At 34.1% G+C, this 119,726-nt stretch overlaps 1 protein-coding gene across 2 annotated transcripts; it reads right to left on the bottom strand.

Annotated features, from left to right (window-relative positions):
• Positions 1-33,549: 33,549 nt before the first annotated feature.
• Positions 33,550-104,964, bottom strand: LOC129216262 (uncharacterized). 2 transcript variants are annotated; one of them, XM_054850463.1, is made up of 3 exons: positions 104,847-104,964; positions 54,004-54,142; positions 33,550-33,855 (listed from the first exon to the last, which is right to left on the bottom strand). In XM_054850463.1, exons 1-3 carry the CDS (start codon positions 104,945-104,947, stop codon positions 33,766-33,768), a joined length of 330 nt encoding a protein of 109 aa, XP_054706438.1. In that variant the 5' UTR covers positions 104,948-104,964; the 3' UTR covers positions 33,550-33,765. The 2 variants fall into 2 exon arrangements, with proteins under 2 accessions (XP_054706438.1, XP_054706439.1); XM_054850464.1 differs by lacking the exon at positions 104,847-104,964 and adding an exon at positions 79,813-80,319.
• Positions 104,965-119,726: the final 14,762 nt, after the last annotated feature.

Genomic DNA, 119,726 nt, shown 5'->3' with positions numbered 1-119,726 from the left:
CAATTTATGTATATATATATATATATATATATATATATATCAACGCACAGCCGAAACCGCTGAAGCTTCAGACTTGAAATTTGGCAGGCATGTCCGCATGATTACGAAAGTAACCACTAAGAAAGGATTTTTCGAAATCTCAATTAGTTCGGGAGAAATTAATTAAAACCCCTTAATTTCTGCGAAATTAAAACCTGTCATTGAAATTCAAATCCCTTATTTTCGAAGGCTTTCCTCCATTCAAATCATTATTCAGTACTTCATCTCAACTTTTGGTCGTAGCGAACTATAAATTTGATATTGTTTTTGTTTCTCACGTGATTCTTCGAGGCTTTTCTCAAGTCAAATCATAATGTTTCTGTCTTTTGCTTTCGTTTTTTCAAAACTAGAAACGAAGTTTTTAAGAACATCATCACAGGCGGACTATCCTTTTGAATTTAGAAGAGTGCAGTTTCCTGTTAAAGTTTGCTTTGCAATAACCATTAATAAGTCACAAGGACAGACATTAAAAGTAGCAGGGATCGATTTAAGAGAAGACTTTTTTTCACACGGCCAATGTTATGTAGCTTGCTCCAAAGTCAGTTCATCAAGCAGCTTAATAATTTTAGCACCAGAAAAAAAAACTAAAAATGTTGTATACAAAGAAGTTCTTGCTTAAACATAGGTATAACAATAAAATGTGGATGGCCTGTGTTTGCAAAGATAATCAATACTTTAAAAGGATCGTTAGTAACAGTTAAAGATCGGTTAAGGACAAGGGCATATATATAAGGAGTCCAGGGTCCCCGGGATCCTCCCCAAATTAGAAAAAGTTATAGGTAATAAGTAATTATTATAGGGGATTTTCGAAACTAGGTGCACCAAGCACTGTTAACATCTTCTAATTCCATTACCCGAGCAATGCCGGGTACGGGAATGCTAGTATATATATATATATATATATATATATATATATATATATATATATATATATATATATATATATATATATATATATATAATTTTGAAAGAAAGGTTGGTAAACCAATTTTATTTATTTTGTTTTTATAAAGAAAAATGTCTTAAAATGATTATTAACCAATCATTTTGTAGGTGCACCTTTCATTAATTTTTACTTTCACTGAATAGTTATTGCAAAAACTCTTATTTTTGGGGGCCGTAATTTTCGCAAAAGTTAAAAGATATCGGTGATTTCGAGAGCTGAAAATTTCGCAAATTTTCCATGGACAGTATGAAAGTAAATTGCACAGGGGAACAAAAAAATGTTTTTTCTTTGCTGCCCAGAGCTTGAGAACTGATTTTAGATATGTTTGGGGCTCTGAATCAAAATGTGAAATTAGTTTTTCTCTAGCAGCTCTATTTTTTAGATAAGTACTGCTGTTTTACCCAAAATGAGCAGTTTTAACTCCATTTTGCACACTTTAAAAGCAAGTGTAGGCTTCTTAAACAAGGGTTGCTTCTGGTATATTTACCATATTGTCAGTGCCTGTAGTCAAGTAACTTAAAGGAAAATTCACCAGTTGTAGTAAAAGTTTCACAAGTTTAGTAATAACGTTTGAACAAGTTAAGGTCAATTTGTAAGTTCTTGATTTGCATACATTTGCTTCTTGCAATGTATGATTAGCTGGATCTTCGTATACAATACTTTTTAGGGCTCGATTAATATAGTGGGTGAACCGAAATAAAAAATTTTGGGGGGTTCTCTGAGTCAAACCTTATAAACATAAACATTAATGGGGAATCACCATTTCAGGGGTGTTGAAGTGTTTTACCATTCGTTCAAAATATTTCTTGGGAGGCAGAGTTTCCCATACTTAAGTACACGTAAAAAAGGTAAGTAAATAAAGGAGAAAACTTAAGAAAATGAATGAAAATTAAAGTTTTCTTAAGTAAGACTACTTTAATTTCAGTCATTTTGAGGATCTAAAAAATTAGGGAACCATGTCCAACAGCCTGATTGAACTGTTTGGTAATCAATCTCTTAATATTTGTACAATACAATAGGAATGAAAAATCCCTGTTTTGTATTTTATTTGGTCTAAAGATGTAACTTAAACCCGTTTCTGTACATATAAATGTTATATCTTAGAAATTTAAGCTTCTGGGCAAAAACTGATGTCATATTTGAACTCAGGGTTCCAAATTCATACGAAATCAGTGCCAAAAACCTCAGCACCAAAATCACTGTTGCCCAACTTTATCATACAAATCAAGTTGAAACATTTGGCGGGCTTTAATTTTCGTGACTACTATAGGATTTTGAAAATCACGAAAATTAAAGCTTCGCAAAAACAAGTGCTTTTATAGTACTTTTTATGACCTCTGTTATATCGCATTTCAGGATATATCGTTTTTTTTTTTTGAGAAATCACGATTGCTTATTGTTCTCATTTGACTGTTTTTGAGGTCCTTTGATTTTTCCCACCGCCACCCTCCGCACCATCACCGTCGACGGGCTCCTCACGATGCTGCACCTATAGCGAAAGCCGTCTCCAGGTTGCATCCATGTCCTACACACGCGCGCATACCATACACAACTACACACACGCACGCACACACAAACACACATACACAAACACATACACATACATACAGACACCTACACACACATACACACAATTACCCACACATTCATGCTTGCACACAGACACAAACACATATGCCTACACACACATACACATACCCCCCCCCTCACACACATTCATACACACAACTACCCACACACTTATGCCAGCACACAGACACAAACACACATACACATAACCCGTACACACAAACACTCGTGATTGTGAGAAACATAATTTGAATTCAAGATGTCAAAATTCAAATTAAATTTTTTTTTTTTTTTTTTGTTCGTCTCCCAACAAGCATCATATAACGAGATGTTACTGTTCCGAAAAACCGTTAATGTGGGCGACAGTTCTTTATTTCTCGAAAGCAACATAAAGGATTTAGTTGCCGAAACAGGAAAGGAAGTGAACCAGAGAGAACTTCTCCTTTCTCTGAGAAGGGAAAGTAGCATCGTTACATAAATATTCCGCCTGATAACTAGGTGGCAAGAACAACTCATTTACAATTCAGATTGTTTCTTGCGCCGATTTCTAACGCCAGCAAATTGAGAGCAAGAATCGAGGTGCTCTTGGCAAACTTCTTTTTCGCTGAGGTTATTGATGCTCGAAAAGTATAAGAAAGTGGTGTGGGATATCTTTTTTTTTTTAATTCTTTATTTATTTATATTTTTTTGCGAACATTAAGGATTAAGACAAACGTTATGTTTCTAAAAATGGGGTTTTTCTCTTGTCAAAATAATATTTAGGTTTTCGAACTCTGGGGGAGGGGGGGGGATTTTGCTTTAATTAGTACCCTCGTGAACGCAGCATTATTTAGTTGAACCATTTTAATGATAAATGGGGTTCTTTAGAAGTGGTTTTATTGTCCTTTTTTTTTCAGTTTACGAAATATAAGGGAGAAATTTTATTTTTGTACGCTTTTTTGTGAAGGTTAGTGACATTATTTACACAGAAAAAATTTAGGAAATAAAGTTTTGTTCTTTTGGAAAAATCATTTTAATAGGCAGTTGGGAAAATGACTGCAGGAAGATATTCATGGAAATTGTTATTTTAGAGTCAGAACGAGGAATATTTTTTTTCCCTGCATTGCAAAAGCTTTTTTTGAATGCTTTAACGTTATTTTCAAAAATATTCTGTAAAGTTAAGAATGCCTCAATGGGACTCCAGACCTCTACTATACTTTTGATGGCTTTGCAATACTCCTGACAAAACGGAACTAATGAAAGCCCGTTAGCAAAATACTTTTTCAGGTTGAAAATTATTTGTTTGGGATGCAAAATTCTATTTCAGGCTGTGTAAGGTCATGTTTAGTCCTGATGTTTTTCAAGATGTTGTTATATTTTTCAACGGTAGGAATGCCGTTTAAGTGAAGTAATTTTGGTCAATTGAGACAGTGAGAAGCAAAGGGATGTAAGTGGCAAAATTAAAAATTTGGAGATAACCAGTACAAATGGTAGGTGAACCTCTCCTCTGTCTTGGGGAAAGAGATGGTACTAGTAGCCCTGGTAGGTGCTGTTATAAACAATAATTTCAAAAAAAAAAAAAAATCAATGGAAGCCTACCTAGGAAGTTATCTTTCAACGCGTTTTACTCAAAACTTTAAAACGTCCCCTTACATCCTTCTCACTGCCTCAATTGTCAAAGCAATTTTGGTTTCGACTCTTCTTGATAAAAGACAAATGTCAATGAGAAATATTGAAAAAAAAACCCTTGCTCACTAAAATAATATTTAAAAAAAAAAACGATAAGAAGAAATATAAAAAAATAGGTTAGTAGAAATAAAGTTTGACCATGAGAGTAAATACAGTCGAGCTCGGTTATAACGAGTGCAAAAAGACCGTGATATTCGCTCGATATAACCAAGAGCTCGTAAAAAACGGGTTCGCCTAAAGCTCCTGAGAATTCGGACATACTTGCTTTGTTTTTCTAATTTCAGCGCAGTACCAAAAAAGGTGGTTATTTTGCTTTGAATTGTCTAATTGTTTCTTTCTTAAGTTGTTGTGTTCTAGGAGTGTTCATTGATCCAAAAACCATGGTTATTTGCACCCCTGTTTTGAAAATGGTTTCTACAGGTCAAAAACTATAGCGTATGTTGAGTTTTCTTTCTCTTGAAATTCTTCCTATGTGTCGTTATCTTCGTCGCTTTCTATTTTTTTTTTTTTTCGTAAGAATTAGCTTGAATTTGAGTTACAATTTCCTCGGAAGCTTGTTTAAATCCTCTATTGTAATTTTAGCATGAAGAAATTCTTCAAAAAAAAGGAGGTTATTCATTGATAAAATTAGTAAATAAACAATTCATTTTAATTTTAACCCTGTACATATGTTTTCTGTGAAATACGCTATGCTCGTCCACAGAAACAACATTCAGGAATGATACTGTACGAAAAAATTATCAACTGATACAGCACACAAATCGGAAATCACTATCCATGAGTTACAATACCCTTGTTCTCATTGTTGATGTCTTATCACTAACTTTCAGTTGACTTCAGAATAATAAAGGTTTTTTTTTTTTTTTTTCAAAAAAGGATAAGCTGGGCTGAAAGTCAACAGAAATATTATGAATAAAAAAATGTTGTTGCTTTAAGCTGGGTTTGCACGTTAAAAGCAAGTTATGCTCCTGTAGACTTAACATCGTAATAACCAAATCTTTCTGATTTCCTCACTAAATCCGGGTTTTCGTTAAATCAGGGCTCGTTATAAACGACTTCAACTGTATAGATAAAGATGCTGCCTCAAACAACTTGGGTACATGCCTCAATAAGAATTTCTCTATGGAAATTTCCTTCTATGGGTAATCGTATATGGAGTTGTCCCCTGACTGTTTGATATTCCTCTGTTCAAAAATTGTTCATGCTGACGTTATAAAATGTAAGTTATAAACGACTTCAACTGTATAGATATATACATGGCTATGGAAATTTCCTTCTATGGTATATGGAACTGTTTGATACGGCTACGTTATAAAATAAGTTACATATACACACACACACACACATATATATATATATATATATATATATATATATATATATATACAGTTAAAAATTTTCTGGAAATTTTACGGTAGAAAAATGAGAACGCTGTGGCTAGTTGTACTGTGGTGTATAAATTGGCTCTGCAATTGCTTACTTTTTCCCGTACAATTTACGATAAAATTTTTCTACACTGCAAACACTCCATTTTACCGTAATATTTACTTGAAAATTTTTCTGAATTTTTAACAGTGTATATATATATATATATATATATATATGAACTTAAGTTAGCTTATGTTTATATTCAATATACATAAACTAGAAAAACAAATTTCCCGTCAACCACATATATCTGTCATAATAAAGGGAAAAGAAGTTGCTCTCACAGCTGCTTAGTATTAATGACAAGCGGTCGCTGGGCGATAGAGGTAGTGCAAGGAGTTCCCAATCCCCAGTGAGCACTTAACCAATTCTTGGAGGTTTGGACGAATCGTTTCCGATTTGCTCCACGTCGAGAAAACTAATGCTGTTCACAAATGTCTGCAGATGGCATAAAAATTTCACCAGGATGGAGACTTTTCAATCGTTCTACTTGCAAGTTGTATTTTTTAACGTAATAATGTTTCGTCCTGTTTCTGTTCCCGTAGTTTACTGATGGGGAAAACGTGGAAGTGTGGTATCGCATCTGCATCTCTTTATTTTTTCTCTCTTAACCTGTTTACTACTAACGAGACTCGTGTGTCAAGTCATAAAACTAAGTCTGTTATGAATATTTTATCCAAAATGAGCGTAGAAGCTTGATTATTTCGAGTGAGACATGTGTTTTCCATTTTTAACCATTATTGAGATACATGTTACTGCTTGTTGATGAAAAAAATGATTGATGTACAAAATCCGAACTTTCTAATATTGTTTATCTATACGGTAAATGAACAGGGGTCTGTGCGACCGTCCGGAGCGTCATAACAAGGGGGGTCAAATGAGACTCAGTTTTAATACTTCCTAAAAACGCCTTCCTTCTTTAAAAAGGATTTGTTTGAGAAATAGTGTTAGTATATTTTTTTATAAATATACACTCATATTCAAACATTATTTTCGAAAAGTTTACATAAAAAGGAAAGAAAGGCGAAAGAGTGCACAAACTTGCAGATTTTTGGCTTGAATGAGCTTAGCTGTTTCACAAAATGGACAATTTTAGGGTTTAGGCGGGAAGAGTTGGTGGGTGTAATCATTTCTCTGCTTTGATCTCATTTTTTAAGCTCGTGTTTAGTTCCTAGAATAACAAATTCCCCTATAAGGTTGAGTGTAATATAAGATGGTAACAAGTACGTTAGGGATGGAAACCATTCAACAAGGAGAGAGCGGTATGGGGAATGTATAACTTTTGCTTAAGTTTTACGTTAAAATTCTTAAGGAATGACATACTAAACATCAGAGTGACATTATCTCCTTCTAGTGAAGTAAAGATTTTAATCCTTATATATTATTTCTGTAGCCTGTTTTTGGTTTCTACGCCAGATTTTCCTTAATTCTTGATCGATTTCTTTGATTTACGCCTTATTTTAAAGTTTATGGTGCTGGCTACTGACGAAAAATAGACCCACGGTCTAAAAATTGTTTTTTTCAGCCGAAAAACCTGTTTTAAAGAACCAGAATGAGGTTTTCGGTTAAACTTATAACTTTAAATTGCGCTATGACCGACCGAGCTGAATAGCTTGATCGGCAGAGCGTTCTCTTCGTAATCAGGAGAATACGTGTTCGGGCCCACGTCCGGACAATCTGCAACAAAAAATTAGAGAAATATCGCACATTACATGAACACTTAATTAAGTGAATAACGACTATGAAGGAATAGAATAAATGAGAAGGAAACGCTCCTTGCTGATATGGGAACTTGAAGCGACTTTGTGCTAAATTACTTCGGAATTGTATGTTTCTTCTTCTTTTTAAGCTTTGGCTCTGGTAAGAAAATTGAAGCATAATGTAAGCGAAAATATAAGTAACAGGTTTAAGATTTCAGACTACAATAGAGCTCTTTTTTGTTCAGAAAAAAATAATAAATCGTATATTGAAATATATATTCTTCTAATGAGTTTTTGACTCTTTGTACAAATAAAAAAATTACTACTCAATTTGAAGGGTAAAATATATTTTTTTTCTTCTTTTTGCAAAAAAACAAATAGCTTATCACATTTTTACTACATTCGAAAAGCTACGCTTAAAGAAGAGCATACTTCAATTTATTTTGTATTTTAACCGTGCTGTTAAATGATGAACACGTGCTGCCATCTAAGTCATAACGGTTCAAGCAGCCTGCTTTAACAAATCGTAAAAATTTTCAAGAATAAAAAAATGTTTCTTCAATATCTTATCTTATATGTTATTCCCTTCTCATTTTAAAACTTATCAGGCTGGCTAATGAAGAAAAATAGACTTACGGTCGAAAAATCAAGTTTTCGAAGACGCCCCTTGCTGTTTCAAAACCTTGATGCTGCCTGGTAGTTCGTATGCATTTTTTAAAAGCCAAGTTCTAATGCAGTTTTCCATTTTTTACGTCACTTTCGGCCGAAAAAAAGTAGCCTGTGTGTACTGTGTGTTCATATTTTAATAAAGCTTAAAAGCACTGGACTTAGTTGTTCGGTTAAATTGATAAGTTTTTTTCGGTAGAGCGTTCGGCTATAAACTATCTGAACTTCGGGCAAGCTTGGGCTGTCCGACATAATATCAAATGTATATTAGTATTACGCATTACATGTACTCATAACATGCACACGTAATAAAATAAATGCAGTGGGAATGCTACTTGGTGTTTCTACTCCTTTATGCAAGCTACAGTTATCATTCAGATAAGTTGACTGTTAATCGAAGGGTATTCTTCCTTTTTTTTTTAAGCTTTGACTACATCCAGATCACTCAGCATAATATAATCATAAATAAAAAAGTATTAGATTTACCTATAGGAAATCCTTTTTGTGCAGAAAAACATTTTCATTGTGTGCTGAAATGTAGATGTTTCTAATAGCAGTGTTCAACCTTTTGTACAAATGAAAAAATATTACGCCAAATTAAAACTACGAGTTTCACCCAGTAAACCTTTAATTTTTTATTCGCGCAAATACGATATAAAGCATTAAAATTATTATCAACTTCCTTAGCAAGAAATCATTTTCTACTCCTCTGCTTTCTGCTGAAAAAAAAAATACATTTTGTCTACGTTCGAAAAATTACACTTAAAAAACGGACTCAGTTCAACTGGTTTTGGTTTTGAACTTTAAGTGTTCGATTAAAAGAGAAACATGTGCGGGCATTTGAGCCGTAACTCATAAAGCAACCTTCTATGTGAAATAGTTCAATATTCAAAGATAAAAGCACTTATTTTCAATCTAATTTATTACTTCTCTAGAATCTTCGTTTCAATCGCTACGTGACATCTTCTTCATTCTTTAATCAAATTCCATGCTTTTCGAATAATTTGAAATCGTATCATGCTGGTTAATGACAAAACATAGAAGCATGATCTTATTATTATTATTATTTTTTTTTTTGGCCAAAAGCTTTTTTGCTGTTTTTTACTACGCATTCCTTCAATGAATAGCTTTCGAAAAGAAAGGCGTAATTGCTACGTTCGTTGAGGTGCCGGGCTGTTAATCAGAATGGCGCCAATTCGAATCCGTGCCAATAAATATCTCTTCAATATTTCTTTTTTTTCCCGTCAGATGCTCACATGGGCAGGACTGTATTTGCCACAACCTGTTTTTTTACATGCACAATTATTGCTTTTTCACGAGTCACTACTCAGCCACACTTTTAATGATATTTATGTTTGAATTGAAAATATGTACGACCAAAAGGTGAGCGATGATCAAATTATCACAACGTTGTATTTAACGAGGTTTTGTTACTGATGTCTTTAAAATACATGCCTTCTCTTTTGGGCTTACTTTTTTTTCGGTTCTTCTTCATAATGTTCTTCCTTTGAAATTCTTAAAGAGCGAAATACCTTATGAAACGATTCGAAGCACAGTGCGGAGTTCAGCACGGGTCGACTAGTGTCCTTTAATTTCAATCAAGGAATTATTAAGAATTTAAATAGCATTTAAGGGGTAACACGAGGAATGTTGTAGAGGCGATGCCGACAAGGAGAACGTTGCGCATTTAGTTAGTTAATGTCAATATAGTGAAAACGTTTAATATCTCTTTTAAATAATGTGCTTTAACTGATATGCACTTGTTTCAAAGATTTGCAGGTTAAAACTAATCTCAATCGAATGGAAATAGTGCTGCTAAGTGCCTAACACTTTCCTTTTAGGTTTTTTCTTCATTCTTCAGCATAAGAACTATTCGATGGGAGCATAGTCAAATATACACTGGTGTGCAAAAATTAAGGACGAGACGGTTTTTTCAATATAACTTTGTACAAAAGCTTTCCAAATCAACACATTTAATACCGTAAGATCCCCAATACGTAAGGACATGTGTAATGTAAGCAACACTTACTAAAAGAGAAATCAGGGGGATAAAAAGAAGCTTTACTGAAAAAGTAGCATGGAGCGCGATTCGACTGAAGGCCGAAACATCCCTGTGATGGGTGTCCAGCAAGAAACATCCGGTCTTTAGTGGGGGATATGATCTCCCCCGACTGCTAGGCAGGTTTCACAGCGTCTGCCCATGCTGAGAATGAGGGTGTCAATGAGTTGTTGAGGTATTGCTGCCCATTCGTCTTGCAGCGCCAATCGAAGCTCCCGAATCGTTACTGGTGGTAAGGTACGAGCTGCCAAGCGTCTGCCTAGAAAATCCCATACATGCTCGATGGGATTGAGATCCGGAGATCGTGCCGGCAATCCATACGTTCAATATCCTTACTCTTTAAGAGCTGTTCGGCAGCTACGGTGCGAGGACATGGTGCATTGTCATCCATAAAAAGGAGTTGCGGACCCATAGCACCTCTAAAAAGACGCACATATGGAAGAAGAATCTCGTTACAATAACGGGTCCCGTTTACTGAACCTGCGTCGAAGATGTGAAGGTCTGTACGACTGACAAGCATGATGCCTCCCCCAAACGAGAACACCGCGACCTCCATACCTGTCCCTTTCAATGATGTTCGAGGGATGTCCCCGCTCTCTCCAGATGAGTATGCGATGAGAATCGCTACTCAGACTGAATCTGCTCTCATCTCTAAAGAGTACTCGTCCCCATTCATTGTCTCTTCAATTCCGGTATTCCTGGCACCACAGAGAACGCCTTCTCCGATGGGCAGGCGTTAAAGGTACACACCGTATAGGGCGTCGTGCAAACAGACCACCACCGTGCAGTCTTCTGGCCACTGTAAAACGCGATGTCGGTCGTCCAGTCGCCTGTGTCGTGTGTCTAGCGATTTCTCCCGCTGTCTGCCGCCTGTTTCTTCTGGCCTGTAAGACAATATACCGGTCATCTGCGGGTGTGGTTCCTCGTGGACGACCACTACTGAACCCCCGGATAGCTGTTTCTGTAGTTTGAAATTGTCTCCAAAGTCGTGAAACGATGATGTGAGCAATTCCGAACTCTGGAGCCACACTTGTCACACTGCGGCCTTCCTCCAACTTCCCAATAATTCGACCTCGGGTAAAAGCATCCAGATGTCGTCTAACAGATTGATTATTCGCCATTTCTCGCTGAGGCAGCAACTCGGTGTGATTTTAACTACTATACGGCGTGCAATCTCTTTGCCAGAAATACTGATCTAACACCGGAAACATGCTTTATACTACTCAGACACTCCCCCATTACGTTTGCCTGCATATCTGCGCATGTGCTACCGTACATCACCTTACTTAATCTCCTGATTGGTCTTTCTGTCCGCTGTGCCTCTTCGTTCAGCTGATATGCTAATTTTTCGACTTCGTCCTTAATTTTTGCACACTAGTGTAGAAAGGGATAAAAACTCAGTGCTATTCCGTATTTATTTTTTTTAAATAGATTTAATATTATCTATACGTTTGGCAAATGCAGTCTGTACTTTCCCAGTGTCGAATGGTCATGTCAGTGAAGTCGGAAGAAAAAAGTAATGAAGAAGTCAGTCTTTCTATTGCCACAATTTAGGATGCATTTTTACTACCGCTTTAAACAATGTTTTAGAATTTGTAAAATTTGCTGTTAAAGCTTTCTTTTTTTTTATCTTGTCAAAAGTTCTTAAAGGTAATAATAAATTTGACATCTTCAAATTCAAATAAATTTACAGCATACCCAATCCGTGTGAGCTTATCCAATCAATCACATTAATCTTGATTGTGCTTTACTTACACCAGGTAACGTTGCAACTTAAAGCAACATTCTGTTTGATAGTTTATTTTGACAAACAAATTTTACTACATACCGCGTAGTAATGTTAGCAAACAAGATAAAAAAAGAAAATGTGTAGAGGTTTGTCTGTTTAAAAAGTTTGAGAAAGAAACTTCATAATTCTGTCAATAGTGAAATTTATATTCCAAAAGAGGAAGAACTAAGCTCCTTGCAAAGAGCTGCATTACTGTCCAATTGAATTGTTAGTTTGCGAAATTTAATATTTTTTCCAAAAAAAGACACAATTTAATTTTTGATTCAATTAATATTTTTCAATTTCATTGAACAATAATAAGTACTTACCTCTACATAAAAATGCTTAAATTATCAGATTTTGGTATCCCTTCTGCTTATCCAAAAAAAAAAATTAAATAAAGAATCAGCTTGAAGTCCTTCTTATCGGAGAAGATAATAAAGGACTACTTTTGAGTCGAAAAACATTTAACAAGTAGTTGCACCATTTTTGACGCCAGACACAGCAGCTGCTGTTTTAGGCATGAAATCCACAAAGTTATACAGAACATCGTTTAGTATTTCTTGTTTCCAAAATATACTCAGCGTGTGTTTTCTTAATCCTCCATATCAATTTAGACTTAAAAAATAAGTCAGTGTAATTGGAGGTTTTTTTTTTTTTTGTGGTTTTTTTTTTTACAAAACTTACTGTATTTTTTGCCACAAATGTAATTGTCGAGTAGTTCGGGTGAGAGTGGGAGGTAAGTTAATGGGAAGGCAACCGTATCGTATAGTGGGTGCATGGGACCCAAGCCGGAGTCTTGCAACCACGACAATCGCAAGGACTCCTTGACCAATGAAGCAAACGACTCGTAAGTGTGAGAATTATATGACGGGGACAATCAGACTTAAATGACATCATTTTACAGGTCAAGCACTTTTAAAAATAACTTAAGTTGGCACTTTTAAATTACTTAGTCACAGAAATAAAATGGAAGTGTCTCACCACTTGATCATGCTGCGCAGGCACAGTGTAATTCTAACATGAAAAGTCCACACAAAATTTTAGATGGGTAAATAAGGAAGTTTATTTGCACCAAAATGAAGAACGTCACAAATATTGGCTCACATGCCGTGCGATGCTCGGTCGGCAAGCACTGGGCCGAAACAATATCGGCTCAGAACAATAACACTTTTTCAACTTAATTATGCCATCAAAATGAGATCTTGGGAACACACATCCAAAAAATATCAAGCACACACATGCCGGCATGAATGGGACAAAGGAACGTCCCCGGCTCAAAATCGGGAAGTTCGGCCAGACTCTGCATAGCCGGTAGCGGGAAACGACACATCCGCTAAAAAAACAAAACCAGCCTAGCGCACGTCTATACAGCGCGTAAGAAAGTTATCAACCGCCGAAATATCCGAGCAAATTACGTGGCAAGAGAAAAAGTCCGTTATACCGATAACAAAACGGGTGATCGAAAATGCACAAATCAAAACTCTTTAAACACAACATTACCATATTCGGCAGCCTATAATAGCGGGGAAAAAGACACCGGCGCCACATACGAAATAACCGTCTGTTGTGACGTCATCACTTTTATAAAATCACAGACCGGGATAAATCAAAAGTTCGCTCTGAGGAAATCTGTGCAAAATTAAAACGAATGAAAAAAATAAAGGAATCTAATGTGGATTACACCACAGTAATCTTGAGAAAAAATAGGAAATTATAGCTATGATAAAATTGTAGAAGCTTATGATTAATGGTTATGTCTTCCTAGGGCTCGCATTCCTTCCAAGTGTGTATTCTACTACCGTTGTCCAGAACACGGCAACCGGTATGTCCTGTCCATTGTGTTCGCCTTCGACAAGGAGGAGGACGTGTACCATTTTGCCTTCTCATACCCATACTCCTACACCAGACTACAGAAATATCTGGAAGCCCTGGAATCCAAGAACCTGCCTATCTTGAAGAGGGAGAAGATCGGAGAGTCATTGGTAAGTCCATCTTGTCTGCTAACTTCCTATTTTAACCTTGGGTCACCATTCTAGTACTCTGAGCCACTAAGATAGGCATTGAAAGTAGGTCGTAAACAATTTATAGATGCAAAATAAACAATCATAATTTATATACTAACGTCAGCAACACCAGACACTAACCACTGACGTTAGCAACCGTTCTGTAATAAACCCACGGTTAGCCGGTAAGCTTATTTGAATATAACTCAAGCGAGAAAATGAAAACTTGTTTTTTCCTTCGCATTCGTAAAAATAGTTACCAGTTGCGACTAGTACGTTGACAGAAGTTTTTTTTTTTTTTTTTGAGCAATCACATTGCTTATTGTTCTCACTTGACTGTTTTTGGCGTCCTATGATTTTATTTTCCCCCTCCCCCGCCTCCCTCTGCAGCACCGCCGTCGACCGGCCCCTCCCGATGCTGCTACCCTAGCGAAAACCGTCTAAAAGGTTGTTTCTATATCCTACACACACACGCATACATACACATCTACGCTCACCAATATACACACGCCTACACACACACTCATACACCCGCACACACACACACACAACATACACACACCTCTACACACACATTCACACACCTACACACATCTACACACACATACACACACACCTACACACACATACCCACACACTCATGCCTGCACACAGACACCTACACAGACATACACACACACACTCACACACTTATGCCTGCACGCAGACACAAACACACAAGCCTACACACACACGCACTCGTGATTGCGAATTCAAAATGTCAAAATTCAAATTATTATTTTTTAGATACATTCAGAAAGATTATAAATAAAATGATACGAGAATTGACTAGTAATACTTCTGCATCAACTAAATAATGCCCCAGTGCCCGTGTCATTATCACCTTTTCATCATAACGAGGACTACTAGTAAAGAGAAAGCTCATGAGTGCTTGTATTGATATTGCCAATCATTGAAAAGGCAAAAAAATACCTAATGAGTTTCTGGGATCTTAGATAAAACAATTTGAAGCAGAACTCTATCAACTATACAATGACAGCAAAAAAAAATAATAATAATAATAATAATTTGAATTTTGACCTCTTGAATTCAAATTATGTTTTTCGCAATCTCGAATGTGTGTGTGTATGTAGGTATGCGTGTTTATGTGTATGGGGGGGATGTGTGTTTGTGTGTAGGGGGTACGTGTATGTGTGTGTAGGCATGTGTGTTTGTGTCTGTGTGCAGGTATGTGTGTGTGGGTAGTTGTGTGTATGAGTGTTTGTGTGTGGTGGGGAATGTGTATGTGTGTGTAGGCATATGTGTTTGTGTCTGTGTGCAGGCATGAGTGTGTTGAATGTGTGGGTAGTTGTGTGTAGGCATGAGTGTTATGAGTGTGTGAGTAGTTGTGTGTAGGTGTCTGTATGTATGTGTAGGTGTCTGTATTTATGCGTGTGTATGCATGTATGTGTTTCAGTGTGTGTATGTGTTTGTGTGTTTATGTGTTTGTGTATGTGTGTAGGTGTATGTGTTTGTGTGTGTATGTATGCGCGTGTGTGTAGGTATATGTATTTGTGTGTGTGTATGTATGCGCGTGTGTGTAGCATATGGATGCAATCTGGAAACGGTTTTCGCTATAGGAGCAGCATCGTGAGGAGCCGATCGACGGTGATGCTGCAGAGGGTGCTGGCGGGAAAATAAAATGCTAGCACATCAAAACAGTCAAGTGAGAACAATAAGCAATCGTGATTGCTCGAAAAAAAATGCTTAATTAACGAAGTTATATTTCTTCACGTTGGAAGAATTATCATGACGCATGCTTCAGTGATAGTGTTTTTATTGAACTTTCGTCACAGGATACAGAGAAGAACGCACATGAGTGTAGAAACAGCAGATGCAGTACATCGCAGCTTAAGTAGCGACATATTCACCATCTTGTGGCTAAATGCCGCGTTCTTCCTATGCCGGCTGTAATGAAGTAACTTGTCTTGCTTCTTTAGTGTGGACTAGCGGTACCGCACGGCTTTGCCCGTAGTAGAAAATTAAGAGGTCGTGTGTTTCGCCTGTATATTTACAAATAACGGTTGATGAATTTCTCGCCAATTCGCTTTGTTCATTTGCTTGCCCATGGTCGCATATGGTAGTTTGCTCGTCCACGTTGTGATATTTTGCAAGTCCACGTTATGGTAATTTGTTCGTCCACGTTATGATAATTTGCTCAGTAAAATTTTCTTAAAATTGGAATAGAAAAAGAACTTAGTCAAATTTTCAAAAAAATTCTTCGGGGTTCACACCTCCATGCTACAAGCTAATTTTGTGCTAAACTTAATGAAAATCGGCCGAACGGTCTTGGCGCTATGCGCGTCACAGACATCCAGACTCCCAGACAGAGATCCAGACTTTCAGTTTTATTATTAGTAAAGATTAACATGGAGTTAATAAGAAACCACAATCCAGAAGCAAAAAACGTTGCTTCACAATTGCAGATATAGGATGAAATCATCGTTAAGCCCCAAGATGGCGGACGTGTGGCTACTTTGTTCTATTGTTCAGGGCTTTAGGCACAACTATCGGCAACCATTGACGAGTGCAATGTAATAGCTAATGGGCCATTCCACGGAAAAACCGCCATTTTGTCTCACACTTATAAATTTCATTAAAAAAGAATAATTTTAAAAAGATAATTAATACATTTTGTCCTCAAGAAATAACATATAAATCTGATTTCTCAAGCAACCAAGTTTTGTTAAATTCCTCTTTGAATTATTATGTTAAATGCATTGTATTTGCTGTCACATGCGGGACAGAATGTCCACTTTTCTGTGGAATTGCACTAATAAACTGGGAACTTAGACATAGTAATTTAGAACAGCCCTCTGATAGCTACAAGACTGCAAAAAAAAAGTTATATTCTTATAATTCACCTGAGTTTTCATAACTTATGCTTCAGTACGCGAGTTTTCGTTACGCTAGTTGCACACAAAAAAACAATATGTATGATTGTTGATATAGTTATCGGTAACCCTTGAAAAATACATTGAAATAGCTAATGATGTAACTCGCTAGCTTGAAGCTTAGCTATGGTGATTTGAAACAGCATTCTGCCCTTTAACAAAGCAATTGTCTTTTTTCAAATCTAGTAAAGTTCCCATACTTGATAACCTAAAATCTATCTCTCGTTAACGCCGTCAAGAAAATTATTCAACGATAAAAATGAAGGGTAAAACTGTTAAAAATATTTTCAGTGTGCTCAAACTAAAAGCAAATAATAGTTAACACTCAGCAGCAAACTTCCCAAAAACTTCTGAAAAATTCTAAACAAATTCGTATTAAACAAACACATGTCTCCCAAACTTCTTCCAATATTCCAACTTCCCTAACTTTCCAGTTTGGAGTAATTCCCTGATTCACTTTCGAAGCTTTTAATGCAATTAATATTGCGAAAATTCTTGACGTGGAGCGAATGTCTCTTCCAATATATTCATAATTTACGGAAAGTAAGAAGGCAGTTTTTTTCTGTTCCAATAATTCAAGAAAGTTTTAGCCATGCAAATTTGCAATGTAAATGGACCTAAAGCATTTGTTATTATAAGATTGATTTATTTAGTTTCTTAAATCTGTTTTTTTCCTTTATCAAATATTTTTTAAGAGAATGTTTTGAAATTATCCTATCTTTTAACATACTTCCCATAAAACTGATGATATAGATGGTAGAACCTACATAGACACATGAATTTCTTAATTTTTATAATCCAGCAATGAAGACATAAAAGAATAATTAGTTAATAACTATTGAAAGCAGCAAGTGCTAGAGTAAATGATAACAATGCCACTTCAAATGTATCCTGTAATTACACTGTAATAGTCAAACAAGGACGTCAGAGGACATATGAAGGATTTACAAATATCCTGTAATTATCCTATAATGGTTCATTGACTCAAAAGAGTGTCCTTTGATGGTCAAAACGATGGCCACAAGACATGCTTAGAGTTGTTGGTGTCCCGTGACTATCCTGCGGAAGTCTACGAAATGCCTGCTTTAAATCTCTTGTGCCTATTGTATGGGAGTAACTTTTTGGACGAGCTGAAGACAGCTTCAAGATATTTTTAATAATTTTGGGACATCCGTAGTAAATCTGAGTCCATCAATGAGCTATTTGTATGTCCCTAGTGCGATGTATCGAACTAATCGAACGCTATCGTAATCGTAGTTACGGGGGGGGGGGTAGAACCACTGACGTCACTGGGGAAAACATTCTCTCGAAACAAACTGCGGAGATGTGCACATTGGCGACACACTCTGTGTTGTATATAGTATTATGTATATAGTTAATGTAGTAATTAGAATATTAAAGTCTAGTATATTATAATGTCTGAATTATCAATAACCCATTGCATGTCCCAGCGAGCACATAGGTTCCATAAAAGGAACCATAACGCCTAGGATGTCTTTGGGTTGACTTGGACGTGATCTAACACTGATATGAGTTTCATTACAGTGTATAGCTACTTGAGGTGTTGAACACATCGGAAATATACAAGATTTTGTTTCTTTTGTATTCGTACCCATTTTGGGCTTTAATTCTGAGCTAGAGATGGCGTCAAATCAAAGTTATTTTTACTTTTTGTTTACAATGGCCTGAATGTAAATCTTGCTCTGCGCAGCTCAGAATGAGGCTTAAATCAGTTCGGAAAGCAGGAGAAAGAGAGGAAAGAAAACAATAAATAAGGCTTTATCTTCCGTTGCCAGGCTGAACTGACGCCTATAAATTACATACGGCTATTTCAAAAACTTTATCACTTCGCCCGCTGTCCATCTGTCTGTTGCTAACGAAGCGGATTATTTTCTTCCGCCTCTTCTTCGCAGTTGGCACGACACCTTCATCGAAGACGCTGCACTCAGGCTCGATGCGTAAGAAGCGGGAAAAAATGGCCCCAAGAGTGTATTTTCGCATCGTCTGTAACGACCCCCACGCGTTCGCTGTAAACACCTTTCTGTACCGGGCTTAATGAACACGAAGGGCAAAGTCTCTGGGGTAAAGGGGAGAGGATAAGACGATGCTACTTTTTTGTGCGCCCGGGTATTTTTTTTTTTTTTTTTACTTCAGCTAACCCTAAAGGTTTCTGCACCATTATCTAGGGCGGGAAAAGTTGTTCTTAATATCTTCTCGGTTGCGTTTTATGGGAGAACGGAAAGTATCTTCTGATAAGTAAGTGGAGGTGTTTTTTTCCTTCGCTTTCCAATTCTTTTTTCCCTCATTTTCTTATCTATTTGCTTATTTTTTTAAGTCCTCTTGAGAAATATATGTTAAGAGAAATCCCGAAACTGCCGTTAATTACGATTGGAAATATTCCTGCTTTTAAGCCCTACATTTGAATAAATGAAAGGAAAAAAAATATTGGAAGGAGGAAGAATTTGAATTTACTAGAGTGGTGTCTCGTATTTTAGACAATAGTGCAGACAAGGTTTTCCGCATGTATATACCCATTTTTTTTAACGTCAACTGTTAGGCTTGTACTTTAAAATGGTTTTTATTAGTTACTTTTGTGTTTGTTTACTTTCTTTTTCATACAAAAATGGCGCCATTTCTTTTTTCCGTGATTGCTGCTGCTATTATTTCTGCATTAGTAATCTAACCGAATGGTTTTGTTTTCAACTTTGTTTATGTAAAGCTTTGTAGGGTTTTGATGCTACTTCCAAATGACCAAACTTCTCTATAACTTTGCTTTTAACTCCTCTTCATTTATATTTAAAAAAATGCCACCATTTCTTATTGCAATGATTGCTGCATTTAATATTATTTCTGCATGAGAAATCTAACCGAATGGTTTTATTTTCAACTTTGTATATGGACATTTTTGTAGGGTTTTGATGTAACTTCAAAATGACAAAACTTCTCTAACTTTGTTTTCAACTCTTCTTCATCTATTAAAAAAATATCACCGTTTATTATTGTAATGGTTGCTGCTGCTAATATTATTTCTGCATGAGTAGTTTGATCGAATGGTTTTGTTTTCAATTTTGTTTATGGAAAATTTTGTAGGGTTTTGATGCTACTTCCAAATGACAAAACTTCTCTAACTTTGTTTTTAACTCGTCTTCATCCATAAAAAATGCCACCATTTCTTATTGTAATGGTTGCTGCAGCTAATAATATTTCTGCATGAATAATATGACCGAATACTTTTGTTTTCAACTTTGTTTGCTAAAAGAATTATTAGGCTGTGTTGCTACTTTCAGAATGACCCCACTACATTATTGTTGTTGTTGTTGTCGTGTCTAATGACGTTTGACGTGCAGAGTGTGAAAGGTTTAGGTACTTTCAAAAGTCTTGATAACAAGATCTGCTAATTCTGGAGTCCGATGGCTGTACAGGATTCTAATTGGTGGTGCTCCAAGTTGGAGGAGAGAGCGAATAATGGCCTGACAATTAAAAACATGATCAGGGGTGAGTTGTAAATGAGGACAGTGCTTGCAGATGGGATGGGATTTATTATTAGTTGGTAATATCTTCATGTCCTTAAATGTCCAGTGCGTAGCCTAGCTATTGTAGAAGAGAGATTTCTTGGGCAGTGAAGGTCGGGGTTTGTTGCCTTGCTGAAAAGCTGATCATAGATCCTTAGCCTGGCAACAGCATTCAGGTCTGTGGAGGTGGCTGTTAGAGGTTGATCTTGGTCACGTGCTTCCTTTGCAAAAGAAGCACGTGACCGAGGTCATCTGCTCACTTATTTCCCTCGATTCAGACATGAGCGGGGATCCACTGGAGAACACAAGTTGCCTTGAGTGAGTGGAGAAAAAAATTAATTTCTTGCGTCAGTCTTGTCACACCGTTACGTATGGCTTCGAGTGCTGATTTTGAGTCGAAAAAGATTACAATTTCTTCCATGTGGTCTTTAGGAGTAGGAGAAGAAAGACAATAAGAAAGAGCCACTTTAATAGCAATGAGTTCGCTAGTGAAGCTTGAGGCGATTTGGCCAGTGGCATTACATTTGCTTTTAACTTTTCTTCATCTATTTTAAAGAATCTGGCATATTTTGTGATACAACCATTTATTTTAGAAAATCCCGCCAATTCTAGAATTTCTATTGTATTTTCAATTCTACTTTATTTTTAGAATGGTAGAAATAAAGACCATTATTTATAAGAAAATTTTATTTCAATAACAAAGTTCTTTAATCTCAAGACTACACCTATTTCCTAAATATTCTGTAATTAAAACACAGACTTTCATGCAAGAAAGGGTGCATAGGTTTTTAAGTGAAAATTTATTCATTTATTATGTGCATGAAACTGGTTAATGAAAGAACAAGTGAACGTTGAAAACATTTATTTGTGAAATCACTATTACTTCCCTCCCTTTAGATAAGACTTCTTTCCGTTAAAACACTTTATCTCTTCTGTATTCGATACATATATTTTTTTTAATTGCACTTCATTTATTTACTAAATCTGTGAAGGAAAAAGGGTTCCAGAGGAAAAAGGCGTTTTAACTTTTTGAGTGGAAATTTCTTCGATTATTTTGCGTATATACATTTGAGCTCTCTTAATACGACCACGTTAATACAAAATCACGGCTAAAATAAACATTTCGTTTGTAAAGTTTGGTTTGCTATTAAATTACGTTAACAATATTACGTATAATACGTGCATCAAATTGCAAATTGACGGACAAAAACGTATGAGCTTGTCGCTTTAACGCTTCGGATTGAATACTATAATTTTTTGTTTAGGTATTATTCAGCATTTTTTGTCATCGTAGAAAGCCTAATAGATACCTGTAGTAGGTTCAAACCTAACCGAAACATGTGAATGATGACATTTAATAATCGATAAGAAAAAAACTGAACATTAACTGTTTTTTTAAGGTTAAATTTTAAGAAAGAATTTAAATTGCTCTGAATATTATTTGATTACAAGGTAATCTTACATTATCAGATTACAAATTATTAGATTACATTATTAGATTACAAATTAATACATTGCATTATTAGATTACAAATTGTTAGATTACATTATTAGATTACAAATTATTAGATTACATTATTAGATTTCAAAGTAATTAGTAGCATTTTAGTAGTACTACTAATTTTATTAGTAATAATAAAATAGTAGAAAATTCTTTTGTAAATATGTCTACATGCATTTCATCATTTTTTTTTCAAAATTTTACTTATTTACGGTTGTTACGAATAACGTCTATAACGAACAAATTCATGAATTTTTGTCATTTCGTCTTTACCAAGACTAACCACAATTTGTCAATTTAAAAACCAGTGAGCAGCTATGTAACAATGTCAGTCACGAACATTTACTCAAATCTTTTCGTACTCTCGCCAGTCGGATAAAGTTTCGTTTCTATGTAATTCCTTTATTTCTTCTGTATTAACAAAGTTTTCTTCCATTGTCCGTTCTTTATTCAAAAAATTTGGGTAAAAATGACTAGAGAAGAAAAAAGAAGTAAAATTTTTGAAATGAAAATTTATGCAATTCTTTATGTCCATTAGTTATGAGCATCAAGTTAATAAATTTGTAACGAAGTACATGTTTAAAACTTTTATCCATGAAACGCGATAAACTCCAAATGGATAAGATTTCCTTTTACATAGTTTGTTATCTCTAAAACTTCTAATGATGACTTGGATTATTTTTTAAAAAAACTAACAAAATCAGTAAATAATGTATCTTCTGTATTAAAATGTCAGCTTTTGAAATGAAAGACATGAAAATATTTATGAATGTATTTATGCAATTATTTATACATACGTTTAAAAGCAAGTATTTCAAGAACCTCCCAAATCACCCGTACTAACTCCTCTCTTTTTTTTTCTTTTTTTTTTTTTTTTGTTATTATTATCCACCGTTATCTCTTCTATCTTTGCAACGTTTTCTTCGATTGCGCTTCATTTACCCAAAAATAGCAGAAAAAAATCGACTTCCGGGGGAAGAAAAAAAAAGAAAGTTAAACTTTTGAACCAATAAATCACTCCAACCCCCTTCGAAAAATCGTTTGCGAGGAATATTCGTGACAGCGATTACATCAGGAGGCGACGAGCGTTTGATCTGTCAGAAAGCTGTCATATTTCCGAAAATCCCGACCATCCTACAACTATACTTACACACATAATATATTCCAAAGGCATCCTATCGCCTGCGCAAAAAAAGAAAAAAAAATGGAAGTCCTAAAAAAACACTGCAACAATAAGAACGTAAGGCGAAAAAAAGTCCTCTGTAGAAATGGAAAATATGCTAGACACGGGTCTCCCATAATTCCAAGAGATTACCGGAGCAGTCCGGGAGTTAATCCAGGACTTCGCGCGCCCGGAATCCTCTGATATCAAAATCGTATGTATCTTCATCACCATAGTTGTCAACGGTGGTATCAGCGACGCTGATTACACTCCACCCCCATCCTTCTTTTCCTCCCTCCGTGGATCATTCTCCCTTTGTTCTAAAAAAGAACAAAAAAAAATTCTTTCATTTCTTCTTGAGAAAGAGAGTGCAAATGCTGTTAATGCTTCTCTCTTCGATATGTTTGTTTGTTCGAGGCGAAGTCCTTTTGTTTTAAGGTTTCTTTCCTTTTCTTTTTTTGAAGTTTTGTAATCTTTTGAGTAAACACCTTTTCTTTTCCGATACATTTGTGGTGCTCTCAAAAAATCTTTGAAAATGATGTCTAAAAGCCGCCAATATATTTTGGAGACGTATTTGAAGATTGTCTTTTTTTTTTCTTTTTTGTATTTCAAAACTTTCCGGCTTCAAAAGCTGTCTGGGTGTTTTCTGAAAGTACTGAGTTTTAATAATAATGGTTATATTTGAGTGGGAGTACTTAATTACGCGCTTTGTTTGCTGAGATTATTGTACAAGGCCACCTGAGATGATGGTTAAAGTATTAATAAATCGTGTTCTTCTAAAAAAAGGGGGGGGAGGAGCGATAGTGCAATGTTTGATGTTCTTATGTCCTTAATTTGTTGTATTCTTGCTAAATTTGGAGTTTATTCCATTCATAATCACTCAAAATTACCTTACTTAATGAAGCATTACATGTATATTTATTTTTCATGCTTTGCACTCTTTAGCGTAAGTGCTTATATGCATGGTTAGAAATTGGCGAGATATAGATAAACTGACTTCCTTTTTTGCTCCAAATTTTGCAAGAAATTATCAACAGCCACCAAACTTGCCGTCATTTCGAACCTTACAGATAACTCTGGAAATTACTCGAATATCGCCGTAAGTAAGCCGTAGTTGAGATTTTACTTAAGGTGTTGCACCCATAACTAAGGTAGCCATAAAGTTGTCACTCAGCTCTGATTTGTATAACTCAATTTCGAACTTGCTGTTAGGTTTGTGATTTTACTTCCGTGTTTTATTACATGGGAAATTGAATACGCGCTTACCGTTGCGTTTAAGGTGTTTGTGTGAATTTCTTGGTTGTTCTGGTTAGTTTAGCCATAGCAGATCATTTGTAATTACTGAAAATGAAGTTGATTTGTCTCTCGACTGGGTGGCTTGGAGGTAAGGTAAAGCTTTGGCCTTTTGATTCGCGGTGGCTTGTAGATGAATTTTGAAACTGAACAAAAAAATTGAAAAAGGGACGATTTTCCGAAAATTTTAAAGCCAGCTAATTTGTAAGTAGTATTCTAGTTTGTCTGATTGTCAAAAAAAATTATTTCATATGATAAAATTGCAGTAGGTTTTTTTTTATTACTATCATTTTTTATTTATTTTATTTTATTTTATTTATTATTTTTTTTTTTTTGTTTGAATCGACTTTCCCCAGTAAACTATTTTACAATACATTTTTAAGAAAAAATTCTTCCTCATGTATGAAATGTTTTTCACTTATAACCTTTTTTCTCACTCGTCCCGAGTAAAACGTTAAGTTAGGGTTCAACTATAACAAAATATTGTATTAATAAAACCCCATTTTCAATTTAAAGCTACTTCACCTTCAAGTATTGACTATCCCATGACATAGAGTTAAGTTTCACCGATTATCTGATATTCGAACAGGCTATCGATAAAGCTGTTGTACTTTTTTTTTTTAATTTCTAATTGACTGCAAAGCTTTTCTCTAATTTATTAGCCCTGTTATCGAACAAACTAACGATTTATGTTTTCTCTTACGCCTTGCTAGATTTAGTTAAATAAGATACTGTTTCGCCGGAGATAAATGTCGGAGAAAGCAATTCTTTTCCAAACGCAACTCAAGATAAGTTTCGTTGCATTGTACCTTTCAGGTAACTGAAGGATTGTTTTATGTTATACTAGTTGCGGTCTTCCGACGTTGCACGGTCTACGTCGAAAATAAAAGTTGTGTCAAGTGACGTAGGTTCAACAATAAAGCTTAAGTAAAAAAAAGGAGATTAAACTTCCCCGTCAGAGTGTAGAAAAGAAAAATTTTATAACCCAAAATGTAAACGTATATAGACCTGTTTGGATTATTTCTCAATTCAAAAATTCAAACATTGTTATAAAAGACGTAAACAATTTTTCTTTATGTATATTTTTAGGATATCTTTATACTAATACTTCGACATCAAAATATATTTTAATACTAAATCCACGAGAAGGGGAGTTTAACATATGTCATTCAAATCGTATTCTGCCTTATATGTGCACAAAAATAAGAACTTTTTTAAAGTCTAGTTTGGCTCTAAGCGAATGTTTTTTGTAAACTTCCTAAAGTGGGGAAGGGTGAATATTCCTTGCATGCTTTTAATTTTTCTACCAATCAGAAGGGATAAGTTTTTGCGTGAGGTAAGTTTTGATCCATTTTTTAAGTTGATTGAAGCGCCTATAATGAATGTTTTAGGAATAAACATCGTTAGATTTCGCAATTTTCTTTTGTTTGTTGGCAGCCATTTTGGACGTTCATTTTTATTTTCTGCTGCGTTTTTGAATGAGGAGCTAGCATTTTCGGTTTTTGTTTATTCCTTTGTTTTTCATTTTTATTTATTTATTTATTTTTGTTATTTTTATTTTTTTATTTATTTATTTATTTATTTATTTTTTGTGAATTTGTAATTAGCTGTATTTTTTTTAAAAGTTTAACTTTTTTAACAAGTTTGTATTCGATTTTTCATTGCTGCAAAAAAAATTTCGCTTATCTCACAGTTGTAAGATTTGTTAGGAAATTATGATTTATTATTTATTTACTTTAGATCATAACAGTTGTGAACTGTTTTTGAACAGCGATTTCAATGTGTTATTATTTTTAAGTAAAAAACTTACATTTTCTTCTGAAAGTTAACCGAAAGTATTTTTTGTCGCTCCTCGGAAAAGAACACAAATGGATCGGATTGAATTGAAAGGCAAAAATATTGGGAAAGACACTTGACGCAATTGGTCGAATTTCAACCACAAGCGAAGCTAGTTTTTGTTAAAGTTAGTTTTTTGAGGGAGGAAAAAAAAACAATTTTATAAGCATTTGTTTCGTTGCTGTTTATTTTGTTACTTTGTGTATTCATTTCAACGATTTACATTTTTTGAAAACAATAATGGGAATTGCAGTCCTGGTTGACGGAATCTATGCATTCACTAAGGGTTGTTTAATAACATAAGCTTATAATGTTGAAGATATATTGAAACACTAAATCGAAGTAAGTTTCGGTTAATACAGTTCAATGAACCAAAAATGTTTATTATATCCTACACATTCATATCACATACCTAACCAAAACAAACATACATAATTGTATACTAAACATAAATTGCTTTTTTAATTTTCAGCATCTAAATAAATATGTGTTATAACAAAGCACCTCGCAATAAGAGAAGAGCATTGCGGAAATTCCTTAACAGGATTACGAAGTTCCTATTCTGGAAAATGTGTTTTTTTTAAACCTAATTACAAAAGTTAAAATTTTTTAATTGAAGCATATTCGTGAGATGTTTTTGTACAGGTTTAAGGTATACATTGATTACAGTATATATATATGTATAGATTTTCAAGTAGATAGCAGAGCTAGAAATGCGTGAATATTTAGGAACTACATTTTTTGTAATGTTTAAATGCTGTAGTGTTAAAACTTATTTCATTCTATTCAGCGCATAGTATGCATATTAAATGCGTATAAATAATGGCGAATTTGAAGATCCGAATTTGGTCAACCAATGGTATACATCATTATATATATATTTTTTAATTATTTTTTTTTAAAATCTGTTTATCTATTTGTTTTCACACCTGCTTCACGCAAAAAGAATACCCCAGGTTTTTCTTTTCCTGTAATAAATCAATAAGTAAAAAATATTTTAACAGATTTGTTGATGTTTTTTCTTCATAAATATATAAATAATTTTTAAAGCTAAAAAATCTTAGCTTAAGTGATTTAAACTGATAGCGCCTCAAAGATGTAACATACAGTCGATTATTTTTAGCAAATTTCCTTCTTCTTTTTCTTTTTTTTAATGTTTTTTTTTAATGTTTATTTTTTTTTCTGGAGGGAGTAATCGCTTTTTTCTTTCATTAATTCCACAAAATCTCAATTTGAAGACTGCTGACAATCGTCAACGTGATCATGCATTTTTTTACTGACCAATTGAGTGCCTATATAGCCAAAGTATCCCCGGCGAAATTTATTTCTCAGGACAATTTTGCATCAAGTTCAGTTTGAAATAATCTCTCGTCATGTCCACACCTGTGCCTCAATGTTGCCACAAATAAGACCAGTTGTCATCTCGGGAGATAACAGTTTGCAAAAAGCTCACCTTCCTGAAGCAATTTCTGGGGGGGGGACCTCAACTGAAATGATACCTTTTATGATTATACCTCTCCAACTTATAGAATTAGTTACCTTTAAACTCTTCTTTTAATTTTCCGTTTTTGCTATTTTTCGATTAACTACCCAGATAAGCAAGGATTTCAAAGTTTCGCAGGAAATTAGTGAAGCTGAACTTACGAAAAATGTTGAAGTTACTATGACTGAACTCATGATATAATTAAGCGCTAGCCTTTTGCCATACATATAAAAACATCTCTCAATTAGAGATCAAACCCAACTCCCTCACTCAAAAATGAACCAAAACATTAATTATTACTGCATCTTATAAACGATTCACTTCACAGGACCACAATTTCCTTTCATCCTTTCCACCCATAAAGACAAACCTTTAAACCAACGTGGAGTGAAGCCGAATCAATATTTCCTTATTCAACCGAACGATACATCTAAACTTTACTCGCCATAGCTTTCGAACTTATTACGCGCTTGGGTGATTTCCTTAATCAACGTTAATTAGCTATCGGTTCGTTATAGGTTCCCAGGTAATGGGGTCGCCGAGACCCCCGGGACCAGCCTTGGACATCCTTTCGCATTTCGTTCGGTGACGTTTGCTAGAAGCTCGATACACTGTTTAGCAAGTGACAGGCGAATGCGTCATTTATGTATAATGATATTGCCCACCGATTAGTACGGGGTAGTGGTTTTTATATTGTATTCTACGGTACCTGTGGGTTTCGCGAAGTAGAATAAAAGTTTGAAAAATTCTATAAAGTAGGAGAATGTGGGGTAAAGTGAAATGATTAAGATGAGTAAGAATTTTTTTTCAAAATGAACAAATTGGAAATTTGTTTTGAAAATTACAGTACATAAAGAAAGAATATTCTATTGTATAATAAAACTTGCCTTGAAATAGTATTTTTAATTTTGGCAGTAAATTTGAGTCTTCAAAAAAAGTGGAAAATTTTCACCCCTTTTTTTTTCATGGGTCAAAATGAAAAATAAAATATTTTTCTAATGAAATATTTTCTATTCAATAGTAAAACATTTTTGATCAAAAGAATCAGTAAATTAAAAGTTAAATGAATAAATGAAAAGATAATTAAACAATAAACAAATAATTAAATGAATTAATCAAGTAATGTATGAAGAAAAATAAATGAGCCAGTTAAAGAAAGAGTGGATAAAAAAATTAGTGAATAACTCAATAAACAGATGAATTACTAAATGAAGGAATGTGAATGAATTAATTAATAAATGAAAACGTAGGTGATTTGTATTAAATGATTGAGTGAGTAAATGAAACAAACTATTTCACTTTGCCCCATCCACTTTGCCCCGAATATACTCGACTGATTGTAGGAAATATTTAAAATAAAAATAAGCTTAATATTAACTAAATAAATATTTCACAGAGTATTAGAAAGACTCAATTAATATTTAAAATGTTAATAACATTAACTTTATCATTTTATAGTAACAAAAATAATTTTTGACTTACAACAAAATATTACAAAATGAGTATCAATTTTTTTAAATTGCTTGTGTTTTCAAATGCTTTAATCTTTGGCGGTATTTTTTCCCCTAACTGAAATAGACTACGTATGGTACTATATATTCAAAATAATACCAGATAGATGGAGCTAAAAGCAGAGTAAATATTTGAGTATTTCACTTGCCCCATGTTCCCTTACTATCTTTAATAATGGTTGTTTACTTTCTTCTTTAAAACCTTCATTTATTAGTTAGTTTGACGTAACACTTAAGTTTGACGTATCCATGAAGCAACTCTTAAAAGCTCAATGCTGTCTTTATGATAATTTGGTAATTGCTTAAGTAATTGCAATCATAAGCAGTGCTCACCGTCACTATACAACCTGACTTAATTGTTCACATAACTTGCAACTCGTTGGTAGTTTGACGTATTCTTAAAAATCGTCGAATAATGGGAGCAATTGTTATGTTGGCAGGTTAATGCAGTCGTATTAATTGGCAAATATTTGTGCAAATAATTGTAGTAGTTAATAATATTCGTTTCCTTTACTAAAGATCTTATATAGTGGTTTAGTTCAACCTAACGATCGGGAATCTCTGTAGGCAGTTCAATATTGTCTTAATGATAATCTAGTAATTGTGTTAGTTATTGCAATCATAAGTAGTGCTCACTTTCTAAAATAAAACATGAATCAATGGTGGCACAACTTGAAACTCGATGGTAATTTCAAGTAATTTTAAAGGTCATCGAGTAATTCTACCTGTATTGTCCGTTTTCCACGAGAAGGCACTTCGCCTCAGAATTAAATTTTACGCGGGGGTGATCGGTAATCATATCCTCGTGCTTGCTAAATGAGACAACAAGACAACCTTAACTTTGGCGTGCATTTCAATATGCAAAACGAAGTCTTAGTGTCCTTCACATCACTTGCTTCACTTGTGTGTAGCTACTTTCGCTATTCTTACATTTTAAAAACCGCTGCTTTTACGACAAAATGCTATGATCCGAATATGACTTCTGCTGAAAACAGCGAAATAGAATCATCGGATACCACAAGACGAAGGCGGAGTCAAGTGCTTTCCCGTGGAAAACGGACAATAATTCTATGTTTTCTGAGTTCACTGTCTGTAGTAAACCCTTCGCTTTAAAAGACCTAACTGGATTTAAGAGTGAAGCAAATTGTGCTGGAATTTTAATGCAATCGTAATGGTCAACAAATAGTTGTATAAGTAATTACAGTAGTTAATAGTGTTCGTTTTCTCATTGAAGACCTTTTTATAACATGAATACATTTTTATAGTGCTCTAGTTTTACCTTAGAATTGAGAAACTCTATCGGCAGTTGAATGTTGTCTTAATGATAATCAAGTGATTGGGTAAGTAATTATGACACTTAATAATGTTCGTTTTCTTCATTGAAGACTTTCTTTTATAGTGGTTTAGTTTGACCTAGCACCTGAGCAACTCAAAGTCTGCCAGCAGTTCAATTTTGTCTTAATGATAATCGAGTAATTGTGTAAGTAATTGCCATTACTAATATAAAAACTTTTTACTTTTTTTTTTTAATTTTCTAACATGACCAAATGGCTGAGAAATGGCTGCAGACAGTTTATTGTAATAATTATCTTCGAGCAAATGTGTAATCAATAACCCTTATACGTCATTAAATTTTCCGATGAAGCAAAACCATAAACCTTCCATAACCTTGCAGTTTTTATTTCGAAAAAATGCTTTTATTTACCGCTAAGTTGAAAGTTTACTATAAAACATAAACATAGGAGGAAAAAAAACGAATAGCCATCTAAAATTTATAAATCACGTTTCTATTTACCTCAAAAAAGGGGAAATTTTTATCAAACCTATAACTTTTGAAATACCACATAATAATAAATTGAGTAAAAAGGCGTGAAAAATAACAGCTTTGAAACGAGTTCGGTGTAAATGATCCATCTCCGTTTACAATTAATCATGCGTTTTTAACTTTTGTAACACAAAATTTAATTCAACAGAATGATTAGTTTACTGCCGGCCTAGCACAGCACTGGAAATAGCTCTTTTTGAAAATGGGAGAATTATAAATAGCGAAATATTTTATCCGCTTCATTAAATAGTGTGTGAAGATTAATTCATTGAAAAAAGTCACGCAATAACGATTTTAAACTGAGCGTTAAAGTTTCCGTCTGGGCGATGAAAACAAAAAGGTGGTTTAATTTGGAAAGATATTCCGCAGGGCTTCGTGGCAACATGTCTCTGACGCGTGGCTGTCTGCTCATTCGTCAGCATCAACGTCACGTGGGTTTAATTTTGTTTGAAATGATAAATGACTGATAATTAGGGAATGAGGATGTGCGATATGAACGTGAACGGTGAAGGTATGGCGGATGAAATAATCCGCAAAAACGAGGTTAGACTGCTTTTGTGACTGAGATAGTTAATTTTGTTTCTGCTGTTTTGAGGTCACAGAGAGGTCGTTGCGATTTAACATTTGTATTTGTTGTGTATTTGAGAAAACCAGTGTTTTATTATTTTAGTTAGAACCCCTGTAACTGGAGAGGCCGATGCATCCGCCATTTTGGAGCAAGCGGGAGCAAACGTACCTATCGCACAATAGAGAAATACAGAATAAAAGACATTTCGTAGAACACTGAAGGACCATTCCACGGAAAACGGTAATTTTGTTCCGCACGTGACGCTTCATATATTTCATAAAAAATAATAATTTAAAAGGATGATGAACAAAATTGTGTTGGTTAAGAAATCACAAACGCATGTGGGACTTCTTAAGCAAAAAACTTTCTTCAAAATTTATTCCTTTTTATGAAATATAGGAACCGCGCGGGACAAAATGACATTTTCTATCTAATGAGCATATGCATATTCGTTTCAATGGTTTAAATAATTATTTCTAAACTAATGAGATATGTTTCCTTTACGTTGGAACCATAGCTTTCAAAATCTACAATTTTTTTCGTCATTGCTGTATTAATAGAGCAAAAGTATTAGCTTATTCATTAACAAGTTACTAGAGGTTGGCTTTGGATGCACCGTACGTGACGCATGTAAATGAAGTTTATTTTAAATAACAAAATTGTTTAATAAAAATATAACAGTTTCAAGAGTATCTTTGTATCAAATGTAAAGATTAAAAAAATTGCTTACCCCTGTTTCATTAAAATATTAAGAGATATGATGAAATGTTAATGAAATTTAAGGGTATTTTTGTCCCGCGCGTGACGGTAGAATGGCCCTGCAACATGTTTGCAAAGATTACAGAATATTTTTATCGTAATGATAGTAAAATCATGAGAAACAAATCGATATTAACCTCACACATGTTAGCTCCATTTCCAGGCTGCCGGAAATCTGAAGAGCTGAAATCCTTTTTTGGAGCTGTTTGCACAATTATCAGCCGAACAACCACTCATTTGACTCAATTTAACACATGCTAAAGAAATGTAAACATCAGCAGCAATGCTATCGATACGAAGCACTGGATCAAGTCTGCTCCAAAACGGCTAATGCGTCGGCTCCTACACTATAGGGGCCTTAATTTTAGTACGTCTTGAATCGGAAATAGCGATATAGTCTTCAATAAGGTGCATCTGTAGAAAGTGCTGCAGTTGTAAAAAATATTTGAAGGTGCCCACCTTTTTTTGAATAGATGCAGTAGCACAGAGTGGAGGAATGTTTTGGGGGTCACCCCTCCCCTTGCCTATAGTATTGGTTTTTCTAAATACTGCCAATCCTAAAGCAGAAATTTTTATGTATGCAAGTACTGTTGCAATCATCTCTCTTCCCCACTCGCAACCACCTGAACTAGAAGATAGTTGGCGGATTTTTGTTAGGCAAAAAAAAGATCAGTTTGTATTACTTAAACAGCTTTAATGTTCAAAGCAGAAATTTGTTTTTTCATCCTAGAACTACAAATTCTTTTTATTTTTAACTTATAAACTGTAAGCCGCGGTACATATTTATTTCATGGGTTTTTTGCTTGTAAAATCGTTCTGAAAGCTAAAATCTGATTCATAACTGCATGAAATTTTTTTGTATCTTCTTTTCGAAGAGAATGGAAAGGAGCAAATTCAATTTTATCGAGGTTGAAATGGTGAAAATGCGATATGAATGTCTAAAGGTGCTGAGAAAACCTGTTCAAAAGTGCTCAAAACCAAGTTTATCTGAGGTAGATATCAACCCCGGTATGTAGTTGTAGCGTTAAAAGTGGTTTGAAACCAATTAACATTAAACTGTCATTCTTTTTGCAGTAACAAACAAAAAATTTCAGGAGCGACGTCCCCCCCCCCTCCCTCCTCAACAATTACAGCACTGTCTTAAAACTAAAGTAAAACGTGTCTGCATTTTTTAAATGATAACCAGTTGGTGAAAGATGGTAATTACAAGTTTTCTTGCGGTAGAACTACTAAAAACTGACATCTTATTATTCCATCTCGAGGTTACTAAAGTATTTTTGTACCGAGTTCTACAAAAAGAAGAGCAAAACAACCAGAAAGAGCATGTAAAATAAACCTTTATTTCATACTATACAACATATAAAATTCAAGTGGCAGCTATCAGTGTAGTTACACACATTCTATAAACATGACAGATAACAAAAATATCTAAAATTAAAATGTTGATTGTAACATGCAAATACTAAGAGTAAAAACAAACATAGTCTCTGGATTAGCTTCAAATTTGGCCACGAGGTTGCTCTTTTTGTGCTTTCAGACATCACTCTGGCATTCAGTCCAGTGTTTCTTCTTTTCCTCGGCAGGAACAGGCGTACTGGTACGCTCGATATCTTCCATGGGGATCTAAACAAGAAAAAGATTCAATATTGAAACTTCGAAAAACGGCAACCATATGATTGAATACTTTGGCTTGTGCAACCCTATACCACCGGTTTTGTAATATTTTTACCTACATTTTTATATAACTTATGTGGAAACTCGATGAGGGTGACTTACTTATTTTTTTGGGCATCTTTTAGGCCCTGGAAACCCTGATTAGTTCACACGCAACAGGCAGGCAACCTTACTTTATCGTTTTCTTTACAGATTTTACTCTTCATTTATGACAACAATTTTTAGAAACTCGATGAGGGTAAATTACTCATTTTTGGACACATTTTAGCCTCTGGCAACCCTGCTTAGGTACCGGAAAAAGGTAAACAACCTTTCTTTAACGTTTTATTTACAGCTTTTGCTCTTCCTTTATGAAAACAATTTTTGGAAACTCGATGAGGGTAAATTATCTCCCTCATTGCAAAACCTTTATACCCTGATGAATCTAATTAGGTACCCGAAAAAGGTAAGCAATCTTACTAGCATTTAATTTCCTTTTTTACTCTTCATTTATAAAGACAATTTTTGGAAACTCGATGAGGGTAAATTGCTCATTTTTAGGCACTTTTCAACTCCTGGCAACCCTGATCTTTTCACGTGAAAGAGGTAGAAATTCTTACCTTCGCGTTTAATTTACAACTTTTACTCTTCATCTATGGTAACAATTTCTGAAAACTAGATGAGGGTAGGTCAAGCCTAGTGGGATCTTAGACTATAAGGAAGGAGGGGGCACAATGCTAAATCTGACATGGTACTCGCCTGTAATGCTAGTATTTAATAGTATGTCATCATCAACAACTTTGGCACAACAGCCTTTGAAGGCCCTGGCGAAAAATTAAAGCTATCACCAAGCTGGCGTTAATTTTGGCGCCAAATTTGGAAAGATATAGAAAATTTTGCTACGTTTGGTGACATTTGCTGACGTCTCCAACCTTGTAAGTCCATACCCGCCATCAAAGTCACATGTGAAGACGTCATCCACCCAGCAACCAATCAGAAGTGTTCTTTAGACTGTCATACATTCAAACATACATAGATACGGTCAGGTTTCAAAAGTATTGATTTCGATTTTTACTGTGTGAAAAAAGTGCTCCATTTCTAACGAAATCTCCTTTTTAATTAGTATTTAAATTTAGTGATTTAAATTATAGTAAATCAAACAGAAAAATGTTTAATTGATATTAATCCTCATATATTTGACATGCAAAAAAATTTTGAATTTTTTCTGTGGTTTTATCAAGAAAAGAAAATAAAATTTGTAAAATCTTTCACTAAATAGCGAATTTCTAGCCGTTCACCCTACATTGGAACGCTTAACAACCGATAACAAGAAGAAAGTTTAGAATATAAAATGAAACTTGCATTATCTTTCCATATAAATTATTCTGGTCTTTTTAACGTAATTACATTAATTTTGCATTAGTTCCTCTTCGAAAACATATACATTTTATCTTTTCTCTTAAGCGCTACAGTAATGACCTCTGCATTTTTTGTAAATCTATTCCACTGATCCGTAACATCTTTTGAGTAAAGAATTTAATTCCCCCTACCAACATTGGGAGTGTGAGAATTTAGTGTACCTTTTTCTCGATGAGATTTGTTGACTAATTAAATATGGAAGGTTTCAATACGCTTCTTGTACTGATAACTAAACAACCCGAAAAAATGTACGCATCTAGAAAAGTAAGACAGTTATAAAACTAGTTTCACAGCGATAAGAACTGAACTTAAACTGGAGAAAATAATTTTAGAAAGCAAAATTTATCTTAGAATCGAACTTCTAAATCTCTGGTAATACCTAGTCTCGACTAAGGATAATTTTCTGCTTCACTTTAGCTTATAGTTACTGTAATCAAAGTAACCAATTTCTTAAATGGCAGAAAGACATTAGATTAACCACTTTAAACTGTACACTGGTTAATCTGCTGAAGATAAATTTTTAGTTTTCTTAAATGTCCAATGACTAAATGCGTTTAAAAGATGCAAATTTATAAACAAATTTAATATCCATCGGTGAAAATGATGCTAAAACTTTGCATGCTGTCTATTGCATGTTTTAATGTTCTTCTTATAAACTAGTGGTAACCGCACGGCTTTGCTCGTAGTTGAAAATTAAAAGGTCATTCGGTTCGCCTGTATATTTTCAAATAATGGATGATGAATTTCTCGCCAATTGGGTATGTTCATTCGCTCTCTCATTCCACGTCATGATAATCTCGTAATTTACTCGTCCATCTTATTAGGGCTCGACCGATGGCATTTTTTGGCCGATGGGCCGATGCCGATTGTTGGCCGATTGTTCAAAGATGGCCGATGGCCGATTGTTTTCCTCCAAATGGCCGATTGCCGATGGCCGATGTTGTTAGCCGATGGCAAATAAAAAAAAAAAATCTAACAGAAATAAATTGATAAGATTGTCAGGTTTAAAGAATCATTGATTCATTTCATTTTACTTTCTTTCGACGAATAAGGAATTGTAATCACAAAATATATATATCAGATTTCGACCTAAATTTATATTTTACGATCACCCAATTTAAACTTTACAAGTTTTTTCGGCACATCTGTACATGCATATGTACCTAAGAACATATAGATGACCGAAATTTCCATTTTGAACTCATCCTTAGTTAATTATCGCAAACTCACTTGTGATGTGATGTCTTCATCCGCGTAAACTTGCGTCACTCAAAAACATTATGAAATAGTTAGTTGAAAACTCATACGTACGTAGTATGATCTAAAAGTTTGAGGCAAGCTGTATAAAACCTTACCGTGAATAGTTCACATTACCGAAGCACATCTATCTACAAAATTGTCACTTTGAACTACTATGCACTTCTGCCAACATTTGTATAGCTTTTAGAAGCACTGGCAGCCTGTTTCGCAACTTCCTGTAAGGCTTTAACTTCATCGTGAGGAAGAAGGCGACTTTCATGCTGAGGATGCACGGTTTGGTTTGTCAATACTCTGATTGACAAACAAATAACATAACGTTTCGTCGGACTGAGCTCCGTATGACTTTTACCTGTTCCCTGCAGAAAAGATTTGCATGGACGCCGCTTTCTTCCGTCAGGAGAAGATAAAGCTTCATCACAGAAGGTAGCGAAAAATGGCTTCCATGAGTGTTTCCAAAAGTTATATGAACGCTGGAAGAAGTATCATAGTCCCTCATGGCGACCTTTTGAAGGTGGATGTGCTTTGGTTATGTGAATTATTCTGGGTAAGGTTTTATACAGCTTGTCCCCCGAACTTTTGGATCGTAGTACGTACAATCTGTATAGGGTGTAGTTATGTTTTTTCTTTTTTGACTGCTGTATGATGGAAGACAAAGAACAACAAAAAAGAAAAGAAAAGAATAAAATAAAGAAAGAAAGAAAAAAAGGAAGAAAAACAAAGAGACTGTTTAATAACCAATTGATTTTTTTTAAATTGAACATATAACTAAGATTTCAGTAATATTGTCAAAATGTATGGATTTAGGTACATTAAACATAGTTATAAAACATTAAATTATGTTTTATCATTAAAATGAAAATTAAGAATAAAACTATAATACCGTCAACAAATAACGCAATTAAAGCGGAAAAATTGCACGTAGACATTTTTTAGTCATCAAATTAAACAAAAAAGGTAACAGATAAATTTCAATATTAAATCATATTAGGAATATTTTTATATTTATTTAAAATTTATGAATAGAAAAGTTTGCATTTTTCATAAAAGCTATTAGAGTGACATAAATTTTGCTGAAAAAAGAAATAGCCATGAAAAGAGCAAGGTTCTTAAAACGCAACTACAATAAACAAACTCAATATTTACACCAAGTTAATAACTGAATACATATACTACTTGATCTGATGTTTGCACACGTAATCTTACTAATATTATATATGCGAAAGTTTGTCTATATGGATGTATGGATGTATGGATGATTGTTACTCTTTCACGCAAAAACTACTGAACGGATTTTGATGAAACTTCACAATAACATAGCTTATGCATCAGAATAACACATAGGGTAGTTTTCGTCCCGTTATGGGGGGCAAAACCCCCTTAGGGGGGCAATAAAACACAATTTTTGTATAAATTCTCTAATATTGGGATGAAAAATACTTGCACATATTTACATTATATGTCCATCGAAAGCTCTGATTTTTCTGCTGAAGATGGCACCTGTTCGAAATTTCTAAGTAGAATAAAAAACGAGTTATGAGCTTTTTAGATCCATGTTCGAAGGCTTTCCTCAACACAATACAGTATTTAGTGTATCATCTCAACTCCCTGTCGATAGCGACAATTGTTGTATTGTTGACTTTCTTTGCTTTTCGTGATTGTTCAAGGCTTTTCTCAAGTCAAATCTTGAAGTAAGATTTTTGCACAAAATTGGCAAATAATACATGATTTGGCTGATCATTTTCCACTTAAACGGAACTTTAATGTAATTAATGGTTTTTATTATTATTTATGCTGATTGAACACTTACTCATTATCCAATCAACCAGCAGATCGCCAAAAATTTTGCAGAAAGATTTCCGTAGCTGATGCATTTGGAAGTTTTTTCAACGTCGCTGTTTTTGAAGCCGAAGACTACGTCATAATGTTTCTCAGCTTTCACCATGTAAACAAAGTATCGCCAATCAAAAGACTTTTTTTACTGTCTTAAATAATCCAGCAACTAAATTAGGCAAATTCATAAACAGCACAAAAACTTCCATTAATTTTCTTTTTTGCACAATTTCAAACAATCACCAAATTTTACTACTTATTTTGGAAACATTTCGGATGAAACTGTTTAGCGCCATTTTATGGTGACCAAAAGTATCTCAGCATCGGGCGACGATATCTCTGTAACGAGAATTAATATCATATCGTTTTACAAAGTAAGGAAAGAATGGGGGAGCACCATCGAAGGTACCCCAAAACAACTTTCGCAAATTCGGTGAAATCGCACCAAGAGCCCACAATGATTGAAATTTCCCAAAATAACTAACGCAAGTATAAGGGGATTACGAGCGCAGCTACTTTTTTTTAATCACTTCGTACTTCATTAGCCATACAGAGAAGGTTTTAGACTACATGTTAAAAAAAAAAAAGGATCAACAGATTAATCTTTTTAAACATAAGAAGATTAATTTCATGTTTTGGAAATTTGTATATGCTTAAATATAGTGCTTTCGTTTCTAAAGCAATACTATTTTGTTCTTTATACTTATTGCTATTTTAGTTTTATGGGTAAGGAAGAAACTCGATTCTTAATCACGTCAAAAAGATGTGTTTTAAATTCTTTCACTTAAAACAGAAAACAAAAGCAAGTAACGATTTTTTCTCATAATTATTACTGACCCAGGCAACGCCGGATATTTTTGCTAGTATTGAATAATTTGATTGTTTAATCTTTTATGAAGCACTACGAACAAGTTCAAATTAAATTTTTCAATTTAACAATAATTTTCTGAAATTTAAAAAATTGCATAATAGAAAATCCTTTAAACTTTTCTATAACATATTATAAAAATATGATGAAAACGAAAATAACTTATTCATTGATTTTATATAAATACATAAAAATAGTTACTTATAACAGAAAAAAAAATCGATCGCTATTCATGATGCAAAAAAGATTTCGCATTACGAAATATAGGAGAAACAAATATAAGAAATACGCAAAATGACATTTCATGACCAAAATAAATAATCGTTAAATATGTAAGAAATGCTTGACACGACGAGGGTGGGTTAGGAGGGTCACCCTTTGATTTTGGGGTAACTCACAACATTAAACTTTTTGGCCTCATTTTTTTTAGTACAGAACCGCTACCACCAACGCCTCGGAAGAGTTTCTGAATCTAATTCAGCACTTACGAAGAAAAAGTTCAAAAGTCCCTTTGATTTCCGAATTATGTCACTATTCAAAACGTCTTTAATCAATTTTGTTAGATTAATTCTCTAAATTTTTCCTAAACAAAAAATAAAGCTTGAAAAAAAAAAAACTCTAATTTTATGAATGGTGTTACTTTTAAACAACTCAAAAGTACAACTACAGTTTAATTTCAGAAATTGAGGGGGTGGGAGGAGGGGCACGCAAGTGTTCTCGGAAATACAAAAAATAGTCGTAAAAAATAGAGTTCAAAGTAATCATAAACATTGAGCAGAAAAACTCTTTTAAAACTTGCACCCGAGTTTGTTTTGACGCGTAGGCGCGATTTAAAATATAGCAAATATTGCAATTGCACGAGAGGCCCCATAACCGTAGGGGCCCGAGTTACAAAAATGCTTATACATTTTATGTGATAATGATATAAGATAAATGTTTTACATTTTCTATGATAGAGAAATAGGGCCCGAAAATGTATTTCGACGGACCCCAAACTTGTAGCTCCGCAGAAGCGATACAAAAAAGACTGCATTACTGTGATTCATATTACAAATATCGAAAAATTAAAAATTACCGTCGGTTCAACGAGAATCTAACAAAATGAAACAAAACCGGTTTCGCCATCTCATATTTGTTTCCATAGTCTCCAATTCGGCAATATATCACCAAATGATCGTCAGTCTGAGGCGTTGTATTAGTTTTGCCTTGAAATAAGTAATTAATAGCCACAAAAAATGAGTAAATAGGCTTTTTAGAACATCCGATTGAAAACAAGAAGGGAATTGCACAACTGGAACGTATGCACATTAGGGTGTCCCGAAAAATTTTTTTTCCGTTTTTCTTAATGCAAGACCTCTCAAAATTTGCGAAATCGATCGTAAATTACAAAAATATTTTAAAAAATAGAATAAAACTATATCTTCAGGGCTCTACCGATCGTCAAAGTTTTGAAAAATTGTCATTTTTATGGCAACTGAAAAAGAAGTACTGTGAATAAAGTTATAAATTTACTGTGAAATAAAAGCTCGACAGCTGAAATAAAAAGATCGTGATTCGTAATATCAACACGAACAGAAAAAAAAATAAACATATGGTGATTACTACTGTAAATGCCTATATGGGAATAACATCCGATTTCCGCAGTAGAATCGTCCACGAAGCTTGGCGCCACGTCTCGATTTGCATGCAACAATATGTTACTGACGACTTCGACTTTGTTTGGTTTCAACTTGCTAATTCCTTTTACTTGTTTCGAGGGCTTTCTTGGCTTGACTCACGGGTGTTTTCTTCGTAGCCAAAGTAATTTTAATGCTATAAAAGTATAGTTGCAATTGTTAGTGTTATATGCCGATTCTGTTAGTTTTAAGTAATGAGTTCGAGACGTAGTGAGACTACTTGTGCTATACTGGGACCCTACAAGGAACTTGATGATCGGCAGCTACCTACTGTAAAAGACGTCATAAAATTTATTTTATTTGTCAGGAGCGAACAGAAATGTATGCATAATGGAAAGGACCCTTCCAGTTCAGATATATATACAATTGTTTCTGAAAAAATCAACAGTATTTGGACAAAAGCTTCAATTCCAATCGTAACTAAGGAACGAGTAATTCAATTATTAAAATTCTATTTCGAAAAGTACGTCAATTTGAAACGATACCCCAGAAGCAAACGAAGTGATAGTTTTGAAAATAAACTGATTTGCTTTTTAGAGTCATCTGAGAAGCTCTTCGACGTTGCGGCTTGTAAGTGCCCTGTATTTGAGTCTTGTTCGTGTTTAAAACCTAAAAAAGTTCCCATCAATGAGATAAGTTTCTTGTTGGATCAAAGAAATGACAGGAAAATGGTGATAAGAGGTGTCGATAAGAAAGAAACAGCTAGATTAATGAAACAACAGCAGAGAAAACTTAAAAGGGCAGCAAAAAAGTCTTCTACTGAAAATAACGATTCTGTCTCAGCAAATTTTGATGACGATTCAATGCGTGAATTTTCTCCAGAAACGTATCCCATAACAGAGACGAATACGGCCTCTACAGGGACACCATCAACTTCAACGACAAATAGGAATACACTGATCTTGCCAACAGTTGCTAAGGTCTGTGATAGATAACGTTTGTCGACGCGATCTGCTGCTGCTGTTGCTTCTGCAGTTTTAGCTGATGTCGGCTTGGTTTCAAAAGAAGATTTAACTCTAGTTGTTGATAAAAACAAAATCCACAGAGCTGTAGCTAAAGCTCGGAAAGAAGCTTCCAAAGATATTGGAAGTATTGTTATAAAAAGCATTTACTTTGATGGACGTAAAGACAAGACTCTGATAAATGAGAAAATAGGAGCTCGTTACCATCGCAAAGAAATTTTAGAAGAGCACATCTCAATTTTAGCAGAACCCGGATCAATTTATTTGGGACACACAACGCCAAGTCGTGGCACTGCAAAGGCAATTGTAACTTCGATTACAGCTCTATTAGAAGGTCAATGCTTGAATTTAGAAGACGTGATTTGCGTTGGATGTGACGGAACTGCAATAAACACCGGTTGGAAGGGTGGCGTGATTCAATATTTAGAGGAGTATTTGGAAAGACCATTGCAATGGTGTGTGTGTATGCTTTATGCCAACGAATTACCCCTTCGTCATTTATTCTTGACCTTAGATGGTTGCACTTTGGGTCCTAAAGAATATTCCGGACCTATTGGAAAACAGTTAGCTGATTGTGAAAATAAAATGACATTGTCTTTTTGCGCGGTGGATGGTAATTTGCCTAATTTGCCGAAAAATGTGGTTGATGAACTAAGCACGGATCAAAAATATTTTTATGAGATTTGTCAAGCTGTATCAACTGGTTTCTGTAGTCCTGAGCTGGCAAATCGCCAACCTGGAAAAATGGCGCACTCGAGATGGCTTACTTCTGCTAATCGTATACTCAGACTTTATGTAGGTACTCTTAATCCAACAGAACATTTGCGATTACTTGTTAATTACGTGGTTAAAGTGTACGCTACAATTTGGTTCTTAATCAAGCAAAAGTCATCTTTTAAGGAAGCAGTCAAACATCTTTTTCAAATGATTGTGTACTCTCGATTTTTACCCGAAAACTTGAAATCTGTTGTGTATTCTGTTATCGAAAGAAATGCTTTTTTTGCGCACCCAGAAAACCTGCTGGTCAGTATGTTGTTTGATGATAGGGAGCACATTCGGGAGTTAGCATTACGAAGAATAAAAAAAGCTAGAGAGGCTGAAAGTAGCACTAAACGCAGAATATTTAAAACACCAAAAATTAACTTCTCTGCTAAAGATTATACGGAAATAATTGTCTGGCAAGAGTGTCAGGTTACAGCACCACCGGTTCTTCGACATATTTCTAACGAGAACCTTCAAATTATGGCAAAAGATAATAGCTTGGAAATCGTTGACTTTCCTTGCCACTCACAATCTGTGGAAAGATGTGTTAAACTAATAACACAGGCTTCACAAAGTGTTACTAACGCTACTTCTAGAGATGGCTTCGTTAGAATCAAGTTGCAATCTCGCGCAGAAATGCCAAATTTTGGACACAAAAATAAGTTTAAATTCTAAACTTTTGTCATTATTTATAAACTGTAGTTTGTTTATTTTTTTTTCTTGTGCTTTGTTTCATTAGTTTCTTAAATAAAATGCTTTCTAAACTTTATTTTTGTATTTTTTAAATCATATCGTTTAGGTCTGTCAAAAATGTAAAATATGCAAAATTTCAAAGAGCGGTAGAGCCCTCAAGATGACACGCAATTCCATTTTTTTTTTACCTTTTTCGTGATCTGTGAAAATTTTCGCAAATTTTGACACCTCTTGTGATAGTGTAGCTCAAAATTTGTTTTTCCTCATACATGGACGGGACACCCTAATGCACATCCCATACGCGAAAATTTAGCCTTCTACAGCTTACCATTTTTGAGTTATGACTTATGAGAGATACTTACGTACATCCAACCGCAAGAAACAACGCAATAATTAACTTGTTTGGTACCTGAATGCAGTATTAAAAACTCTTTCAGGGGTGATTAAAATAAAAATTCATACTGAAATTTAAGTAAACAATTTTATGTGAAAACAATAACTCACTTTACTTTGTATTAAAAAGTAAAACAACAAAGGTCCTTTTTGTTTCTAAAAACATCGGCCAATTGCATCGGCTTTTCGATATTTTTTAAGGCCGATGGGCCGATGTTTCCTGCAAGTTAGCATCGGCCGCCGATTCCGATGCCGATGGCTAAATTGTTGAACCGTCTCCAAAAAGTGTCTGTGTGTTTGAACTCGCAAAACTCGAGAACTACCCGGCCGATTTCACTGAAATTTTTACAGTTTGTTCCTTTAAGTCCTGAGAAGGTTTGCAGATCTGTTCGAAAAAAAACTCGATAAATAGTCCTTCTTTTATTCCAATTTAGACAAAATTTCCACGTAAATTCTCGAATATGGGGGGGGGGAGAATTGCTTGCACATATTAATATTGAATATCGTTAGAAAGGGTAGAATTTCCCACGTTCTAAGCAATTTGTTCCAATGCTCTAACTTTATTACGGCGGGAGTTATTGGCGTCTTTAGCTCGAATTTTTTTAGGCTTAGCTGAAATTTAGGCACTACTTTCTTCAATATATCTCTCAATAAAAAGTGAAGAAATGGTCCCACAGTTTTCATTTTGACACCGTTGGAAAGAGCGACATTTTTTACTCCAGATCCATCTCGACTTATGGTCGGAAAAATAAGCTTCTAACTCCAAAGGGAAAAAAGTTACAAGCCTTTTTCATCAAATTCAAAAAATCGCATTTCTATTCAAATTGTTGACCATTTTCTTTCGCATTTTAATTCCTTAAACTTATTTTATTTTGTGTTTTCATGGTTACGCTTTTTAAATCCATCTTTCTCGATTTAATTTCTTAAACATCTTTTAATATCTGTCGTCATTGTTTGGAAGAGAAATTGTGCATGATGATTTTATTTATTTATTTATTTAAGCATGATCGTTGAATATATGTCACTTGACACAATTTGTATTTTCAAGGTGGACCGGGCAAAGCCGGGCAACGCAGCTAGTCTCGCATAAAATGACGTGTTTCTTTTCCCTTTCTTTGATAATTTCTTTCAGACTGAGTAGATTTCTTTCTTTTCTTTTTTCTCTCTTTGTATGCCATCATTTCTGTACAAGTATTTTGATAGCTATTAAAATAGCATAATCACAAATTTTCCAATCAGCAAGAAGTTTTGAAGTTGTACAAAGTTTTAAAATCTACATGAAGCTAATAGAAATTATTTTGCACTTTTTATTTCCTTTTAAAAACATGGTACTCTAAAACTTTTTTATGTCATTAATTTTCGTTTCTACACTCTCTTAAAATGACAGTCTTACCGGTAAAACAGTTAAGTTAAAGGATCCAGTTCAGCCTTGTCAAAATAAAGCTCTTTCTACCAAACACTGCAAGAAAATATTATTAAATTATCATACTATGGCGCGAGTTTCATTTCTGATGACGTCAAGGGTGTTACTCGATCAGTGAATTGGTTATTATCGCGAGGACGTTTTAAGGATATTATAATCTTTGAACGCAAAATTCGGTCATTTTGAATTGAATAATTCTTCAAACCATATCTTAAGGATTTTACACGTGATTAGCGATTTTAAGATTGGTCCTTTTTTCTCTTTTTGTACGCCATTGTTTCTGTATGTTTTAAGGATATTATAAACTTTAAATACAAAATTCGACGATTTTGAATTGAAAAATTTTTCAAATTATATTTTAATTAAAAATTTTACATATGAGGCAGTGAGAGTCAAAGGGATGTAAGTGGACATTTTCAAGTTTCGAGTAAAACGCGTTTAAAGATAACATCCTAGGTAGGCTTTCATTGATTTTTTTTTCTAAATCATGCTATACAGCAGCACCTACCAGGGCTCCTTTACTATATCTTGCCCCAAGACAGAGGAGAGGTTCCCCTACTATTTGTACAGGTTATCTCCAAATTTCTAATTTTGCCACTTACATTCCTTTGCTTCTCACTGCCTCATATGATTTGCGATTTTAAGATATCACTATAGCTATTTAATTCAAAATATATAGAAAGTTTTTCATTTTCCTTCTTCTCGACAAAAAAAAGGTTAAAAGGTTATTATTATTCTGATGAATTTTTTAAATAATATATTTCGTGTAAAATTTTAATCACGCTCCCTTTTTATGCATAGATTGTTTATTTTTTATGATAGCTTTGTGTATCACATGGTTTAAACTTTTAAAATGTTCCCGTTATTTATTGTTCATTTTTGTGATATTCAACGTGAGTAAAAAATATTTTAAAAAAATCTGAAATAAAAACTAGCTTTATAGAAACTAAGATGAATCAACAAAAAATCATAGAAATTCCAGAAGAGAAAACGTTTCAAAACAATATAAAAAAAAAAACTTGCTACACTCCTTGATGCATTATCTTTAATCTTTCAAAAATAATTCATTTGTTTTATCGGGAGTTAATCATCTTGGGGAGAAATTGAATTGCAGGATTACTTGCAAGCGTGTTGGTATTTGCAAAAAAGTAATAGGTGTGATTCAAAATTACATCAACTCGAAAATTTGCTCGAAAAGTGTTTTTTAATGATTGTTTTCTCTTTATGCTAAAATAATTGCTTATCTCAGCATCAGTTTAAGCCTTCTTACCTTGGGACATTTTAGCGTAGAGTTTTTTTTTTTTTTTTTTAATTTACAATTTTTTTATTTTTATGTGATTTTTTGAAAATTATTTTCATGCGCTTTACAATTGTTTCAGTTTGTACAGAAAATTAATTTCTTTTTTGAATGAAAACGGAAATAAATTCCTTCGGAGAGTATTGACAAGGCAAAATGTTCCACTTTTAAATCAGTTATTAAAAACGTGAATAATTATATTAATAATAATATCACTTTAAAAAAATAACCTTGGAATTAATAATGCTGTTTTCATGTCTTACAAAATACTTTTCTGCTCGTTTGCAACCGCACAATAGTCACGAAGGACATACAATTACAAAAAATATACAAAAAGTATTCAGTTCATTCTTACACATTTTCTAACAATTACAAAAAAAAAAAGACTTTCATTCCATTCTTACGCATTTCCTTACAACTATTTCTACCTCATTTCAGAAAATAGGAAAGTTGTTAGCCGAGTATTTTTCCCAGCCATTGACGAATAAATAGCCGCCTTCCATCCACTCAACTCAACCAAAAGGAACCTACATTGGCAAACATCTTCTAAATGGTTTTGCTTCGTCGGCCGACCGCCAGAGGGCCATTAAATGATTTTCCTGTCTGTTTATTTGGAGGCAGACGACAACAGTAAAGTCACATGTGGTAACAAAATGGCCGCAGGCCGATGCGTAAAGTAGTTATTAGTTTTATTTCGAACCGAAAGCAATCGCCACATGGCTTTCAAATGGGATGCTTAAAAAATATTTGGCATCATTAACGGCAGACGAGATTGTAACCGCTCGATGCCCGGTGGCTTTGAAAGAGGGCAAAATAATGTGGCTTAAATTTGTCTTTTTGTTTTGGAGATCTAATTTGGTCAGAACTGAATTGAAACTGAATTACAAACATACAGTCAAAAAATGTTAGCGACAAAATTTGTGGAATTTTGTTCTAGAACTTCATACTTGAAGACTTGGTTTCCTGCGATAATATCCTTTGAAGAGATTATTTCATGTTACTTATATTTGTGTGTGTATTTTTTACTTGTGCTATTTCTTTGCATCCCAAGCAATTTAATTATTTTTACTTCGATCTATATTTTAAGAGCATTTAAAAAGCAATTTCTAAAAGTCGCAATAAAATGGTGAAAGATTTATACACATTTATTGAAAACAGTTATTAGTCTGTTCGTAATAAACTAAGACAAAGCGGAGGTTTTTTTTTTTTTTTTTTTTTAAGTCAATACTAACGGAGACGTACTGTGAGACTATAAGTAGCAACCCTTTCTGAACCAACTGCAAAGAAAAAACTATGGTGTAAACATAAAACTAAAGCGGTAAAAGACAGCGAAATGCTGAAATCATGAATGGCACCAAGGATCCTGAAACGACTGAGAGAGAGGAAAAGCACCTGCTCCGGAAGCTGCCTACTCGCAGCATGGAGGTGGCGGGTTCGACTCCCGCCTTCGCCAGGAATGCACTTCTCTTTCTTTGTGATTGAAATCCTTTCTGTGTTGGTGACAGAGGCAAGATGCTAAGTTCGCTGTCCTCTGAGTCAAATAAAATTAAGTGTATGCTATGTAAAAATATTTCTCCACTCTAGTTGACGCAGAAGTGATTATTCACAAATAACTTTAAGACATATGGTAATTAAAATAGCACTATAATATCCCTTCCGTATACCATTTATAAGTAAGTTGAAAATTATTTAAGAACACGTATTGCTTTTTGAAGAAAGCCATTAGGGACCATTTATTAATTACGTAAGGATGATTTTGGCAATTTTTGACACCCCTCCCCCCATGTAAGGGTACATAACATTTTTCACGTAAGATTCCATTTCATTTTCTAAAATAATAAAATAACGAATCCATGAATCTTGTATCACTGGTATCGTTATTAAATTCACTATTATTAAATTAAACCTTATTGTATCAAGAAATATTTACTAAAATGTTGGAAATCTAGACTAAATGTTTTTTCGACATTTTTTTGTAGATGATGCGATACTGATTAAAAATAAAACAGGCCATACATAGTGCGATATTTTATTTTATTTTACACCATTCAGTCTTTGAAAAACAAATAAAAAGCAACTCACCCTTTTTTTTTTTTTTTAAATCGTCCTGGCGCAAACGAAATATGATCCCTGGCAAATCATTTGACCAAGCGATTACGAATGTAAAATATCGACTTGAAAAATATTACTTAAGAATGGATTTGGAATCCCCCCCCCCTCCACCAGTAAGGTTATGTAGAGTTTTTTCCAACCCCTCTCGAGACACTTACGTAATTAATGAATGGCTCCTTAATCACCATACACGACTGGTGCACCATAAAATGTGGGTGGGAGGAGACGGGGGGGCAGAAGGGGTGGCGGAGTTAGAGTGGGAGGTGACCTAAAAGTTTTTTTTTTTTTTTTCTTTTGAAAATTAGACAATATTAATGGATTTTAACGTCATTATTGATTAAATGATCTTAAAAATCGGTACAGGTGAACAAAGCAGACTCCTTTCTTCCAATTCAAATTTTTATATTTATGAAAATAGCAACGCGAAAAAACATAAAGCATACAAACACACACTTATTGAGTCAACTCTTCCTTGTTTAATCACGTGAATTCATCAATGCTAGCATTTTTTGATCGAGCGACAATTTAAATTTGAAAAGTTTAGGGGCAAGGCCTCTTTGATTTTGAAAGTCAGTGGTAGTCTCTCCTCTTGACCCCCCCCCCCTTCCCCCTCCCGCTGCCTGCCTATGTTTAGCACAAGCACATACAAGTAGTAAAAATTAAAGACAAAAAATATGTTTGTGTCTTGGCTATGCGTTAGGTATTTCGTTCGTTTTCAACTATTTCACGTGACGAATTAGACATCTGACTTGTGAATTCGATGACTTGTGATTCACTTGTGATTCACGTGACTGGTCAAAAACGATATTGAAAGAAATTCGACTGATACGAGAATCACCCTGATTGTCCTAACTCCTCATCGAGTTAAGAAATAAATACCTTTGTGCGGAAAAATATAGTCAACAACGATAAAATGGCACTAAATTTTCAACAAAAAAAAAAAGTTGTATAGATGCGTTTCGGAGTAAGAAGAAACCTTTTTTCATGTTATGATGGTAAAGGTATCTGACAAGAGATACTCATCGAGTACGAGTTGCCTTATGGTAGTTAAGTTTTCCATTGTTAATACGGAGGGCAACTACTCTCAAAAGTCCTCTAAGAAGGCAGCTTTGCCTGAAGAGACTCTGTATAAATTTCTAAACCATCATGAATTATTTTCTAACGCAGAAGATCCAGTCAAGGATTATGGCCCATTCAACAAGAAGTAAAATTTCAAAAATTACAGAAAAAATCCTCAAACACCACACTAATAACTTTTGTCATTCTCTTCTAACAGAAAAGTAAACAACGTATGTTTTAAAAATTGGAATACTAATTCATTGAAAATAGTTATGATTGGCTGTTGCATCTTTTTTTTTTTTTTTAATGTTTAGAGAATATCATTTTTTTTGTTTTCATATCACATTTCCTAAACATTCCAACGTGCTTAGCCAGAAAATCAATTAATGGAATTATTTTTCCGAAACAACAAGAAGTGAAGTGAAAAACAACACATGTTACTTTAAAAAGGACAATTCTCCACCACAAATTTACAGCCCAATAACAGATGGTGGCCATCATTCCTGGAGTTTATCTGCGATTATATTTGTAGAAACAGCAGAAAATGGCAGTTTTTATGGAGGATAATTGGAAGCCTAAGAAGTCCTGAGCCTAACACAATAAATTACGCTCCGCAGATTATAGACCGTAGCTTGTCAAACATCAATAGCAGTCTCGTGACTAACTGTTATGGGCAATTGCAAAAGTGGAACCCCATAGACAGCGAATAAATCTGAGTGGTAAAGCTCGAGTTGAAGCGCAGCGCCATCTCGTAGAAGAAGTGGTAACAATTTCATCATTGTAATTTTAATTTTTTACCAATTTTTGACTTTTTAAAGTTTTATTACATTTAAAGTAACAAATGTGCAATAAATCGCTTCAAAAGTGTCCTTACTTTTATAAGTGCTATGCTAGGTATTTTTCGTGTTACATGAATACCTAGTCAGAATATTTTAGTATTTATTTATTTCTTGGGTATCATTAAGTGTGTCTAGCGGGTATCAAAAAGTGATTAGAAGAAAATAATATTAAGGAACTTGTAATCTCTAAAACTACAGATAAATACTTGCGATTTATACTTTTATACATATCGTCAAACACAGTGTAAAAAAATACATGCTGTACGATTTAATAATTTTTGCAAATTTTTAACGCAAAGTTTTAAAATCTAATAATAACTTTTTCTTGTATTTAACTTAAAAGGGAATGAATTGAAACTTCGAATAATATCGTAAAGAAAAAGATTCTGAATGCTTCAACTTAACTTAGGAACAATGATTTACTTAATTATCTGTCGTTCGGAAGAAGAGAGAAAGTTATCTGAGTCTGAGATATCTCTTCTTGTCCATTAAATTCTCCCTGATGACAAGTCTAGAATATTGAACTCCTTCAATTCAATCAAGGATGTTTAACGTTTTCCATCTGTTATGGTTGGATCATCATTTTAAAAGTTATAATTTGTACCAGGCACACACTAAATCAGCCATACATTGTATCCAAAAGTAAAGAGGCATAAGTGCAAAAATGAAAAAATACGGAGCGTACTAGTACAAATTGTAGGAGAAACACTCATTTCTTTTGAGGCAAGAAATGGTAATAATTGGACTGGTAGGTTCTGCTATCTGCTATTTTAATTGTTATGGTTGGATCATTACTATAAGAATTGTAATTTTTTTGTGCCAGCCACACACCAAATCAGCCATACATTGAAGTATACAGAAGCAAAGAGACAGGAGTGCAAAAGTTAAAAATTAAGTAGATAACTAGACCAAATTGTAGGAGAAACTCTCATCTCTTTTGAGGCAAGAGATGGTAATAGTTGCTCCGGTAGATGCTGCTATTTGCTTATTTAACTGTTATGGTTGGAAAATTATTTTAGGAATTGTAATTTGTGCCAGGCACACACCAAATCAGCTATGCAGGAGCAAAGAGACGTAAGTGCAAATATTAAAAATTAGGAGATAACTTGTACAAATTGTAGGAGAAACTCTCATCGCTTGCCACAGACTGTCAAGAACTTGCCAACACTGGTTTAAGTTGAACTTTGTACGCTCTAGCTCGCAAATATCAAGGGCACGAAAAAAACGCAACAATGGATCAGCCCGTGATTTTAACCGAAAAAAGCAGGAAATGCTTAAAAAATCTACTTTTATCACTTTGCTTCTCTCAGTCTCAATTGTCATTTTAATCGATTATTTCAGAAAGGGCGCAACTCCTACGGATATCCATCGGATTTACTCCCTTTCTGAAATAATCAATTCATTTAGCAAAGTATATCTTCTCTCGATATAACGATATAAGGATGTTCAGTCGCCTGGATCGCGATGGATTTGTCGCCAAATCGATTAACTCCACTTTAAAAAAAATCCTCATTTCTGCTTTAATAGCGCTTTATCAATGCTTAGCATGTGAATTGATATTAAAATTTTGGTTCAGTACATTTCTGACCATGTGATGGCAGAAAATGTAACACGAGGGCCTATTCACTCCTATGGACAACACCATCTTCTTCATCACTTTTATCGACTTTTTGTTCTATGGAGATAATTTGGCAAGTGAGGCATCCATATATCCTTCAATAGCGATATTCGTATAAAGTCTCTAAAATATATCTTTTTTTTTTTTTTTGAGCAATCAAGATTGCTTATTGTTCTCACTTGACTGTTTTGATGTCCTATCATTTTATTTTCCCACCGCCACCCTCCGCATCATCACCGTCGACCGGCTCCTCACGATGCTGCTCCTATAGCGAAAGCCGTCTCCAGGTTGCATCCATGTCCTACACACACGCGCATACATACACAACTACACGCACACACACACACGCACGCACACATACAAACACACGTACACATTTACACACAAACACATACACACAACTACCCACACGTTCATGCCTGCACACAGACACAAACACATATGCCTACACACATACACATACCCCCCGCCCCACACACACACACACATTCATATGCACAACTACCCACACACTTATGCCAGCACACAGACACAAACACACATGCCTACACACACATACACATACCCCTTGCACACAACTTACATACCCCCCCCCCACACACACACAAACACACACGCCTACATACACACACTCGTGATTGCGAAAAACATAATTTGAATTCAAGATGTCAAAATTCAAATTAATTTTTCTTTTTTTTATTGAGGTTTTTCTGTTTAAGGTATGGGAACACCATTTCACTCAGCGTCCTTGGAATCATTTAGACGAAAAAAGCCATGATATACGACTTCACCAATAATGGCGCGGATGTTTATGTGAAGCATGTGTCTCTTATTTTTATTTATTTATTTTTTTCTTCTAAAATCTCACCCGTAGGCGTCACAGAGGGTGGTTGCCGAACCAATATTAACAAAATCACCGCCTTCTTTTTCCTCCTTCCTTCCTGTTACTCCGGAAGTTTCGGAGCAGTGTCTTATTAATTTAAGATTTATAGTTTACCCCTAGTTACGTAGATGATGAAAATGAATGGCCTTTTCAAGTTTTGGGTCGAGTTATTGTTTTTTCGCGATAAGTTTAGACCAGTGTAAAGGAAGAGGAAACAAAATAATGTTGAATAATGGTTTAAGGTTGTGATCATCTTTAGAGCTATTTTTCACCTCCAAGAAAAAGATAAATGCTTTCGTGCCCTGCATTTTAACAAAATAACGTTAGGAGCTTCTTTTCTACAAAATAAAGAAAAAACTTTTGGAAAAGCTAGAAGGTATAAGCTACTATCTATTTTACAGTTGCTTTTTTTTTTTTTTTTTTTTTTTTTTTAATTTTGCAGTATATTTATATGTTACTAAATCGCTTGTTGATTTTCCTTTTTTCTTTTTGGTTCATGTTTGCAATTTAATTTAGAAATTTTAAAATTGGGTTTTTAATTTTTCTACATTTCAGTATAAGTGACCGTTATGTAACTTAATACAAAGTGTTGCATTTCGAAGAAAAAAATGCTCATTTGTGCGAGTTAAATGTTTGACTTTCTGCATTACACCCATAGCGTGCATAAATTTTTAATTTTTAACTACAAAAATTTTTTTACAAAGTTGATACTTTATATTAAGACGTATAATGGTTACTGATACTGAAGTACAGAAAAAATAAAGGTTAAATTTTAAAATTCCTGGAATAAAGAGAATATATTTACGCAAAAATAACTACCGAGTTTTAAATTAATGCTACTTTTTAACCGACTTTTTTATGTCATACATAATTGGCAGGTGACAACACGTGATGGACACACTATATCCGACACATAACCGTTTATCCAGTCATGGTATCGAAATACTTTCAAGTCAATTTTCTATTACGTAGAGATCCACGTATAGATCCACGTATAGAGAAGTACGGATAAGCACAAACATACCTCCAACTGTACGAGTTTGCTTTTAGACGCACTTAATTCCTTCTTCTTTTTCTCTAGGAACAGCTTCACTTCTTTAGACTCCGGCTTCGCACACTGCGTAAAGCAGAAGATCCCCTTCAACACCACTGTCGTCAGCACCCTGGTTAGAAGGAAAATAAATTTTAAATATTAAAATACATTTTGGGTTCTTTACACAGTTTTCGGGATAACATTTCATTACGCAACATGCCCCCCCCCCCCCACCTTGACTTATTCTCAAACTTTTGTTTGGTTGACACAGTGGGGGGGGGGGGTTCCCCCTTTTTATGAGCCCATCGATCCTTTCTAGAAGTTGAGCTACAACTACCGATTTATTTTTCTTTTTTTGATAAATAGACCAGCGTTTCTTAAGTTGTGTTCCGCGGAACCCCAGGGCTCCACGAAGCTTCCTCAGGGGTTCCATGAGAGACTAGCATTTTTCATCCCACATATTTCAAATTTATTCAAATTATCAATTTTATTCAATTAATCAAATTTATTCAATTAATATTTATTTATTCAAATTTTCACCACTGTCGTCAGCACCCTGGTTAGAAGGAACATAAACTTTAAATATTAAAATACACATGTTGGGTTCTTTACATAGTTTTCGGAATAGCATTTCATTTCACAACATGCCCCCCCCCCCCTTGACTTATTCTCAAACTTTTGTTTGGTCAACAGAGTCGGGGGTTCCCACTTTTAATGAGCCCATCGATCCTTTCTAGAAATTGAGCTACACCTACAGATTTATTTTTCTTCTTATGATAAATAGACCAGTGTTTCTTAAATTGTGTTCCGCGGAACCTTAGGGTTCCACGAAGCTTTCTCAGGGGTTCCATGAGAGACTTGCATTTTTCATCCCACATATTTCAAATTTATTCAAATTATCAATTTTATTCAATTAATCAAATTTATTCAATTAATATTTATTTATTCAAATTATCACCACTGTCGTCAGCATCCTGGTTAGAAGGAAAATAAATTTTAAATATTAAAATACACATGTTGGGTTCTTTACATAGTTTTCGGAATAGCATTTCATTTCACAACATGCCCCCCCCCCTTGACTTATTCTCAAACTTTTGTTTGGTTAACAGAGTGGGGGGTTCCCACTTTTAATGAGCCCATCGATCCTTTCTAGAAGTTGAGCTACACCTACCGATTTATTTTTCTTCTTATGATAAATAGACCAGCGTTTCTTAAATTGTGTTCCGCGGAACCTTAGGGTTCAACGAAGCTTTCTCGTGGGTTCCATGAGAGACTTGCATTTTTTATCCCACATATTTCAAATTTTTCACTTAAAAAATCGAAAAAAAAAACGCTTTCCCAAAATAAAAAAATTATTTACTTTTCGAATACTAATCTGAGCTTTATTACCAGTCAGGGTTAGCCACTATATTAATAATTTTATTTGTCGCCTAAAATTGTGCCTTTCAGATTCAACTTCGAAATTTTTCCAAGATCAGTCATTAAGCACCTCTTTCTCAGTTTTAAACACTTCAATTTCGAAAAATTTCCGAAAGAAGCTACTGACCCCCTAGTATCCCCAACGATAGTTTAAAAGTGACTTCAATGTTGAAAAACTTATCATACACTAAATCAAATACCCCAAATTCCCTTTCCTGCATCATTGCCTAAAATTACGATTTTTGACGTAAATTTCAAATATTCTATCAATTAATACTAGCCACTCTCCCAGTATCTATGACAGCAGTTGAAAGCCCAATTTCAACACTTAACGAGTGAGAACCAATTTAAGTCAATATAACATACAGTGACATCGAAGTCTCTGATTTATAAATTACTTTAAAAATTGTTGTGAAATAAGACATTTTGTTAAATAAGACCTTTTAGTTTTAAAGTCTTAAAAACTTTTTCTTTGTAAATTTTAATGAAATATTAACACTGTTGCAGGTAAAGCATATCAGTATTTCTTTTCTTAAGACAATATTTTAATCATAAAACTGATGCATAAATTCTGAGGTTATTTATCCCTTTTAAAAACACTCAGAATCACAAATAGGTGTAGGCGGCTCATGCGAGGGGGACAAATTGTCCTCTCAATTTCTATTGTAAAGGGATTTTGCCTCTCCACTTTTCTAAGTACAAAACTAATAATAATAAGGGTCGAATGAAAAATGATGGTGATGAACTATTCACGTGTTTAGAGAAAGAACGGACTTAATAAGTGCTTGTTTTATGCTTTTTTCATGTTATTGTTTCGTAAAAATTGACTTTGACTTTGACTTTGTAGGAGGGAATCTTCTGCGGCCATCTAAACCTGCTTTTTGAGTCCGTTTCTCAAATTTTTGAAAGAAGGTCAATTCATTTAAAATTACGTAAAAATTCAACTGCCCAATTTTTGAAGAAAAAATTTGGCTTTAAGGGTGTGTGTGCCTCCAACCAAACCTGCCCCCCCTCCTTTGACCCACCCCCTCCTACTTTTTTGGGGGCACCAGCCGCCCATGCATATAGGAATGTTTTGGTGTTTTATAATAATAAATAAATAATAATTAGCAGTTATTAATAATTACCATGATATATAATTAAGTCTATATTCAATCATCAATTTAACGACAAATAGTTAATATGATAGTCTCTTTGTGATAAGAACCTGGGCTCCCTCCCAAACAGAACCTTGGCTACACCACTGCAAACTATAGACAAAAAAAAATTAAGTATTCCACGAAAAAAGTGAGCATTTAAAAGGGTTCCACTGATCAAAGAAATTAAGAAACGCTGAAATAAACAATAGTGTTATTGCTCAAAAACTAAAAAACAAAAAAAAAATAAATAAATAAATAAATACTAAACTGTGATGAATTTAACTGAGCTATCTTAATCAAGACGCTAATTTACTGAAAATTGACATATACCGGGTGGAGAATTGCATGATTTGTTGATTACCCTTGGTTGGATAGAAAATCAAAATTCTAGTTTTCTCCGCAAAGATAACTTCACACATCGAGAGAGAAAAGAACAGAGAACTATCTCTTTTACAGAACTATACTTGAACCTGAATTATTATTGCAAAAGGTTAAGAGATTTCTATCTTTCTTGAGTAATGCAAAACGTTTTACGAAGGATGGCAACTGCAAGAGGAATATCGGTCAATTGAAGAGAAATGTACTACAAATTTTACATAAATCCAAGGGGACCCATAAAGTATGATTGTTCTATAGTTGGGAAAACCTAACCTGGCAGCATTGAGATGACTACACAGATTCTAATCACAGTTTTACGACGCTACCAGGTTAGGTTTGCTCAAACAATAGAGGAATTTATCATTTCTATGGATGCTACGGTGACGAAAATTTAGTGACTTCGTTTTAAAATTCGCAATAACAATATTATTGATATATTATTGATATAGTGCATGCGATACCTGACATTGTCACGATGATACGTGCACAGCGTTAAACATTTTCTTTCTAATGAGGCTGAGTTAAAAACACTACCTTTTGCAGAAATAGTGCAATCCCCCGATTTTGCATTCATTCTTTCATGAAGCACCACTATCGGTGGATGCCATTATCACGAGAATTTTGACATCCAGTTTCCTTACCAGATGGAGAGACATAGTTTCTATATGGTGCGAAACTGCACGATGAATTCAATTTTGATAGGAGAACTCTAAGTCAAACGAGCACTTGAAGGATCTTTCACATGTAGCATAATCGTACGACATGGACGCTATCAATTTTCTGCATCTGGAAAATCCACCGACTGGAGCCGGGATCGAACCGGCGCCTTTGGGCGTAAAAGACCAGCGTCTAACCACTACATTATTCTATCGGCGTAATCATCAAATATCATATACAACATTTTAAAAACACATCTACTCCCAACGTAATAACGTAAACAAGGGAGGACGCGGCAAAGCAAATTGCACTTAACACTTTTACTTTTCGCGCATAGGTACTACCATCCCTCCAAAACGTACGCTGCTGCTATTGAATCGCAAATTCAATTCCTGTTAATTATTACAACACAATAAATTCGGATCCACCTCCCGATTCACGAAAACGCAATCCAAAACCAACGTCTACCTGCACGACTCTTAACCAATCCGCTTCCAGAGCTTCCGCCGTCAAGTATGTCAAGGAGAAATCGAAGTGTCACACTTATCAAGGCATGCGGCGGACACCGGTTTTCCTGTTGTGTCAACGCTTCAGCGACAGGCCTCGCGACATCCACCCTGGAAGCGGAGAACATACACCTCTCATTTCCGACGACACCGGACCGGATGACGTCACCTCTACAAATGAACATCGAATGTCAAGTCTGTCTGCTAGTCGACATGTTTGGACCACTGATTGGAAAAACAGCCTTTTTTTTTTTTTTTTTTTTTTTGTAGCAAACTACAACTACTTTGTTACAAATCTAGTTAACTACAACTACTTTATTTTTAACTAGTGGTACCCGCACGGCTTTGCCCGTAATAGAAAAATTAAATTTTTTTTGTTTCGCCTGTATATTTACAAATAATGTATGGTGAATTTTCTCGCCAATTGGCTTGTACCCATGTTACAGTTCCACGTTATGATAATTTCGTATCTCGCCAATTGGCTTGTGCCCATGTAACGGTTCCACGTTATGATAATTTCGTAAATTACTCGTCGATCTTATGATAATTTTGTTCTTAAAATTGGAATAGAAAAAGAACAAAATCGAATTTTCGAAAAATCGCTTCGAGGTGCACACCCCCATGCTACAAACTAACTTTGTGCCAAATTTCATGAAAATCGGCCGAACGGTCTAGGCGCTTTGCGCGTCACAGACATCCTACAGACATCCAGACATCCTCCGGACAGAGAGACTTTCAGTTTTATTATTAGTAAAGATGTAGCAACTACAAACTACTTTTGAAAAGTAGTCGCTACTTCGCTACTTTTCAAAAAAACAAGTAAAAAAGAGCACTAGGGTGTCCTACAAAAAATGAAAGTCGATATTTCAAGTCGCATACCCACTTATATTTTTCCTGTTATATCAAAACAATTGTGAAAAAAAGTTTCATATAATTTGAACAATGGCAACCTGTGCCGCCTTCTGTCTGGAAGTGTAAACTAGCACTCGTATGGTACACAAATAGAAGAAAAAAATTGTTCAAAAACTAGAAGTTTCTGCTGATAAAACGTTGCCCCTTTACCCCTCACCTCACGTGTACCACAAAAACATTTATTCAAATGAAAAAATATTTAAATATCCCACACTTTGCCTAAAATTTACAATTATCTTCAAAAAATTGATTTTTTTTTCTATTTATCTTTTAAAAAAATTATAATAAATTTAAGTAAAATACATATCAAGTTAAAAAATTATAATCGAACACATTTTTAGATCACATTTGCAAACAAATAAGAAAAAAGAATAAAATCCGAAACATAATAACAATCTTCTTTTTGTTTTTCAATTTATTTAAAAGTAGTTTCCAGAAATCGCTACAATGTACTATTTTTTTGTATAGAACTAGTCACTACACTACGTTTTTTTAAAAGTAGTGCGCTACACTACAAGCAACTAAAACTTGTAGCTACTACCGTAGCGTCGCTACTTGTAGCGTGCTACTTCCAACCACTGGTTTGGACACATGTTTTTTTACATGAAAAAAGAGCCATGTTTTGTTTTGTTTCTTTTGCTCTCATAAGACAAGGCAGTAACGCAGTCAGGGTGGAGGTTTTAGGGTCATAACCCCTCCGAAAACTGTTGATTTTAACCCATATAACAAATCCTATATGTTAGTTTATATACATATGAGCACGGTTTTATTAAACAGTCCACCCAGAAGGTAATTTCTGGCTGCGCTACAGGGACAGGAATCCCCAACCGGTGGCAGTGATGTCGAAAGGCGTTTCAACTTCTGCAGCGATATAATTTCGATTTTAAACATATAATGTTCGTTTTCAAAATTATTCAATTTTTTAGCATCATATTTATTTTTGTAAGGATATTAATTTACTTCAGTTCCAACTCCTGGCAACAACATTATCATTACGTTTTAAGAAACAAATTAAATGTTTTAAACACACAGTTCTCCAGTTCAAACGTCTGTTTTCTTTACACATTTTAAACTTTAGACCTCAATATTGAACAAGGGAAGAAAATAAAACAGCATCGTTTAATTTTAAAATGATTTATTTTCAAACTCAGAACATTAAATTAAAAATATTAAGTCAAATTTATTTTGGAATGGGAGTCAAATGGTATTCTAGCCTTCTCTACGTATTACTATATTTGCCAGAATAGCCTGTAATATTCATTAGCCTACAATACTTTATACGCTCGTTAAGTATAAAGTATTTTAATTGCATCTAGCAAAAAACATTTTCAGAAGGGGAAGAAAAACTTATCGGCACTAAAAATAGTCTCAGTTTTTTTTCCACGACCAAAATGAAAACACTACTTTTTTGATGGCCATAAAAGCAGATTAAAACGCATCTAAAAATTCGGTTTCTATTTACAGGAAATAACTTTGTATGGAAGTAGTCAATGAATAACATCACTTCTATTTATAATAACACTAAACATAAGAAAAAACAGCTAAACATTAAATTTTTGTTTACGCAGCACCAATAAATAATAATTGTGTCCCCCTTATATGGATGTTCCCTATGAAAAACGGAATTATATCCCCTTTATATATTCTCTATCTATTCTCTCTAAATCACCAGTTCGGTTAATATGGGTTGAGAACAGTGTAGATGCTGAACAATCATTTTGATCACGCATAAAATGTTTTTATTGAATTCACAAAGGAATATAAGAGGCAATATCTTTACCAATCCGAAAATTATGATTGCTGCTGGCTGGAAGTGGATAGTTAGATGTAAATAATCTTAAGCACTTGGTCTTCAAAAATTTGTTGAAAGTTATCATTTTATTTAGTAATTTAATTTTAATACTTTAATTTAGTCGCCCTTTTTTCGCCCGCATAATGCGCATAGGAATTTCGCCGATTAGAGGAAACGATTAAAAAAAAACATGTTTTTCTACGGGTGTTAGATCTATTTACTGGGTTGCTGCTCCATTTTTTATTTAAACCCTCCAAAAACCTGACGCAGAATCATAAACGTTTTCCCAGGTTTTTTTCTCTATTGTTTACAGAAATCATTAAAGATGTTTTTAGCTTCATACATCAAATCCTACATTTTTTAACGACATTATGAACTTAAAGAACTTAAGGAACTTAATGAACTTAAGAAGACAAAATTCTGCTTTAGTGTTCATTTAATATTCTGACTATTCGCCATGCTGTTGAGAAATTGCATGCTGAAAATACCATTTCTTTTTACTTGATCGAAAAACTTGGCAGGCAGCATGCAGCCCATGCATAGGAGCATTGCTGCTGTATCATACAAGCTATGCCTGTTTTATTTCAACTTATTGAATTGAAATTAAAAAGATGTCGGGAAATAATTGGTCAATGGGTATAGTAAAATTTAACATTTTTATTATTAAAAAACACAGAAATCAATTTCTTTTAAATAGTGCAATATTTGCCACTGTAATAGGTTCATAAAATTAAATTTAGAAAAAACTACGAATTCATCTGAATGGAAAAGTATATATACATGAAATGCAGTTTTGTCTCACTGTTCCTCCATTAGAAAAGGGAGAAGCATATTTTTTGACTTAGAACACTTTGAAATAAAATTTACTTGGAAAAACATACATGATTGTTGTCGTTTGGTTTTGATATGAGTTATTGCCTTTGGCAAGGTAAATTTCATGTCCTGACACACAGTAGCGACATCTACTGCTTATTTGTAGCTGCTGTAACTGATTGAAATAGAATGATTTAAATGATTCTGGATGGGTTAAGTTGGTTTCAAGTGTCATTTTGTGATGTAGTGTCATCTTGTGATGCTATCTCAAACAAATCTAAGATTCTTCTGCCTTTATATAACAGTTTAGTGAGGCCCTATTTGGAGTATGCTGTGCAGTTTTGGTCGCCTTATCTGAGGAAAGATATTTGTGTATTGGAAAGGGTTCAAAGGAGGGTAACTAGACTAGTAAGGGGACTTTCAGATTTAGATTATGATACCAGACTCAATTGGCTTAATATGTATAGCCTGGAGCAAAGGAGGATCAGAGGGGACATGATTCAGAGTTGTTTAAATTTATCAAAATGCAAGATGTTAATGGATTAAATTTTTGCAGGGAAAGCAGGACGAGGGGTCATTGTTTTAAGCTATTCAAATCTCAGGCTAACCTGGAAATAAGGAAAAACTACTACTTTAGTAGGGTTGTGGGCACTTGGAACAGCTTACCGGAAGAGGTGGTAATGAGCAAGTGGGTGGATAGCTTAGAGGGCCATTGATCTTCATTGAGATCTAATAAATTGACTAGGACCAGCTTAGCTGGGCCAAGAGCCTGTTGCTGGTCGTCACATTTGTATTTATATTTCATAAGGGTGGAATGCTTTTTCTGTTAAATTTGTCTATCACTTGAACAGCTGCTTATTTCCTGTCTGTTTCAGAAAACTTCTAAATAAGCTTATCGAATTCCTTTTTCTAGGCATGTTGAAAATTTGAAATAAAGACTTTCCCAAGCCTGAGGTCAATACCTGGGTAAATACCCAAAATGTATTTACCTACCCACTGGGTATTTACCCGAAGGCATACCTAAATATTTTTTTTTGATTTGAATAGAATATTTCGGGATATATGTGAGTCTGTAAAAGCATCATGTTATCAAATTTGACATTCTGAACTTCTAAAAAAAAAAAAATCCATATTGTGTATGTTACTGTGAAAGTCCTAAATCTGGTATTTGTCAACTTTAGTCGGTATAATTATCAACATTCACACACCAAAGATATCGGCGAAAGATCGAGTATTTCCGGTGAAAGTCAACATTATCCGAATTAGCTTTTTACGGTAAATTACATACGAAAGAGTAAAAAAACCCTCCTATACATAGCTCTAGGCAAAATTAATCATATAAAAAGTTTGCGTGACCAAACATGTCTCCCACAAATTCCTCAAGTTCTCTCTAACTGAAATGAATCCGGGAGCGCATCCGTTAAAGCACACGGACGTTTAACTGCCGGTGAGCCATGGTAATCATTTGACTCTCGAGTTTGACTCGCTTCGTTTGGCAACACACATGATTAGTAATCCCTTGTGATGGAATGCAAGCCCATGCAGCCGGATAATGGGACGATTAAAACAGGATCACAGCCGGAAAGGTATTCCAAGTCCTTTCGGACGACACTTTTCGCCGAGGAGACAATGAATCGGACGCATCTTGTAATTAGAATCCTAACGTGTCGAATACCTGACGAATTCCAAGATGATGTCTCAATAGATAAACAGAGAAAGTTTCTAGAATGTCTCTTAGCTTGGTGTTGTAAGGTCGCAAGTGATTGAGGAATCAAAAGGAGGCAGTTTCGAAATTGAATGCAATGTGTGATGAATTTTTAATGTGATTATGTGAAAGGATGTCTTGAGTTAAAATTTTTGGAAAAGCAGGAATTAAAAATTCACCGAATGGAACAACAAAATTTTCCGAATGATAAAATACGTGCATGCACTCATAAGTACTTCTAATGAAAAAGGACATTCGAGCATTTAAAAATTGCGTTTTTGCAATTTTGCCTCCATATTCGCAGAATCGTCGAACAAAATGTCGAAAAAGGAAATTTTTGGGAGGTCACGGTGACCTCCCATTGGGGTGCCCCTGATTCCGTGAAAGTTTTTCCACCCGCAAGCAGTCTATTTCAGCTCTATTTAATCAATAAACTTTTGCAGAAATATCCCACCATGCAGAGACGTTCCGATGGGAGGTCGCTGTGACCTCCCAAAAAGTGTCCTCGTTCGGAAAATGTTGCAGACATAAAACTTTCAAAATGCACGAATGTCTCTTTTCATTAGACGTACGCATGTATGCATCATTCGGCAAAGTTTGGAGTTCCATTCGGCAAATTGATAATTTCTCCCCTCCCAAAAGTTTAAATTCAAGGTGTTCCTGTCACCATGCATTCGCAAAATATATTAACTTTTAACCCGGTATTTATTAAAAACAATTTCTAAAAAAATTAATTTGAATTCTGAAATTTTGAATTTAAATTATGTTTTTCGCAATCATGAACTGAGACAGGACCCTACTCAGTGGAGTTATTGTTTCTAGAAACGGCTCCTGTTCCCTCCAAGTCTGCCTCTCTCCTGGGCGGTAACGTGTGCATAGTTGTGTATGTAAGTGTGTAGGCTTTTGTGTGCGTGCGTAGACCTGTGTGTATGCACGTAGGCGTGTGTGAGTGTATGTGTGTGAAGTCGTGTGTGAGTGTGCGTGTGCGTAGGACATGGACGCCTCCGACCAGGAGAAGCGGATAGCTCAGGACCGGAGCAGCCGCGCCGCCTGCAGAGGACGGTGGGCGGTGCTGTTGCAGAGGCTTCTATTCCAAGCTGAAAAAGGTACGAACATTAAAAACGGTCAAATGGGAACAATAAGAAATCGTGATTACTCAAAAAAAAAAAAAAAAAGGTTAACAACAACTTTAATGAAGCAAAGAAAGTGCAAACAGTAACATGTAAGCGTTTTGGCCTATCAAGTAACCTTTTTTGTTGGAAAATATGTGCACTTCTGTGGTTGAAAAACATGCAAGAAATTCAAATTCTTTCCAAAAGTCTTGCGGAAGGCTTTTGGGAAGATATCCAAAAAAAAATTGTAGTCTTTAAAAATGTTTGACTTTCTATCGATAAACGCACAGGATTCCTTGTAAATCCAGAAGATATGGCTATTGTTTGAAAACTGGAAAATGGCCCGCCAAGGCATGACAGATGAAAATTGCTTGTACATTTGATCGAAGTAATTGTCAGTTCGGTGATATTTCGGTAGTTGACATTTTAGCCCTAACTCCAGTGGGATGGTGTTACTGTATTTTGTGTTGTCAAAATTTCAATCAAGTCAGCTGTTGTTCAGGGTTTCTTTGTTAGACGGCGATGTAACGTCACTCTACATCTCCCACCAAAACCGAGAAGGTCTTGTTACCATTCGGGGGAGAAGTGGAAGAGTTGTCTTTAGTTGCCTAACTCCAGTGGACAATGAATGGTTCAACCAGTTACTGGTTCAACCTTAATTGTGTACACAAAATGTTGATTTTGATGCTGTTATCGTATTTTGTCAAAATTTTCATCAAGTCAGCTGTAGTTCCGGGTTTCTTAGTTGGATGGCGTTAGAAAGTCACTCCACATCTCCCACCAAAACCGAGAAGGTCTTGTTACCATTCGGGGGAGAAGTGGAGGAGTTGTCTTCAGTTGTCCTAACTCCAGTGGATGAACCCTAAGCTCCAGTAGATAGCATTCATTGTTGATCATTATTACGCTTCCGCATTCTCCAAAAACGAGTCGTGCCAGTAACACAGTTAAGTTACCGGATCCAGTTCAGCCCTGTCAAAATAAAACAGTTCCCTGCATGTCAAACATTACCAAAAAATATAATAAAATTATCATTTCGTGGGTCAAGTTTCATTGTTGATGACTTCAGCGTTACTCGACCAGTGATTAACAAATTATTCATGCCGAAATATAGAGCTGTGAGTGATTGTGTGGGTGTGTGTAAAGTTTTGTAATTAGCAAAAATTTATTCTTCGAAATTCTATTTTATAATGAACTAGTGGTACCCACCCAAGCCCGCACGGCTTTGCCCGTAATAGAAAATTAAAAGGTCTTTTGGTTCGCTTGTATATTTACAAATAATGTATGGTGAATTTTCTCGCCAATTGGCTTGTGCCCATGTTACGGTTCCACGTTATGATAATTTCGTAATTTACTCGTCCATCTTATGATAATTTTGTTATTAAAATTGGAATAGAAAAAGAACCACGTCGAATTTTCGAAAAATCGCTTCGAGGTGCACACCCCCATGCTACAAACTAACTTTGTGCCAAATTTCATGAAAATCGGCCGAACGGTCTAGGCGCTATGCGCGTCACAGAGATGCGGACAGACAGAGAGATCCGGACAGAGAGACTTTCAGCTTTATTATTAGTAAAGATTCCTATCTGAATTGTTTAAACTATTATTATAATCTATGAAGATTTCAAATATTTCTTTTGCAGAGATTTAGATCAATATCTAACCTTTATGAATTACATTTACATTAAAATTTAAAAATTGCCCACACTAAAACTATTAACACCGAGGTATTTTTCATTTTCTTGGTTTTCTCTGCTATTGTAGATTATATGTATTATTTCCTAAAGCATGCCTTAAACTTTTTGAATATTTTTGCCAATAAAAACATACTTCTCAGAAAAGTTGTAATTGCTTCATTTCAGCAGTGCTCAGCGAATTCAATAAAAATCAAAATCAAGACACATAATAAACCTTTCAAGAACACGAACATACTTCTAGAACATGCAATTATATCCTAAGGCATATTTTAACAAGAAACAAATCATGCATATATGTTTTTAAAAACAACAATTCGTCTGTAAACATGCGTTAATATCAAGATAAGACACCATGAATAATTCAGAAGTTGTTTGCATTTTGTACAAAGGCGATATGTTTAAAGTGTATTTTAATGAAATGTTCAACAAGGAGGTTTTTTTGGGGGGGGGGGGGGAGCAGAAGGGAATACTGTCTATTGTTATGTTACCAATTATTCATGTAATTTGGCTTTTGATCTATGCTGTTCACGATCCATTTTTTTTTTTTTTTTTTCATGTTAGTTGAAATTAAGACAAAATTATTATTATGGGATTGTTTCCTTCAGTCAAAAGTACTACTTTTAGTCACTGAAACTGATAGAATAAGCAAAAATAATAACATGGGCCCAGAAAATATTTTCATTTTCTTAACAGTTATTTTATAATTAATTTTTTATTGCCCGATTTTTCAAACTCGTGGTCTTGATGACGTCACAAATAAGGCATTTTGGCGCATCGAGAGCCGCTATATAGATGGGCCGGCGCATCAGCTTAAGTTTAGCCATTTTGGATCGAACTTTTCATTGTTGGAGAGCTAGGGTTACTACAGAAAAGTTTCGTGTTTCGCCAAATTAGCCAAAAATAATATTTTATTTAATAAATAACTTACGAGTGCCACTAATAATTGTTCCCAGTGAAAACTCAAAAAACGCGATAACATTCCAGAAAAGACAGCCACTCAAACAGGCGCTGAAATCTAAAATGGATGATCTTAAGCTGATGCGCCAGCTCGTATATATAGGGGCCTTAGAGGCGCATCTTTCTACAGCGTTTCCACGTTATGATAATCAAGAAGCGAATTTTAAACATTGCGCTCTACGCTTCCTATCAACCATATCGTTGCCAATACGCGTGAGTAAAGATGCGAATTAAATATTTTGCTCTGTGAATGGCAACACTGATGGCATTTCATCATTTGTGATGTCATCGGCAGAAATATAAACAATGGAAGCGCACCGATTTAAGTATATTTTTAAAATATTAATTTTAAGCAAATTATTTTAAAAAAAGTTTTTAAACATGCTCTTTCAGAAAAAAGTACTTTTAAATTTTTGGAAACTACCCCATTTACTTTCAAATATCTTGTCATATTAGTGCGTTTTAAAATAGAAAACAAAATCGGAGGGTTTTTGTAGCGGTAATATATGAATATTGTATTTTCATTTTTGAAAAAATGCTCTTTTACTGAGCTTTCAAGTTTTGCGGCCTAAACAGATTTAATTAAGATAGAAGGATTGTGGATTTCTTTTAAATAGTTGTTTTAAAAAAAATGATCAAAAAAAAAAAAAAAAAAACACGAAACAAACAAAAACAAAAAAAAAAAGTTAAAAGACGTGACCACGGTAACAAAACAGAACGTTAGATTTAGTTGCGAAAATGAATTCCATTCATCTTTGACTTTAGATTTTATTATCTAGCTAAACCATTTTGAATATTTGGGCTTACTTAAAGTAAGCCTCGAACTCCGGTTTTTAAAAGCAAGTCTTTAACTCTCCTAATTCTCGTAGAAACTTCAAACAAACTTCATCTTAAGCAGAAAATTCTGAGCTTTAGAATTATCTAAAATTAAAAAATATGCATAAAATATTTCTCCTCCATATTATCACAGTTACGTGAAAAATGAGCTTAAAACTGGAATAGAAAAAACATTAAATAAAAAAAAAACACTTCGAAGCGCTCCCCACCCCCAACCCCTGCCACTACACTGCAAACTACTTTTGTGACAAATTTCATGAAAATTGACCGAACCCTACGCGTGTGAGGCAGACATCCAGATACCTAAATTTTCAATTTTGTTATTAGACGATAAGATTAGCTGGTCTGTGCGAAGAAATTGAGCTCGGCAAAAAGAATTAAAAAACCAGGTTTTAAGGGGGGTGGGGGAGGTCGTTTTGAAAAACAACAAAAATGTTACTTGTATGTTTATTCCCACTTACAGCGGTGGAAGAACCTTTAAAATGTGTTACTTTTCAAACTTGGTGAAATATTAAGGAAGTTATGGCACCACAAAAAGTTATGTTAAAACCAACTTTTTTTCCCCAATTTAATATTAAATGCAACAACACCATTTTCTGGGCTATGGATCGATCCCATGCAGAACGCTTATTAGCAGAACGCTCTTACTATTTGAGCTAATGGGTCTCCACCTCGGGATTTTAAACACTGAAGTAATGCGTAATTAAACAACAAAATAAAAGGAAATCAATGCATTCATTTCGTTAGAATATTTTTAAAATGTTATACTGCGATTTATCATATTAAAATTAATGTCTTGTTTTCTAATTTTAACAACAGTAGAACGGTATGCAGTATACCGACAGCACGGTAATTTCACCCAGAGACTGCAGTTTTGTCCTTGTTTGGAATCATAAGTCTGGAATAAGGAATAACCGAGCTGGAGGCAGATGTGATCTCGTTGAAGATGAGAGTGCAAACAAACTGATAGATAAAATAAATTTATCTCACGTCAGTGAACTATGACACTCAAAATGAATGACGTCTCTGAGACGTCAGTCAGTAATGGCACGGACGCTAGAGACATCAATGAGTTTGAATTTTTTATATTACGTTGAATAAATGACGTTTCACAAACGTCAGTTTAAGAAGTCAGTATGCGAAGTCAATGACACCTCGGAGACATCAGTCAACAATGACGTGAAGCAGAGTGCGCTCTCTGAGCCCTCAATGAATTTTAATTAGCATGTTGGATTAATGACGATTCGAACAAGTCGGTGTACTATAAAACTCAAAATAAATGACGTCTGAGACGTTAGACACATGAAGTGGGTGACGCCTGAGAGATGTCAATGAATTTGTAACATCACGTTGAATGAAAGACGTTTCGGCGAGCCAGTCTACTATTACACTAGAAATGAATGACGTCTCTAAACCGTCAGTCAACAATGTCACGTTAAGTGGAAAACGTCTCGGAGCTGTCAATAAGGCACATGAAACAAATGACGTCTCTAAAGGTCATTATAATGTCAAGAGTTTTAAGTTCTGTAAAGTTATCGAACCAAAGATATAATTAGTATGTCATGGAGTTAAATGCGTTGTTTCCAAAGACACTTTTTACGCATACAATCGAGCACCATATAGAAGATAAAGACGCTATTGTTCACAATAAGTGAAAATGGAATTTGTTTTGCAAAAGTTCTAAAAATATTCCTCTCGGTGTTGATCTTTCGAAACTTGTGACCTACATACTGTAACGGATTCGGTGCGACTTCCACTTTCTTGAAATGAAAACACAGTTCTTGATAAAAGCACAGGAAATTTATTTACACAATGTACAGGAAAGATCGTCAACAACTGCTAAATTATTCATCAGCAATTAAGCAATTATCACACAACACCGTAAACTCAACGTTTACACACGTATTTACTTCCAAATACGAAAACAACACAGCGAAATGCCTCGCTATAAACAGAGCTAATCCACACACAGCACAAATTCTCAATCGAAACTAACTGTTTATCCATCGCTAACGGCTTATATAGACACCGAAAAGAAATTTCTCAAATATTCCACACGCTTCTGTAAAGTAGTAGACCGTTATCAAATTTTATCAATGAACAAAAAGGAAATAGGGGTCGTATACTTTAACCATATGAAAAGGGGTTGTATATTCATTACGGGAAACTATTTACAGGTTACGTTCCTACAATAATTACTATTTACAGGATTTGTAACATTGCCCCCTTCCTAAGGACTGCACGTCCCGGGCAGTACAATCCCCAGAAAGGGTGCCAAACTTCTATCACAAGTTTACAAATATACACATTAATTAATAACTAACAGATACAGAAAACACAATAATAACAAGAAATATTACTAAACATTAAAAGCAAAAATTATCTACAACTTTTATGTTATCAACCATGGTTGTTTACGTAATACTCATGAACTATGGCCATAGTATGGGGCTAACCGATCATAATGTACAACCCTAGGTTTTGCATTAGGTGATTTTTGAATCCTCACTACGACGTCATTTAGTCGGTTAAGGACTTTGTAGGGTCCATCCCAATGCGACTGCAATTTGGGTGACAGACCTTTCCGTCGGATGGGATTCCATAACCAAACCTTGTCGCCTTCGTTGAATTCATGTCCAGTAGACCTTGTGTCGTATCGGGTCTTCATCTTCTCCGCCGCGATGTTGATTCGCTCTCGTGCGAAGTTATGAACGTCTTCCAACCGGGCCTGGAGATCCTGGATGTACTCCTCAGGCGATGAAGGCGCATCAGGAGGACGACCGAAGACGAGATCACAAGGTAGCCGAAGCTCTCGTCCGAAGAGCATCTGAGATGGGGCAAATCCGGTAGTCTCGTGGACAGCACTGCGGTAGGCCAGCAGGAACAAAGGTAGCTTCTTGTCCCAATCCTGTTGATTTCTGGATACCATAAGCGAGAGATTACTCAGGATTGTGCGGTTAAATCTCTCCACCATGCCGTCCGATTGTGGGTGTAGTGGTGTTGTCCTAGTTTTCTCAATTCCGAAAATTTGACATAGGCCCTTAAACACAGCAGAGATGAAATTCCTCCCTTGATCGGAATGAATCTGCAAAGGTGTTCCATATCTCGAGATCCAATGTTGGACTAGAGTCTCTGCTACGGTGGTAGCCTCTTGATCTGGAATGGGATATGCTTCCGGCCATTTGGTGAAGTAGTCGATGGAAACAAGAATGTATTTGTTCCCATCAGTAGTTCTTGGTAGAGGACCCAGGATGTCGATCCCAATTCGTTCGAAAGGAGCTCCAACGTTGTACAGATGTAGCTTCCCTCTGCTTCTCTTCTTCGGTCCTTTACGAGCAGCACAGGCGTCACAAGAATGGCACCACTTCTCCACGTCATCCTTCGCCTTGCTCCAGAAGAAGCGCTCCCGAACTTTATTGAGGGTTTTCAAGACACCAAAATGTCCTCCAGTCGCACTACTATGTATTTCTTTCAGAACATCTGAAATCCTTGATCGGGGAAGTAGTAACTGCCACCTAGATGTTTTGCCGTCGTCAGATTCCCATTTTCGGTGTAGCACGCCGTTCCGTAAATGGAGCGAGTTCCATAAAGCCCAGTATCTTTTTGTTGCAGGACTGAGGATGGAAACGTCCTGCCAGCTAGGTCGCCGACTGTCACTTTCCATGAATTCCAAAATTGGTTTTATGTCGGGGTCTTCAAGTTGATCTTTTCGAACTTGGTCGTCACTCCATGGATCAGGTTCTGATGATGTTGAAGTCACTGTCCCTGATAGGCAGTAGGGCTAGTCGTTCCATACTGTTTCTCGATTCGGGAACAATAGTGGCAGTTCTCAGGACAGGGTCTCCTTGATAAAGCGTCAGCATTACCGTGAGATAACCCTTTTCGATGCTTGATCTCCATGTCATATTCCTGGAGCCGCTGTATCCATCTGGCTATCTGACCTTCCAGTTTATTTTCTACAGCATTGCATCGGCCTTCAACGGAATTTAATTTTTCTTCAAATTTCTCTTCGATTTTATTTTCCACTGCGATGAATCGGCCTTCAACTGCCTCAAACTTTCCTTCAATAGCATCAACTCGATGCTCTATCTCATTAAATTTATTTTCCATCACAGTCTTTACCGAAGTAAGATCGTTTTTAATTTCCTCTTGGTTAGAAACTAGGTCATTTTTCAGCACCTTTAAATCACTTTTCAATTGGTTTTGATTAGCCGCCATATCATTCTTTAATTGTTCTTGATTAGCTGCCATATCATTTTTTAATTGTTCTTGATTAGCTGCCATATCATTTTTTAATTGTTCTTGATTAGCTGTAAAACTTGCAGTCAAGTCACTTTTTAATTGTTCTTGATTAGCTGTAAAACTTGCAGTCAAGTCATTTTTTAATTGTTCTTGATTAGCAGCCATATCACTCTTCACAGAGGTGATTGCGTCAAGAAGTTGTTTTAATTGTTCATCCATTGCGCGAGTAATCACCATAAAAAATAAAGTCCTAATTCAAAAAAAGTCTTTATGAAAAAATGTCCAAAGTCACACTTACTCCAAGAAAGTCCAGAAGAAGCCCCACGTTGGGCGCCAAATTGTAACGGATTCGGTGCGACTTCCACTTTCTTGAAATGAAAACACAGTTCTTGATAAAAGCACAGGAAATTTATTTACACAATGTACAGGAAAGATCGTCAACAACTGCTAAATTATTCATCAGCAATTAAGCAATTATCACACAACACCGTAAACTCAACGTTTACACACGTATTTACTTCCAAATACGAAAACAACACAGCGAAATGCCTCGCTATAAACAGAGCTAATCCACACACAGCACAAATTCTCAATCGAAACTAACTGTTTATCCATCGCTAACGGCTTATATAGACACCGAAAAGAAATTTCTCAAATATTCCACACGCTTCTGTAAAGTAGTAGACCGTTATCAAATTTTATCAATGAACAAAAAGGAAATAGGGGTCGTATACTTTAACCATATGAAAAGGGGTTGTATATTCATTACGGGAAACTATTTACAGGTTACGTTCCTACAATAATTACTATTTACAGGATTTGTAACAATACATACGCTACGAGCGAGAGAGTCGGCGAGAAAGCGTAAAACGTCTATTCGCGTTTCACTGCATTTGGAAGTTTTATTTCTTGATTTTGACGTCTTAAAGACTATTTCAGTCTCAAAGTTAAAGTTATGAGGTCAAACCCTTTAGGAAATTATTTATGACACATTGGTGTGCGATCCTGCAGGATTCTTTTCACAGCGGGTGTGAGGAAAAATGGGCAGAAATAGTCTGTAAATATGGAATGCAACTTTAATGAATTGATTAAAAATATGTAAATGGACTAAATAAAAAAAAAATAATTTGAATTTTGACATCTTGAATTCAAATTATGTTTTTCGCAATCACGAGTGTGTGTGTATGTAGGCGTGTGTGTTTGTGTGTGGGGTTATGTGTGTTTGTGTGTAGGGGTATGTGTGTGTGTTTGTGTGTAGGGGGTATGTGTATGTGTGTGGACATGTGTGTTTGTGTCTGTGTGCTGGCATAAGTGTGTGAGTAGTGTGTATGTGTGTGTATGTTTTTGTGTGTATGTGTAGGTGTCTGTATGTATGCGTGTGTGTATGTGTTTGTGTATGTGTGTGCAGTTTGTGTGTGTAGGTGTTTGTGTGTGTGTGTGCGTGTGTGTAGTTGTGTATGTATGCGCGTGTGTGTAAGACATGGATGCAACCTTGAGACGGCTTTCGCTATAGGAGCAGCATCGTGAGGAGCCGGTCGACGGTGATGGTGCGGAGGGTGGCGGTGGGAAAATAAAATGATAGCACGCCAAAAACAGTCAAATGAAAGCAATAAGCAATCGTGATTGCTCAATAATAAAAGTATTTCATACAAGTGTTTTCGGGTTACAAGGAACCTGGAAATTTCTCAAAAATGAACTTATGGATGAAAGGGGGCGTGGGGGCACACTCGAGAAAGGAAACGTTTAACTTTTGTCGGATGATTTTTCATCTATAAGCTCATGTCTTCTGCTATTGAAAAAGGCATCACCAAACCAAATTTGATGACCAAATTAGATTTGAAGTTGTTTTTACTCACTCAGTGAAGTAGTTAAGCTTTGATTTAATAACTGACTGTTGAAAGTAAAAAATCTGTTTATATATAGTACTTTTATTATAAAATTACAAAGAAATACATAAATGTGCTTTAAAAGATAATCATCTCAGATGCATAAAAGCCACTTAACAGTTAAAATAACTGTAAACCTTAAGTCTTCTTTGTGATGGTTGCAACTAAGAATTCCTCCAACCCCCTCTGCTAACGAACAATTAAAACAATTATCTCATGAAACAAACTGATATTTTTATTTAGTAAGAGTTCAAAAGTTAATATAGTCGACCCCGCTATAGCGAACCCTGGGTGTAGCGATCCCCCTATTGTAGCGAACCTTTTAAATGGCCCGAACTGAACTCCTGCGTCATTAATGCAATATCAGACGCTTATAACCATCCTCAAAAGCTAGAGAATCGGCTAGAGCGATCCAAATTTTCCTAAAATTTCAAGCTTTTCATCATTTGGAGAAAAAAGTGAGAAAGAAATCCTATCATTTGTAAACTAACCTCTCTCTGATCCAAAAAGTGGATTTACTTCAAACAAATTTTATTCGACAGAATTTTCGACTTTGATCATGTACAAAGAAGTTTTTTTGGTTTTATGAGTTTCGGTATTTTCTGATCAATTCAAAAACCTTCCACGAGAACAATTTCACTGTGGAATCAACTTCTGATACTGATGAACAAACAGAAGCCATTAGTGCTGGACCTTCGATTTCAGCTCCAAAGACAAAGGAAATCAATGCATTCATTTCGTTAGAATATTTTTAAAATGTTATACTGCGATTTATCATATTAAAATTAATGTCTTGTTTTCTAATTTTAACAACAGTAGAACGGTATGCAGTATACCGACAGCACGGTCATTTCACCCAGAGACTGCAGTTTTGTCCTTGTTTGGAATCATCAGTCTGGAATAAGGAATATTTGTCAGCTTTTTTTTTTTTTTTTTTGGCACCGAAATTATTGCTCAACATGTTGCGAATTAGTTTGGAGTAGTTGAATAAAAATTGCCGAAATGTATATAAAATTCAAAAGCCTGCTACCGAAAGTAATGTCCTTTTTCCATGCTTTCAATTTTTTTTACGTAAATTTTTAAAGTTAACTTATTATTAAGGTACAATATAACTAAAACATTTCACTTTATTACCCTAATTACTAATGTAAACATTGAGTTATTAAGATGTTCATTATGGAAATATCTTAGTAAATTCGGACTTTTTTTTTCTTTCTTTTTTTTGAAAAATCGGATGTAGCAAACCCTTGGCTATAGCGATTTCTCAAGTCGGTCAGTTGAGGGTTCGTTATAGCCGGGTTTAACTAGAAATGTTTGAAGTGAATTGTTTGCTTATATGTATTTTTATATGAAGTTTAAAAACAATTTATATACCTAAACACATAATCTTCATGGAAATACTTAAACAATTTTACTAGAAATAAAATATGAATCGTTATGAATCCTTGTAATCGTCTGGAGCAGTATAGCCTTTTAAGGCTCTTGCGCCGAAAAAAACTAATAGAAAAGACCAACCTATTAGGAAGGGCACTACCTATGAACTAAGTCAGTTCCCCAGCCAATAGGTAACTAAAGCAGTTATTTTGACAGACATGTGACACAGTTTGAACGAAAAATACTGAAATAACACGGTTGGTGAGCAAAGACAGTATTGTCAGTACATGGTCATGCACTGACAAGTTCATACAGGGGTCTTCATCGCTACTTAGTCAATCATTTTATTTCGACTTATTGGTACAAGCCGAATACAATTAAAACTTGGAAAAAAAAATTTTCCCTTTTTATAAAATAGAATTTTTCAGTAAAATCACTGAAAAGCCTCATGCCTGAACAGGGCATCATCTCCTCCCCCTTCCTTCCTTTTACAGAGTGGAATCTTTTTTTCCTTCAAAATTACTGAGCAATAAAAATATTAAAAAGCCACATGCCTGTAGATGGTTTTCTTTTTCCTTTCCTTTTTTTTTTTTACCGAATATCATTTTTTGCTTCCGTAAAAATTACTGAATTCAATAACTACGCTACTGAAAAGTCAAAAGCCTAAATTTGACCTTATTTTTACTTCTTTCCTTTTCAAAAGAAGAGAATACTTTTGTATCCTCAAAAATTACTGAAAAGTAACATGCCTATGTAAAATAAACAATAATGTTCATTCGTCCAATTAACTACCCCAAAATAACTGATTGTTGTAATTGAAATTGTTTATACATGCTTTTTCATTTAAATTATTACGAAATCCATACACTGAAGAAAACTAATATTTACTTACCTCTCAATTAAAAAAACAAATGAAATAATTGTAAGTATTTCGTATAATTTTTAATTGCTACTCTAAATTCATAAGTTGCCATTTTCCCTAATGCGTTCATTTTAAATTAGCGTGAAATGTAATTTTAATGATTGTTTGAGTAAGAAATTCCCTTTGTATTAAATTTTTCAAGAAAAAATGGTCGAACAAATGCGTGTTTTAGGTTTAAACAAAATGTAAATAGTCTTAAACAAAAAATGCGGATAAAAATTATTGAGCAGCGATTTGATTAAACAACGCAATATAATAACCTATTTTTCCAAAGTTTTAGTAAATATTTTATTTAGCACACATTTTTTATTTAGCAATTAAAATTCAAGTAAAATGAGAAAGTTTGTACTAACCGAAATTGAAAAAATAAAGATTTTAATTGATTAAACAATACAATACATGCATCAATGTTAATATCTTATTTTAAATGTCTTCATTTTTTTTCGTACTTTGTAGTAAAAGCAAACATAAATAAACACTTTTAAAAGATTGATAAAAAGATTACATGCATTAATTTTAAATTTTTACTATTTTTTGTATTTTAAAACATTAAAAAACATTAACGAATGATTTTAAATTGCTGGTTAAAATTTTACATGTATTATACTAATTTTTATTTCAAATTTCTACCTTATCTCATACTTTATCATTTAAAATCTAATCAGCATTTTTGAAGGATTGATGGAAATAATACATACATTTTTAATTTATTACTTTAAATTTCTACCTTATCTGTAATGTAAAACAAATTTTAAGAAATATTTTTAAAAGATTGATCAAAAACATGACATACATAATTATCAATTCATTATTTTGTATTTCTTCCCTTTCCCTTGCTAAATAATGAAAACGAACTTTAAAAAATACTTTCGAAAGATAAATTCAAAAAAAATTCTTGCACTGACATTGTTATTATTTTTAATTTTTATCTTTTCTTGCACTTTTTAAAACAAACTTTCGTATTTACTTCGAAAAGATTTATCCAAACATTACAAGCATTAATATTAGTTTATTATTTTTAATTTCTATATCCTCGTACTTTCCAACGCAACAAACTTCAATAACAAATTTTCAAAGACAATTTTCAAACATTAAGATTGATTTATTATTTTGACTTTGCTATCTTTTCCTTGCACTTTATAACACAAGTAAATTTAGTAAGTAATAAAATACTAATCATGCATTATTATTTCATTATTTAATTATTTCATCTTTTTGATGATTTATGATATAAATGAATTTAATAACAGGGTAAAGAAAAATAGTGATACTTTTTTTTAAAAAGATTTATTAAAACATTATGCACAATAATATAATTTCTTCCCTTAACATTTCTGCCTCTTTATGTGCTTCATAATGTAAAATCACTTTAATAAATAATTTTAAATGGTTAATTAAATATTACATATTTATAATTATAATCTACCAGCTATTCTTGTACTTAATAATACAAAAAGTAAATAAATTATTTAATAAAATTTTTTAAAACAATTAATGCTTAATATTGATTTATTATTTTCCTTTCCCTATATGTTCTTGTATTTTAACGTGTAAGTAAAAGTTAATAAATGCTTTTGAAAGAGAAATCCAAAAATTACATACACTAACATTAATTTATTGTTTTTAATGCCTACCTTTTCTTTCGTTTTATAATATAAACTTTAATAAATAATTTTAAGAGTTTGACCAAAGCATTAATATTACTTTATTATTTTGAACTACTACCATTCTTGTACTTGATTATATGTAAGCAAACTTCGATAAGTATTTTGTACGGAGTAATAAAAAAAAAAACCTACCTGATCGAAATCAATTCATTAGTTATTGTTTTGTTAAACATATTTTCGTACCTTATAAAATAAACAAGCTTAAATAAGTAATTTTAAAAGGTTTCTCAATTCATAACATGCATTTCTTAAAAGTTCGTATTTTAGATTTCTATATTTTCTGGTTCTTTACAACGTTAACTAACTTGAGGAAAAAAATATTTAATGATTGGTTAAAATATCACATGCAATTATTTTATGATTTATAAGTTTAATCTGCTCTCGTGCTTTATAATACAGAAAAGTTAAATGATTTATTTTTATAAAATTAGTCAAAAAATTACACGCGTTAATATTAGTTACTTGTTATCAATTTCTGACCTCTTCTTGTATTTTATAAAGTGCAAGTAAACTTAAATAAATTCTTTTCAGAGATAAATCCAAAAACTACAACATACACCAGCCTTAACTTATTATTTTAAGTAATTTCAAAACACTAAATGCATCAGTATTAATTTATTATTTAAATATTTATTCTTGTTTGTACTTGAAAATATAAACTATCTTCCGCAAATTAGTTCAAAATATTAACCAAAATATTACATGCATGAATACTAAATTACTGTTTTAAATTTCTACCTTATCTCTTACTTTCTAATATAAATAAACTTTCATTTACAAAAATTTTAAAAACTGTATCAAAATATTATACGTATTAATTCTAATTTCCGCCTTTTCTTGTGCTTTATACTGTAAATAAAATTGAGTAAATTCTTTTAAAACATAAGCACAAAAATTACATACATCAATGATAATTTATTATTGTAAAATCTACCTTTTCTTGCACTTTATAACATATATTTTAAATAATACAATTCGAAGCAATGATCAAAACATTTAATATTACCTTATTTTTAATTTCTAAATTTTTCATACAATTAAATGAAAATAAATGGTATGAATATAGTTTTATAAGATCAAATACTTCATTCATTAATATTAACTTATTAGTTTAAAAGTCAGTCTTTTCTTGCACTTTATGGCAAACTATAACAACTATTTAAATTAACTTTACTTTAAATTTCTATCTTTTCTCGTACCATTTAATGTAAATTAAAAAAGAATTTACAATATTGAAGAAAAATTATATGCAATAATATTTATTTATTACATTAAATTTCTAGTTCTTATTGGAATAATTTTTAATTAATAAAAAAATAATCAAAATTATCACAGCATTACATTCATTAATATTAATTTTGAATTTACACTTTTTGTTTTCGACAAAATGAATACAAAAATTTCAGCACTTAAAAGAACTAAAAACATGTCTCGTACTATTTAATGTAAAATAATAATAATAATAACCTAAAAAGGTTGATGAAACATTATATGCAATCATATTTATTTATTACATTAAATTACTACTTCTTCTTGCACTAAATTTTAATTAATAAAATGTTTAAAAAAATATCACAACATAACATTTATTAATTTCAATTTTGAATTTATGCATTTCATCCTAAACAAATAGCGCACACAAATTTAAGTTCCTAAAAAAATTAAAAATTGATAAAAGCATTACATAAATGTCTATATTTTTTTATTTCAAATACTATGTCATATAAATAAATTTTAATAAATAATGTAACATAAAACATTTCGGATAAAATTCGAGTTTGTACTTACATGACAGCCAGAAAGCCGAAAATGTACAACTCCCTCATGTTTGTAAACAACCTGTTGAGACCACGAGGTTTTGGCAGCGTGTACGGAACGAAGAAAGATCAATTGTGTTTTCTTGAATTTCATTCAAGCATAAATATATTCCACTAACTTCAAAGTCATCACCGAACGAATTAATTAACAACGGGACCACAGATCTCAAGCAAAACAAAGAATACAAACACTAATAATTACAGAACGCCGGAAAATAACGGTCATTAATAAAGCTTGATCAAATCTCCCTCTCCGTAACTTTCATTTTTATTTCCGCAGACGCGATTGCAGAGAAAGTAAAAGAAATTAAAACGTAAAAAGTATGTTCAAACACAACTTTGTTTTGTTTTTTCTGCAATTACAGTTAAAAATTAAGGCAATTTAAATCTACCCGAAAGCTCGCTTTTTGCCACTCCCACTTAGTAGGCGAGTACCATTTCACGATAGTAGAGTCGTGACGGCAGGTAGAAACGTTAGGTGGTTGCTCAGGTGCGCGAAAATGTTAGGAATCTGTAGCCAATGGGGCTGCTGAAGTTGTGTTACCACTGGCGACTCAATTCACGGCTGAGTACACGCAAACGTTTTGTTTTTGCACGATTTGTTGTTTTCGCCAGACACGTTCTAATTATGAGTAACGTATATTCTGGGTATTTAATTTGTTAGTTTAGTTTTAGTTCTTTTATATTTATGTTTTTTATAAAGATGCTTGTGAAAAAGGGAATTTTTTTTTTTTTTTTTTTATTCCTTTAAAGTAAACATTTCTGTTAACTTTTCAGATACGGTGATCCTTTTCACTATTTTTTAACGAAATGATGCATGAGTTATAGAAAAAAATATATATAAAATAGTATTTAAAAATAATTTATAAAATGAACTATAAAATGCTGTTTTTAAGGAAATTGCAACATGTCTATTGTCAGCAAATAAGAACACAAGAGAAAGAAGAAAGAAAAAATGGAGAGAAAAGAAGGAGAAGAAAACAAACAAAAAAAGTGAAAAAGATATTGACCTAAAAATTTTTAAAAATGCAAACTACTTTAAGTTTCAATTCTTAAAATTCAAAATGAGAACTCAGAAATTGTATTGAAGGTCTTTGAATAATCCATATGTAATTACAGTAAAAATCGGGTAAATAGGAGGAAAAATATAAAGAGTTTTCAACATTCGATGCACACTTTGTCCAAATAGTAGAAGAAGTACTGAAACTGAAAAAAATCACTGTAACATTGTACAAAAAAAGAAGGAATTTTCAGGTTTTAAGCCATAAATGTAAATTGAGAATTGTTTAGAAAATTAACTCTAAATAGTCGTGTAGTCAACTTTATGCACCACATTGTTTGCTTTCATTCTTACTAATTCAAGTACTTTTAACTTCAGTATTGTTTATAAATGTTGTATATGCAATAAAATGCATCCCATCAATATTTTAAAACAATTGAAATCGGAAAAGGCACAGAAAAGTAGATTTTAATTTTACCAAAGAAAAGTGGATTATTAATGTAAAATTGTGTGGTGCACTTCATGCATCGGAGCGCAATCAAAAGTTACTCTTCTGAAATCTGCATAAAGGTAGATAACTTTACTCTAATGAATTGTAGGGAAATGTGAAACTGTGCTTAGGTACTAACCTTTTTTTAAATGAAAAAAATTGGAAATTTGCTTTGGTACTAACAAAACATAAAGAAAGAACAATGTTTTTTTTTTTTTTCTTTTAACTTGCATTATTTTTGCAAGTTAAAAAAAAAAAACAAAAAAAAAACATTATTTTTGATTTTTGGCAATAAATTTTTACCTTTTGGAAAAAGTGGATTGTTTTCACTCTTTTTTCATAACACAAAGCGAAAAATAAAATATTTTTCTTTTATTATAATTTCTATTTAATTATTAAAAATATTTTTGATCAAATAAATGCGTAAATAAGAGAATGCATGAAAACAGGAACAGATAATGGGAAAAGAAATGCATAAATGAATAAATAAATAAATTACTTTACGGGGGAAAATAAAGGAGTGAAAGAATTTTTTTTTTTAAAGAAATTTAATTATTAAATACAGGATCATAAATGAGTAAACGGATAAATGAATGCGTGAGTGATTTTATAAATGACTGAAAAAATAAACAAAAGGAACTATTTCACTTCACTCTGCATGCACTAATCTATTCTTCCGTGTGCAGGTAAACGGCAGTAGCTGCCGAAATGAGTCATCGAGATATTTGAAGAAATGTGTGGTGGATTCAATACTAACAATTGGAAAAAGTTTTATCTTGACGCTTTTTCGCGGCTTTTTTTCAGCGAAAACCAAATAAGCGAGCGTGTACAGTAAAGATAACGTACAATAGGTGACCAAAATGCAAACAAATGAAAAATGTGCAGTTACTGCCCTTTACCTTCACACAGCAGTATTGTCCAGAGCATTTAAACAAATTATAACAATCTCAATATTAAATAAATATGTATTGCTTCGAATATCAGAGGGTCTCAACAAATATTTGAAATGTTAATAAGAACAAAAGTAATTTTTTAATGGTAACAAAATAATGTAATATGAGTATCAATTTTCGAAAATGGCTTGTATCATCACACGCTTTGCTCTTCAGCGGTATTTTTCCCCGATTAGGAGAGGCTACATATGCTATTACATGGTTAAAAATATTAACAGATAGGAGGCGCTACAAGCAGAGTAAATATAGAGATCCTACTTACGGAGAGATTGGACAACGGCGCGCCGCTGTCCGCCATGTTTATTCCAAGTGTTGTTAGCTCGAAATGCTGCGCTGTATGAATTTCTAGATTTCCCACGGAATATAGGACATGAAATCTTTGAAGAATAGACTGATTTTTCTTCTCCTTGTATTTTCATCAAACGGAGTGAGCGCCAAGTCTAGCAATCTGGTGCCAATCGTTTCGTATCGTCATAGCGCTTACAAAGAAAATTTTTTTTTCTCAAAAGTGTGTTCATAAAGCTAGAAAACAAACCTATATTTGTGACCTGCACATTTCATTTCATAATGTCATAACTAGTTTCTATTTTTTTCGATACAATGTACATTGATATTTGGGGCAGAAGATGCATTACGGTCTATGGGGAGTGAGCATTCTGGACATAAGATGGAGGCCGCTCTGAAGTTGTCCAATCTCTCCGTATTTAGGATCTCTAAGTAAATATTTCGCCATTTCACTTTGTTCAAGTAGTGCTTGTCTGCGATTTCTATTTTAATTTAATTTTCTTGATCAAAGTGAAAGCAAATGTTTGAATTTTGAAATTTATAATGTGTCGCACTAGAAACTGAATCCGCTCTTGTATACATAAAGCTTCTTTTCAGAGAGATCAAGAAAAGGCATGCTTTGCTGCATGCCTATTTACTAGTAAAATTACAGGATTTTTCATGATACATGTCAAAGGGTGTGTGTTTCAGTGATCCTTTTATCGCGTTAAATAAGAAAAGGAAAGGAAAAACGGATGAATATTAGACATAGCTTTACAGAAACGTACCAAGGGGCTATTTTTCTTCCGATTTTTTCATATATAAAATTTCAGCACGTGTTTCAAGCACTGGTTATTCTCACGAAAATAATGTATATCATGTCCAACCATGGGCGCCCATATGGAGGGCTAGTGGGGGCTGAAGCCCCCCCCCCTTAGAAATTGGAACTTCCTTGCTTTTAGTACTTTTTTCTTTGCAAAAATGTAAAAACATTTGTTCTCCAGCCGTTAATGAATAAGTTTTTAAAGACGTCAAATTTTAATAACTCTAATCTGCACTAAAATCAGTTTCCATGGGGCAAATATCCTGCTAAACCGCGGGGAAAATGTCTGAGCCCCCCTTACAATTTTGCATATGGGAGCCCTTGTGTCCAACACACTTGAACATTCTTAATACGTTTTACCAAGGCTTCACTCGATGCGTGTCTTATCAGGCTCAGTCATTTCTCAAAAGATCAAAGGCGCCGCCTTGCCCGTAAGATGGCACTGTAGTATAACCGGGGGAAATCATTTGTTTACATTAGTTAACGTATTATTTCTGCTGTAAAAAGTGATGTTTTTTCAATCTTTAATGTAAAATTTCATTGATGGTTAACCGATGTGTAATACAGGTGAATTGATGCCGGAACGGCGTACCTGGTCTGTTTTTCAAGGAAAATAAATTCCCTTTTCAGGTAAAGCTGGTCCGAACTCAGTATTCAACTATTTCTCACTGGCGTTCACTTTCTGGTAAAATGCATCCCTGAAGCACATGGAACTCCAAAGCATTTTGAGTCTTGGTCTCACTTTTAGTAAGTCGGCCCCAGAGATTACGTATAAATTTTATGAGACATTTAATGTGAGTTGATATCGAGAAGGGATCGAACATTACTCTTCCTCTAAATTAAAAAAAAGGTCTGAGAAGGAAACCGTTTGTTGTTTATAAATTATATAGTATTTTACTGCATATTTAAAGGTGGTATTTAATGACGCAATCGTCAAGATTTTGACAATAATTGTTTTATTTTCACAATATCGGTAACACTAATACATATTTGCTCTTTTGATATTATTTAGTTACAGGTACGTCGCTCAGCTTGATGAATTTTCTCTTTACCTTTATTTGGCGCAAACTGAAAAATTGCACTTATATCATCGTCGGCGAAAATTAAAAGATAAGGCAAACATTGTCGTATGTTTGCTTCTTTTTCTAATTTTACAAAATTTACACACTTTCAATTTTTACTTATGACAAGGTTAATTTATTCTGCTGATTATGTCACATAATAATGGAGAATTGAAATTGATTTAGCGGAATATTTTAACGAGATTTCTCATATTATTTTAACATCTCGTTTTTTATTTGGCGAATTATTTTACTTTGTTTTGATTAAAAATCCGCGTAAAAAACAAAATAACATACTACTTCGAAAAATAAATAAATTCGATAATCGAAAGCATTTAAAGTTTTATTACATATAATTTTACTACCTATATATTTATTAAAAGTTTCAATAATCCTCTCAGTAAATGAAACCACCCACGAAACGACACTAAAAGTTTCAGTAAAATATTTAAAAAATCCGCTGAACAAACTATATTTGACAACAATAAAAGCTTCATTTTATTGAAACCAAAAAATCGAATACGGGGACAACCAGTGGTTGGAAGTAGCGCGCTACAAGTAGCGACGCTACTGTAGTAGCAACATTTTTTAGTAGTTTGTGGTGTAGCGCACAACTTTTGAAAAAAAGTAGTGTAGCGAGTAGTTCGATACAAAAATTGAGTAGTTTGTAGCGATTTCTGGAAACTACTTTTTAATAAACTTTTTTAAAAAAATCAAGGTTTAAACGAATTTGACTGGAGCGAATTTTACACAAGTACATCAACGGACGCAAAGAGAAAGAAGACTCATAATAAAAACTTTTTAACAAAAAAATTGAACTGCCGAAAAAACTGAAAAGCAAAAAATAATAAACCATTTTAATTAAACCTTAATAACTAAGTTCTTAAACTGATGTAAGTATACCTAAGTATATATTTTTGTAATAATTTAGAGTTTTTAATTAACCTTCATAACTCAGTTCTTAAATTAATGTAAGTATACCTAAGTAATTTTGAGTCGGTGCCAAACAAGCAAATTAATTATTTTTGTAAAGCGTGAGGCGCAGCGGTGGCGTATGGCGACACACCCCTTCGCCGGAAAATGCCGAGCGTTCACGAAGTTAAACCCGAACGTCGTCGAGTGGTCTCGAAGAAGCACGTGTCGAGTATTTGGCTGCTACTGAGCTTTTGCCTCATATACAACAGTCAAAATGTTTATATCATTGTTCATCATACTGAAGAAGGATTTCTCATCTTGTTAAAAACTCAAATAAATGGTTTTGTGGGTCATAGTATTATTCAGCGTAAGTATGGCATAACAACTGTAGCCGTTAATTGCATACATGATCCTGAAGATTTTTCTCAATGGTTGTTTGCCTCTCTCGTGCGAGGTCCCAAAGGTTTCAAAGCTCCAACGAGAGGTACTTTTTGTTGTATACGATCTACTAGTATTCATGATTTAATGATGGCGTGTGGAGGGAGCATTTTTTGAAACATTTATGTTTATCGCCGGACATTTCACATTACATTGCTAATTTTATTTGGTTATTTCTTTAAATTTAGGTAATTTAGGGATCTTTGTTTATTTATTGTTTGGCACCGACTCAAAACTACTTAGGTATACTTACATTAATTTAAGAACTGAGTTATTAAGGTTAATTAAAAACTCTAAATTATTACAAAATATATACTTAGGTATACTTACATCAGTTTAAGAACTTAGTTATTAAGGTTTAATTAAAATGGTTTATTATTTTTTGCTTTTCAGTTTTTTCGGCGGTTCAATTTTTTTGTTAAAAAGTTTTTATTTTATAATTTTTTGTGGCTATAAGCTACTAATGTGGCTATAATCTGTATGCTTATATTTTTGATTACTTTTAAAATAGCTACCTACCTTACTTTAGCTATTAACACACACACACACACACACACACACACACACATATATATATATATATATATATATATATATATATATATATATATATATATATATATATATATATATATATATATATATATATATATATATATATATATATATATATATATATATATATATATATAATCGTATTTTAACAATTATCTGTTGTGTTACATAAATAATTCTAAAAAAGCAGGCTTTATATACTAACATGGGTAGGCCTACAAAAAATATGCTGCTCGGATGAGGAAAAGATGTTTAGAAGAATCTATTAATGAGAAAGAAAAAAGGTTGGAAGCAAACAGAAAGAGAATTACATTAACACGTTCAAAGGAGAGTTTAGGTCAGCGCGAGGAAAGACTGTCGAGAATGAGAAGCTACAATAACGATAGGTTATTGCAAGAAGGTGATAAGCAGCGCGCTCGTCGTTTAGATATGATAAGAGAGCGACTTTCAAATGAGAGTGAAGAGCAACGCGCTCATCGTTTAGATCTGATAAGAGAGCGACTTTCAAATGAGAGTGAAAAGCAACGCGCTCATCGTTTAGATCTGATAAGAGAGCGAGCTTCAAATGAAATTGAGGACGAACGTATGCTGCGTTTGGATGCTGCTCGTAACCGTTCAGCAATGGTGGTACTTCACGAATCTTCCGAGGAGAGAACTAATCGTCTGAGCGCCATGCGACAAGCAGCTCGCGAGCGAAGAAACCAGTGTAACGCAGAAAACTTTAAGAAATCAAATAATGTTTATGCTGACTTGTCGTGTTCAATATGCAAAAAAAAATTTGTATCCTCAGCAACGTAGGAAATTGCAAACTAAAAATTTAGGTTCTATTTTGTCTAACGAACTGGTAGCTTTAGGTAATATAATTACTTGTTCACGATGCTCAAACAATATTAAAAAACATAAAACTCCACACCAGGCCTATTGGAACAAAATGTCGGTAGCTGCAATACCTACAGAAATTGATGAGTTATCGGAAATTGAGAAACGTTTTATTTGCAGAGTAGTGCCATTTCTTAAAATAATAAAAGTTCAAAATCGTTTGAGCCAAGACTGGTGCAAAGGGCAGGCAATCCTTTTTGCTCAGGATGTGGTCGAGCTGGCGGAACAATTTCCGCTTGAACCTAATCAAACTGGATTAGTGCTCGTAGTAGAAAGTCGTGAAAATTTAGAACATTCTAGGGAGTTTCAAATTGATATAGGTAAACTTCAAGTGGCATTGCAGTGGCTCCTAAAGAATAATGCACTGTATAAAGATGTTCGTGTGCATTTTCCTACTGTGATCGATATTTCTACGATAACACAAATTGCTGACGAACCCGCACATGTTCATGACAGTGAAGAACCAATTGTTGAACGGTTAACTGTTAATAAAAATAATTATACTGTCTTGCAAAACAATGTATCTATACTACATGGGTACTTTCATCAGGGCAATGAACGATTTAGTCCACAGTCACGTGGTCGACAATGCACAGGGATTGCAACTGTTGCTATTGTGGCATTTTCTTTGATCAATCCTAATGATTGGTGCAAAAGTGACATAGATTATATGTTACTGGTAGGAGATAAGTATTAAAGAGACTGTATTGCGGCTCGGGTTAACCCCAATCCTGGAGAAGCACACATAGATTATTTGGCTGCAACTGAGCTTTTACCAAGTATCATATACAATAATCGAAAAGTTCATATCAATATTCTTCATGAATCATCATTTAATGGTCACGCAGACAACGACAATAGTGGAGAAGGATTTCCGAATTTGTTAAACGCTCTAATAAATGTATTTAGGGATCATAGTTATGCCATACTTACTATGAATAATACAACTGTAGCCGTCCATTGCAGACCAGATCCTGGAGGTTTTTCTTACTGGTTGTTTGACTCCCACGCGCGAGGTCTAAAAGGTTTCAAAGCTCCAACGAGAGGTACTTCATGTTGTATACGATTTACTAGTATGCATGAACTGCATAATATCGTGCGTAGAAATTTGATCATTAAAAACACATCTGTAAGTGTGTTAACTGGGAATGTTTTTTCACTGACACCAATTACGATAACACCCGAAAATACACTAGAACAGTTAAATCAAGGTAAAGAAACATCTTCAGTTCTTCAAAAACAACGCCAATCATTTAATTGTCATCAGCTGCAAGTAATGCATACATCTAAAATCGTACAACAATCGTCAGAAGAAAGTAATAATACTATGGAAAAAGACATTATTGACCCTCAATTACAGCACAATTATAATTCGGAAACGAGATATATTTTTACAACCAGTATGCTTAGAAACATAGATGAAAGAGTACCTAATTTGGACAGTGTATTTAACATAGACAACCCTAACCCAGAAGATGAAGTAAGACCAAAAGAAGTTAAAAGGAAAGCAGCACCACCCTAAATTATGAACGTGAAAAAAGAATGGAAGAGATGGGCTGGTATTTTTTATTCCCTGATGGAAAAAATGGATTTGGCGAAGAAAGAGAGGTTTCAATTACCCCATTAGACTACTTTCAAGCTCGTGTAATGAGTAAGGATAAAAGATTCCAGAGAAATGACTATTTATTTTTTGCATTCAGTTGTTGAGTACTTTCGAGCAAAAGCAAGTGTGTCTATTTCATGCAGAATGAGTCAAGGCCAAGGCGAACATACACCTCAAGGGCTAATTGACAACATGCATCTGACAATGAGAAATGTGCGAGGGTCTGCTTCGTACTGGAGACGATGCTGTTCGGAGTTAATTGCCATGGTAAGAAGTATAGGGCCTCCTACCTGGTTTATTACCCTTTCCTGCAATGATCTAAATTGGCCAGATATGACAAAAGCTTTGCTCATTGCGGATGGCAACAATGTAAATAATTTAGATAGTATAACATTTCCAGAACGAAAAAGTTAGTGCAAAAATATCCAGTGGTTATTGCAAGGTAATTTACAATAAGAATTAATGCTCTTATGCATTATTTAAAACAAAATAATGACTGCTTAGGTGGAAGTATCATAGACTTTTGGTACAGGATAGGATTTCAAAACCGAAGCAGTCCGCACTTGCACATGCTGGTGTGGTGTGAAAACATTCCTGATTTTTCAACAAATGAAGGAATAAGTATAACCGAAAGAGTTATTTCATGTTCTTTGAACCCTCATAATATTGAGTTAAAACATCTAGTCGAAAATGTCCAAATGCATAGACACACAAAAACCTGCTACAAAGATCGTACAAACCATTGCTGTCGTTTTGGGTTTCCGAGGGCTCCAAGCGAGGATACCTTATGCTTGGGTCCCGATGAAGCACTTGCCAACAACGGTCGGTTTTGCATCTTACGAACTTCTGAAGAAAGTATGGTTAATAACTATAGTCCTGAAATTCTTAGTCTTTGGGAAGGAAACATGGACATTCAGCCATGCGGAAATATCTCTGCCGTTGCATATTACGTTGCAAAATATGTGAGTAAGTGTGAACCTCACGACACTGGAGATGTGGTACGCCACGCAATTACAAAAGCTAAAAGACGGGGCGGCGGAGTGTGGAGCCAACTGTTTGCGGTCTCTATGGCAATACTCTCGCAGCGATTGGTAAGTGCTCCCGAATGCGCCTATCGTCTTTGCCACCTGCCGCTTAAAATGAGCTCTCGTAAAACAATATTTGTGAATAGCTGCATGCCAAGTCAACGCTTTCATTTATTGCGGTTTGAAGGGGATGAAGCTTCAATATGCAACAACGTATTCGATCGTTACGTGTTGAGGCCTGATGAACTTGAAAATATAAGTCTGGCAGAATTTGCTGTGCGTTATGAGACGAGTTCAAATATTATGTGGAGTGAGGAAGATGGTGACATCGAACTCAGAGAACTTGTTGATAACCTTACAAAAATAAGATATATACGACTGAGAGACGGTTCACGCATGCGAATAAGAAATAAACCAGCTGTGTTACGAACACGTTACTACACACTCCATGGTGACAAAGATGGGTATTACTATAGCTTGATTGTTTGCCATATTCCTTTTCGCGATGAAAACCAACTAATGTTGGAAGACGAGACTCCAGAATCTTGTTTCCTTAGACGAAAAGACGAATTAAGGCCTCTATTGAATAATGTTAGTGCCAAAGACTTCGCACATGCAGAACAGGTCATTCAACAGGCACTTGCCCAGGCAACTGCTTTAAATCTTGCCCGTGAAACGGGTTTCAAAAATACCAAAGACGATCAAATTATAAACGCCGATGAGCATATCAGTCAATATAATCAAGCTGTTGCTTTTTATAACTGGAGGAGCTGGCAGTGGCAAATCATTTGTTTTAAAATTACTCGTGGAGCACATCAAGAGGTGTTATGTGCCTACAGTTGATTTGCTTCTAAAGCCTAAATTTGTTGAGATAGGTTCATTGACCGGTGCCGCCGCCCGCCAGGTACTTGGCAAAACATTGCATTCTCTTTTTTCTCTTCCCATCGAAAAAGGTAATTCAACTGCATATAGACGCTTAAATAGTGAAAGGCTAGAACAAGAAAGACGTAAATGGCGCAACATAATTTGGTTAGTGATTGACGAAATATCAATGGTGTCTTACGAGAACTTAAGAATGATTCATTTGCGGCTACAGGAATTCAAAAACAATGATAAGTTGTTTGGTGGGATAAATATTGTTCTATTTGGAGACATCATGCAACTGCCCCCTGTGAAAGGACATTGGTGCTTTGTACAGCCAGCTTGGTTTGCTGCAGAAATTAATTTATGGCACACATTTTCATTCTGCGAATTAACAATCAACATGAGACAAAGAAATGATACAGAGTTCGTCGACCTGTTGAACAATTTACGCGTAAGCGAATTGACAACTGGTCAACTAGAACTGCTTTGTCAAAGGCGAAGGGTGGCTTTAGATGAAGAATTTAAGGATGGTGTTGTGATTCGAATATTCCCGACCGTCAAACAGGTTGACGAATACAATAAGATGACAGCTATGAATTCAAAACAAAATCGTGTCTATACAATCCGTTCCATAGATAAGTCTCGTGAAATTGCTACCTATGGAAAGAAACCTCCAGATAATGTTGTCCCGAAAGATGCGAACAATTGTGGTGGACTTTTATCAGAGGTAAAACTTGCTGCCGAATCTCGTGTGATGTTGAGACGTAACATATCAGTATCTGTCGGCCTCGTCAATGGTGCAATGGGTATTTTAAAAAAAATAAAATGGCCATCACTACGTAGGGATCAACTAGAGGAAGGAGAATTACCGGACTGCATATTAGTTAAGTTTGACGATGAAAGCATAGGAAGCAGACTAAAAGATAGCGATGGTTGTGTCGCCATACCTCCAGTGGTTGCAACTTTTCAAGGAACGAAAGGTTATGGTGACATTGAGCGCAGGATGTTGCCAATAATTCTATGCTGGGCCGTCACGGTACACAAATTGCAAGGTACGACCCTTGATAATGCTGTAATAGACCTCGGAAAGAAAGTGTTTGCTAAAGGACAGGCATATGTGGCACTGAGTAGAGTAAAAACACTTGAGGATGTTGCTTTATCTGATCTAGAGCCAAATAAGTTACTACACAAACCTCACGATGAACGAGCTTTAGCAGAAATGCAGAGACTGAGAGCTCTAAATCAAGAAACTGACAAATCTAAAGCTCATTCATCGTGAGTTGTTCTTTTTTTTTTTTTTGTAATACACAACTCAGTAATAAAAAATCTGTGAGCGAACAATAAATCACTCCTAATATCTCACCTTTAGATAAGGAATTTTTCCAAATTTACATGGGACCAAATTCTAGGTATACTCTTTCCAATAAAAAAAACAACTATCGAAATCAGACTATTCTGTAAAAGTTATGCGTCGTCTTACACGAAAAAAAGTAAAAAACTTGTGAGTGAACAATAACTCACCCCTGTTTTCCATCCTTTAGGATAGGAATTTTTTTTTCGAAATTTATATGGGTACAACTTCTGAGAAAATTCTTTCCAATGAAAAAAGAACTATCAAAATCGGACGAACCTGTGAAAAGTAATGCCTGGTCATACATGAAAAAAAGAACTTATATATACGGGTCGACTTGAGAACCTCCTGCGTTTTTTCGTCGGTTAAAAAACTAATCCTAATTACAAATACCAAAGATTGAGGGGTCTACACTGCCGTGGGCAAGTCAAAGGCAGTAACTGCATTTTTTTTTTTTTTTTTTTTTTGCATTTTGTCATCTATTGTATGTTAGCTTTGTTGTACAAACTAACTTATTTGGTTTCCGCTGAAAAAAATATATAACTCCAACATTTTCTTATTGTTAGTACTACTGAATCCAACACACATTTCTTCAAATATCTCGAAAACTCATTTCTGCAGATACTGCCGCTTACCTGCCCACGGCAGTACACACGAGAGACATACAGGTCTGAAGCTCATTCATTGTGAGCTTTTTTTTTTTTTTTTTTTTTTTTTTTTTTGTAATACCCAACTCAGAATCAAAAAATCTTGGAGTGAACAACTAATCACCCCCTCTTCCCCCCCCCTTGGGGTAAGAATTTTTCCCTCAAATTTATAGGGGAATTACTTCAGGCTATACCCTTTCTAATAAAAAAAGAATATTCAAAATCGGACTATTCTGTAAAAAGTTATGTGTGGTCATACATTAAAAAAAAATATATATATATATACATATACGTGTCGACTTGAGAACCTCCTCCGTTTTTTCGTCGGTTAAAAATAGTATGTCACCATCACTAAACTTCGCCCTATTTTTTCATACAAATCCTGAATATAAAAAATGTTTGACGACTGGCACTGAAAACTAACCCTAATCACAAGTACCAGAGGTTGAGAGGTCTACACTGCCGTGTGCAGGTAAAGGGCTATAACTGCAATTTTATCTTCTTTTTTTTTTTTTGCATTTTGTCATCATTGTTTGTACGTTAGCTTTGTTGTACAAACTAACTTATTTGGTTTCCGCTAAAAAAAATATAATTCCAACATTTCCCAGTTGATAGTACTGAATCCAGCGCACAATTCTTCAAATATCTCGAAAACTCATTTCTGCAGATACTGTCGTTTACCTGCTCAAGACAGTACACACGAGAGACATACAAGTCTGCATCTCATTCATCGTGAGGTTTTTTTTTTTTTTTTTTTTTTTTGTTACACCCAATTCAGCATCAAAAAATCTTAGAGTGAACTACTAATCGCCCCCCTTTCCCCACCCTTAGGGTAGGATTTTTTCCCTCAGATTTATATAGGAACAACGTCAGGCTATACCTTTTCCAATAAAAAAAAGAATATTCTAAATCGGACTATTCTGTAAAAAGTTATGTGTGGTCATATATAAAAAAAATCTGTGAGTGAACAACAAATCTCCCCCTTTTCCCACCCTTAGGGTAGGAATTTTTTCTCCAAATTTATATGAGACCAACTTCAGGGTATAACCTTTCCAATAAAAATCGAATTATCAAAATCGGACTATTTTGTAAAAAGTTATGTGTGGTCATACATTAAAAATCTGTGAGTGAACAACAAATCAACCCCTTTTTCCCACCCTTAGGGTAGGATTTTTTTTTTCAAAATTTTTATGGGACCACCTTCGGAGTATACCCTTTCCAATAAAAAAAGAATTATCAAAATCAGACTGTTCTGTAAAAAGTTATGCGTGGTCATACATTAAAAAATATATATATATATATACGTGTCGAATTGAGAACCTCCTCCGTTTTTTCGTCGGTTAAAAATAACGAGCTCATCTCAAGCATATCATTTTGACGCCATATCTTCTATCTGTTGGACACCATTAGTTTGTTTGTCATCGTAATTTTCATATTTTGCCAATATTTGTATTGAATAGAGCTTGACTGAAAAAGAAGAGTAATGAATTTGCGATAACCGCCAATTTACTAATTCCTTTGTTTTTTCTGGCTGCCGAGAATGTCTCGTGGATAAACGTTTTAGATTTCAAAGAGATTGTTGTTCCAATACGGTAAAAGCATTCATTTTAACGACTAGAGGGCTTCGGCCTTGCTGGTTGACGTTTACCAACAACCGAAGATTGCTTCGCAACCTAATTTGATTCGCAAAGATTTAAATCGTCAATTAAAAAGAAACAGATTAAAAACGCATTTTGAGTTCCCTTTAGAACAAAAAGAACCCTTTCCCCGGGTTTCAAAATAGCTTGTACCAACTTGCAGATCTGTAAGGGCTAAGGGGCTCCTGAGCATTGCAAAACTGCAGTTTTTACGTTTGAAAAGTCGCTTTCATTTTCGTGGTCTCTAGTAATATATTTTGCTCTTTAGCTCGGGACTTGAATTCAGTTGAGCTTAAGATTTTCCGTTAAATTCGAAACCCTTAAAATTTGTGAATAAGAAAGATGAAACAAACGAATCTAAAAGACCTAACTATGGCAACGCCAAATAAAACATCAATAGTTCGAATGGAGTTGAGATTTTTCAAACTTGATTAAAACGGCTTGTAACTTGTTTTCCTTTGGAGATAGAAGCTTAGTTTTTCGACCAAAAGTCGAGTTAGATCTGGAATAAAAAAAGCCGCTCTTTCCGGTGGTGTCAAAAAGAAAACTGCGGGACAGTTCTTTCACTTTTTACTGATAGATTTAATGAAGAAAGTGCCTAAATTTCAGCTAAGCCTAAAAGAAATTGAGTTAAAATGCAAATAACTCAAGCCGTAATTAAGTTAGAGCATTGGAACAACTTGCGTAGAAAGCGAAAAATTCCACCCTTTCCAACGATACATAATACTATTAATGTGTGCAAGTAATTTTCCCCCCTTTAATAGGCGATTTACGCGAAATTTGAGCTTAAAAGATTAATTGCAAAAGAACTAATTCAAAATTTAAAAAACAAAACCCCTGGTGCAAACCACCGGGACTCGAAGTAATTTTGTAGAAAATTTCAAGGCTGTAGGTGCTATGGGGTCTCCCGTGTGAATGCAGAGCCACCACAGACTTCCTTTCACAATTTCTTTGACCTTACTTTTTTTTTATATATATATAAAGAAAATGAAGATATGAATCATTTCGCGAACTAAAAATTTCGTGGATTTTGTATGAACCCCCCCCCCCCCCCCCAGACCAAAAGTTGAAAAACAAAAATATCTCTTGAGGCTTAAATTTTTGTAATTACAACGGGCACGCGAAAATCAAAGTCTCGCGAAAATAAGTGCTTTTACAGTATTCACCAAACATAGAAGCCACTTTAAATGTTGTAGAAGAGGACGATATTGAACTACCCTGGCCGGCTTACAATAAATACGAGCATTGCAGTGTTATATAATACATACTAAGGTAATTGATAACGGACATTTTTTGAAGAAAAAAGAAATAATAGTTCTTAGCAATATTCCATGTTCAGATGAAATACCTTATCAATTTAAACCTTTTTTCGTTCAATCGTTCTTACGTTGTATGTGTGTATTAGGATGTCTCAAAAAACTCGAAAGTTGATTTTCCAAGTCCCTCTTATATTTTTCCTTTTACGTCAAAATAATTGTCAAAAAAGTTTCATATAATTTGAACGACGGCAACCAGTGCCGACTTTCGTCTGAAAGTGGGAACCAGCACATGTAATGCTAGGCCAAATTAAAAAAAAAAACCTTTTTCGAGAAACACGAAATTTTTGTTGATGAAACGTTGACCCTATACCCCACATGCATTACATTCAAATTAAAAACCGTTTAGGTATCCCACACTAGGCCTAAAATTTAGAATTTTCTTCAAAAAATTTATTTTTTTTCGATACATATTTTTTAAAAACGTTAGGTAAATTTTTAGAAGTTATCAAGCTGAAAAATATAAACAGTCGATTCGATAACAAGCGTTAAATAGAATTTTTTGCCCTCTTGCAATATTTAAGTCTCCCACATCGAACTCAAAATATGAATTTTTTAATTTTAAGTTTTTTTTTTTTCATTTTAAATATATTATTTTTTTTTATTATTCACTTGCAAATGCAGTTTGATTCATATTTTATTTAAGTTGATGTGTAATTTTAAAAAAATCAACTTTTTGAAGAAAATTATAAAATTTAGGCCAAGTGTGTATACTTGACCACAAATATCTAAATGTTTTTTAATCTGAATAAATGTTTTTGTGGTTCATGTGGGGTATAGGGGCAACGTTTTATCAACAGAAATTTCCAGTTTCTATAAAATGTTTTTTTATTATTATTATTATTATTTGGCCCAGCATACAATTGCTGGCTTACACTTTCAGATGCAAGACGGCACTTGTTGCAGTTGTTCAAATTATGAAATGTTTTTGCACAATTGTTTTGACATAAAAGGAAAAATATAAGAGGATATGCGACTTGAAAAATCGACTTACGTTTATTGTGGGACACCCTAATGTGTATGTATGCCCTTTATTTACTTATTTTTTTAAAAGTAGCGAAATAGCGACTACATTTCAAAAGTAGTTTGTAGTTGCTACATTTTGAAAAAAGTAGTTGTAGTTGTAGTTAACTACATTTGTAACAAAGTAGTTGTAGTTCGCTACAAAAAAAATGTAGTTTTTCCAACCATTGGGGACAACAAATAAAATGAAAAATAATCGCCAAGAGTTGAAATGCATCGTGACGCACATATAAATAATTCTTTGGCATCACAAAATTTGACAGCATTATAATTCTTGCCATTTAATATTCACATTAAAATCATGGGGGAAATATCGAGTCGCGGAACATGTGAAATTGGCGAAAACTTTTTCTATTGCTAAAATTGCTGTCGCCAATGTTTATTTTTTTGATACTTTGATTTAACTTTTATTGTTTTTTAATTAATTAATACATTTATCTGGCGATTTATTTTACACTTTAATTGATCCTTGGCTGAATACAGTAACATGGTTGCTTCCTAATACTGTTTAGTTTTGATTTGGCGGATTACGAAATAGCTTAATTTAATTTTCCATTTTTTTATTTATTTTTTTTTTTCATTTTAATGTAACTTTTTATGCTACTTAATGGCTTTTTTTTTAATTTGATCTTTAACAAATAATTTAAAAATTTGTGGAACTTTTCATGCTTTTTTGTGCAATAATGTATTTATGTGGCGAAGTTTCTCCCCTTTAAATTTCCTCACAATGCGTAAACATTGGAATACCGTTTACCTTTTTAAAGGCTTGTTTTTATTTTTTAACTGTTATTATTTTTTTTTATTTATTTATTTTTTCAACAAGCAAAAGTTTTGTTCAAGAAAAAAAAAAGAAGGAATTTTTATTATTATTTTTTTAAGGCTGGAATGTATAGATTTATAAAAAATTTTGAATGAAAAGCTGCCATGTTTTCCTTTTCTGAAATTTTTATTGGCATTTTTTTCCGGGTGAATTCATTATTGTTTCAATGTACTTTTAAATGATTTAAATTTCTTGTTTTTTAACATACAATGTACTTTTTTATGATATAAATTGCAATTTATAATGATCGATACTAACGATCAGTTTTATGGCAAAATTTTTCTTTGATATGTTTTTTACTTACTTTTCTTTAGAAAAATTGTATCTCTATGCATTTTTTGTGCATTTTAATAGTTCTTATTGTAAAAAATAAACTAAAGATATCAAATTCAGCTATTCACTATTTTCAGAATATGTTTTTAAGGAATAACTAATTTTGAATTAAACTTTAAAGTGTAAGAAAAAAAAAATACTAAGAGCTCTTTGAATGTTTCCATAAATATATTTATCAACTAACAAAAATATCCGGCGTTGCCTGGGTTAGTAATAATTATGAGTAATAATCGCTACATTCATTTGTTTTCTGTTTTAATTGATAAATATATTTATCAGTTGTGCTTGATGAAGCATATTTAATTAATTTTTGCATAATAAAACCAAAAAATTACTTTTTCTTGATACAAATTATTAAGCATTGTTCATACGTTTAATAGACAGTATGGTTTCGTCCATAAGATGTAATGTTTAATTATATAATATTACGCATTATTTCATTCAGAGCCAAATTTCCAATGTTTGTTTTTTATTAATTGGAAGCAGAAATTAACCCCCCCCCCCCCAAAAAAAAATAACAATATTTCCAAAACATTTATTCACATACGTTTTCGAACAGAAAACTTCTTTTTAAGCTCGTTTCAAATTGTTACTCAATGTATAAATTGCAATAAATGCTCACTTCTATTTATATTTATTGAAGGTTTGCAGTTACATTACTCAAATAATTTTGAAAATGCTTATTGCGAAAAGTTGGAATAATTAATCACAACATTTTTTCATACATGGAATTTACATTGATTTGTCTTCCTCAGCTTATATTCATCTGATTTTGTTTCCAAACTTAATTTTTCTTGAAAACAAAGTTTCATATTTTTTCACTTTTTGCCTAAAAGATCTTTTCAAACACTTTTCCTCAGGAAGAAAAAAACCGCTTTTAAATTAACTCAAATACTTTTGAACTCAATTTTGAATAACTATAATCTTATCTGTTGTTTATATAGTTAAAAGTTACTACAAAATCCACCAGCTGTCACTGGAGTCTGACCAAGTTTTTTGTTTGATTGATTGGTTTCATACTACAACTTTTATTGAAATGACTGAGCCTGATAAGACGCGTATCAAGTGAAGCCTTGGTTTTACTAACAACCGCCAGCTAACAATTTTTATTGATTACCTTTTTATTTGGGGATTGTGCAGTGTAAAAGATTTGTTCATAAATAATCTATGACGGAATTGAAAATATTGGACTACAGCTACTGACGGACTGTATGAGAGTGAAAAACAAACTATTAGAATGTTGCTCTAATTATAAAGAAAAGTTACAACTGCGATTGTAAAATTAAATAATGATTCTGTTTACAACACTGACTGCTGTTTTGTTTACAGCATGAAAAAAATAACCTTTTTTTTATTAGCACAAATGAAACATAGTGGACATTCAAAATCTCAAATTTAACTTTTAGGGGAAAAAATAATCCATCACTCAAGGCAACTTAGTTGAATCATTTTTTGGACGCGTGGTTACCAGGATGTGTAGCCTGGTAGAAAATTGCGGGAAATGTCGGGCATCCATCACATGACAGTCAACTAACTCATCATACACACCAGGCCACATGTGCCGTTATCATTCTCATCCCAGTGAGTTTAATTAACTTTTTACTTGACTATTTTGCAGTAACTTACCACCCTAAACGAGGGCTAAGGCAGAAATACATAAAATGCACCGCCAGCTCAGTTATTCCATCCGAGGACTGCAGCTTCGTGCTTTTTAGCACTCATCAATCCGGAATAGGCAGTAACTGAGCTGGAGGCCAAAAAAAAAAACCTCTTAAATGAGCCAAGAGAGCCAAACAAACTGGTAGCTAATGCAGAATTAGCACTGACCAGACGAGTGACCGAAGCAATGGTGCAGTTCAACTCTGCGGTTCTCTGAGTAGAACCTCACCATTGCTGCGGTCACTCGTCTGGTCAGTGGTAATTCTACATTAGCTACCAGTTTGTTTGGCTCTCTTGGCTCATTTAAGAGGTTGTTTTTGGCCTCCAGCTCAGTTACTGCCTATTCCGGGCTGATGAGTGCTAAAAAGCACGAAACAGCAGTCCTCGGATGGAATAACTGTGGTGGCCTGATCGGTAAGGCGTCGAACTGGTGACCGGAGGGTCCCGAATTCGATCCTCGCTGGTCGAAGATCCACCGTCTTCATTAGTGGGGATTGGGGGACGTCAAATATGCTCGTGGTCACCAAGTCCTTCAAGTGAAACAATACTTCTGGAGGTGCTGGACCAGGGATTGCTCGGTTTCTGGTCTGGGTCAAAAAATTAGAGCTGTCTTCAGGGTCCCATCCAACTGGTTAAGCCACAAATGGTGGTAGGTACGGGGGACCCCCAAAATGTGACGTCAGCTCACGATGACAAACACCTGGTGCATATGGCGCTGACGGACCGCACAGCTTCTTCTAGACAATGGGCAACACAGTGGTCAACAGCTACAGGTGTTTCATTGTGTGCTTCATCAATTCGGAGACGTCTGCTGCAGCGTGGGCTGAGCGCAAGGATTCCTTTATACAGGATTCCTCTCGCGCAAAACCATCGCCGCCTATGGCTACAATGAGCCAATGTGCATAGGAGCTGGCGTGCTGATTGGTAGCAAGCCGTGTTTTCTGACGAATCCGGCTTTAATTTGTGGCACCATGATGGCCAAATTCGTGTCAGGCGCTATGCCGGTGAACGGCACATTCCGGAGTGCATTATCGAACACCACAGTGGACGAACACTCGGAGTTATGGTCTGGGGTGCCATAGCATATCATGGACGATCACAATTGCTTCGAATTGTAGGCAATTTGAACAGTACCCGATACATAAACGAAGTTTTACAACCCCAAGCTATTCCTTTCCTGCAAGGATTGCCAGGGGCTGTATTCCAGCAGGTTAATGCCGTCCACATGTCGCCAGGACTGTCAAATCCTTTCTTGATTCGCAGCAGGTACAGCTTCCTCCTTGACCTGCATATTCCCCGGATATGTCACCGAGTGAACATGTGTAGGATTTCGTTGGGCGGCGTCTCGCTCGTGATCCTCTTCCTGTTGCTTCGACAGGCGAACTTTGTTTGCGCATACAAACAATATGGAATACTCTTCCGCAGGCACATATTCAAACTTTATTTCACTCCATGCCAAGTCACGTAGCAGCTCTTATTGCGGCGCATGGGGGCTACACAAAATACTAATTTCTGTCTCTTTTTATTGTTTGTTTGGTTTGAAAATGTAATCATTTATTTGTACAACTGCCACTCAACTGCGTATTAAATTCAACTATGATGCTTCCTTCATGGTGTTGCAATTTTCTTAAACAGGAGTGTAATAACCGTACCTTAAAAAATTGTTCATTTGTCGACCAACAACCACCCGCTGAGAACAAGCAGTCAATCAACAAAAAAGTAGAAAAGTCACTCTAGTTGTTCGATTACCACAATGAAGCCAAAACTCGATTGTGGTAAAGGAATTCCCCGATACATTAATTGCGGTTGTAGCCGAAATTTCGTTAATAAAATCAGAAATGAAAAATTATAAAATTTCCACCGATCCAATGAGGCTTGGTTGGGGATTAACACTTCACATATCCAGTTCTAATATGGTAATAAATGAAAGGATTGCTATGATTGAATTGAGCAGCGTTTCTCAAATTTTTTTGACCCGAACACCGGTAAGAGCTTTTGAAAAAAAAAAAAAAAAAACTAGTGGACTGGTGATGTTTTTCTTCATTGTCTTCTTCTTTTCTTCTCCATTTCCTCTCTTTCTTTCTTTCTTTTCATTGCAAAAAAAAAAACTTTCATTTGCGAACCGTTAAAAACATGTGATATTTTAAGAACTGATGACGCTTGCCTCATTCCCCATTATTTTGTAGGAAAAAGAACTTTCATCTCGTGGACCTTTATACACTAGTAAAAAAAATGCGAGTGGCTGAGGGATTTTTCCTTTTTTGTTGCAAAATAATAATAATAAATAAATTTATAAATATCTGAATAAAACTTTACTTGTCGTTAAAAAGCTGTTACAACAAAAATTTAAATTTTAAGAATAAAATAAGCATTTAATCTTAGTATAATTATACATAAGTCATAAGCATTGCTGAAAAGTCATAGAAAGCTACGAAAAATAATCACAAAATTCACGTAAAATATGTGGTATAAGTATTTGTTTCTTTGTAAAAAATTTTAACGTGGACACACAAAAATCTCTGAGAATTGGTCAAATTCTTCTGCTGACCGACACCCATCGGTCTGTCGGATCACTGGTTGAAAATCGCCGGACTAAAGCGTCCCCCTCCTCCCCTCCATACACAATTGATACTCTTACTATGCCAGTGGCTATAATACATGCTATATTTGATCATCAGTACCAGTTCAATGAGGGGAGCCCCGATGAGAGGTCACGGGAGGTCATTGTGGCCTCCCAAAATATTTTTATTCGGCAACTTTTGTCTGAAGACTCGGTAAAAGTATCTTCAATCCGCAAAACTCAGAGTTCCATTCAGCAAAATGAAAATTTCAGCCATCTCCAAACTTTAAGTTTGGGGCTCCCCTTAGTTCAATACATCGACTAGATGGATATACATATCAAAAAAATAAACATATTTATGCTTAAGATAAACCATTTTCCTCATTTTTGAACTCTGAAAACATATCCCAGAATTCCAAGTACGTTATCAATTTCTTTTCTCAACACGAAATAGAAAACCGTAAATCCATTCACGATAAATTCACGCAATTTCGTCTCCCTAAGCGGTTACAGTGTACAGTAAGAGGAAAAAAAAGGCTAGTTCAGTGGTTCTTTTCCTTTTTTTTCCGAATCTTCGAAAGGGTGTGATTTCCGGTATCGATGTTAACTCCACCGAAATTCTAAAGTATAAAAAAAATTGATTTTTTTTCCCCTAGAAAGGATTTTTCTTGCTTTCTCGTTCTATCTATTTCGCTGTTCTTTTTAGAATTTTTCTTTTGCTTTCGCTTTTTATAAAATATCGCTTCTAGTACCTGTCCTGTTCAGGTATAAAAAAGCAGGAAAATGTCTTTTTGACTTTTCTGGATTTTTTTCTAAAATGGGTAAGAGAGTTAAAGGATGAATCGTTTATGGGGGCCAAGTAGTATTAAAAACTATGTATATTTTCCGTAGCTAAGGAATGCTGAAAATTCATTATTGTCTGATTATATAAATATGCTTACGATTCGACATGAACTGAAGGAGCTCACTTCGTTTTATTAGGGGGACCGAAAAGTATTTCTTTTGTTTTTAACAAATGAATTTTGATACATATTTTATAAAATCATTTTAAAAAATGCCCTCATTAATGGCAACATTTTACCTTTAAACACGCAAATTATCTTTTCCGGATAAGGAAAAAAACTCAGATGGTTTCGGAGTAATTATCTGATGAAGTCATTTTGGATAAGAGTAATTTTTTATAGATTTTCGTCCCATAAGGATCGGAACAAAGAGAAGTCAGATGATGCAATGTCGGATGAATATGGGAGTTAAGCAACCCAAACCACTACAGGGGTTTTTTTCCAGGTTTCATTTTGAGCAGCAAGGTCTTGCATAAATATGCTTCAGAACTGCGTTTTTCTGTTGAAAATGGCTGAAAAAACACTCTCGACATTGGAACATCTGATTTCCTTTCATATCGGTTGCTAAATGACAAAAACCTTTATTTTTACTGATATCTTAAACACCAGTTCCTCATATTTTAAGCAAATACAAGTGGTTTCAGTCTCGTCCATACGAGAATGAAAATTTGTCCAAAGACGGTAAAAGGTTGTTACTAACGGGGGTAGTTACATAATTGATTTAAAATAAACACTTATTAAAAGTTTAAACTGAAAACGACATTACTTTCCGGCCTCCCAGTGATATTTTTATCTCCCTCTCTCTAACTAACTTATAGATCACCCTGTATATGTGAGTGTGTGTCTTTATCATTGCTGTCTGTAAAGCAAACAGCAAAAGTCTCGACTTATGTTAGGGATGCGTTCCAAGACCCACCACGTAAGTCGAGATTTCGTGTTGTGGAAAAGGGTATGTTATGTATACGACTTTTCGATAAACCTGAGAATTACTTTAGGCACTCGTATACACCACTCAACTAGCTTTGAAACACTCCTTTGTGTTCAACATTTTCCATATAAAGATATAAAGAACTGAATTTATACTTTTTCTTTTTTGCAACAACGCGATTTATTCAACATAAAGCACTGTTATGGAGCCCAAAATCAATGATCAGTGGGAGGGACAGACAAAAATTGCACGGTGTAATATATAATAACAATAATGAAATGCAGTATTATTATACTACTATACTGTTAATACAATAGTAATAATTATAATTAAAAAATGAAGATGGTGAACGTTTCTGTGCAGTGTTCAGATCGTTATCAGTGTTCTTCTACATATCGAGGATCTTCACTTTTTCTTTAACTATAAATGAACTTTCTCTTCTCTACATAAGATGAAGCAGCATGCTTAGGTGTCACTGTCCTCTTATATATAATAGCCGATGATCGAGTTACCCGCCTGTTTCAACAATGAAACTCGAGCCACAGCATGATAATTAGATAATATGTTTTGGTAATGTTTAACATGCAGGGAAAGGCTTTATCGTGACAAGGCTGAACTCGATTCGACAACTCAACTGTTTTACTGGGAAAACTCATTTCAGGGGAATGAAGAAACGAAAAAATGGTCAACAATAAACGCTACTTACTGAAGTTTAGGGTTCATCCACTGGAGTTAGGGTTAACATATCAACTATCCAAATATCACCAAACAGGCAATGGCTTCGTTCAAATGTAAAAGCAATTTTCTTCCGTCATACCTTAACGGGAGACATTCTAGTATTAAAATAACTCACATTTTAAGTACGAATGGAAAATACGAAATGGTTATTTGTATGCACTAACAAAGTGATGTCTAAACTAATACGGTGCGGGAACTTCCAATGTCAGTGATGCTAAAGGGATCGAAATTCATTCACCAAACCGATAACTTTAGTAGCCAATAACGAAACTGATACTTACGCACTGCTTCCCCCCTCCCCTCGAAAATTTTCAAATTGTGGGCCAGAAATGAGCGTTAGTTCTAAAATTTGGTACTCGTGAAAAAATCGCGTTATAGCCATTAGGCGTGAGTCGAATCGCGCTGTAGCGTGTTTCCACTGTACAGAATTCTGCTGTCACTCATTTTTAATTCTAAAACACTATTCTTTTGCAAATATATAAACAGATGCAGATGAGTAAATATATGAAGAATAACGCGCTTGAAAACTTCCCGTTCTGATTTCTCTTCTGGTAATAAAATTTGAGACACTTGGGAAACATTTAATGATATTCTAATGAAATAAAACCTTTACTAACAATCTGCCGTTGAGAAGTTAAGTGCTTAGCAAACGATGAACAAGAAAGCTTAATTGAAATTAGTTGCACTTTTCTGGTCCGATTTTTTGTTTTTTAAATTGCATTAATGATGATATTAAAAATCTAATGATAACCAGTTGCGACGATAACTACAAACTGGACCTAGGATTCCTGTATTTTAAATAGTAGTGCAAGAGTTCTCAGACGACACGATTGACAATGATGATTCTGTCGAATACCACTTGATTAACAAGTTATTTAAATTTAAAAATTCAATTATTCAAATAATAATGCACGTAAAAAAATTTAAGTGTTTATACTGCGGTTGGCTCGCCTCATCAAATGGTAATATTGTACACAATAGTTTTAGTATATGGTGGGTGATTCAAATGTCAGTTAATCTTTAAACAGGACTCCCAACACATTTTAGCTTTAGAAAAGGGTAAAAGAGGACCATTTTCAATCAAAAAGAGGACTAAAAAGGACCAGTTAGGATTAAAAAGAGGACCTTGGGAGGACCATTCCCATTCAAACCAAGGAAACACCAAAAAGGCAAATTAGCTGCCTGCTGGGCTAAATCCGTGAAGATAATTTGTTAATACTGATTTTTAATGATACAATTCCTTTATAACCTTCTGCACAACTGATCTTTTTATTCATTGAATAATAATGTTATTTACACAAACATTTGGATGGGAACGGGGGGAGGGGGGCACTTAGCTCAGCACTTAAGGCAGCCTCTTTAGAACTAAATAGGCATAATGATACATTTTGAATTGAACCAGTGATGCTGGTAGTCTCAATGAAAGATAGATGAAGCTGTGCTTCATCTTTCTTTAGTTTAAAATTATTTTTGTGTTTTTATGTCTTGTAGTGCTTCTTAATAGCATTATATCCCTTCTCAACCGATATGAATCTATCACACACCAAACAGATCTACTGTATTGAAAGTTTTCCTAAAAATGTCTGAAATGCTTAATCACAAAGAGAAGCACATCACATGAGGCTTAGTTTTGCAATTTTTATATTGAAAGTACATTTTTAAGAATCATAAAGCTTGCATGAAAAAAATACTCCATGATTTCAGAGTTATGAGTGCTGCCAAATTTTATGGGAGGAAAAACATATTTCCCCCTTTAGCAGGCATTATGACAATGAAATGATGTACAAAAATTCAACTTCATAAAATTACATAATTCAACTTTGTTTCACATTCAAATGCGACTTAAAAATGTTATGTGCTCAATTGTTTAAATTTAATATCCTCCCCCCCCCCACAAAAAAACAGTAATAACCAAAACTAGGCTAATAATAATCAAAATTTTAAGTTTGGAAAACTAAATAAACTTGAATTAAACAACACAAAATTATTAATTTTTTAGTTATTTAAATAAAAACGAAATCGAGTTAATCTGACGTAGCATGTCAAAATAACTTCTAATTGCCATAAATATAAAAATATTTATAAGATGCAAAATGATTGAAAGCTCAGAGGAGCAAATTTTCACGAACCAAGTTCAATGTTGGCATGTTTCCCATAAAATAAATTTATTTATTTTCTACTAAATTAAACATAAAACATGCTAATCTAAGGTGGCATATGGGGAAATAACATTCGATTGTTACCATGTTGTTCAATGTTACCATGGTTTCCAAAATAATTCCTTCGTTAATTATTGAAATTAAATGAAAAATTAGCTAATCTAAAGTAGCATATGTCAAAATAACTTCCAATTGTCGAAAACATCAAAATGTTTAAAAGATGCAAAAGGATTGAAATTTCAAACGCGAGAAGCAATTTTCCGCGAAGTCCGAATAAGCTCAATGTTGTTATGGTTTCCAAAATATTTTGGTTCGTAAATGTACTTCGTTACTTATTGGAATTAAACGAAAAATAAGCTAAACTAAGGTAGCATATGCTAAAATAACTTCCAATTGTGGAAAACATCAAAATATTTACAAGATGCAAAAGGATTGAAATTTCAAACGCGAGAAGCATTTTTCCGCGAAGTCCGAGAAAGTTCAATGTTGCCATGGTTTCCAAAATAATTCCTTCGTTGATTATTGAAATTAAATGAAAAATAAGCTAATCTATAGTAGCATATGTCAAAATAATTTTTAATAGTCAAAAACATCAAAATGTTCACAAGATGCAAAAGGATTGAAATTTCAAACGCGAGATGCAATTTTCCGCGAAGTCCGAAATAAGCTCAATGTTGTTATGGTTTCCAAAATATTTCTTTCTTTAATTATTGAAATTAAACGAAAAATAAGCCAAACTAAGGTAGCATATGTCAAAATAACTTCCAATTGTTGTAAACATCAAAATATTTACAAGATGCAAAAGGATTGAAATTTCAAAAGCGAGAAGCATTTTTCCGCGAAGTCCGAGTAAGTTCAATGTTGCCATGGTTTCCAAAATATTTCCTACGTCAATTATTGAAATTAAACGAAAAATGCGCTAAACTAAGGTAGCATATGTCAAAATTACTTCCAATTGTGGAAAACATCAACATATTTACAAGATACAAAAGGATTGAAATGTCAAACGCGAGAAGCATTTTTCCGCGAAGTCCGAGTAAGTTCAATGTTGCCATGGTTTCCAAAATAATTCCTTCGTTACTTATTGAAATTAAACGAAAAATAAGCTAAGCTAAGATAAGCACGTGTCAAAACCACTTTGGATTGTAAAAAGCATCAAAATGTGAACAAGGGATTGAAACCTCAAACACGGAAGCAATTTTACACGATAGATCATATCGAATATATATGTTCAGAAAATTGCACTAATGAAATATTTTTAAAAGAACTACAAGCACAATCCAATGATTTTTGAAAGAATTCAAGCAATAAAGAAACTTTTCATACTTTTTCAAGGTTTTCAAGCAATTGAAAATGACTTTTCTTCCCCAAGAACTTTTCAAGGTTTTTTATGGGCGTACGAACCTTTTTAACACGCGTTGCGGTGGCGTGTTTGGGTGTACAGTAACTTTTACGAAATGAAAAACTTTTAAAAATGATATTTAAGTAAAAACAATATAAAAGCGGACTAATCGGACCAAAATGTTAAAAAGCGGTCTAAAGCGGACTTTACCATAAAAAACGGACTTTGGCGGGAAAAGCGGACCATTTGGGAGCCCTGTTTAAACGTACGCGGTTAAAACTTCAATAATTCATTGTATAATACGGCACAATATAATATATAATCTATACGGCATCGTATAAAAGCGTTAATTACTCATAGGCTCTTTCTGGGATCTTTAACTTATAAGAATCTCCTAAATGTTTTTCTACTTTCGGTCACAATGTTTTTCATGTTAATCACAGGTGATCTGGTGAGTAGATATCTAACTTTATGTTATGTCCGACAGCACGACTCACCTGTTGATGGGTCGATTCTACGTTAAAATTGTCAATGGTAGTCTGCATATAAGCCGATTGTTACCAACATTTGACTAAATTATTGCATATTAGCCAAATGGGGCGATATACGTATAAATAGCGGAAATGCATATGTTTGCTGATAGTAAGGGAACAGTGAGAAGGGAGATTGAATAATCCATCTGAACCTTTGTTTTTAAGTCATATTGCCAGTTCTTGTAAGGTAACAATGTGTATAAGCCCTCTCCCTCCCCTCCTCCCTCCTTCGGAGAGATTTCTGACTTATTACGACCAAATCCTCGCCTCTTCCCAGTAGAAACGTACGACTTCCAGTAATCTACATGCAAACTAAAGCCATCCACATGTTAGCCGATGGCGATTTACATATTAATCTCAGTAACTTACATGTTTACCGAAAGTAATCTACATGCAAACTGCAAGTCATCCACATGTTTGCCGATGGTGAATTACATATTAATCCCAGTAACTTAAATGTTAACCGAAAGTAATATACGTTTAGATCAAAGTAGTTCACATGTTGACCGATGTCATATGACGATGAACATATTAATCCCAGTAAGTACATGTTAAATGAGAGTAACTTTCATGTTGGCAAAAGCAATTCACAGTAAGCCTATGGCGATTTACATATTAATCCTGATAATTTATGTACCTTAACTGAGAATAATCTACTTGTTATTCAAAGCCAAAGAAAACCAAATGTTAGCCGATAGCGGTTTACAGATGTCCGCCAATTCTGGGTTCAAAACTCAAAAAGGAAATGCAATTCAAAATTTAATGTAACCGCTTTGCAAAGGCTTGAACTTCCACAGTATATTTTGGGACCACGAAATATACACTTTAATTTTGCTCGAAAACCAAGTACTGGAAGGGGGGGCAAAGTGAAACAGTAGAATATTTACTGATTTTACTGCCACCTACTTGGTAAAATTTTAACTATGTAGCAACAAATGTAGGCAATTCCAGTAAGAGAAAAGTTACCTCTGAAAATTAAAACATGTGATCAAGCAATTTTCAAAAATTACTACAAAATATTACAATATGAGTACTAAGTTTTTAAAAAAATTGTTATTATAATATAATAAAATTCTTGTTATTAAAATTTTGAATACAAAAATGAGGCCTTATAATATTCAGAGCAGTATTCATTTATTTAATATCATGCCTTTTTTTATAATTAGTCAAATGCACGCGGATCAAAGTGGATCTGGCAATGTGAAATAGTTCATTTCATTTACTTATTCCATCATTTTTTAAACTTCCGTATTCATCTACACATTTATTCATTTCCCTTTCCTCATTTAATAATTCACTTATTTATTCATTTATTTATTTATTTATTCTTACACTACTTTATTCACACTTTTTTTTTCTCGTATGGTTATTTATTTATTTTTATTTGTTGCCTATTGTTTCATTGTCTATTCGTTTATGGACTCATTTTTTTATTTACTCATTCATTTGACCGAAACGATTTTTTGATGATGAAGTAGAAAATGTTTCATTAGAAAAATATTTTATTTTCCAATTTGCCTCATGCAAAAAAAAAAAAAAAAAAAAAAAAAAAAAAAAATTTCAACGTTTTTAAAAAGTTAATTTATTGCCAAAAATGAAAAAAAAAATAATAATTTCAATGCGAGTTTTATTATAAAACACATTTTTTTTCCTTTATGTACTACATTTTCAAAACAAATTTCAAGTTTGTTCATTTTGTAAAAGGCAAGGTATCTTACCCTATTTCACTTGCCCCACATTCCTCTACTGATATTATAGTAACTTTTATAAAAATCATTTATTTGTTTTAATGTATATTTTTTAACTCGGAGACAGCCCCTCGAAAAGATAGATAGCCCGCCATACTTTGTGTCCATTTTAAAAAGCTTCCGGCAGAAGCGGAGAAAGTAACTTCCAGTGTCTTTACCGTCCAAAGAGCAGATGAGTGCTCTCGTAGAGAAAGAGGGGAAGTCTTAAGGCCGGGAAAAAATACTGCACAGCAAATAAAAAGTCATCTCTCGAGCAGTTTGAGATATTCATAACACTACTCGCGCATATCCCAGATCCCGTTGGAAAAATCTGAAAAATGTTTGAAGTCAGCTTCTCTCACTGGAAAGGAAGGGGAGGGGAGGAGAGGATATAAAGGGTGGTAAAAGTGACATCGGATAGGTTTTATATGTGACGGGAATCTTTTGTCTTGAAGGAAGAGAACATCAGGGAAATGGAAGCAAATGTTTTTTCGATATTCTCCTCTCCATAAGAATAACATTTTTTTTAAAGGTTTTGGAAAATTCTAAGATGTAAAATTGAGTATAGGGTGGAGTAAGTAGGGATACATATTTTAGAATATGCAGAAAACATGCCGAAATATAGATTGTAAAGTTTTGAATCTTGCTTAACAAACGTCCTGCTATTGAAGAATATGAGCATGATGTTGATGCTTATTGTTATTAAAGGTTGTTTATTGTGTGGGGACAGAAATAATACGAGTATTAAAGTAGTGACCTAAGCTTAAAATGATCATAAAGAAGAGAGCTTGTCATTATAGCAAAGCTGAAATAAAATTAAATGCACTAAAATGTCGAAATTCAACTTTAAAAAGGCTATTTTGCCGTGCTAAGCACATATGAGGCAGTGAGAAGCAAAGGGATGTAAGTGGACATTTTAAAGTTTCGAGTAAAACGCGTTTAAAGATAACATCCCAGGTAGGCTTTCATTGAAATTTTTTTCTAAATCATGCTGTATAGCAGCAACTACCAGGGCTACTATTACCATCTCTTGCCCCGAGACAGACGAAATGTTCACCTACCATGTGTACTGGTTATCTCCAAATTTTTAATTTTGCCACTTACATCCCTTTGCTTCTCACTACCACATATGTGGCATCTGCACATTTTATCAAAATTGAGTTATTGTCACCGGGTGGTCATTAGTAATTTAGTTACATAAATATCAAGTTTATGCGATTTGGAAATGCGAAATAATAAAATAAGCTTTATGAAAGAAAAAAGTATCTGCACATTTTCCGAAGTTTGCTAAGGATATTTGAACATAAGTGACAAATGCTAACTTTTAAAAGTGGTACCTGCGAGTTACCCCTTTTTTTCCTTAGTTATCATGTAGATACAACTTTTATACCTTAGTAACGAAGCGTTTCATAATAGAAGCGTTTTTTAGCAGAAACTAAACTGACACTACGAGCCTGTATATTAAGCATCTAAAAATGCATTACATGTGACGAACTATATAATTATTTCGGATAAATACGGCAAAAAAAAAATTTCAATGTCTTGCAAAATTTATTAAAACGTTAAAACAACAGGAAATTGCTTAAATTTCTACGAATTTGTGGGAAAGGAAGGAATTATACCAAACACTTTACATTTTTTTATGGGAGTTCTGTGCTATCAATGGCACTTTATCTGCCCTAATCATCAATGAAAATAGAAATTAAATTAATTTTTTTACTGACATCGCTAAAAACATCGAATAATAGCACTTGGACGAAACTTCAACCCTATTGCGGCAGATCAAAAAATTGTCCAAAAAAAAGTTTCTTAATAAAGTATTTAACATTATATGTACACTTTTATTAACCTCCGTTGTTGACTCTAACCACCCATTGTCAGTGTAATCCTGCGTTTCTCAAACTCTTTTGAACAGCGTACCGGCAAAAGCTTATTAAAAAAAAATTCACTGATTGGTGATTTTTTTTTTTTTTTTTTTTGCAAAAAAAAGAATTGCGGACCATTAGAAACAAGTGATTTTTTTTAACGCATTGGCGATTTTTTTAACGCATTGGCGATTTTTTTTTAGTTATTCATTGTTTTCTTTTTCCTTTTTTTTTTTTTTTTTTTTTTTTTTTCAAAGTTAAATTGACTCGAGAACCGGTCTTCACAGCCATTAGCCATTGATAAAAATTTAGCATCGATTATTTAAAATTAATCGGATATTTTTTTTTTTCGGTTTTTACATAATAGTAATAATAATAAATGAGTTAAGAAATATGAAAATTAAATTTAACTTGGTGTAAAAGAACTGCAACAAAAAAATTTGAATGTTTAGATTAGTACTTATTGCAATAATTACATAAAAGTAAATAACATTGCTAAAAAATCATAGGAAACTACGAATATTAATCACACACTTCGTATACAAGATGTCGTATCCTTATATATTATTTCTGTAGCCTGTTTTTGGTTTCTACGCGAGATTTTCCTCAATTCTTGATCGATTTCTTTGATTTACACCTTATTTTAAAGCTTATCGTGCAGGCTACTGACGAAAAATAGACCCACGGTCTAAAAATTGTTTTTTCGGCAAAAAAAATCTGTTTTAAAGAACCAGAATGATGTTTTCGGTTAAATTTATGACTTTAACTTGCACTGTTGCCGGCAGAGCTGAATAGCTCGATCGGCAGAGCGTTCGACTGGTAACCAGGAGATTGCGTGTTCGGGCCTACGTCCGGACAATCTGCATCAAAAAATTAGAAAAATATCTCGCATTACATGAACAATGCATAACAAATATGAGGGAATACATGAGGTAGAAACGCTCCTAGCTGTTATGAAAACTTGATGCAACACGGAGCTAAGGTGATACTCAATTGTAAGGTTTTTTTTTTTTTTTTTTTTTTTTTAAGCTTTGGCTCCGGGAAGAAAATTAAAGCATAATGTAAGCGAAAATATAAGTATCAGGTTTAAGATTACAGACTACATTGGAATTGTTTTTTGTTCAGTAAAATATAATAAATCTTATGTTGAAATATAGATTCTTCTAATGAGTTTTTGACTCTTTGTAAAATTTAAAAAATACTACCCCAATTTAAAGGGTAATATATATATATTTCTTCTTTTTGCAAAAAAACAAAGAGCGTATCACATTTTTATTACATTTGAAAAGCTACGCTTAAAAAAGAACTTAGTTCAAATTATTTTGTATTTTAACCGTGCTGTTAAATGATGAACACGTGCTGCCATCTAAGTCATAACGGTTAAAATAGCCTGTGATAACAAATTGTAAAAATTTTTAAAAATAAAAACAATTCTCGGCAAGAAAAAAAATTTAAAATTACCTGTGGGTTTTTTTTTTTTTTTTTCGGTAGAGCGTTCGGGTATAAACTGTCTGGACTTCGGGCCAGTTCGGGCTGTCCGACATAATATCAAATTTACAGTAATATTACGCATTACATGTACTCATAACATACAACAGATAACACACGTAATAAAATAAATGCAGTGGGAATGCTATTTGGTGTTTCGACTCCTTTATGCAGGCTGCAGTTGTCATTCAGATACGTTGACTGCTAATCGAAGGGTGTTCTTCCCTTTTTTTTAAAGCTTTGACTCCGTCCAGACTACTGAGCATAATGTAAGCATAAAAAAAAGTATTAGATATACCTTAAGGGAATCCTTTTTGTGCAGAAAAACATTTTCATTGTATGCTGAAATGTAGATTTCTCTAATAGCAGTGTTCGAACTTTTGTACAAATGAAAAAATACTACGCCAAATTAAAACTACGAGTTTCAACCAGTAAATCTTTAATTATTTATTCGAATATGATATAAAACATTAAAATTATTATCAACTTCATTAGTAAGAAATCATTTTCTACTAATCTGCTTTCGGCTGAAAAAAAAAAATACATTTTGTCTACATTCGAAAAATTAGACTTAAAAAACGGGTTCAGTTCAACTGGTTTTGGTTTTGAATTTTAAGTGTTCGATTAAAAGAAAAACAAGTGCGGGCTTTTAAGCCGTACAGGTTAAAGAAGCCTGCTATGTGAAACTGTTGAATATTCAAAAATAAAAACACTTATTTTTTCAACCGAATTTATTACTTCTCTAGAATGTTTGTTTCAATCGCTACGTGAGATCTTCCTCATTCTTTAATCAAATTCCATGTTTTACGAATAATTTTAAATCGTATCATTTTGGCTAATGACAAAACATAGACACATGATCTTATTATATTTTTTTCCGCGATAAAACTTTTTTATTGTGTTTTATTACGCATTCCTTCAATGAAAAGCTTTCGAAAAGGAAGGCACAGTTGCTAGGTTTGTTGGAGCGTCGTACTGTTAATCAGAATGGCGCCAGTTCGAATCCGTGCCACTAAATATCTCTTTAATGTTTCTTTTTATTCCGTCAGATCCTCACATGGGTAGGACTGTATTTGCCACAACCTGTTTTTCACATGCACAATTACTGCTTTTTCACGAGTTATTCTGTCACACTTTTAATGATATCTATGTTTGCATTGAAAATACGTACACCCAAAAGATGTGCGATGATCACATGATCACAACGTTGTATTTAACGAGGTTTTGTTTCTCATGTCTTCAAATTACATGCCTTCTCTTGTGCGCTTACTTTTTTCCGTTTACTTTTCGGTTTTTCTTTATAATATTTTTTCTTTGAAATTTTTAAAGAGCGAAATGCCTTATGAAACGATTCGAAGTACAGTGCGGAGTTCCGCACGGGTCGACTAGTAAGATATTATTACTATTATGATATCTTATTCTCTCTTTTACACGAGCAAAAATCTCTGAGGAGCGGTCAGATTTTTCTTCGGACAGGTACCGGTCGGCCGAACCACCGGTTCAAAAACGCTGGTCGATTCCATGATGTTTTTTTCTTTTCTGTTTTTTTTAAATGAGTCTACCGATACGTTGATTTCTATAAACTAAAGGACTGAGAGTATATTGGCTTGCTTTTAGAGAGAACAAGGGCATTTTTTACTGAATCTTAACTAAAGGAGTACCATTAACACTATAAGCCGTTAATGAGAACATGAAGGCTACGAGAAATAAAATCATCCAATTTTCGAGTTCTGGAAGACTTTTCCCACGAAAAAAATATGAAGTTGAACAAACAACAACATAGTAAGTTAAAACGGCTTACTTGAGCTTCGCTCCTGCTGTGCTGAAGGAAACTGTTTCTATCGAGGGTAGCGGGGTCGGAGGATAAATGACCGACTCCGGAAATTTCAGAGCCTTCAACTCGAACTCCGACTTCTTTACCCCTAAATTTTATCAGACTCAAAATCTGACTGCAGAAGTACTGATAGTGTTGGGGAATTTGAGGATAAACGACCAACTACGATTCTTGAAATTTTAAACCTTCAACTGCCGACTCCACCTCCTTTGCCCCAAAATCAGTCAAACTCCGACTCTTGAACCTCGATTTCGACTCCATAGCCATGTGTCTATTTAGAGCAGCAATTCTTAATTTCTAAAATGAGTGGAACCCTTTTGAATGTCCACTTTTTGGAGGAACCCCTGATTTTTCTTCATCAATCTACTCTGTATACAACATTCTAAAATTAGTTTGCTTGCAATAAAAATAATTTCAAATAATTTTTCTTACCTTCAAAAAATTTGCTTTGAAAAATGTAATAAACTTTCCTTAAAAAGTTTTAAACAACTCGTTCAAACAAAATTTTAAAGTTTAAATTATTGTGAGATAAGTGGGAGTATAGGTACTTATTGCAGATATATTTAATGTATACATGATGAATGAAGGTTAAATTTTTATGCTAGACGTAGCATCAAATATGTTTTTTTTTTTTTTTTTTTTTTTGGATACAAATTTATCAACCTCGTTTATTACATACATATACATATTGTCCAAAAAAAATAATAATTTTTTAATATGGCATTTAACATTATGTGTACACTTTTCTTAACTTTCGGTGTTGACTCTAACCATCCGTTGTCAGTCTAATCCAGCATTTGTCAAATTCTGTTGAACAGCCGGACCGGAAAAAATCCTATTAAAAAAAATTCACTGACAGGTGCTTTTTTTTTTGCACAAAAAAAAAAAAAAAAAATGCGAACCATTAGAAACAATGGATTTTTTTAACGCATCGGCGAGTTTTTTAAATTCGATTGATTGTAGTCGGGATGGAAATGATAAAATTGACTGCTTCAGTAATTGATTGTAGTCAGATGGAAATGATAAAATTGACTCCACCGTCCATTTCTATTGCTGTGCCAGAAATGAAATAACAACAGTGCTTAAAATGTTTGTTACTGTCTGACCACGGATTGTATGGAAAGACAAACATCCGTTTTACAGCCGGAAATGGACGACTCCATTATTTTTTACAGATGTCAGCTTTTGCAGAAGCAGAGTCTCATTCAAATGAGCGGAATACGCGTATCAAAGTTTTACCTTTCCCCTTATTCACATAGATTCGTCTTATCTGGACATTTGAAAATTCCATGTAAACCGTGGTTGGACAGTACAAGGTTGAATCGGTTGACGTTTCTTTAAAAGTTTCGTAGTCTTGCTGACATAGTCGGTAGTCGTGCACTGAGAATAAAGGGGTTCTTAAATCACAATTCAAATTTTTTATGCTCCCTCTGCTCTCCATTCGGAAAAAAATCAATTAAAAACTTCTTTCAAACACTATTTTAATCGATTTTTTAGGTGAGAGAGAATGCTTCAGTTATCTCCGTAGAAGCCTATGGTTCTGGGGAACACTGTTTGAGAAACTTCGATTTTGTGGAAGTATAATCACGTTAAAGGTATTCCGTTTAGGTTACCTCAGCACTAAGTGGACAATTTCTGTGTTTAAGATAAACTGCTAGATTAAAATAAATTCATTTCTTTCAGGATAGGTAATTGCATGAAATATACCGACAGCTCGAATATGACATCCAGAGACGGCTATTTTGTCTTTGTTATAGACTCATCAGCCTAGAATAGTCAAAAACTGAATTTTAGGCATACTAGTCTCCAGCTCGCTGGATGACACGTGCTCTAAATGACAGGGATAAGAAATTGCCATCAATTTCAGAATATATTTTACAAGTACATATTTTATTTTTAAGAATAAACATTTTACACTTTGGAGTAATAATATATATATATATATATATATATATATATATATATATATATATATATATATATATATATATATATATATATATATATATATATATATATATATATATATATATATATATATATATATATAATTTCTAAAAAGTTATTTATTAATAAATAGATGAAAGCATAAGGGATTTTCTTTAAAAACAGGGAATATCATAAGAGAAAAGAAAATTTTTGTCAGAATATATGAAAAAATAACTTCGTTCATTATCTCAACAGAAATATCTTTATTTTAAAAAACAAATAAATATTTCCACGAATATCTTCTTAAAATACTTTTTTTAATGCTTTACTAAAAAATACTTCAGGCAAACATCTTTTATAAGATATTTTACCAAAGAAGGAAAACGAACTTCGGGCGTCAAGTTTCATACATCTTAAATCAAGAATTTACTTCTTTTTAACTTGAGTTTCAGATCTTTCAAGGTGGCTTCTTTCACAGAGTAAAAAATCCCAACGAATGGAAAAGGTGAAGAAAAAAAAAAAGACCCTTTAAGCAAGAAAAATAACGAAGTCAAGACATTTTTTAATAACTATTTCTTTTAAATCCCGGCTTCTGGAAAAAGTTTTGAATTATAATCAATAGCAGAAAGTACACGGAATTTAAGGGACCGTAAACATATTACAATATTATCTTAATCTGGGATTTTTTTTCTGCTGGTTAAAAGCTTGAACTGAAAACAAGCTTTGGATATAATTATTTGCATTTAAATATGTTTTGACGCTGATAAGCTGGAAATTTATAATTTAACTCATTAAATATGTAAGTTAAAATTTATTACGTTTAACAAGTACAACATCGGTAATTATAAGGATTACTACTAGAAAAATGTTTAATATGTATGACTGACCTGTTATATAATTTTAAGTTGTAATTTAATTATGATCATACAGTATCATTTAGGTGTAAAAATGACCCCTCGTTTGGACGACTGTAACACATACATGCTTATATTTCATTTTGTACGTACGTTGCATTATTAAATTTTTTAGGTTTTTGTTCAAGATTAGCTAATATAGGCACCATAGTTTTTACTTCCTTTTACGTAGTAAAGAAAGTATTGTATTCGCGAAAGAAAAAAAACCCTTCAAAAATAGTCCTTAATTTCCATTTTGTTCGCCCCCGAATGAATATTGATTTTTTTTCCCCCAACCCCACGTGGATGTTTGCCCGAGGACGCATAAACACTCGAAATATCTATTTTGAGGATCCCACAGTTAACTACAATACGTTTTCTCGTCACGTCCGTATGTATGTGCGTATGTGTATAAAAAAAACCGCCAAATTTGTCACCAACTTGGCAACAAATTTGGAGTTATTTTTTTTTTCCTTTTTTTTAATTTTAAATCTGGTTTCAATTTGGCCATTGTAGAGAGAAAGCCATTGAATCACATTAAAACTGCCAATATTTGAAAATCTTCTTTATCTTCTTTACTAATAATAAAGCAGTAAGTCTCTCTGTCCGGAGGATGTCTGGAGGATGTCTGTAGGATGTCCGTAGGATGTCTGTGACGCGCATAGCGCTTAAACCGTTCGGCCGATTTTCATGAAATTTGGCACAAAGTTAGTATGTAGTATGGGGGTGTGCACCTCGAAGCGATTTTTCGAAAATTCGATGTGGTTCTTTTTTTATTCCAATTTTAAGAAAAAAAGTATCATAAATTACGAAATTATCGTAACGTGGAACCGTAACATGGGCACAAGCCAATTGGCGAGATACGAAATGATCATAACGTGGAACCGTAATGTCGGTACAAGCCAACTGGCGAGAAAATTCACTATACATTATTTGTAAATATACAGGCGAACGAAAAGACCTTTTGATTTTTCTATTGCGGGCGAAGCCGTGCGGGTGCCACTAGTATCTGTATAAAACGTTTTCTTTGCTTCGGTTCACAACAAACTTGGGGTGAAAATATTTAAAGGGTTTCTTTGCATACTTCGAGGCACTATTTTCATTGCATTTGAGTAAAAGGAAGTCATGTGATGCACACATCAGCTCGTTTCACAAATTATGAGGGAAAATATGGAAAAATAGTCGGGGGGAAAAATGTATTTATGTGTCTCGGACTATGGTACTTTGAGTGCTATTTTCGCTGCCAACAATCTCAAGTTATATTTTAATTTCATATTTTTAAATTAATTCTTTTATCTAATTGGAGTTCCATGTGTTTCTAGTACCACTTTTTGAGCGAGAAACTTTTGTCTGATTTAGTTAGAAACTTTCCTTGAAAATTTTCAAATAAA

The sequence above is a fragment of the Uloborus diversus genome, chromosome 2, assembly GCF_026930045.1.
Source record: "Uloborus diversus isolate 005 chromosome 2, Udiv.v.3.1, whole genome shotgun sequence".
Taxonomy (NCBI): domain Eukaryota; kingdom Metazoa; phylum Arthropoda; class Arachnida; order Araneae; family Uloboridae; genus Uloborus; species Uloborus diversus.
Note: the sequence above shows the minus strand (reverse complement) of the source record. Positions and strands in the feature narration are given on the sequence as shown.

Bases quoted from the DNA above. Each gene is read 5' to 3' on its own strand.
- LOC129216262 (XM_054850463.1), bottom strand. From the start codon at position 104,947: ATGGCTATAACGCGATTTTTTCACGAGTACCAAATTTTAGAACTAACG. The intron at 54,143-104,846 runs GTAAGTATCAGT...CCTTCTAACCAG, and splicing joins GGGGAGGGGGGAAGCAGTGC to GGTGCTGACGACAGTGGTGT. The intron at 33,856-54,003 runs GTATGTTTGTGC...TTTCTTGTTTAG, and splicing joins GCAAACTCGTACAGTTGGAG to ATCCCCATGGAAGATATCGA.